Raw genomic sequence first — 119,597 nt, forward strand, 5'->3', positions numbered from 1 at the left:
ACTCTCTTCATAGTCATGCTTACAAGGTTTACAATCTTGACACTAACACCATCATAGAATCTTGTGATATGACTTTTGATGAATTAAACCCTTGTGCTAATTCTGTCTTTAAGTGTGCAGGTGATCAGAAGATAAGTGAGAGCATCTTTATACATAGCGACCTTCTAGCTCTTGGTGATGACGAGGATGATCCACTACTTCCCTCGACCACACTTGCTATAGAGCTGGCTTCACTTCTTCTACTCCACCAGAGGGTCCTGCAGCCTCTACTTCCATTTCAGCTGCTCTCAAGCCTGCACCAACTGTGTTTGAGGGGAGGTTCTCTCAAGGTGTTATGCCCCTCAACACATTCATCGGCGACATCCTCCACACTTGATGATCGGTGATCTCGATGAGATGGTAACTAGGTCCAAGTTCACGCACCATGCTCATTTTACTGATTCTGTATTCGTTACTTCCTTTGAGCCTCATGATGTTAGGCATGCTTTATCTAATTCAAATTGGGTCAATACCATACATGAAGAGCTTAAAAATTTTGAGAGAAATCAAGTTTGCGTCCTTATAGAGTCACGCCCTAATGTTCACACCATAGGTACAAAATGGGATTTCAAAAACAAATAGAGAGCGGATGGGTCTGTAGTGAGAAAAAGACTAGACTAGTGGCTTAGGATTTCACTCAAATAGAGGAGGATAGACTTTAGAGAGACCTTTGTAACGGTAGCTAGGCTAGAAGCTATTATGATCCTTCTTGCTTTTCTGGCATTCCAGGTTTTCAAGCTATATCAAATGAATATCAAGAGTGCGTTCCTAAATAGTTTCATATAGGAAGAGGTCTATGTCAAGAAACCCCTAGGCTTTGAATACACCAAATATCCACATAAAGTATACAAGCTTTAAAAAGCTTTATATGGGCTTAAGCAAGCACATAGGGCTTGCTACGATAGACTTAGGTCTTTCTTGTTGGAGCCTAGATATATAATGGTGTCAATTGATAAAATTTTATTCACTCTCAAACATAGCAAAGATTTTCTACTTGTTCAGATTTACGTGGATTTATATCATTTTTGGGGGCTCTTCTCATGCATTTGTGCCCAAGTTTGCAGGAACTATGAGCAGGGAATTCAAGATGTCAATGATGGGCGAGCTCAACTTCTTCATTGGACTTCAAATCAAGCAATACAAGCAGGGTATATTCGTCCACCAGATAAAATACACCAAGGAGCTGCTGAAGAAGTTCGACATGGGCGACTTGAAGCCCTTGGCGACATAGATGGCTACCTCGATTGTGTTTGATCCGAATGAAGATGGTGAAGTGGTGGACCAGCGGAGTTCAGGAACATGATTGGATTCCTCATGTACCTAATAACGACAAGACCAGGCATCCACTTCGCTGTCTGCCTCTGCGCGCGCTTCCAAGCTTCACCGAGGATGTCTCAACGCCAAACCGTGAAACACATTCTAAGGTACTTCAAGCACACTCTCAAGTATGAACTCTGGTTTTCTGCTTCCTCTTCGCTTTCTCTTCGAGGTTTTCTGATGCGGATTTTGTTTGGTGCAGAATTGACAGGAAGAGTACTTCTGGTACGTGTCATTTCATAGGCACTTCTTTATGTGTTAGTCTTTTCACAAGCAGTCTAGCGTTATGTAGTCTACTCCTGAAGCTAAATATATAGCTGCCGCTAGTTGTTGCTCATATATTTTGTGAATGGTTGCTATCTTGAGGGACTTTAGGTTAGATGTCAGGAGTGTGCCACTTTGTGTGACAACACTAGTACCATAAGCTTAGCCAGTAATCCAGTCCATCACTCTAGAACTAAACACATATATGTGAGATTCCACTTTCTGAGAGACCACAATGAGAATGGGAATATAGACTTGAAATACATTGATACCTAACACCAGTTAGTTAATAACTTCACCAAACCTCTAGATGCTACTAGATTTACCTATTTGAGGGGAGAGCTTTGTGTGTGTCATCCTTATGGTATTGTGTGAGGAGGAGTTACCTTTGTATATACTCTATCTTATTTTTGTTGTATTTGCATTGCATCGCATCATGTAAGATAATCATACTAGTTGAGCTTTGACTTATATGTCTTTAGCATTTTCGACTACTAGACTTGAGTGTGGACTAGGTTGAGTAGTTGTGCAGAGAAACCTTTTAATCTTAGGCTCTTCTTGATGTTTGATATAAAATATTTAAGCAAGCTAGCTTTTCTTAAGATAAAATTTAGCAATTTTATGAATCATGTAGACTATGAAATGATACATTCTTGATCACCATCTTCGTAATTACTTTGGCTTAGTCGATAATTATGTTAAGGGTTGTTTGATGAATATCTTACTCTAGTTTTCTTAGTTTAAGTCAGTAGATTGGGGAACATTGCACTATATTTTTTGTCTATCAAATGTTTAGCTCATGATAGAATTTTGAGGAGCATGTGTTCCTTGTGTCACAAAGACACTACTTTACTTGATCATATAAAAACTTGATTTTTTTTTGAAAATGTGAATAAACTTAAAAAATAAAGTTTCTTATGCAAAAATGTGATCCAATACGGTTGTCTTGAAGCCTCAAGGTGTTTATCGTATCTAGTCACGCGACATTTTACTTGGATTAGAGGCAACTTGAGGACAAAAATGAAAAAAAATATGCCTAAATGGTCAATTTTGCTTTAAATCACTTAATCCAACTAAGTAATAGTTCTATATGTGAGCGTTTGCAAAGTCTATTGTCATGAATGCTTATTTGCCTAGTTTGATATTGAAGTTAGCTAGTTTTTAATGTTTGTATTGCCTCGGCACGAGTGGATGCTTATGTGGTGGTAGCTTTGAACATAATTTGGCTATGTAAAATTAAATACGTCAACTAATTCTTCGGGTTTAGGTTGTACAGCTTCATGTTCTTGTGTCACTGTTTCTTTTTGAGCCTTTGTGCATTTGTGAGCTCCATCTTCTACTCTCCATAGTCCTTTGACATTTCTAGATTTTACAAATACTTTATGGTATACTTGTGAAAGCTCATTAGGATTACATGTTCATGCATTGCATATTATTTTGTCCTTGATATTTGCATTGCCAAAGGGGAAGAAATGAATGAAAAAGTAGAGAAATGAAAAATCTACACCAAATCAAAGAAAAATCTTGCATAAATGAAAAATATGTATTCATCAGGGGGGCATTTGATTTTGTGTTTTTGAGTTGTTATTGCTCTTTTGATGTTTTTGAATTGTCTTTACCTCTCTTAGGCCTTATACAACCTTTCTTATGTCAAGTGACATGTCTTTGCTCTTTCTTGAGTTTTTGGTCACTTGGATGAACCTATTTTCTTTAAACCAAAATCTTTGTGCTTCATCAAGGGGTAGATTATGAAACCAGGTTGAAATGTGCCTTCATTTATATATGATTAGTGATTGATAAGGTTGTCAATTTGGTTTGTTGAGTTTTGGATTACTTGGGCTTGGTTTGAGCGTTTTGATTATGGACTAACTGGAGTTGGAGTTGGACAAATGTGTTTGCTTATCTCATGGTGTGCAGGTGACGGATGTAACTTGACGGACGACGGCGTGTGATCGGGGCTAAGCGGGTGCTTGATGTTGGACGATCAAGAAGGTCGGACGAAGTCAGGAATGATCCTAGTTGTACACGTGGAGGTCAAGTAAAGCATTAAACAGAGGACGGAGATAGTGTGTTAACAAAGTCAAGCGAAAGGGATGTCGGTGCAAGTGACAAGACGGCTAGAGGGATTTAGAGCGGGAGAGACTTGCCAGCGGTCAGGATCGCAAGACGGAGTACACGTGTCAACATCAGAGCGCTTGCTTAAGGTGTAAACAAGTGACGAGTCACGCTTTGAGAAGCGTACAGAGGGTTTCATGGTTAGACCTTAAAACAGTGGGAAATTTAGAGGAGTATGTGGTACCATCGCAAAGCTTTTATCGAGATGAAGCTAAATCGTGAAGACGTCGTGGCCGTTCAATAGACGAAGCAAGAAATAGACTAAAATATTTTCAGTAGTAGGTAGGAGTGTACTACAAGAGAGCGGTATTTTGGTAACAAGTTAGAAAAATTAGGGATCATTCCTAGGCCTATAAATAGAGGGTAAGGGTATGAGAGAGTTTGAAACAGCCACTTGAGCCTCTTGTGTCAGCTATTTGAGAGTCTAGTGCTAAGATTTTAGAAGAGATAAAGATGAGTACTTAGGCTATGTAATAGGTTAGAGTTTTTTTATAGAGAAATTCTTATAATCTACTTAAAATAGGGTTGACTCTTTTCAGTAATGAAGTTTATGTTTTTGCATATGCTCGAATTCCTCTCTTTCTAGTCTCTCTATTGGTTGCCTTACAAATTTGCAAGTTTTTTCGGTTATGATTTTCTTATTCTTTTTTAGTTGTAATTTTTTTTCACCTTTGTGAAGTAATTATTCTTGTTACTATAGGCATAGAACGTTCATATACTCATGTATTTGAGAGAGTCTTAAATCCTCTTGCCTCTAGACCATCAACTTAGAGAGTTGCTTGTTTTAGTGACTGTCTTTTTACTTTATTCTTCATTCAAATTTTAAGCTTTTATGCATAAAGACATACTGAATGATCTTGAATAGAGCATATGTTTCATATTTTACCTATAGAGTTATGTTTTATTAGAACTTTTTTTCTCTCTAAAGTTTATACTTAACTTTATATGTTTTTGAGAACTATTAGGTGAACAAGAAGCATACCATCTATCTCACAAAATATTTGTAAGTCGTATATTGACCTCCTCTATCTAAATCCTACCAAACCAGTCACCAAACGATCATTGCCAAGACAATGATGCATACATGCATGTCATAGCCCAAAATCCTTAATTAGATAATTAAGCATCATGAGTATCATTAACATCATGTTTAATGGTTTTGAGCAATTTTAGGCATGCACTTTTCAATTAAACAAATTGTAAAAATCAATATTAGTTGATGCGTTGTTAAGCAACTCACCATATTACTATACAACATAGGGCTAGAAACAATTTTAGAAATTAGTACATGACATACGGGGAATATAAATGAATTTTTCCAAATTTTTGGGAACTATTTTGAAGGCATAATAATTACCACAAGTTAGAAAAGCTAGCATCTTTGAAGAATTTTAGTTTGAAATTGGCTTAGGCATTATGGTTCAAACTAGTTAAAATGGGTTGTTTAGGATTTATAGTTTGACACAAAATTTGTCCCACGAGTTTTGCTCCACGGGAAGGTTTCCTTTTTGACTGGAGAATTGGTGAGGAGATATTTCTTTCGGCTGTTACTGTTCATGGCTACGGCTGTTCTTCGAGCGACTTCATCCTGGCTGCCACTGACCTTCCTTCCAGTGGATTCGGCCACCTCATGGACGGTGCCGTTTTCCTTGACTTTAAGCCCAGCCGGCTGCCGGATCTCTCTCTCTCTCTCTGATGTTTTCTTGCACAGCATGTGCCGCATGCTATCTCTCTCTCTTCTCAGCCGAGCACAGCACAGAGCAGCAGCAGCAGCAGCAGCCATAGCTCACTCTCTCGTGCTCTCTCGTCCAACCAGTAGCAGCAGAGCTTCTGCTCCTCCATTAGTTGAGCTTGGAGCAGCACCTACGGCTCCCTCACGTCCACGCCCCCGTCTAGCTCTGACGCCCAGGCCTCGGCGCGCAGCTCCGCAACCACCGCGCGTGCGCTCGTCTTCCCCGCGCCGGCATCAACGCAGAGAGCTTCGCTGCCGCTCCTCCTCTCAAGCCAATGCGTGCAGCCCGGACTAGAGACCTTCTTCCCATAGCCCAGTGTCGCAGCAGAGCTCCTCCGTCGCCTATGTAAGCCCGAACCGCCGTCATCTTCTCCAACTCCGGCAGGCAAGATCCGGTCGCATGTCGATCTGCCACCGCAGTGCATCCCCCGACCAACCGAGAGCACGGTGAGCTTCTTGGGACCCTCCTTGCACTTTTGCCCGCGCTAGTGCATCGTTGGCCTGTCTACAGCGCGGCAGTCCGCGCGGACCGAGCGCCGCCGCCCGTGGCCGCCTGTCGCCGGCCCAGCTCCGGTCGGGCTCACCGGCCGTGAGTACCTTGAATGGATTCCCCACTTCACTCTGGTGTCGCCGGTGCTCTCCACTGGCCGTGCCGCGTGGCCGTTCGCCGCCGGCGACGTCGCCCGAGCCGCCGGCGCGCGGTGTACTGGGCGCGGGTCAATTTTGACCCGGGTCAAACCCGTCAGGCCCACTGTCAGCCTCAGTGGCTAGTCGGCCGGGTGTGCAAAAAGTATTGCGGGCATTTTTATTAATCGGGAAACTCCGGAAAATGCGAATTAGAATATTTGTTCAATGTTAAATCGGCTGGAGTTTGTAAAATGCATAGAAAATCGAATATATGTCCAAAAATTTTGAAACTAATTTTGTTGGCCTTGTGTTATCATACTCTGCGCATGAAAAATACTAGGTGTTATGGAATGTATAGTTAGATTTATTCAATTAATGAAATGTGTTTAATCTTCAATAATTCATAAACAATTTTTGATAAGTCCAAAATTTGTAAATTAAATTCTGTTAATCTTGTTAAATTATGCCATGTTCATTAAAAATGCTAGGGTTTATGAAATGCTTACTGAGGATTAATAAGTTGTCAAAATGGTTTCAATCTTTAGACATTTTATAATTGGTTAGTCCATAATTTGAGTTGTGTAAATCCTATTAGTGGGTTCCCTGTTCACTTAAAAGAGTTGCCCTCATGTTAAGTATAGTTAGTTTTCTTTTAGATTTAATTTTAGAGTTAAGCTTAATTGATCTAGGAAGTTGTCAAATGTTAAATAATAATTTAGATAAGGAAATCCTTAAGGCTTTTAACTCATGGCATAAGTGCATTGCATCTCCACTGTTATCTTACAGTGAAGCATCTTTCATTGCGTGTCATTCATATTCATTACATTGCATGCGTGATTCTTTTAGGAAGCTTCAACCCGGCGAACGAGGCGAACGAGGCTATCCCCGGGGGTTCCCGCAGTGGTGATCGTGACTCGGGTAGCTGTGAGCAGCAGCTAGGGCAGCAAGGCAAGCATCTATCATATTGCACCGTGTCTACTTGAAAATCTAATATGTTATCTACGCTTATGTATACATTGCATGTGTCGGGTACCGAGTTGGGTAGAACCTATGCCTATGCATTCTCCCATTTCGGTCACGTGTCATGTGTTATTCCTTGGAGCCTAGTGGTGTCGTCGAGGTCTAATGATAGTTCGCTATGCTTAGTGGTACTTAGGCTTTCCGGTAGAAGTCGACGACGGCGTCCACCGTTGTCGCGAGCCTAGGGCTTATTACTTGTTCACACTTGTGGTTGTGTTGAGGATGAGTCGGTTTGGTGAGTGGTGAGTTGAGACGAGGTGTGGGCGGTGTTAGGGGTGTCATCTGCTCACGATGAGTCCTCAGGCAGTTCGGGGAGGGAACCCGGACACCGTAGATCGCTTGCACCGGTTAAGCACCGATCATCGGTGTAGTCGGCTTTAGCACTTACCTTACTCACCACATGCTGATATAATGGTAGGCGAGCCGATTACCTTCGCAGACGTGGTCATGTGGGCCTCGTCATAGACGGTGTGAGTCCGGTTTGAGTCCGGGCTTTTAGCGGTATTAGTTTGCTCGAGGAGTAGTTCTAATACCGCCTCGCCGAGCTATGGTTGATCCACATGGTTGGGCCTGGTTGGGAAAGGTTGTCACGGGTACCCCCTTGTGTGCATCTTAGCGGGTGGCACAAGCCGTATGGTCCCTGTGTCGTGTGGGTCCAGGAGTATCCCCCTGCAGGGTGTATAATCAGTTCGAACTGCCGCGCTCTCGGTCATGAGCATCGCTATCGCTTATCTCCACCGAGCGACCATATTTTGGTCGTAGAGTTTCGATATGGGTTGTGGCATGGTTGGATTGGGGTGGTTTGGTCGGTATGTGGTCAGTGGTTTGGTGGTAATGGTTTACTTTTATACACTTGTTGTTTACATATCTGTTGTGGTCAGTTGGTTGGCAGAGTTTGAGTCGGTGGTTGGTTAAGTCAGTTGCTTATACCTAGAGTCTAGGTTGCTTACCGCTTAATGAACTTAAACATGTCTTAATCCTTGCTACAGCTTTAAATGCATGATCCTTGGAGTCGAGAATATATATACTCATATTGTGTAAGACTTGCTAGTACCTTCGTACTAAGGGGTGCTGCCCTTAAGTTGTTTTCAGGTTCACAGGTCGGCGAGGAAGAGGCAGTTTTCGGCTACTTTTTGCCTGCCGATCCGGGTGGCAGGCAGGAGTAGCACATTCTACTCCGAACTCCGACGCTTTTGGTATGGAGCCTAAGGGCATGCGGCTCCATACTCTTTTGTTGTATAGGTTTTTCTTCCGCTGCTTAGTTGTTGCTGTTCTTCTTTTGTTGTAAATTGTGGAAGCAGTTGCATGTTTAATAATTGTAATCCAGTTTAATTACTTGCTCTCTATTAAACTGTGTTGTGATATTTGAGTTGGAAGGCATGTGTTCCGATCCTGGGCACAAAACACGTGCCGGGACTACCGGAATGGTATTCTGGTTAATCGTCGAGGTTGTGATTATGAATAATGATCCTCCTGATGATTAATTAGAATACTATTTGAACGGTTCCTCACAATGCATGAGCGGTGGTCAGAACGACTGAAGCAAATCAATTGTGACAATTACTGGTTACTGCAAAATCGAACTAGTGCGTGATCAATCGGCGTCGGCAGCTTCTCGATGGCCTGAACAGCTAGGCTCCCTTGAACCATGTGTACGCAATGGCAGCCCCTCGATGTGCATGTGTGTGCCATCGATGGAATTCGTGGACTAATAACCGGCGGAATGATCCTCCATCGACCGCCTCTCATGACGACGAACAAACTAAAGAAACGAAATGATACGGCACAGAAAAGTACACTGTGGTAGCAGCTAGCTAGCTCATCAAGTACAAGATCCTCGCTCTCGGCTGATCTGGCCTAATGGCAGACAATAAGTACGATCACTCATCTTGTAACAAACACAACATAGAATCTCTGCTCGCGATCGCTAACTTTCAGCAAGGCGTACGAGACGAACACCCATCGATTAACAACATGTCCATGCACAGCCAGCGGAAATATACCGGCAAGATGTATAACGAAGTCGCGCTCGAGTTATGGTCAGTAATGCAGTATGCTGTGAATGCCAAACAGCGGCCGTGAGCTGACTCATAACATGCCTACCTCTGCATGCATGCAGTGGGTGGCTTTGACCTCTGCACGGCCACTGTAAAATTCAGGTTTCTGGCCATGGCAGGCACGCACACGAGCACTTTCCGACGCTCCTCCGCGTCGAAGACGTACGTTCTACATCATTTCCGTGCAGTGGATCGGCGGTGTGGGAGACGGAGGCTAGCCGGCCGGTCGATCGATATGATGCAGACCTAGCAATCTATGTATGCATCTGCTGTAACTCACTAGCTAGCTGGTTTTCAACTCATGCGACCAATCTTTTCTTACATACTTGCAGCTTGTTTTTACCTTTTCTGGTTTCTGTAGATCTATGATCTCCATGCATTCACACGTACAGCAACGGTTGTGGTGAAAAGATCTCTGTTAAAAGTGGCCGGCATCCATTGCAGCCCACTCCGGCCGGGGTGCTCCTACGATCGATCGCTCCTGCTGTTGTTGCAAGCTAGCTACCTTTCGTCTCTCTGACTCTTCTGTCCGGTAATTGTTGTGCCCTGTGAGCGTTCTGATTTCTGCATTGACGTATGCCGCCCTTTTCTGTGATCTCTTTTACTGTTATTTTCCTGTAGAGGATAGTTCTGAGTGTGATCCACTGTCTTTCATGTGAAGAAAAATGTTGTACAAGATGCACGTGATAGGTACAAACGCAATGACTAGAGAGTAAAAAGATAGAGATTAAAATGACGGGCCTTTTGCTTCCTCTCCCCTTTTGGAGCAAACGCCAAACGGAGAGGCGTGTAACTGGGCTATGGGCTCACCTTTTTTCTTAGAGGATTCTATGGGCTCTCTTGACTGTGCTTTTCTTATCGGCCCAAACTTAGTGTCCGTTTTGTCTACTTGCTGGGCTCTACATCTTCTTTCAGAAAAGATACTGGGCCTAGAGCTCATTTTCTTTTAAAGCCCACGTAATCTTTCTCTTTCTCTCTTTTTTTAGCTGCCTTTTCTTTCTCTGCTGGGCAGAAATTAATGGTACAGGTTTAGATGATCTCGAAGAAACAGATCTGGAGCAGTGGAGAACTGGAACATAGTCTCTGTACCTCGTGCTACAATGAACTAGTAAGTGTAATCACAGATGAACTAATCTTCCAGAGTAAAGCAAACGGGATTAACGGGAAATTAAGGAGCTGTCTGTTTTGATTTCAGAGGGTGGTTTTCGGTTTTTACAATTCAAAACTGAAATAAATAGGTAATTTTTTGTCATAATTTTTTATAATTCGCTTGTTGTATTGTGTGAATTTAAAAAGTTGGTTTCTCTTAGCCTTTTACAGACTATGAAAGTTTATTTTACTGAATTGTCTATCAAAAAATTTTAGAATCCATAATCTAAAAAATTTACGCAATCTAACCTTTTACAATTTACAATCTATAAACTGATTTTCAGAATCCATAACTAAAATAAACATGCCCTAATTTGCAATCCCCCGACACATAGGTTGCAATCCGTGCGCATGTAGTTGTCACGCCTAAACATCGATGCAACGAGCGAAACGTCTTCTAGGGCTGGTAGAGCTCCCAGCTCCCACTTAAAATCAGTGAAATTTCTATCGAATGGCAGTTTACAATTTTTAGCTCTCAAAATGTTTCTGTGTGAATGATTCTTTAAAATAAACTAGATGCTATGAATAAAAAATCAAGCTTCTCTGATTCATTTCATCGTAGAATCACTTACTCCATAGAATTTTCCTTAAATAATCATTATTTAATCACTTTCACTCACGAAAATTATTTTTCTCATAGAATTTGGATAGGACAAAACTGTACCAAACAAACACCTAACACTACGTGCGTTGCTGCCATTTGAGCATGATGTTATCAGAATCAACATAAATCACCGACAACGCAAAGTTACATGGACTGTCAAAACTAGAACTAGGGATGCAAATTAGTGACTCTAAGCTAATTACCAACTCTCTTTAGTTCAACCAATAACACTAACTTAGATTCACACACCCATAACTAAAATGATCGCTATTGACCAGGCTGTACGCTGAAGAAGCCGCATCCCAGTGGTATGTGGGCTTCGGCTCCGAAACGATCGACAGCAGTAATCCCGTTGCCTCCCGATTACGAGCTAGCTATCCATAGACCATCGCCATCGACCGCAGTGTTTTTTCTGCAGTGCCAGGAGTCAATGACAGCAGTAACTTCTGATGGGGGTTGTGCAACGAAAGGAGTCAATGACCATCCATCACGAGGTGCGGAGGTGGCCATCGTAGCAGTAGTAGGAGTATATGCCAAAGCAAAGACCTTTCACGAGGGGCCTCACCGAGCCGGCTGGCAGGGATGGTACGGTCTCGCCCAAGTGCAAGCAAACCCCAACAAACTCCTGGTCCTGGTGATCTACGGATGCTAGCCATAGCAGCGGCTCAGGAAGTATATGCCCCGTGATATGTACCGTTGGCACTGCTCGATCGTTGCGAGAAAGCGAGAGTTTTCAACGGCGTCACTAGCATGGCCGTACACGTTCATCTGTCTGATATCCCCATACGTGCATCGTGGCCTGGGTACATCAACTCGCAGCATTGTTCCTTAGCTTCCTCCTCGATCTAGCTCTGCAGGTTTAATTATGGCCGCATTGCTGATAAGTAGAACCAGCACAAATCATTTCTCTGGAAATCATCGTGTCTATCGTTCCAGGTGCAAATCTTATCGTGCTCCCATGCATGCTAGCTTAACGGTGGTTGGTTATATGGTCGGTTCGGTTGGCTCTAGATCTCCCATTGACCTTGGGCCCGGCTAGACGTCTAGTTCCATTCCATAAGAAAAGGTCAAAAGGAACATTTTCATTGGAAGCACGCCGCCGCATTGGCCGATTCAGTTGGAAGAAAATTCTATAAAACCTGATCTCATAGAAAGAACTCCTCTTATGCATGTTACATGTCCTTCTTATTCTTTCAGTGAAACGGTTGGCTCTCGACCTCCCATTGACCTTGGACCCGGCTAGACGTCTAGTTCCATTCCATAAGAAAAGAATTAATGGGCGTCCACGGTCCATCCTTTGTGCTGGGGCAGCCAAAATAAGGCGGAGACAAACGAAGAGGCGATCGAACCGAACCCACCTCGCGCTCAACGGTGCGGCAAGCACGTCTTACAAAAGTGGCGATGTGATCGGCACCACCAGCGTCTGCTCCCCTCATCTCCCTCCCCCGTCCACCCCGCCATAGAATATTCACTCACTCATCACGCGGGGAGACGTCACGAGCCACGCAGCATCGTCACATCGTGTCGCCGACTCCTCGCCACAGACGGCCGGGATCCATCGATCGCTCCATGTGCCAGGAGGCCCAGAAATCATGCGGATGCTGTGCACTGGTGGTGCTTTGTTTCTTCGACTCTTTCCGCTGCGCCGGCTCCACACGGTTTCTCCCCCTCCCCACCCGAAAGTCCCTTTAATTTCTGGAAGTCTTGGCTTGGCTTTTCCAACCCAACCGTGAGTGAGATCACCGGTCATCGCCCGGCCCGCTTCCACACCGCCCCCGGCTTCGCTTTGGAGCTAGCTTTCCTTGGCTTTTCCATCCATGTGGCACCGGCCGGTGCGGCTGCTGCATTTGCCTGCGCGATTTAGATTCTTCTCTTTGACAAAGATTGTGAGGAGGTAGACGGAACCACTAGTCTGTGCATGGCCTAAGATTCTTTCGAATGCGTACTCATGGCAGGGCACGTGATGTGTCGTTGCACTTGTGCATGTACAGCTCAGCGTAGCGGTTTTAACTCGTCGGCCAGGAAGAACAGGCAGATGCACCGGCTTCGTGTTTGTGCTAATTCAATGTCTCGACATTGTGAGCTTCAAATGCTTCGTTTTGGGGCAGGACTGAAAAGTTAGGAGCATATGTATCGAGCTAGGGCCTTTTTCAGACTCGGTGTTCTTTGGGAATCGAACAAAAGGACCTGATACTTCGATGTGCAAGAAAGCTCTAATGATTAGAGCTAGCTGTTAGTTTTAATTATCAGAGCATACTTTTTAAATTTTATATGGTCCTATCATTTCTAATTTCTCGTATTTATTACGAAACAGAGAAGTACTGAAATTTACAGTTCATATCGCACAAACGGTAAGTTCTTTTTTAAGAGGAAGCATGCGGTATTTTATTGACGAAGCACAAGCAATACATACCACCGTTTACAAAGGAAGTCTTGAATAAGATCAAAATTACAATTTAACTCCTAAGAATTCCCCAACATCTACTTCATCTTCGATCCATTCAACCAGACATGGCAACACCTCATCGGAGCTGGACGAGGAGCCACACGGAAGAAGGAGCTAGAGACCGTGCACTCAACCAATGAGGACACATCAAACTTTGACAGTACAAGAGACGACCTGCTACAAAGAGACCATAAACGGTAAGTTCTTGAGAGCCACTTGATTGAAAACATACGCTTTGGATTGGCATGCCCGATCCAACGTTCCACATGCAGATAGAGACACGCTATTGTTTCCAAAGGCACCACACTAGCACCATACAAGATACACTATCCCACCAGGTGCTTCTAGTGAATCAACAACCAGCTGGTTCAGCACAAACTTTTGTTTTGTACAGCTAAACACGTTCTAAATTTTGTTCAAACCCGCATGACGAATGCATGTCATAACTGCATGCCAAGAACATAGTTATGCCAAAGTAGATGTTTGTATCATCTGGTCTTATAAATTTACAGGTCACACTACACAAACGGTAAATTATTGAGAGTCACTTGATTGAAAACACACGCTTGGGGGTTGGCATGGTTGATCCAACATTCCACATGCAGATAGAGACACATTATTGTTTCCAAAGACACCACACCTGGCATCGTACAAGATACACTATCCCGCCAGGTGCTTCCAGTAAATCAACAGCCAACTAGTCCAGCACAAACTGTTGTTTCGTATGGCCAAACTCGTTATAAAATTTGTTGAAACCCGCATGACGAATGCATGTCATAACTGCATGCCAACCACACAATTATGCTAAAGCAAAGATTTATATCGCCTTCCTTATAGATTTATATAGTTCACGCTGCACAAACAGTAAGTTCTTGAGAAACACTTATTGAAAACTCACGCTCTAGATCGGCGTGCCAGATCCAAGTTCCACACGCAGAGAAACATACTCTATCTTTCCTTCCAAAGGTAGATGAAGGCTTGAAGCGATCGGGTCCCAGGTGGCATGGTGCGAGATACACACACTAGCCCGCTCCCAGTGAATCAGCGGCCAGTTGGTCCAGCCAGCAGAAACTTCTGCTTCGTATAGCCAAACTCGTACAAGAATTTGTTCAAACCTGCATGAATGGCCGCCCACCGCCACACCGCATCGTAGCAGAAACTAAATGCACGCACTTACGAGGTCGATATTGACGATACAAAACCCATGCGTGCGTTCGCCAAACGACGAGTAAAACCACCTAGGTCTGGCAAAGGTTCAAAAGTGGCGCGTAGCGAGCACACCACGGAAGGAAGAAACGAGGCGAGACTGGGTGCCGAGATGAAATAGTGGGAGGTAGGACAGGGCACTAATCGCTCATCTCTTTCATCTAATATTCATCTATCAACTGATTTTCTTATCTATTTTATGATTTTTTTTTCACCTATTCTGCAATATGAATCTTAATATCTCTATCTTCGATATGAATCTTAATGTAAATCTTAAATATTTCTGATCATACTTATCTGTGGTATTATAGAAATTTCTATTCATGGCACGGCAAGGCAACCCCAGTACCACGCGCGCAGGTGCAGCGCATTCCACCAGCCCCACCATCTCACAAAGTTCGTCACCAAACGCCAATTAAATACCATTAAAAGCGCCCGCGTCCGGCCGACCCAAACACCATTCGATTCGGGCACCTCTGCGTCGCGCGGATGCCTGCCTGCGGTGTTTGCACCGCCAACGCCGCCTCCCTTGTCCGTGAACGCGGCAGATTCGCACGCCGAAGCAGCTAGCCGCGGCAACGCCTCGAGATCTCTCGTGGACCGTTCGTGCGCCGAGGGAAGCATGAACGGTGGTGTAGGCGATGCGCACAGGGCCGCGCTGATGCAGCAGCAGGGGATGTCTCTGCCGATGGCGATGGCATTTGTGCCCGAGCCGGCCAACTCCAAGCCGAGGCCTCCGGGGCTGCCGCCGACGCCTCCCCAAATGTTCGGCGGGCAGCGCGCCGTGGCGGGCGACGTGTGCATGGAGGACACCGGGGCGGCGGGGCTGCCGCCGAACAAGGCGCACCGGCGCTCCCGCAGCGATATTCCGTTCGGGTACTTCCCGCCGCCCAAGGTGGAGGCCGGCTGGGGCCACCACCCTGGCGGCGACGCCGACGACCTGTTCAACGCGTACCTGAACTTGGAGGGTCTGGACGGGCTCAACTCCTCCGACGAGCGCCACGACGACGGGGACAGCCGCGGGAGCAGCATGAAGACCAACGGCGCCGACAGCAGTGAGAACGAGTCGGAGGAGTGCGCCGCCGACAGCCGCGGCGGGATCCGCCTCTGGGACGACGCCAGTGAGAGGCGGGAGGGCCTCAAGAGGAGCGCCGCTGGGGAGCCGCTGGCCCGGCACGCCAGGAGCCTGTCCATGGATAGCCTCATCGGGAAGCTTAACTTTGCGACCGGCGAAGCGACGACGGAGGCCAACGGCATCATGCCGGGGCCGAACAGGTTCAACCTGGAGTTCGGTAGCGGCGAGTTCACCCCCGCCGAGATGAAGAAGATCATGGCCGACGAGAAGCTGGCCGAGTTGGCGCTCGCCGACCCCAAGCGAGTCAAGAGGTAATTACTGCTTAATGCCGTTCATATCAAATTCTCGAGCCCACGCGAGCCAAAGTTCTTACGATCGAGCTTGCAAATGGTTAGTGTGATTACTACAATATGCTACGAAATGGTTGGACTGATCGAACTGTGTGTTGTTGCGTGATCGTTCGTTGGTAGGGTGCTGGCGAACAGGCAGTCGGCGGCGCGGTCCAAGGAGCGGAAAATGCGCTACATCGTGGAGCTGGAGCAGAAGGTGCAGATCCTGCAGACGGAGGCCACGACTCTCTCCGCGCAGTTCACGCTTCTCCAGGTAGCTATATCTATTTCCTCTCTCTTTCTCGTGCATTTTCCCTTGATCACTTCGTGCGATTCACACGTTACATTTTGTTGCACATTTTCCGCAGCGCGACTCGGCGGGGATCGCGACGCAGAACAACGAGCTCAAGTTCCGGCTGCAGGCCATGGAGCAGCAGGCGCAGCTGCGCGACGGTGCGTCCCTTGATCTCTGCATACTTCCTTGCTGTGTTCGTCAACGTCCGATGTGCTAGGCACTAGCTACAACCTATAGTCTTGGATAAGATAGCAGAAGAAACAGTATCCCAATGAAGATGTTGACGTTGGCATGTTGGTTTGTCCCTGTACGTGTGCTCACGGCCCTGAATTGTGAACAAGCAAGCTCGTGTTGGCATTTGGAGGTAGCCGGGTTGGTGGTTGGTGGTTGGCTTTTTTATACGATCGCTTGCGCAATACTGGTAGTCGTTAGCATGTACAACTAGTGTCTGGTAAGATGTGCTAGCAATCATCCGAAAACGAAGATTTGCTTGTGTTTATTTTTCTCTCTCGCTCTCTCCCTTTCTTCAGATAAAATATGTGTTTTCTCTGCTACTGTTAGTGTCTAGTATGTAAGAGTATGCACTTCAAAAAATGCAGCAGGAACAGACATGCTAACATATCAACATGTCCTTTCAAAAAAAAGTATATGTCAGCTATAGAGTTCAGGAGTAGTTAGATACATGGTAATTCTTCTTTTAATCATCTTTTTTTTAGTTCAATGATCATGCTTATCGTCTCCTTGAACAGCACTGAATGAGGCACTGACAGCCGAAGTCCAACGCCTGAAACTCGCGACTGCAGAGCTCGGCGATTATTGCTCGTCCAACAATATTGCCCAGCAGATTCAGCTCAATGCTCAGGACCAGATGTTTCAACTGCAGCAGCAGCATCAGGCTGCACAGATACCGTTTTACCAGCTGCAGGCGGCGCAGCAGAACGGCGCAGGGAAGAACCATGAATCAAAAGAATAATCTCAGAGGCATTAATATTTGGACCGTTCATGAAAAAAGAGAGAAAAGAACATCGGTTTAGATGAGCTGAAACCATTTGATTTACTAACTCATTGGTTTTTAAATGTCGTTAATAGTCACCTTGTACTTTCCAGGAGATGGATATGATTGTACTTTTATATGTTTATTTATTCTTTGGATGATACAGTTGTTGTTTGAGTTACCAAATTGATTAAATTGTAGCGGATTAATATTCTTTTTGTACTAGTGTAGTAGTGTATCTGTTTCTTGATGTTTTGCGCTTCTTGGTACCTGAGGATGCAAATACTTGTCGATGCAGAAATGTGGTTGACATGATATTACAGTTGCCCCTTCATTTGATGCTTGAGTTGGATGATGCAATTTCAGTTACATTTGTTGTTTGCACAATACCTTCCCTGTTTCCGAAAGGTACATTTTCTTTTCTTTTCATGAACTTTCTAATTACGTATGGCTGCTCAATTGAAAATGGAACAATAGCGCCCGGGGGTAATCTCAATATGTCAAGAGAAACCATATCAATGTCAAACATGCACACTCAACAGTTAGATATTTCAGTTTGTATCAACATATACATAGATAAACCAGAAACAGAAAATTGAACAGAAAAAAATACATAAATGCAACAGCATGATATAAATTCATACGGCAAAAGGTGCACTAATAAAAAGTTGAGATATTTACAAGGAAAGTAAATTCCTTCTAACCTATCCAACAGAATCCTCAACCATAGCCTCACCACTATCACCATCTGTATCATCTTCCTCGCTGCCTTCCTCTGTCTCGGCATCAGACATTGGTTCGTTATTTCCAATGCCACTTCCCGAGATTTGCTTCTGGAAATCAGGGTCGACTATTCCAATCATGGCACTAAGAACACGATGGTGATCAGTTATTTTGGAAACGACATGGTCGACATTATTCTGACTCCCAGCCGCTTGGCCATCTGAGTTCACCAAAGTTAGCAAAGCATCAGCTGCCATGCTTCCTCCGTCAGTATTGTCCTGCCCCATAGCATCGCCAGCAGCCATGTCTCCCAAGCTACTAGGAGATTCATTCTCCCCATTCACAGAGGGAGCTGTTTCCACTGCCCAGCTGCCAGCAACTTCTGAGGTCAACAGGTCAGTTGTTCCAATTGTTCCAACATGGGTGTCCTCCCGTTTGCTCTCGGAGCCTTCATCCTCATGTTTTCCTTCAGAACAGTGACCAATAGGATCTTTGGGGATCAGAACAGGCTCCTCAATTGCTTGTGGCTGCCCTCCATCTTCGAGCAATGGGGTAGTTTCCTCATTTTCTTGCGGCTGCAGTTCATCTTCTAGCGGTATAGTCTCTCCTCCCATATCGTCACATCTTTGAAGGTTTGAATCCTGATCATCGCAGCAAACATTACCAGCTTGGCTTTCTGTCTCAGGAATTTGCTCAGTATCAGTTGCCTCCCTCTCAGGAGCTGTAGCAACAGGATCACCATGAAAATCGGACCTGGATCTCTCCGGTGACCTTTCTGGACTAGTGCACTCTAGGCCTTGAGTGCTTCCACCTTCACCAGAACCACCATCCAGCTGCTTGGTCATCTTGGCATCTTCATCACTGGAACTATGTTCACTTACCTGGGTATTCTCTGTTGAAGCACCAGAGGCTTCCATTATATTTCTCGAGTAGTCTACTGGCTTCAAACGGGCATCATCAGCGGCTACAGTTGCTAGTGGCACTTTATTAAGATCAACATTCATTAAGGTGTTCTCATAGTTCTCTTCATCCTCCAAAGTTCTCTGCATAGCTTTCAGCTGTTCCTGCTGTTTTGCAAATAGAGCAGAGATTTCTTCTGTAGTTGAATAGAAAGAACGCAGCTGAGTCTCTCTGCGATAAGCAACATAAGGGAAAATATAGAAAAGGATTATACATAACTTGTAGTTCGCACACCTGGGACTCTTATCGCATCTATATGAAACTGAAACAGGATTCTTACCGTAAAATAATTCGTTCTCTAGCTCCTTGGTACCTCTGTTTCTCAATTGATAAATCTCTGATTGTTCCAGCTATTTCAAGCTCAAGAGCTGAGACCTTTGCCCATGCTTCTTCCCGAGCAGCCTGCTAAAAGAAAGGATACGCATTGTGAGTTTGTAAGTAAAGAATAGCAACCTTCTATGCAAGCTCATTCGACTGGAACATTTCTTTCTACCTTCTCATTTTCAAGTTCTTTCTTCAGTTTTCTCAGTTCAGTCTCCAGATTATCTGATCTCTACAATTGCAATGGGGCAGATGGGGAAAGATGTTATCGGCAAATAAAAGACAACACTTTTTTTTTTTGCCTAGATGTAATTACTTAAAGTCTACCATGCACACAGCTTGGTACCTTTCGGTTGTTAGCAGATACTAGCTGCTCATCCTGAAGTTGTGCTTCCAGCTCTCTTACCCTTTTATCAGATGTTACAAGGTTCTCTCGAGCGTCTTCCTGCATGAGAAGAAACAAATAATTGCAGTGCAACATAGGAATGGAAGACTTTGAAGCAATCATTGTGAAACGGCATACCAGTTTGGACCTCAACATTTCCACAAGCAAGCGAGTTTCTTTTTCTGATTCCTGAAAACAAAAGTAGGTTGTTGCAATATATGATGTAAAAACAAGAGTTCTGGATCGGCCTATAATTGGAGAAAAGTATAACCTGAAGCTTGGTAATAACTTCTTTCTGTTCCCTTTGTTGTCTAAGGTAAGACTCTTCCTGTCTCTTAATTTCTTCTTGAGCCTCAGCTTGCACTTTATGCAATGCAGATTTTAAGTCCTGTGCAGCCTTATCACGCTCCTCTCTTCTTAAGTTTCTCTCCTCACTTAGCTGTCCCTCAAGCTCAGATATAACTGCTTTCTGGCTGGAAACATTTCAGATCTCAAATATATGAGATCTCATGTAATAGTAAATGAAGCATGGAAAGAGATGAGAGAAGCTCTTTGTGTCATTATCAAGTGGTAAGAAACTAATCACAGGGCAATGCAGAATACCTCAAAATTATCTCATCAGCATCGACACGTGATTGCTTAGATGCACTAAGCCTTTCATCCAGATCTTTTATGGAATTCTGTAACTCTGTATTTGATGTACTAAGTGAATCTAGTTGTTTTTGCTTCTCCTCGAGTGCTAGCTGAAGAGATTTAGTTTGATCAAGATATGAACTCAATGTAGTTTCTCTCAACTCCTTGAGTTCCTACATCATCAGAATTGTAAAAGCTCAGTTACAGACAAAGGCAATGAGCCAATGATGAGTACAGGCTTCTAGTAACTAGAAACCTAATATTTGATAGCAAAAGGGAAATTTTAATGGAAAAGGAAACAGCTATTTCCTCTTGTAGAGAAACAGATATTAACTTCATTGAATATAAGATCCCTTTATCAAGGGTTCATTGATAAGTGATAACTATGTAGACAATTTGACAAACACTAGTGAAACAACATCCTTAAGTAGACCGGAGAAACATTATAATTTAGAAGTCACACTGGGCCATGAAGTACAAGAGTAAAACTCTTTATGCTAGTAGAAATGCAACACTGAAACCATACGCAAAAATGAACACACTTCATGCAAAGAAGAGGAGAGGGGGCATAGAAGTAATGTATACCTTTTCATGCTGGACTTGAGCCATTTTTCTTTCAGTTCTCAAAGTCTCAATTGTCACAACGTGTGCCTCAAGTTGTTCCCTGAGATCCTGCAGCAATTTAAGCTAATAAGGTTAGAAAATTGCAAGGGCAACAAAACTATTGCCATCTTGAAGGAGACAACTTACAGCATTAGACTTTTCTAGTCTCCGAACATCATCTAGTGAAACAGGGCCATCAGGAGAACCAATACCAAGGCCCTTTAGCCTCTTGCTTCCGGAACTACACTCCCCTTCAGGATCAAACATAAATGGTGGTAAGGATATCAAAACTTGTAACATAGTTAGTAAATATGATCACCAAATCATAAGACATCAAACTCCTCACCTGACTTCCTTTTATGAATGGTACCTCCATTCTCTACACAACTGACCGCGTTAACTTCACGGTAGACAAATGCATAGGAAGCATCTGCAAAAGCAACATACAACTTGAATGGAAGAGCAAGTGGCAATATCAACCATATATACGAGAAGCAGTGGTAACAAGCTACAGAAACATGAACATCACAGTATCAAATATGATCCAAGACTCCAAGTGTAAAAGACAGTAGAAAATCAGCAAGGGGCACAGAAAAGCACTAATGGTGATGAATTGAATGAAGAGAACATAAACCAAATAGCAGCACACAGTTACTAGCCAATGAATACCTACCCCTAGTAGTTGCTCGGAAATAAATACCTACCCCTAGAAAACCCAGTATGAGTCCGGTTAGTGAAAGTGGAGTGGAGAGGGAACCGTACCATCGTGAGGAGGTGTTGTAAATGATATAATATCACCATGATTAAGCTTGACCGGAGATGAATTTTTCTTGAGCTTTCTCCAGTTGATGAATGTGCCATTTGAGCTGCAGAACTACAGTAGGTTAGTTCAATAAAATAAAGAAAGGGAAACGAAATTGTGGGAAGAAAAAACCTTGTGTCCTTGAGCAAAACAGGGACAGGCTCGTGGCGGCTCAGCTCCCCCAACACAGTGTCCCTATAAATCTTGCAATGCCTCCCACTGATCTGCGGAGCAGATTGAGGAGCACAAATCTGAAATCGCTCCTCAACGGCGCGTCCTAGGCAATGCTCGTCGGCACTCAAAAGAATGTTAATTCCCTTCAGTTGATCCACAAAACTCCAATCAGAAGGCTCAGCAAATATATATGCCCCGCGATTGCAATTTTAGCACGCACATCATCAATAGAAGACACTGAATTTCTCAATCCATTCGTTGAAACAGATTAACAATAAAAAAACAGTCTGCACATCTCCTGGCACACAAAAACTTACTGCATTCTGTAATTGTGTGGGCACATTAGGGTTAGGGTTTAAGGGAGGGGACCTGGGGCCGGAGGCGGGCCTTCTTGGAGATGGCCGTGAGGACGGCCCAGACGCCGGGCTCGGTATCCTGGATAGGCTGGTCGGCAAACTTGCGCGCCACTGCGCGCATCTCGTCGGGGGAGACCTTCGGCGGCGTCTGCAAGGAGCAGGAGGCCTCGTCCTTGGCCGCCGTCTTCGGCGTCACAATGTGCTCGCTGGACGGGTCCGGCGCCATTGCGCGCGGGCGGCGGCTCCCGGGGCGGGACCGGCGGCTGTGGCGGGAGAGGGAGGCCCGGGTCGCGGGAAGGAACGGCCGAACGGAAAGGGGAGGGGAAACTGGCGCGCCGAGACTGGGAGTTGGTGGAGTCCCTTGGAGTGGGGTGTGCCACCGAGCTCGGGCCTTGGGGGAGGGTTTATATCTTGGGGATTTGCGCGGGAATGGGCCGTTGGATGGAGGAGATCGGGTAGGGTGCGAGACCTGGAAGAAGGAACCGGACTGATGGGCCATGGATCACGGCCAGATAGGGACACCGGACTTCGGACAGGAAAGCAAATTTTATAAGGATCGGTCTCACGTGTAGACTCTTACGAGGTATTTACACGTGTTTTGATTGTTGGATTAAAAGTAAATGGTATAGATGGAGATCTCGTAAGAATTTTTCTCAAAAGTATCTTATAAAATTTGCTTCTGTCGGACTAGATGGCCTGTTCGGAACTGACGAGAAACATCCAATTCTCCCTAGACAAATATTTCAAATAAAGTTCAAATATTCAGTGAAAATTTAGATGCACTTTTAATTGGACAGCAAGCCAATTTGAAAATTTCTAAATACACATATATAGATTTTGTATGTGGATTTATCCAAAAATTGTGGCCGATGATTTTTCAGTCGTCTGATAATGGCATTTTTCAGTCAACTAGTTGAGCCATATGATTTTCATCCAATAGCTGGTCTCATTTTTTTCCTCCTCATATCGGTCTATTGTGCTTTGAGTTCCTCACGTTCGTCATGCCGCTCCCTGCCTCCACTATCTCTCTCTCCGCGTCACGCTCTCTTGCCCCACTCACCTCCTTCCATCCCCGGCAGCATCTTTACTGTCGAATCCACCCCTATCATGCTAACCCAACTTTGCTAGGATCATCGACTTGCCTCCCTCGACCTGACCTTGGCCCATCTGGCAATCCTCCCTTCCTACGGCCCTCGCCACCTCACCCATGTGTCCACCACCATCACCGGACCAACTTACTTCCCTAAGTATCTCTCTAAATCCAGAAAGCACACTAGTGACCTCGACACCGATAACCACATCCTCCAAAATTGCCGTTGAATGAAGAACCATCATCTGAAATTGGGCGCTGAAATTTAGGAGGACTGAAAAAGTATATATTATATATACTTCTGGACTTTACTCTGCACATGTATAGAATTTAATCTAAGTAGACAGTACTAAAACTGGGAAACTCTTGATTACCTCCCTCCCTCCTGGTCCCCTATCCCAAAGAAGTTTCGCTATCTTGCCAGTCATGTGTAACTCATTACTCAAGTAATTCAGGTTGGGATCCTCATTGTTAAGTCTTAAAGGAATGACAAATTGGTCTCTGATTTGGAATATAGGAGCTTTTCCCCACAATTCTTGTTACAGTTTAGACCATTTCATGTGAAAATTGCTCACCTACGTTTGTAAGAGGGGCATTTCTACCTCAAACTTTCACAAATCTTGTACGTACAAAACTTTCATCTTTTTAATAGCAAAGTTCAGGTCCACCTCTGCCCACCCTAGTGTTCCTCAAAAAAAAAAAAAAAAAAAAATAGAGAGGGCAGTTCTTCTAGAAATTATACCACATTATAAAGAAAAACTGAATCAAGTTTCTCCGCCCATCCAATCATGCCTAAAAGTTTTCATCGATCCAGACCAATCTAAAATCTACATTCGCGTCTGTTTCCATCTATTATGGACAATCTCTCCTCGTTTCCCGGATTTGCCACCTGATAACGACCTGCGCAAGGACATCGTCAGATAAGCCCAATCTTGTCGACGATTTCGTTCATGGGATGCATTGACGATCGTGCATACGTGCGTGAAGCTTGACAGGACAGGAACCTCTGCAGTTTTATCTTTTGCTTGTAGAAGCTCGAGGCTCGGGCTGTTGCTACGGCAATGGCACGCATCATTCGGCGAGCACGTCTATGATCACAACTCTGACGAATCATTGCCGACCAAAAGGCACGGCAACTCTGAGAGCTAAACACAGTGCTAGTACTTCACGCTTATGGCTTCTGGTCAAAGAACAAGTTGTCGTCGGTCCTTTCCGCCTGTTACCTGTGGCGAAGTTGCTGAACAGTGAATCAGTCCCTTTACGTTCCTTCTCAATCGCAGTCGCCCTGACGTGTTCCGTTGGTCCGATATATCTGGTTTATTGGTAAATATCGGTAGAATTTTTTTATTATGTTCATTAATATTTAATTTAATTTTTTATTTGATATATCCAATAAATTATGTGTTACCAGTGGCCGTTAAAAAAAACCTGGTGCAGATAACTCCATGGCCAGAAGATATCGACGTACAACACAGTACAACAACCGACACAGTACAATACGAACACAAATTTTGTTTGGACTAGGATAAGGTTAGATGTGATACGTCGATTCAATAAAATATGGATACGGTGATTTAATTTCTTGTTTGATAGTATGGATAGCATAATTTAATTTTTTATTTATTTGGATAGATAAAACTTTTGTGGTTAGCTAAAATTTTGTAGTACTCACTTATCATATATTTTATTTTTATCAAAATATAATCATATGAGATATTGTTTTGTTGATTTAATTGTAATAAATATAATGGTACAATTAGATCTAAATCCAATAAAGGGTTTAGAAGATAATAGTATTTAAAATATGTTTAAAAAATGTATTTATTCTGATAAACTAAAATATGTTATATCAACACAAATAAAACTCATATATATAGAATATAGATGACTACATCTGCCCCACTAAACACAGGCCAAAGCGAGGGCAACGCGTACGTCGTGCACCCATTCCTTCAGGCTTCATGAAGCTTCGTAATCGTACAGGTGCAACCTTCAATTTTGTCAATTCCGTAGCCCGTAGGCGTACGCAGCGGGCAATTCGCCGAGTTTCTCTAGTACCACATCGCGTCTGCCATGCCCTGATCCAACTAACCGCACAAGTAGCGGAAAGCGACACACGTAGACAGCGCTCCGGACAGCCGCCGCGGCTGGCGTTCGCACGGCAACGAGTGGGAAAAATCTTCATCCTCCCTACCGCGCTCACCCACGTCCAAACAACCATACTCCACTCGGCTGGGCACCCACCACCTTCACCACGAAACTGTGCAGCTGCGACTTAAAAAAGCCCGCGCGCACGGGACAGTCACACTACACAGCGGCAGATCCCCCACCCCGGAAAAGCCCAGCAATGCAACTTGGTGTGCTCTTGTGTAGATTCTTGATCTGTATATTCTATTTTGATCATTCATCCATCTCATCTAATACTCATATATTTGTTAGTTTTCTCATATACTTTATAATTTTTTTCATCTATCCATCTAGTGTGAATCTTAAACATAAATAAATATGCTAATAAATCATAGATCAGTATATCCTAATAAAATTTTTGTGTTTCCGAACAGCCACACGGCCCCTTTTCTGCACCATCATTCCATCTACCTCCCCGTCGAGTCTCTGACCCCAGAAAAGAAAGCGTTTCACCTAGATCTCACGTGTAGATGCCGGCGCTGCGATCCAATTCCCCACGACCTAACGCATACCCTGCTGTCCCAGACCCGGGCCAACCGATGCGCTACAGCGCGTGAGCATAGTGAGTGCAGCGCGGGCGCGCAAGCATAGTGAAGTTAATGAATGCAGCGTAGGCATAGTGACTAGTGAGTGCTAAACAAAGTCAAAAGTCAGAGGTGAACAATACTAGTATAATTTTGCCTTCACCGTGATACGTTGGATTGGAAGTACACCGACCACTATAGATAGTATTGGTGCTACAACAAAATCAGTACAGTATTCTCATAAATAATACTCATCATGCGATAGTATTTCAGTATAGGTTATTGTTTACTCTCTCACGAATTACAGTACTGTTCACTTAGCAAAGTCGAAGGAACTGGTTCCGGACGCCTGGTGTGTGGTGGTACCGCCCGCACCATAACGCACGCCACCCACCGCCAACAACTCGCTAGTCCTTCACTCGGCGCCGTGGCAGTTAACGGCTGCTTAAACTACCACTAGTGGCAGCGGCAGTGGCCACCGCGGCCGAGCTCGTGGTAATGCTGCTGCTGCGTGAGGTGGCACTGCGCGGCCTGTCGCGATGAGGCGCTCCTCCCGGGCCGCGGCTTCTGCGGCGGCGGCGGCGGCTCTTCTGGTGGTGATGGTGCTGCATTGGGCGGGCGGCGCGCGGGTGGAGGCGGCCACGGACGCCGAGCGAAGGATACTGCTCGAGTTCAAGGCCGCCATCACCTCGGACCCGCACGGGGTGCTCGCGTCCTGGACGCCCTCGGGGGACCCATGCTTGGACTTCGCGGGGGTCACCTGCGACACGTCCTCCGGAGCCGTGCAGCGGCTGCGCATCCACGGCGCCGGCATCGCGGGGACGCTCGCGCCCTCGCTCGCGCGGCTGCCGGCGCTCGAGTCCATCTCGCTCTTCGGGAACAGACTCACCGGCGGCGTCCCGCGGAGCTTCAGCGCGCTCGCCCCCACGCTCCACAAGCTCAACCTCAGCCGGAACGCGCTCTCCGGCGAGATCCCGCCGTTCCTTGGCGCGTTCCCGTGGCTCCGCCTGCTCGACCTCTCCTACAACGCCTTCTCCGGCGAGATCCCCGCCGCGCTGTTCGACCCCTGCCTCCGCCTCCGGTACCTCTCGCTCGCGCACAACGACCTCACCGGCCCCGTTCCGCCCGGCATTGCCAATTGCTCGCGGCTCGCCGGGTTCGACTTCTCCTACAACCGCCTATCCGGCGAGCTCCCGGACCGAGTCTGCGCGCCGCCGGAGATGAACTACATGTCCGTCCGAAGCAACTCGCTGTCCGGCGATATAGCCGGCAAGCTCAGCACTTGTGGCAGCATTGATCTCTTCGACGTCGGGAGCAACCAGTTCTCCGGAGCGGCACCCTTTGCCCTTCTCGGACTGGTAAACATCACCTACTTTAACGTCTCCTCCAATGCCTTCGACGGCGAAATCCCCAACATTGCAACGTGCGGCAGCAAATTCTCATATTTCGACGCGTCCGGGAACCGGCTCACGGGACCGGTGCCGGAGAGCGTGGTGAATTGCCGCAACCTGAGGGTTTTGGATTTGGGGGCGAATGCTCTTGCTGGAGATATACCACCTGTGATTGGGACACTGCGGTCGCTCTCCGTGCTCCGTCTCGCGGGCAATGCGGGCATTTCCGGTTCAGTCCCTCCCGAGCTTGGAGGAATTGAGATGCTTGTCACACTTGACCTCGCCGGCCTTGCTCTCACAGGAGAGATTCCGGGATCCCTGAGCCAGTGCCAGTTCTTGCTTGAGCTGTGAGTATTTGTTCGGTACTCACACGACTGTAATTCGTTTGTTGTTCAGTGTTTCCATGTACTGACTAGCTGAATTGAATCAATACAGGAACCTGTCCGGCAACAAACTGCAAGGAGCAATCCCAGGCACACTCAACAACCTGACTTACCTCAAGATGCTTGATCTCCACGGCAACCAGCTTGATGGGGGAATTCCGGCGACACTTGGGCAGCTCACAAATCTTGACCTTCTGGACGTTTCGCAGAATCAACTAACTGGGCCAATCCCACCAGACCTTGGGAACCTCTCTAACCTGAAACATTTTAATGTGTCCTTCAATGACCTCTCCGGCATGATCCCTTCTGCACCAGTTTTGCAGAATTTTGGTCCCTCTGCCTTCTGGGGCAACCCCCGTCTGTGCGGCTCTCCGTTGAACAATCTCTGTGGGGGGCACCGGAGGCTGAAACGATTGGGTGTGTCTGTTATAACTGTCATTGTTGCTGCGGCCCTCATACTTATCGGGGTATGTATTGTTTGTGCGATGAACATTAAGGCTTATACAAGAAGGGGTAAAGATGAGGAAGACGGGAAGGAAGAGGAGGAGGTTCTGGTGTCTGAGAGCACACCAATTGCATCTCCAGGCTCAAATGCGATCATCGGAAAATTGGTGCTTTTCAGCAAGAGCTTGCCTTCAAGGTATGAAGATTGGGAGGCAGGAACTAAGGCGCTACTTGACAAAGACTGCCTCGTTGGTGGAGGGTCAGTAGGCTCGGTGTACAAAGCCACCTTCGAAAATGGCCTATCCATTGCTGTGAAGAAATTGGTGACACTCGGGAGGTTGAGAGACCAGGATGAATTTGAGCATGAGATGGGCCAGCTTGGTAACCTCAGCCACCCCAATCTGGTTGCTTTCCAGGGTTACTATTGGTCATCCTCAATGCAATTGCTTCTGTCAGAATTTATGGCCAACGGGAGCTTGTATGACCACCTCCATGGGAACCGTCATGCTTTTTCTGAGAGCAGCAGCAGAGGTGGTGGAGGTGAGCTGTTTTGGGAACGGAGGTTCAGCATTGCGCTTGGAGCGGCACGAGCACTTGCTTACCTTCACCATGACTGCCGGCCACAGATCCTGCATCTCAACATCAAGTCCTCCAACATAATGTTAGATGGAAAATACGAGGCCAAGTTGTCTGATTATGGATTGTGTAAACTACTGCCGATTCTAGGAAGCATTGAATTGAGTAGAATTGACACCTCCATTGGGTATATTGCACCGGAGCTAGCATCTCAGAGCTTGAGATATAGCGACAAGAGCGATGTATTTAGCTTTGGGGTGGTTTTGCTTGAGATTGTGACTGGGCGGAAACCAGTAGACAGCCCTGGGGTGGCTACAGCGGTGGTTCTGCGTGATTATGTAAGAAAGGTATTGGAGGATGGAACTGCGTCGGGCTGCTTTGATCGGAGCCTTAGAGGACTTGTTGAAGCCGAATTGGTTCAAGTGCTTAAGTTAGGTCTGGTATGCACTTCCAACACACCATCAAGCCGACCTAGCATGGCAGAGGTGGTGCAGTTCTTGGAGTCTGTTAGAAGTAGTTCGTGATCTTCTGCTGTCAGGACATAGCAGCAGCATAGGAGGTTAACAGGAAGGGCATTTTCTGATTTTTCAACAGATGAAGATTACATTCTTTCTTATACTTTATTGTGTCCCCCAGTTTCTTCTGTAAATTGTATTTAGATTTGTTGCTGAATAAGTTATTGTTTTGGTCAAATTACCAAAACCCTGTTTAGAATTTTTTATCTTTGTGGTTTTTGTACCCTGTAGCTCTTTCTAATACGGAAAATGCAAATGCAAATGCAAAAACAATTTGTGTGATTTGAGGACCTTTTTCGTCATGGTCTGAGCTAAAGAGGAGTTGGTACTGTCTAATTGTGTTTCTAGCTTGCAGGTATAGCAAAGGAACAGCTGAACAAGAGCATTGTGATGCAGGTGCAGCTCATCTAACCCACAAGTTCTCCTACATATAACAGCAGGGCCTGCAAGTTATGCTGCAACTACACAAATTTCATTTCCAAACCAAATATCTCAAATGGAGGGGGAGTCTGAACTGCCTGAATTCAACCCTCGGGAACGCGTCAAGCAGCAGATTACAGTCCCGTTTCTCTGGGAGGTGAAACCTGGTGCGCCGAAAAGGGACTGGGTCATTTCCAAGCCTGTGCCATCGGTGTTTGCATGTCCATCCCCGACAAAGCTTGTTGCTAGTGTGCCATTCGAGTGGGAAGAAAAGCCTGGGAATCCTCTACAAGAAGCATCTCCCTTTCATGTGCTATCTGATCATGCTGGCTTTTCAGCATCTTCTCGCTCATTGAACCCTTTTGTGGTCGAAAGCGAGGAGGAATACTCGCTTGGTTTTGATCTACAAGCATTTGGTTTTCCAGACAATAACGACACTTCTGGTGCAGCAGCATGGATTGGTGGCTCCAGCCGTCGTGACGGTTGGTACTCATTTTCAGATACAGAAGATTACAGCAGCTCCAGTGGTGACACTTCAGCTCAAGAGTCTCAGTTTCCCCGAGCACCTTCAGAGAAAAGCTGGGAAGTGGCCAATGATGAGCATCGGCTGACCAAGTTTCAGTTTCCCCGGGAACCTTCAGACAAAAGCTGGGAGGTAGCCAATGACGATGATCAGCTGACCAATTCTTGGAGCCCTCCGAGGAGCACAGTGACGACACTGGAGGAGCTTATGATGCTAAGCCGGAGATTGAGGTGCGGACAAGGGTTGCAAGTTGATGTCACGAAGAAGGGCCTCTCCTCAATGGTAATGCTCTACAGTTTACATTCAGCTTTGTTCTATCTACATCAGTAAATCTGAAACACCTTTCATTCAATAATCAGAAGCAAGCTTGTGAATTTGTAAACTTGTAACTGTCATTCTTCTTCACTGCTTCAAATTATAGGTTAGTTAGCATTACTCATTTAAAAACCAAAAAAGTACCACATCGTGCAGCATAATCAGACAAATTCATATCATATCGTTATGTGAATGGGGCCCATTAGGTTTGCATTTGCCGTTAAGGCAACCCACGGATGCTTCCCCTCATTGGCACCGAAGATGTTTATAAATTGTCCAAGTTGTATGATGCAGACACCACAGCTGCTCCGTTAATGACAGTGCTTTGTCCCTCCTCTTGCTCTGGTGTTTCAGGAGCTCATCAAGAAGTTTTTAATCGTGTGTTCTTAGCTGCACGGCTCCGGGGTTGCTGCACATGGACAAACGGTAGAGTGCATGTCAAACCATAATGGAGGAAGCTTGGCGAAGTGGCGTGTTCGCAAATAGAAAGTCGAGCTGTCCGGTGACTGGTGTTGTACTGTTGCGTCGTGAAAGTTTGGACTTGTTTTTATTTTTTTGCACAAAAATTTGTAAGAAGTGTGAATCTTCTTATCTCTCTTTCCTGTCTTTTTATCCTCTCTCTTTCCTGTCTTATGGAGCAAGCAGGTATTGAACGTGGAACTAGTGAGTTTTTTCACGAGCAGCTTAAAAAAGCATATTGGATTTTGCTGATGAACACAGAGTAGACAAAGGAGGAGGTTTTCTGCATCAGAGCCAGAGCTAATCTCGAAAGAAAAGAAAAACGAGACTGTTTTGTGAAAAAAATTAATTCGCTAGAAGGAGGGCTCGAACCTCCGACCTTATGGTTAACAGCCATACGCTCTAGCCAACTGAGCTATTCCAGCTTTCGCCTTGAAGGCGCTCTATTTGATTAAAATTATAGAGTTATTCATTGGAATGCATGAGTATTAGTACCGAACAAAATTGTTGCCCGAACGGAAGAATTCAAATCACGCATCGCTGTCGCATATCTAGATTCCTGAACGCATCGTGGCCAAAGCTGCCTAGCAATAGTTACCAGAAGAAAAGGCCCAGCAGCACCCGCTGAAGCAAGACAATCATCCACAAAAACGTCAAATGCCATTACCTCAGGCCAGTTCCTCTCCAGCTAGCTCAAGACTTTAATAATTGTACACCAACTTTGGATCACGAGCTAGCATCAACCAGCACCCACAGACCAGAATCAGATGCACCGAAAGTAGTCGCAACCACCCCTCCAGGCGCTGTCCGATCGATACGACAAACGGCACGCGCCAAACGACGAAGGTTACAAGCTGTCCTCCAGAAAACAATGTTCACCACACAAATGGCAGAGCGAACAAAGTTAACCATCCTCGGAGAGTGTAATGACAAGCTGGATGTGTCGATAGTCAAGACGAGCAGAGCAGATACATAACATACAATTTTCCCACCATCTTCTGATGAGGAAACAGTACATTTGAGCACAATATACCAAAAATCCCTATTTCATCTAGCTTCCTAAATTGAGTTGGCACGAATGATACAAAACCAAGGCCCAACGCCTTGTATGAACAACTCCCTTGTATGCTACCTTGACATGTACAGTATGTACAACTCAAATTTTGAATCAATTAATCCTGGCCATCACTTCATGTTTCCATATTGCCGCAAAAGGAATTGGTGTAATTGTTTCTAAAATTTGTCCACGGCATGCTCAAAGAATCAACGCACAAATTAATCACCGTCAGTCAAAAGAATGTCCAAGCTACGCAATGTTAAAGTGATCGGTTGTGAGCTTCAAGCATGGTTGCTTTATCCTGTAAAGGCAGCTGAAATATGATCAGATATGGAATTACCAAGAACATGAATACAAGATTGAGCATATGGGGCTGGCTCTGCTACTAAAAGATTTATATGTATAAAAAATAACAGTCATTTGAATTTAGCATCCCAGTTTTCATTAAAAAGAAGAAAGCAATGAACAAAGTAAACAATAAACCAACCTACAAGGTACTTCAATTCATGCCAAAAAAAAAACACACACACACACACACAAATGTGAAAGTTACAATTATCTTCAATTAGTAATTTGTCTTGGACGTTTCTTCATAACCTAACCTATCTAGTCCTAGATCATGAAATTTGAACACATGCTAACCCCTACAATGTTGCCACAGTCAGCAAAGAAGGTAACAAAGCATACCTCATTCTGCATACTGTTTTCCATGGGGAACCAACGCATAAGGATGCCAAGGTGCATTACCACAGGAATTAATTTGAAAATGAGAGGAGTCGTTACCTGCAGCAATGAACAAAAAAGTGAGAAATGTATAACTAAAAACTAAGTCCCATAATAAGGCAAAAGGTACTTACTAAGCTAAGGGCAGTTGTTCCCAGTAATAGCAGATACATTTTCCCCTGCAAAACAAAAAAAAAGTAAGAAATTTTCATCATGCATGGCAGCCTAGAGTTGCTAAATTCTAAATATGAAAATATGTATGAAAGAAAACACATGAATGAAATGAGAATAATTCACCCCAACAAGATGAAGATGGGAGGCACGGCTCAAGAGCACAAAAGCAAACTCTCCTATCTGAGCTAAGGATAGCCCAACCTTGGTCAGATAAGAAAGAAAGTGAGAATACAGTTCATGTTTGCAGAAATACTGATGGAGAACCACTTAGGGAGAGATACTTACAACAAAAGCTGTTCTGATGCTGTATCCAAATGCCTTTATGACAACTGTTACAACTATACTCTTAACTATTATAACCAGTATAACAGCTGCAAGTAATATGTCAACATGATTCCACAAGAACTTAATATGTATGAGCATTCCAATGCTTGCAAGGAAGAGTGCTGCAAATAAGTTGCGAATTGCTTCCACCTTAAATAAGAAAAGAAATAACAAGTTAATTAGTTGAGAGACTAAAATGAAATGTCATTCAATTATTAAAATGTGTAAAACTGAGACCAGTTTAAACATAAGTAAACTGATAACCATAAGTGTGATCTTTCCAAAGCAGTCTAACACTTAAATAAAGGCAAATTGCATATTTGCCACTACTTCGAACTGTTATGGATTTGCCATTATGAAAACCCGACTTGCAAATTTGCCAATAAAACTGAGCTGTATCCCTTCCGTTTGCCACTGGTTTGTCCTTCTGTTTGGAACTGTTATATTTGAGGTGCAAAAACAATTCATCAAATAAAAAAGGAAAATAAAAGTCACATGCAAGGACCAAATTGCCCATACCCCTGTATTCCTTCTCCAACCGAACTGACCTCGCTCGGGCGCTCGTCCCGAACTCCCCTCGTTCTCTCTCGAATTCCTCAGCCATGAACCTTAGATCCCCAAATCCCCCCTCTCCTCTCCCTAATCCACTGCAAATAACCTCAAATCGGTCACAATAGAGTGGGTGAAGGGACCTGTGGTGATGGATTAGTGCCGGGTGGAGCCGTGGTTGATGGGATTGGTGCTTTAGGCAGGCGGTGGCATATGTGAAGGGAGCTAATGTGAAACTTAATGCTGATAGAGATAGGTCAAGGTCCATCCTCAGAACAAGGGAGCAATGATCCATCCACTGCACATGGTCCAGCACCTAGGTCAAGGTCCAAGAAAAGCTCTACTAGTGGATCATCTAGTGGCATTGCAAATGAGGTGACAGCAAAGCCGCCAAGAGGAAAGGGGAGGGGGAAGAAAGGTTCTGTTTCTGCATCCATTTGATGTGTCATGGAGCCTCAGTACTCATCTTTTGGGAGCATTATGATGTAATCTTGTCAACCTGTGGCCTATTTTGTGACTTGTGATGTGATGAGTACTCGTAATGTCATATGTAGTGATGTCAGGTTGAACAAGATGATGTGAACCTTTAATAGTTGTTCTGTAATAATGCTTTTGTTGTATCAGGCTGAACTAAGTGATGTGCACCCTCAAAATGTATTGCTATCATCATGTTGGTTAATGTGTGTTGTGTTTTATTCCATGTTTCAACCTATTTTGCATGATGATAATGTTATTTTTGCTTCCTGTATCATGAGAAAGTGTGCTGACTGGGTTAGAATGTTTCCAGGGGCATTCTTGTCCAATTTCTTGTGAAAACACCATGTTAGACGGTGTTAGTCAAAGGCATCAGTCCAATGGCAGGTTTGTTGAGATTCAACCGATTGTAATGGCAAATTTGAGTTCTTTTTAATGGCAAATCTGCAATAACGGTTCGAAGCAGTGGCAAATATGCAATTGGCCCCTTAAATAAAGGAAGAAACAAAAAGGAAAACAGTTGACTCCCAGTAAAGTGAAATAGTTGCATAAAAGTATAAGGTCAGCGGAATGCAGAATACCACCTGCTCCAAAGTATGATGAGCAAAATCTGTGGTGGATATCATAACGCCAGCAAGAAATGACCCCAGTTCAAGACTCAATCCAGAATAATCACTGCACTGGCAAATTAAAAAACATAACATCAGTCTATGTACATAAATAATGTTGCATACTTGTACGATGCGGATGGAACTTGTAAGTAAACCAGTAGTAACGACAAGTCGACAACAAATGCAATAGCCAAGGAAAGAAAAGAAATCAATTATACTAGCAGTTACCCCTCTCATGTCAGACTCACCATAAACTAGCATGGGCTTATCTCCTCAGTTGTCCCATGTATTTTTTTCTTTCGAAAGACCTGGAACTAGTCCAGCTTATGAATTAATAAGAAGAGGAGAGTTACAAAACTGGCACTAGCTGCTGGAGAAATTGAGGAGCCAGCAAGGTTGTGAAACCAATGTGCCACATTGTCAGTTGGCTGCCAAGAGTCTGGTGCGAGATTCCCACAACGGACCCAAGAGCTGATTGTATTCGTTGTCCCATGTATAACAAATTGATTAGTTCATACAGGAAAAAAACTAATTACTTGCCCTCACAATGCTGGGATTTTTGTTCAAATCATGCCTTAGTTGTCTTAATGTCAACTATGAACAACAACCGAAGTTGCTGATGCCAACATGAAAATAGCAGATACTCGGAGTGAAGTAACCATAGCCATCTATAATTCTCCGGGAAAACATTATTATACATACGCTATACCAGTGCATAGACAAGCACTTGACGCTACTGGCATTTGTCGCATTGCACTGATATGCCCATAAAGTAACACCAGAGCAAGTAACAGAATATGCTTTAAGAAATGAAGCCGAATAACTTTACCCAGGCTAGCAGCAAGCAAAAAGCGACGGCGGCCAACTGATAAAGTTCATTTGTCTGCATATTTTAAAAGAACATTAAGAAGTGAGGGGGAGAAAAAACAAATGTACATCAGAAAATGTTCAGCAGAAAAACATTAATTATATCATATTATCATGTGAAGAACATATATGACGTTCAGCCAAGTGCTTTTTAGATTTTAATAAGACAAAAACCAAGTTTTGCACAGCATAAAGGATGTGCATATCATGTGACAAGCTGGGTGGAGTGGACAAGGTGCTTGTGCAAAATATTATCTATAGTAACCTTTTCTGCCACAAAAAAAAGACACCCACACTGCCTCATGTGCACAACTGCACACACGCTCAAGTAATATGAGTAAAAAAGCAACGCGGCACCAAGCTGTCAGAACCATGAATAAGGATCTATGCGAAGAAAAGCCAAACTCAGAGCCAGAACAAAAGAGGAACAACCCGATTGATCTAACCTGTGAAGATAACTGAACCATCAGTTTCAAGAATCGAGGAACAACCGACCAAGTCATCATATATGTAACAGCAATAAATATGGACAGCACAAGCAACCTGCACATGACAAACATTCCACATTTGACATTCCTCAAGACACTAAAAATCTAACACATATGTTTATGACATGATAATTTAGATTTTTGTGATTGTCTATTCCGATAATATTCTTACAGTTTCACCATTGACATCACTCCTCCAAAAATGCCACTTGCACCACCGAGAACAGGAAGGAGAGCAAACAGCAGGCCAACTGCACAATCCTGGAGTAAAAGAAACGCAAATATCATAACTGAATCTTAACTGAGAACAGTCATACAACACTAGCCCACAGAACCTGCTTTCCATCAAGGGAGCTTCCCAAGCAAGTACAGTACCATTTCTTTCACCACTTAAATACTAAGCAAATGTTAACTTGGTCATGTCTTGCAAAGGTTGGTAAATATGTCTTGTGCACCATATATTTTTTCTTTAAGCTCCGCCACTGGTTAAGGCACAACAGATAGAACAATCTCATATCCATATAAGGAGGTCTACCCTGCTGCTGAGTTAACGATCCCTACTGATTATGCTTTTTACCGAACAAAATTGCTCTACATGTTTTCCAACTTTTGAGTAACTTTTTTCTAGATCACAACTACAGAAGAGTAAATATATGAATGAATTGGATGGGTGTTCACACCTGAAGTATAAGTGTTCCAATTGTTACTTGACCATGAAGCGTGTTTGTACTACCTTTTTCCACTAAAAACTTGGAAACCTGGGAGAATTGTAGCAGATCAAAGATCCTCATTAGCCAAAATAATACTTAACTAAAATGTGAATGACAATTTGCCAGACTGTTCATATAATTGGACCATGCCCAAAGTAGACCACCTTCTCCAATCTCCAGCTCAAATGTCCATCCCAACCAAAATGTAATTGTAAATGGGCAATTAAAAAGTATTTAAATGATAGCCATCTTGAACAAATGTACTTACCACTGCAGTAGATGACATTGACAAGAAGGCACCAACAAACACTCCTTCAGATGATTTAGCACCACACAACTGGAAAAGTTGCAAAATTACTTTTTAGGCGAGTGCTTTTTCTATTACAGGGTAATATGCATTGAAGAAAGTCAATTAAGAGATTGCTGGGTGCACAGTACCGCTGCAGTTAGGCCACACAAGAACATGAACAAAGCAATCTGAAGCAGACCACCAAGTACAGCAACAGGGCCAACCACTTTCAACTGCCGGAAATGACAGACACAGTAAGGAAACCTTTTGACGTGTATATTTGTCAAAATTACGTTGGGAAGAGAAAATATTAGACTGAAGACCACCATCACTGGATTTCTTGAGTACCTTAGTCAGTGAAAACTCAAGACCAAGAGCAAAAAGAAGAAACACTACACCAAATTGTGCAAAAGTCTCCACCTGTAGTTGAACACAATAGTTCTGATAAGTATGCGACTTCAATTAAATGCATAGCTTAAGAGACTAAATGGAATTAATCTTCTGATAAGTATAATTTAAGATGAAAGAAGAGGTTTGGACCATACTTATTTTAGATCAACCTAATAACAAGCCTTGAGTACATAAAAGATGTTATTTCAAATGTCTATGCCAACCCTTTGGTGGCCGTATTTAGTTAAACAAAAATTGCTTAGATTAAATTATAGCAAAATGAAATTACATCAGAGAAGGGGGGAAATAGGGGGGGGGGGGGGGGCAAGGAAAGAAGTGCAATTTATAACCTTTTAGAGATCACGTTACCTGCACCATTTCGCTGATCAAGTTCAACCCACCAGGTCCAACAAGAGAACCAGCAAGTAGGTAGCCAACAATAACCTGGAAAAATAACAATAAATCATGCCTACCGAGGAGGTAAGAAATTTCGCACTAAAATATCTCAGAATTACTGACCGGCTGCCCCATACAAGAGAACATGATACCACCACCAGTAGCTGAAACAATTATAACCACCAGATCTTTAATCAATCTGCAATTACAAATTCATATATAATGGGTCATAGGTCCTCAGCAGATAGCATATGCCACATACAGGTGAAGGTATGAAAAGAAAAGGCTGACCGTAAATCTAATTGAAGTGCCGGGTACTTTGTTTTACGATTCGACATCACAAAAACATTATCCTGCACAAAGTTAATGCTTTCAGTTACTGATAACTGAACCAGCCACAGAATGTTTTGAAAGCAGGAAATAAATTGAAGATTATTGAGTGAATTTGCACACCTCTTTATCTATCACAGTTTCCATGTCATCAGAATTCTCGTCCTGACCTCCGAACATATCACCTATTTGGAAAGGTTTTGGGGAACTGCACAAGAACGCTGTTTAAATCAGAAACTTGGTACGGTAGGATGCTACAGAAAGAACCATGCTAGCAGATGATTTTGCTCATATTCTACCCATACTTTGGCTGCTGTGAATCATTCTTCTTCTTGTCATGTGAAATAACAGCTACAGTCTCCAGAACAGCCTGAACAAAAACAAAGATAAAATTTTCTTTATCTAGTAAACTAACCTAACAGAAAACAAATCAAGCAGCTAAAAAGGAAAACTATATAGACTTCTAACTCCGTATTGAAGAAAAAAGTATATGGTGAGCAGCTTGTTTCCCACAATGCCAAAGTTAAATGCTAAGAGTAAGCCTGATGGGGAATCCTAGTAATTTCAGTACAAGCAAGCAGATGTATACCACAATAACATCATGGGAGACTGGGAATGATTTTCATACGATAAGTTACTTCAGCAGAACTGCAAACTTACAAAGTGTGTCTCATAAGCATGAAAACATAACTCAGAGGCATCATTCAATGGACACCCACATCCATACGACAACAGAGCAAATGCCTCCGAACTATCGTGATACGATTAGGCTGAAGTTCTTATGATTAGCAAGGGCATTGGCTATGTATATGCATGCTTGTAGAAAGGGAAATATTTTGTAATTGAAGCTCTTTCCTTCGCTGTTGGTTTACTTTCCAACCAACCACTGCAGGTTTAAGAAATTTTTCTCATTTAGGCTCTTCACTTTACTATTGTCACCTATTCACCAAGCAAATTTTAATTATCCAACGACTCAGCTTTTCCAAAGCAACTCCTTTCCACGTCCATTCGCTCAAATTACCCACTTCCATCTCTTGAAGGTAACAATCTGATGCAATAGTAGATGTGCATGAGGTTTCTTCACAGCTTTTGCACTTTTCCAAATGATTAATATTACTAAGTGTAAATGTTATACAGAAGTTTTTTTGGTCCTGTCGATCGGCAGTATAACTTACAAACGAACTACTTTTGGAAAACATGATCGGAGAACAGAACACAACATGCACGCGAGAGGAAAGTCACACCTACTTGATGATCTGATATGCTGTTGTTGAAACTACTCTTGTCAGGAGCTGCAAAAGGATGAACAAAACAACAATCATCATCCAAAAAAGTGCAGAATGCAAATTTGTAACCGACAGCAATTCAAACCATTACACTATGAACACAAACATATCAGAGCATAGCAAATGCTAAACCCCAAAACTGCGAGAAATTCGTGGACAAGTCATTGCCGTCCAACTCAACTCGCTCCTTGCACCTCTACTGGAAGATGGGGATACTCTCCCCTCGAACCCCAATGTCTGGCGGGTCAATGCAGATCCAGAGTCGTACCGTCAGGTGTGTCGCTGTCGGAGAACTCCTTGTCGAGCACGCGGCCGAACATTTCGGCGATGCTGCCCTCCCCGGAGGCGTTGCGCGTGCCGTTGGTCACTAGGTTCCCGTAGAACTTCTCCCGCGTCTCCTTGTCGGGCCTCGCTGCCGCCGGCGCGAGGAAGAGTGAGAGGGCGAGGAAGGCGACCGCGAAGCGCCGACGAGGCGAGGGCCCCCCGGCTGCGGGAGCCATCGGACCGGGGGCGGCGGCGAGCGAGGCAGGAGGAGGAGGAGGCAGCGGCGTCGGCGGGAGAGGGAGGGCGAGAGATTTGCGGGTGGCGCGTCGGGGTCGGGGATTTATTTTGCCGCGGACACAGGGAGATAGGTTGGTCTGGTTGGCGTGGTGGAGTCGTCGTCCCTCCCGGCACGAGGCTACTCAGGCGACGGGAGGAAGGGAGAGGCGTCGCTGCTGCGTGGCGTGACGGCTGTCCCCGGCTGTTATGCCTGGCTCCCCGCCCCGCCCCTGCGCGCGTCGCTGACGCTGACACCTGGGTCTGGCACCGCGGGAGAGCCGGGCCCATAGGCCGGTGGTCCCATGGACGAGTATTCTTTTAAACGGGACTTAAAGGCCACGTACAATAGATTCCTCTCGCGACGAAATTCCCGTTACGAAGGAGTTTTTTTTCCTTCAGTGCTCTAATGATTTTTTTTTACGATTCATTTTACGACGGAATTTTCAGGTCATTCCCTTCAGGACGGGATTCTCTCTTCTTTTCCTTCGCGATTCCTCTCGAAGAGAAGTTGTTAGAGATGAGAGAAAATAATAAAGGGAATGAGAATAGGGAAGTGAATCGGAAAGAGAACGAAATGAAAAGAATATGGTTGGGGATAGTTTAACACACAGGGGTATCGAGCACCGTATACCATTACTGTTGAATCTGCACTGGACATTGTTGTATGGAGAGAGAAAATGAGACATGGTGTTGGGAATATAGGTAAGTTAGGCTATTTCTAACAGAAACTCTAAAAATTCATCTCCTATAATACTATTATAGTATCCCTTATCACTATTACAGTATCCTCTATTTTTCATCTCTAACAGACAACATATTTTCTACCTTCTATTACTCTTCTTCTCCCCCAGACCCACACACATACACTGTGAACAGTGTTGCTGGAGCCGTTTTCTGGCTGCAAATTTGTCGTGTCCCTCATCCATCCCACTTTACTCTAGCAAAAGAAAATACGGTTTGTAGCCTCTGTTGGAGATGATTTGCTGACTGAGATCGAACCCTATTCTATTGTAGCACTCGAAAAGGCAAAAATACCATCTCCGTTAGAGATGGCCTTAGATTCCTTTCGCAATATGGAATTTTTTCACGAATGGATTTTGTTTTTTCATGCTTCGACGGTTTTCTTTTTTCAAAGTTATTCTCTCTAGAACAGAATTCTCCTTTTCACTTTACAAATTCTTTCGAAGAAAATCTGTTAAGATAAAAAAATAAAAGAAATTAAAATGAGAAGGGAACAAAATTATGAGAAAATAGTTGGGATGGGCTTAGATATTCAATCACCTGTTCTGGTATACATTTTTTGAATTACATTTAGTATGAAATGCCTGAATAGCATCATCTTGTTCGAAGGTACAGTATAACAATGAACATATACTTTATGTTGCACTTTTGCTACAGTAAAGTAGTGTTTGGTTAGAGAGTAAGGTGGAATGAGATGATTCTATTCATGTATTTAGGGATGGGATGTGATGGTTTGAAATCAAATATTTGTTTGGTAGGTGGGATGGAACAAGTCTATTTTAGTACTCGAGCCCATCGTCAGCGTCACAATTGAAATGGGATGGCTGCGTTCAGCTTTTTTTGGAACGACTCTGTCCCAAATCTTTGAAGCATATTCCCTGATTCAGAACCATCACATCCCACTGCATTCTAACCAAACAGCTAAAAAGCAGAATAGCTCCGCTCCATCCCACCCCGTCCCACGAACCAAACAGAACACCTTAACCACTTGGTCAGTCATCTTCATGCAACTTTGTAGGATATTAGAGCACTAATATTACACAGTTCAATTTTGAATTAGTTTGTATTCCATTTCTTTACTTCATGTGTACTTGCAATCAAACTAAAATTCCAAAATATTAAACATATATGTTCAGTTATAATTTTGTTTTTCCCAAAAACCATATCTGCACTTTGTATACACTTACGCAAAGAAGTGAACACACGGCGGAAAATGGCAGGGGGAAAAAAGCTATGGCGATCCCAATGCACCAGGTCGAGCACCCAGCAGACCGATCAAAGTGGGGGACGGTCGAGGCAATGGTTAGGCTTGGAATAACCCAGTCCACGGGTTCACTCCAATGGGCCAGCCGGATGGCGGCGGTGTGGACTACTGGCGAGGGGTAGCGCCTGAGGAAGAGCCAATGCCAGAATTCTTCTTCTTCTTCCCTTTGTTCTTCTTGGTAGAGTGGGAGCCAGAGCGGTAGCCACTAGAGGAGGAAGAACTGCCATTTGGATGTGGTCCTTGCGCTGTGAGGCCAAACATGTTCGGCTGGAGCGCAGATCCACCTGATGAAGACTGAGCCAGGAGAGCTGCGGTTTGTGCCAACTGCTAATTCTTCTAAATACGGCGTTCCTCCAAGAGCAAGAAGGATCGAGTCTGAAGGAAGGAAGGAAGTGTTGATTGCGTTGTGAGGACAAGAATGACACTTTGGAGAAGTGGATTGTGGCCACGAGGAGTGTGATCACGAGATCTGTGAAGAATCATCCAAATAATATTCTAATTAATCATTAGGGTGATCATTTGTTTAATCATGACCACAATGATTAACTGGAATACCATCCCAGTAGTCCTGATACATGTTTTGCGTCTAAGATCGAAACACATTCCTTTTCAATATATATCATCACAACAAAGCTTAAGAAAGAGCAAGTAATTAAATTATATTGTAAGTTCTTAAGCATTCAACCATTTACAACAACTTACATCAAAAGTAAGTTAGGAGGGTAAATAACAGATCACCTCCTAACCAAAATAGAAACTACGCAGCGAAATATTAACATCTATGAATACCAAAATTTAGGTGAAACCATATGCCCTTAGGTTCCACCCAAAAGCACGCCACATGAGTAGTTTGCATTATTCATTCTCTCTACTTACATCAATGGGCGTGAAGTAGTCAAACACGAGCTCCTCCTCACCAATAGAACATAAAAGAGCAACGTGAGTATGAAGGTACTCGCAAGACTTAATCCATAATGGGTACATATAATAACCCGACTCTAAGAATTATGTAATTAAGTCATTAGTAAGGAGCAAGCCATAAGGTTAAGTAAATTCATGTGCGTAAGCAACTGGACACCATACTTAACCACATATATCTTTCTATCTTATAACCACTAACTTGCATATAAATGTAAATGGAACCATCTCATGAATATAATTGTAAGTTGAACCATCTCAAACCCATACCAACATACCACACCATACCATCTCACATTTGTAACTCTACGACCGATGCAAATAGACAAAAACATACTCATAACCGAGAGCGTGATAATTTGAATTATTTTTACACAATGTTGGGGGGTACAATTTTACCCACACGACTCGAAGACAATACGACTTAAGTGACCACATAAGCTCACCCAAAGGGTACTCATGTCAACATTTCCCACTTAGCCCCAACCATTTGAATCAGGCATTGCTCGATGCGGAGCCCACTTAAGTTTACTCCCGGAGCAACCACAAGTGTCTCTATAAGCCCGTCCACTCACACCGTCGATATGTAAGCCCAAATAATCACAGCTACAAAGGTTTATCTTATCATTAGATGAATATGTGGTTAGTATGGAAAGTGCTAAAACCAACTGCACTGACGGACGATGCTTAAATGATGCAAGTGGTCTATAGCATCCGAGCTCCTCTCCCGAACTACACCGAGGAACTCCTCCAGTGCAGAAGATATCCCTAATACCACCCCACATCTCGCCTCATTCCCACCTCTCTTACAACCCATAACATTGTCATTGTGTTTGTGAACAATAAGTAAGCTCTAAACTCGCGAACAACGGTCGAACCATTGCTCGTCTTCGTATAACTCTTAAGTTAGATATAAACAATGTTATCAAGGCTACAAGTATATAGATAATCAATAATTTTAAGGTAGGAGTAATGCACTCATATAGGTTCTACCCATATAAGCCTGGCATCGATTCGCTAAACATGCAAACGTACATAAGTGACAAGTCATCATTTTAGACTCCACATTATTCCAACTAAAAGGTGCAATATGCTTAGATGTTTGCCTTGCTGCTCTGGTAGTTGTCTAATACTCTCGGCACAACACTCATAGAACTCCGATAGATTGGTGGTGCCTTCACTTGCTTGGATCATCGGCGTAACTCCTAAACGAATCAAGAATGCATTGCATAATTAATCAAACGATGAAAAAGTGTGCATATGACGCATGCTTGAACATTAATAGAGCGTCGTGTTTCGAAAATATTTGTAAAAGACCACAAAAAGATTAGTGTTTCAAAGTTTAAAACCTTGGATAAGGCAACCTAAGTGCATATAGCTCTAAGTGACTGGCGGTCAGACCGATATTGAAGTGACGATCAGACCACTAACGTGTAGAAGGTGTTCGCCTCTGGCGATCAGATTGAAGGCATGGTGACGGTCAGACCGGCCCTAACTGGCGGTCTGACTCCTGTGTGGAGTTCACTTCAAACCTTTCGATCCTAACTGGCGGTCAGACTGCCAGACCTTGCTAGCAGCACCATTGCGGGGTCGTCGGCGAGGATTTTGGCAAAACCTTCGACCATGAAGGGTGCCAAGGTGCTTTAGGAAACTAGTGGGATGTTTCTAGGGTGGTTTGAACAACTTTCACCAAGCCAAACTCAAAAATATCCGTGGGTGAGACCTACATCTAGGGTTAAGCTCGATCTACGGTTACGGAGAGCAGGGAAAACTTGGGGAAAACAAAGGGGAAAGTGTTGGGGAGCTTCCTTTAGTACGGGGAAGCTTCCTTGATGGTTGGTCAGCTCAGGGAAAGCTCCAAGAGAGAGATTGGTTCCGGGGTGCTCCAACCGGCCTAGAGGTGGTTGCACGTGCCTTCGGCGAGGGAGAATAGGGGAGAAGCTCAGGGAAGTATTCCAGAAACTTGGGGATATACCCACCGTCAATATTTGGTTGTTGTGGACGTCGAGGTGGATCTCTCCTTCTCTCTCTAAGGTGGAGTGAGGAAGAGTGAGGGAGTGTGTGTGTGTGTGTGTGTGAGTGAGAGAGAGAGAGAGAGAGAGAGAGAGAGAGAGAGAGAGAGAGAGAGAGAGAGAGCAAGAGAGAGTGATCGATTCACTTAAGTTGAGCCTCTGCGCTCTAGCGGTTAGACCGCGGGTAAGCCCGGTCAAACCGCGAGAGTGGCCTTTTCTCTTTTCTCCATCTTTTCATATTCTCCTTTTACTTTAAAGTATTTAGGGGCTTTTTTGTGTGTCTCTAAACCATCTACAATGTGCTTTTGGAACACGTTTAAAACTCGAGTTGTCAATAAACATATATAAACATAATGCCATGATGATTATGCATACTTAACTAAGTGATTAACATTTCGAGATGTGACAAGATCAGACTCAATGACCGGGGAACCAAGATCACGCAAATTGTCAGCAAGTGTCTTAACCTTGGTGCAGTAGGCAAGGACAAACATGTCACCTCGGAAGGCATCCCGAAATTTAGCGCCAACATACACATATCGAGCGACTGTGTTGTCGCGAAAAAGAGATTTGATACCGCACCACAAAGAATGAGCTGTACTAGCAGACGTTTGCACGATCTGTAAGATTTCCGGAGAGATGGTGGAGTAAAGCCAGGACATAATGGAGATATAGTTCTGCACCCAGTCACTGTCGCCTTAAGCTAGGGCAGAATCAGATATGTGGTTAGATAGACCAAATTTGGAGAATATGACGAGAAAAGTGTGGTTCTAGGCGCCGTAATTGGATTCTTGAAGATCAAGGACAGTGTGAGCATGAGTCTTGATATTGATTAACTGAATCTGAGAGGAATGAAGAGGAGTGGTGTGGACTTGCGTGCCAAGAGCCAGCGAGCCGAAGGCAGAACCAGTGGAGGAATCATCGCTCATGGTGGAGAGGATGAGGAGGCAGCGGAAGAGAATGTGATCAGGATCGCAGGGTCTCTGGTACCATGTGAGAGTGCAAGTAAAGACAATGCAATCTTGTGTATATTTATTCATTAGTACATCTTATTTAGACAACACAGCACATGATGTCTAACTAACTCACTAATAGATAGCTAGCCTATTGTCGAGTCTTTCGAGCTACAAAATCGGATCACATAATGGGTCAGTCAGTGTGTATGTCCGTTAGCATTGGTCACCCTCCCAACTTTAAACTAAGGGCAGAAATAGAACACCATAGCCCTATCAGCTTACAAGTTGCCGAAGAAACCTGCTATGACGTGCAAACAGCTTGAATTAGATTCTACTCTAATTCTCCAAGAAAATAGTACTCCTCGTGTATACAGTGGCAGACGAAGAGAAACAGTTAGGGGAGCTCATCCACTTGGAAGATTACAGTATTTCCTCGACGCTATTCCTGAAGGTACAGTTTGGTCGTATATCAACATATGCAGACAATGCAGCGGCAGACGAAGAGGAACAGTTAGGGGAGCTCATCCACTTAGAAGATTATAGTATTTTCTCGATCCTATTCTTGAAGGTATAGTTTGGTCGCATGTCAATCTATGCAGACACTGTCAACGCTAATAACGATGCCAGCTTTTGTCTCGGAATGATTGCAACCTCGGGCTCTGATTTTGATTCCGTCGGACATCAGTTACGCAGAGTTGCAGACAAAATACTAGATACAATTGTCACCCTGTCTTCAGAAATCAGGTGTTTACTTGATGAAATCTACCTCTAGTTAAAACTCAACGGATGAGTTCTGAATACTGGGACCTCAGCTGATCATTGTCCCAAGTCCTAATGCACGATTTGGTCATCCATCTAGATCTGCAAAGAGAGCTGAGAGTATTTCTCTTAGTATAGTTTGTCTTAGACGAGGTCTTGGCGTCTCTGGATGGTTCCAAGGCCATGTGATCTGACTCTTGCACGGTGTAGTGGTTAGGCAGATGTTTGTTGGAGGGAAATTATCAAACACGGGATAACAGGCAGCAACCTGATGTAAGATCTCGTTCAAATGGTAGCTGAGGTGGCTCACCGTAAGAGCAGCGTACGGAGTGTGTACGTGTCAGCTTATTGCTATACTAGTACTTTTTTACACGCACAAATCTAAATCACTAGTCAGTCTTTGCGTATTCATTTCAAGTTTTTGCTAGACGGAAAAGCTATGTGTACGACTGGGTCTTAGGACGCAGATAATATAGCGGTAACTGGTTGGATGATGCCCTTTGCTAGAGCAACAATTCAACAAACTACTTTTAACGTGGAAACTGGCTGAAAGGCTTCGCACTCAGATGCTAATACCGCAGTGAAGTGCTCTTCGATTACTCACTCTGATTAGAGATACACGTTTTGGATAAAGTTTAATCAAACTTTTAAAACTATAACCGTTAATAACTTTTTAAATATTCAATTTTAAAACATTAAAATTATATGCTTGAATTTGTTTTAAAAAATATTTTTTTATAATTTTATAAATTTATTGAACTTTATATATTTTTTACCCGAGGGAGTACACGGCTGCAGTGCTGCATTACAGCACTAGCTGTGAGGACTGAACAGGTGAGCACTGAGCATAGGCTTAAGCTTAAGAAAGTGCGGAGTAAAAAAAAAGCAGCACCGCGATGAGGTAGGTATTGGTTGGTCCACGGAGATGTAGCATCTCGCATGGCACGAATCCGGCAAGCCCAATAGCCCCGCCTGAAACAAAGTGGCCTCGAGCAGAACGGCGCAGTCCATAGGCCGAAGCGTGCGGAAACGCAATTTTTTTTAGATATGGGAGAAAGCCCACTACTTCGAGTTAGGGTGTATTTGGTTTAAAAAAGGTTTTTTAGTTGTATCGTTTAAGTAGTTTAAGATTAAGTATATTGAGTGAAGTTATATTTGTTAAAAAATATATTTAGTTAATTGTATATGTCTATATAGATTGAGTCGAATTTCTGTTTGGTTGACTAAATCTAAAGTCGTATGAGCGGATACAAGAGTTGATATTGTGATTGTTTACTCATATGCATATAGTTTTGCGACACATATAAGTGGATCCATTTGTATAAATAAATATAGAGCCTGCATTGATTCGACTAGACTACGAAGTAAAAACTCGAATTTAGCTTTACTCCTGAGTCAAAATAAGATCATATATTTACACCAATTAAATCATGCTATAATATATATATAGAGAGAGGGGGAGGTAACCAAGCGAGTTTATTTTAAGGTGGTAAAATATCCATTTGGCCAAAATCGGAGAGACATGAAACCAAACACAGCAGCAAAGGCAAATGGGAAGGAAGGACGACTTGCAGGAAGCGGGCCTAGCCACGAACCCACAAGGCTGGGTCAAATCCTCGGACTGGCCGTTGTTGGCCCATTACGATTTGGCGTATTAAAAAACATATTACTCCTCTAAAAAAAGGAATATATGACTTGTCAATTTCCATTTTCTCTGGAAGGGTGTTTCGGACCTTTCGCCCTTCCAACAGAACATCCCACTCCCAAACCCCCGGCTTGATACCGTACCTCATCTCACAGGCCGGAGTCCAGAGCCCATCCCAACGCCACCTCTGCTCCGTGCGACGGTGGCGTCGGCGGGAACCCGGCTTCCACTCCCTCCTCTCACCCCCCTCCGGTACGCACTCTCTCCCTCAAGACGCTCCTGTCCGATTCGTGAAGGCATGGGTGAAGATCTAGGTTCACTTTAGATGGATTTGTGACGTTTGTTGGTGGATCTGGCTTTGGTGCAAGTTTAACCGAGAAAATTGGACTTCATGACTAGTGTAGAAGACCGTAGATGACAGATCTGGATTTAGTGGTTGTAGAGTAGACACGAATACGGTGTCCTGGTGCGATGTTTCGCCTACTTCAGGTGCTTTTGCGTCTAGTTCTTTCCAGTAGCTGGTAGCATACTTTGATAGAGGTTAATTTATGTGAATCTGGATTGTATTGTTGGAAATGGAGAACAAGAACGGTGATTTTAGACTGCTGCGAGCTTTTCCTGAGTTAGTTTCTGAATTAAGCTATTAGCTGTAAACACTAGATTGGTGCATGTACTCTTTACCTTCGGTTGGTTAGGAGACAAGTCCTCATCATTCCTGAGTAGAAAGATCTCGTACCTTGATTGGTTCGTTTGCTTACCTGCTGCTTAGTAACATCTTTTAGTCAATCTTGTTGCTGTACACCAGAGATTTCAGAACTAGAGGACTATTAAGTATTAACCCCCTACTTTATTATTATGTGTCTCTGGCACTTTACATTTCTTAGAGATCGATTTCTGGAATGCTGTTGCTTTTTGGTCCAAAGTATGTTTGTTAGGCATTTGTTAGGATTGCTCTTCATTTTTTCGGTTTTGAGAAGCATGTGCTTGCTGTATAGCTCTGTAAGCTGAGAGTTACACTTCAAATTTCACTCCTGTTTAAAAGGTGTCCGTTTGTCTTGTCACATAGTGTTTTCTGGTGCTTGTGGTAATGAGTTTGGACGTTTGGTAGACACCTTGCTTTAATTAGCAAAATTTTGAAGCACCCATGAGGTAGTTAGAAACGCAGAACTTTGAACCATGCTTGTTTATGTGTCATCAAGCAGCATTAGTTGGTATGAACTGTTGGACTACCACTCCCCACTGCTAGTTGGTGGCTTATACTCCCTCCGTTTTTAAATATATGACGCTTTGACCCAAATCCAGTCAAACTTTTAAAACTTTGACCGTCAATAGCTTCGAAAATATTTACTTTGGAAACATAAAAATCACACGTGTAGATTTGTCTTGAAAAATACTTTTATAATATTATATTTTGAGGTTTCCAAGATAAATTTTAGAAGCTATTGACCGTCAAAGTTTTAAAAGTTTGACCGGATTTTGGTCAAAGCGTCATATATTTAAAACTGGAGGGAGTATATTCTTTTGGTCAGTAGGTTTTTTTTTTGACACTATTTGTTCAGTCAGATATTGACGATGCTTGTATGCTAATGCTGGTTGAATTTTCCATAGGTTTGCCACTCACTCCATAGTTGCACTTTCAGGCTCTTTTCTTCCTTGCATATGAAATTGATCTCGATAGCTGGTTTTGTCCCATTTGTGTTATGGTGTCATTCCAGCTTAATAAACTAATGTATTGTTAATGTCCATGTTCAGCCTGAGTGTCTTAAATGCTGTTTTCACAATAGTTAGCTATGTCCAGACTCATAGATGAATGGCACACTGATTTGATTTGACAATAACATTTATATGTGCTACTGTGCTATGTCCGCCAAAATACGTACTACCTTTGCGACTTTTTGGATGTTGATGTCTATGTTTAGCACTTCATCCCCCTAGATGAATGACAGCGATTTCCAACTGACAGTTGTAAGTTCCATTTCTGCCTGCCATGTTGATCTTGAAACATGTACTGTAAATGCTGCTAGGTTTCCAGATTTTACATTAATATTGAGTTGTTATACACCGTTTCCAGATTGTCAAAACTTCTTGTCATGTAGACTTTTTTCATGTTTACTTGAATGCCAGTTCTTTTAATTATTTTATGATTATCTCAATGCACCATGGTGCACTGTTATATTTATATGTACTCATCCTCCTTTAATGATATCCCACTACGTTTTTTTTGGTCGTATGCTAGGAGATAATCAATTGAAACAAAATACATTTTCATGCTTGTTAGGTGCTATTTAGAGTATCCATGTATCTAATTCAGGTCGCCTGTATATATCCTGCTTTTGTGTATTGACTTATGATTATCTCATGTTGTTGTTTGACAGGTTGCTTCTGGCTTGTGAAAATGGCGGATGAACTACGTTCTCCATCTGTGATCCAGAGGGTCCATGGGCAGTCCGTGTTGTTGAGCAGAATCTCTTCTTATTCTGCAATGAATAACCCTGTATTCAACAACGCACATTCTGCTTACAATGTGCCCCTGAGGTCGTACCATGGAATGAACACAACTGTTGGGCTCTCATCTTTCATCACACCATCCCCTGTCTTCGCTTCTGCCCCGAAAGAGAAAGGTTTTTCTGGATTTATGATTGACTTTCTGATGGGTGGAGTTTCTGCTGCTGTCTCCAAGACAGCTGCTGCTCCAATTGAGCGTGTCAAGCTTTTGATTCAGAACCAGGATGAAATGATCAAGAGTGGCAGGCTTTCTGAACCGTACAAGGGTATTGGTGACTGCTTTCGCCGGACGATGAAAGATGAGGGTGTCGTTGCACTGTGGAGAGGAAACACAGCTAATGTCATTCGTTACTTCCCAACACAGGTCCTACATCCTATGCCATCCTCCCCTTATAGTTTCTGGTGTTTTGTGACCATAATTCATATGTTTGTATTAGCTAAACCTAAACTCTCCATCCTTCTTCAGGCATTGAACTTTGCCTTCAAGGACCACTTCAAGCGCATGTTCAACTTTAAGAAGGACAAGGATGGGTACTGGAAGTGGTTTGCTGGCAACCTGGCTTCTGGAGGAGCTGCTGGTGCTTGCTCTCTGTTCTTTGTTTATTCTCTGGACTACGCCCGTACGCGTTTGGCTAATGATGCCAAAGCTGCGAAGAAGGGTGGTGGGAGGCAGTTCAATGGACTTGTTGATGTTTACCGCAAGACCCTCGCCAGTGATGGTATCCGCGGCCTCTACCGTGGATTCAATATCTCTTGTGTGGGAATCATTGTATACCGAGGTCTTTACTTTGGAATGTACGATTCCCTCAAGCCAGTGCTTCTTGTTGGTTCCCTGCAGGTCAGTAAGTAGAACATTGTTTGCGCTATTTCCTTGGGTAGTTATCCCCCAATATTAGTGCCAGCGCACATTGAGTAGCACTGCTTGTCCCATTTTCACTTTTTTGTGATATTTTTATCCTGCATAATCATGTTTTTGTGCTGATTGATTTGCATCCTTTTCCCTCTTCCCTTAAATATACTGTGGTCTTATTTTGCTAATTTATATCATGCTGAGTTACTCGGGTGTTCTGCAGGATAACTTCTTTGCCAGCTTCTTACTCGGCTGGGGTATAACAATTGGTGCTGGTCTTGCCTCGTACCCTATTGATACTGTTCGCCGTCGCATGATGATGACATCTGGCGAAGCTGTCAAGTACAACAGCTCCTTGGATGCTTTCAAGCAGATTGTCGCAAAGGAGGGTACTAAGTCCCTCTTTAAGGGTGCTGGCGCGAACATCCTCCGTGCTGTTGCTGGTGCTGGTGTCCTTGCTGGGTACGACAAGCTCCAGGTGATTGTCTTCGGCAAGAAGTACGGGTCTGGCGGCGGCTAAAGAGTAGATGATGATGAACAAAAGACATGATATTTTAGTTGGTGCCTTTGAATAGCTTATATGGACCATGGACACCATTTCAAAATTTAGCCCTCGCAGAGGTTTGTGACTGGTTTCTTATGTGATTTTGATACCGTGGCGTGTCTCGTTGTTGGAGATACGAAATAAGCGACCGAGTTAGAAATTGCAGCCCTTCAGACTTTAAGCGTTGGAGACATTTTGTCAATTGCAAGCTTCTGCCATGCTATATCTTTGGGCTGCATGTTTGCTTGTATCAGTTTTATTCGGTTTTGCACGGGAAATGGATGCTTGAATGGGAGATATTTATTTACCAGTATCGATTATCTTGAGTGTATCTTTGAGTTTATGGTTGGGAAAATTAAGAATACAGGACAGACAGGGTGCAATGGGCGTCCTGATGTCCGATAGGGACTCTCGTGCAACATCGTTCATAGATCTGAGTGACACGATGAAAGTTAAGGACCCCTGGCAAGTTTAGTGTTCTTAACACATTTTCAAAGTTCATGCACCTGATGACATGATAGGACAGGTTTAAAGGATTGGCAATGTTTTTTCCCCGTATCCCAAGAATGCGAATCGGTTTGATCCATCCAGAATTTGCACCTCAGTACCAAACCCTGAAACCCCAAGCCGGACCTTTTCCATTCATATCGCGCCTCACACCGCACTCCCAAGTCCCAACCCGAGAGCCCAACGCCATCTCTGTTCGCTGCGAACGCAAGCAGGGGCGACGCCGGCCGCGACGGCTCTCCGGCCGACGGCGGTGGCGGCGGGAACCCTGCTTCCGTTCCCTCTACTCCCTCCTCCCCCGGCCTTCGCTCTCTCCCTCGTGCCGCTTCCGTCTGCTTCGTGAGAATTCCAAGGTATGGAGTAAGATCTAGGTTCAGTTTACATGGATTTGAGAAGTTCGTTGGTAGATCTAGATTTCGGAGCTGAGTAAATTGAATTAATCCCCAGTTTAAAACCGTAGATGTGGGTTTAATGATTCTAATCACCATCTCTTGACTAGTGAACAGTAACACCATACGATGTTTTTTTTTTTAATGAGGAATCTTCTTATGTGATGTTTCGCAGGGAGTTAATTTCTGAGATAGCGTTAGATGCTTAGATGACATGTAGCCTGGTATTTGTATCTGTCAAACTCTGAATTTTCCTATTAGCGGGTAGCACTACATTGGATCGTATACTCTTCACCTTCAGTTGGTTAGGAGACTTTCATCCCTGAGTAGACAGAGTACTGAACTTGATTGGTTTGCATACCTTCTGTTCAGTAAAATTTTCTGGTCAATCATGTTACCGGTACCACTGAGATTTCAGAACTAGAGAATAAGCAACCCTCTACTCAGTTAACTTGTTCTATTTCTGAAGAGCTTAGAGGTACACTTTGCTCCTGTTTGAAGGCTGATCGTATAGAGCTTTGAGGTGCTTGTGATAATGGGTTTGGCAGACAACTTGCTTGTAGTGGCATATTGCCAACCTTTAATGTGGATATTTCTTTTGGCCGTTGCTTGAACAACTCTGCAACGTTAATTAGTCAAAATTTTGAATCACATTTGGTTACGGATCAGCAGGCAGCTTTCGTTAGAGTTAAAATAGTTTGGATTGCTCAATGCCTGGATAAGCATTCCATTGGAGTATTGCTCCTGTGCTGATCGGTGGCTTTTATATTGTTTGGATCGGTAGAGTTTGTTGTCGTACTATTTTTTCAATGAGGTATTGGTGATGCTTGTATGCTAGTGATGATTTTTCCTTAAGTTTGCCACTCCATAGTTGTACTTTCAGTCTCCTTGTCTCCTTGGATACGAAATTGGTCTCAGTCACTGGTTTTGTCCCATTCGAATTATTGTTTCTTTTGAGTTTTAGGATACTAATATATTGTGGACGTCCATGCTCATTCTGAGTGTCTGACATGCTGATTTGACAATAGTAGTTATCTATGTTCAGACTCCTTGATAAATGCCATGCTGATTTGACATTAACATTTATATGTGCTACTGCTACTGTGCTATGTTTTCCATGTTGAGCTTGAAACGTGTACTGCAATGCAAATATTGATGTTTATGTTTAGCACTTCAGCCTCCAAGACGAATGGTAGTGATTTCAGAATTACACTTGTAATCTTGATGCCTGCCATGTTGACCTTGAAGTATGTACTGCAAATGCTGCTTAGGCTTCCAATTTCTGCATAGCTATAGGTTACTGATTGTCAAAGGTTCTTATTAGTTATTATGTAGGATTCTTTCCATGCTTATTTGAATGCCAATCTTTTATGTTTGGTTATTATGATTATCTGGATGCACCAGGGGTATGCTATTATATTTTGCATGTGCTCCTGCTCCTTTTCTGATATCCCACTTGTATCTTTTCGGTTCCTCATATGCTAGGAGGAATGCAATTGAAACCATAATATCTTTTCATCTTTTGTGTGTTGTTTAGAGTATCCATGTATCCACATTAGGTCATTTATATGTACCCTTCATTTGTGGTGTTATTACTTGTTTGGTGGAATCTATAGCTGACCTTTTTTTTAATGATTATCTGGATGCACCAGGTATAACGTATAAGCTGTTGTATTTGTATGTCCTGTCTGTAATGTGCCCTTGTTTCTTCTTGTTTGGTGAACTGACCTGCAGTCTAACCCAATTGTCTCATGTTGTTGTTTGACAGGTTGCTTTTTTATTTTCTGGCTTGTGAAAATGGCGGATGAACTACGTTCTCCATCTGTGATCCAGAGGGTTCATGGACAGTCCGTGCTGTTGAGCAGAATCTCTTATTCTGCCATGAATAACCCTGTATTCAACAATGCACATTCTTCTTTCAATGTGCCCCTGAGGTCGTACCATGGTATGAACGCCACTGTTGGGCTCTCATCTGTTATGGCACCATCCCCTGTTTTCGCTTCTGCCCCGAAAGAGAAAGGTTTTTCTGGATTTATGATTGACTTTCTGATGGGTGGAGTTTCTGCTGCTGTCTCCAAGACTGCTGCTGCTCCAATTGAGCGTGTCAAGCTTTTAATTCAGAACCAGGATGAAATGATCAAGAGTGGTAGGCTTTCTGAACCCTACAAGGGTATCGGTGACTGCTTTGCCCGGACGATGAAAGATGAGGGTGTCATCGCACTATGGAGAGGAAACACAGCTAATGTCATCCGCTACTTCCCCACACAGGTCCTACATCCTATCCCACCCTACCCATACTTTCTGGTGTTATGTGATCATAATTCATATGTTTGCTTTAGCTAAACCGAAACACTCCATCTTCCTTCAGGCATTGAACTTTGCCTTCAAGGACCACTTCAAGCGCATGTTCAACTTTAAGAAGGACAAGGATGGGTACTGGAAGTGGTTTGCTGGCAACCTGGCTTCTGGAGGAGCTGCTGGTGCTTGCTCTCTGTTCTTTGTTTATTCTCTGGACTACGCCCGTACGCGTTTGGCTAATGATGCCAAAGCTGCGAAGAAGGGTGGTGGGAGGCAGTTCAATGGACTTGTTGATGTTTACCGCAAGACCCTCGCCAGTGATGGTATCCGCGGCCTCTACCGTGGATTCAATATCTCCTGTGTGGGAATCATTGTATACCGAGGTCTTTACTTTGGAATGTACGACTCCCTCAAGCCAGTGCTTCTTGTTGGTTCCCTGCAGGTCAGTAAGTAGAGCATTGTTTGTGCTATTTCCTTGGGTAGTTATTCCCTAATATTAGGGCCACCCTGCATTGAGTTTCACACTGCTTGTCCCATATTCCACTTTTTGTGATCAATTTTTCCTGTATAATCATGATTTTGTGCTGATTGATATGTGACGTTTCCCTTTTACCTTAGTTACAATGTGGTCTTCTGTTTCAGAAATTTAATATTATGTTTACTCATGTATGCTGGCGTGTTCTGCAGGATAACTTCCTTGCCAGCTTCATGCTCGGTTGGGGTATTACCATTGGTGCTGGTCTTGCCTCATACCCAATTGATACTGTTCGCCGTCGCATGATGATGACATCTGGTGAGGCTGTCAAGTACAACAGCTCCTTGGATGCTTTCAAGCAGATTGTTGCAAAAGAGGGTACCAAGTCCCTCTTCAAGGGTGCTGGCGCGAACATCCTCCGTGCTGTTGCTGGTGCTGGTGTCCTTGCTGGATATGACAAGCTCCAGGTGATTGTCTTTGGCAAGAAATACGGGTCTGGCGGTGGCTAAGAGTAGATGATGATGAATGAAAGACATGATATTTTAATTGGTGCCTTTGAATAGCTTAGATGGACCGTGTACACCATTTCTAAATTTAGCCCTCGCAGAGATTTGTGACTAGTTTTTTATGTGATTTTGAAGCCGTGGCATGTCTCTTTGTTGGAGATATGAAATAAGCGACTGAGTTAGAAATTGCAGACCTTAATGCTTGGAGACATGCTCTTCTCCATTGCAAGTGTACCTGTGCTATAATTCTTGTATCGGTCTCATTTGACTTTTCTTGCGGAAACTGTTGTTTGGCCCTGAGTAATGTTTTGTTTCCTTGGACGGTACACAATGTGTATGTCATGGAGGAATTAAATCGATATTTTCTATTTCATTTTCTCATCTGATTGATCGGTGTTTTCCTCAGACATCTTCTGTTCGTGACCATTGATTCACCACATGACCATGCATGTAAAACTGTTGCTCTATCTAGTACAGAGGAAGGAGGATGCCCTTGTTTCAGCAATTTTACCCAAGCCATTGCAATTGAGAGAACAGCGTATCCTCTTTCGCCAGTCCTTGTTTCTGCTGTTTACAAGCATATTTCTTCTCCAGCTAGCTAGCTTGCAATTCTCTTTCTATAGACATATCAAATTATCCAAGCCATTCGGGAGGGCAGGAAACGGGTAGGTTACCGAAAACTGAAAATAGCAGGAATGAGAAACGACTTGGGTTGTATTTTACCAATTACTACTTGAGTTGCATTTCTATAGAGAATAGGAAAGAATGTGCGAATTGGAAAACACAAAATGTAATTGAAATGCTGGCGTAAAATAGAGAATTAGAATTATTGTAGGAATGACCACTTGGATAGGCCATATGGGAAACAGAAGAATTCTAGAGGAATTTTAGCCATGGTAAGTTATCTTATTTTATTTGCTTAACAAATCATTGGTAAATATTTCTTCTATCGGTCAGAAAATACATTTCACTATTACCCACCAACAAATAGCACCCTTCCAGTGAAAAAACAACAAAAACAAATAGGCCCCGAAGACAAGCAGCGGTATTAGCGTAATAGGAATTTCACAAAGGTTTGAGTGGATGATCAAAACTCCTGCAATCGGTATGCATTGAGAAAATTCCTATGAAATACAGTTCACATTCCTATTACCAATCAAACATTTCAATTCCTATGTGAACTGAATTGCTTCCAAAACCATAAAGAAACCTGTAATACAAAAGTTAGTTGCATTGCACCAGTAAATTAGCCGTTCTGTAAAATATTTAGGCTCTATCGAGCCATAAAACCAAAACCGTCACAACTCATCCCATCATCATAACATATTCCAGGGTACTTACCAAAAATAACTAACTGATGGATGAAAGATAAACATGAACTAAATTACTGACAAGTCAGATGATCAAGTTATGTGACACATACCGCAACTTCAATCAGAAGCATACATAGATCGTAAAAAGGATAGCTTCAAAGCTTATAAGCCACCCAAGTTTGTCCTAACTTCAGCTACTTCAAGCACCAAAATAAAAACGATATCTGTTTCAAAGTTTTTTGATACAAATTATACTGGTTAGCTTTAGGGAGAAAGTACTCTTTTAAAGATATAGATTCACTCCACCGTACAGTAACCAAAATCAACATCACTCCAGTTCATCTGCAAGGAAAAAAACATAACCTTGTTAGCGCAAAGTGACAATCGTCCATCTAATTCTGAAACATCCAACAAGTGCATGACACACATTGGACAGTTAAGATAATGTATTACATTGGAAAGCACCAACCAACTGAATTCCACGTAGAAGAGTGAGTAGGTCGTAAGAGGAATTAAAAAGAAGAGTGACACTATGATAAATATGTCTCAAACATTGAAACACTCCATAAATTTGCCGTGCACAAATCAGAAATACAATAATTGAAGCATTAGCAATGAAACGGAGAGCTATAAAGAAAATTTCCACTGAACATTAGACTTTTCCCTTACGAGCCATCGAAAAACTTGACTAACCTTCCATGCCACTGTTTTGAAATTTCTAGCCTATCCATACCATTTCCGTAACTTAAGTTAGATTGCATCGCCGTTAGAGAGGGGGTCGAAAATTTGAACCTGGTATGAAAAAGGAAAGTTAAGTTTTTTTGGCACATAAAAGAAAAGTGTAACATGAGGTGCCGTACAGCGACAAGTTTGATATAAAGCCCACACCAACGAGGACACGAACCTGCAGGCTCCACTGCCGCGCGCCATGCCATCCCGGCCTGCCATGGCCCAGTCGGTCTCCCTCTCGGCCTCACCGGGAGATCGACCTCTCACCATTACGAACCCAGAAGCAAACAGAGCAGTAAATTTCGGGAACAAAGCAACCAGCAATGCAATCACGTGTGCTCTTGCAAATGTGGCGTTACAAAATGGCAGGAAAGCCTCGGGGTTCAACGAGCCGCGTTGTCACCCCAGCGTGCCGATAGGCCAACGAAATGCCAGCCTAAAACGGCGCTGCAGTGCCGTCGTCCCCACCGGTGGTCGTCCTCCCCGTCCAGCCTATCGCTTGCTCCCTGCCCATGTGCGTGTGCGGGCACACCATGCAAATGGCCGCACTACCGTTCGTGCCCCGAACCTCACCAACCTCGCTAATCATAGTTAATTAGCTAGTGGCCTGTGACTGGCTAACAGCTTACTCATCTCGCTGCTACTAGCTAGCTAGTAGTTCACTTCAGTCTTTGGCGGTAGTGTGAGGCGTTGCCGCGGCCATGGCGATGCGGCGCGTTGTTGCGGCGGCGTTGCTGGCCTGCCTCCTGCTGCCGATGGCCTCGGTGCGCGGGCGCAACATCACGGCTATGCTCGGCGGATACAAAGAGTACAAGCTGTACAACAAGTACCTGTCGGAGACGAAGGTGTGCGACGAGATCAACGCGCGGCAGTCGACGTCGATGACCATCCTCGTGCTCTCCGACGATGCCATGTCCAAGCTCGTCTCCGACGCCGGGGAATCTCTGGCCGCCATCAAGAACGCGCTCCGCCTCCTCTCGGTGCTCGACTACTACGACCGCAAGAAGGTGAAGAAATACGGCAGCGAGAGCGCCGCCACGCTCTACCAGGCCACCGGCGACGCCGTCAGCACCACGGGAAACGTCAAGGTCACCGACCAGGACGGCAGCAATTACGGCTTCGCGTCCGCCACTCCCGGCGCCAAGGTATCCACCGTGACCAAGGAGGTCAAGACGATGTCGTTCAAGTTCTCCATCCTCGAGATCTCGGCACCCGTCGAGTTCGACGGCCTCTTCGACACACCGACGACGTCCAACCTCACACGGCTTCTGGAGAAGGCCGGGTGCAAGCGATTTGCGGCGCTCGTCGCCAGCACCGGCGTGCTCAAGACGTACGAGTCGGCCATGGACAACGGACTCACCCTGTTCGCGCCCGACGACGACGCGTTCCAGGCGAAGGGCGCGCTCGACGTCAAGAATATGTCCAGCGCCGACCTTGTCACGCTCCTCAAGTACCACGCGCTGCCGGAGTACTACCCCAAGACGTCGCTCAAGGCGGTGAAGGGCCCGCTCCGCACGCTGGCCTCGACCAAGGCCGGGAAGGACGACGTCTCGGTGGTGGCGCAGGGCGACGACGTCTCGCTCGCCACCGGCGGCGGCAAGTCCCGCGTGGCGGACACGGTCCTGGACAACACGCCGTTCTGCTTGCTCAAGGTGGACAGCCTCTTAGTGCCGGCCGAGCTCGCCGGGGCGCCGGAGCCAGCCGCGCCGGCGCCTTCTCCCACGGAGGCGCCACAGAGCTCTCCGCCCGCGCCGCAACCGGCGGACGCGTCTTCGGTGGCCGCGGATCACGCGGATCACAAGTCCAAGAAGGCGTCGTCCGCCGTTGCATCTCGGTCAGTCGGTGGTACGTTCGCGGCGGCGGCCGTGTGTTCCGTCGTGCTTGCGTCCCTGCTGTGATGGTAGTGAACATTGGCACATCCATAGTTGCTTGGCAGCTCGTCTCATGGCTTCAAGCAGATACTATGTTTTCCTTCGATCCTTTTCCCTTCCCGTTTTGGGCTGTTCATTGATTGTACGAGGATGCTACATTGACATTTCTCTGTGTAATTTGGGAAAACTTTGTACATTTTTCTTCTTTCGTGTTTAGTTTCAGAACACATACTCCGGTTCCAGAGGTTACAGAGCATTCGTGCCAGTTCGTACACCTTCCAGATCCTGAGATCCAATCCTGTTTGACGCAAGAAGATTATTCAAGCAGTAAAAGGAGAAGTCGATGGGAGATGATGTTACATCTAAGAACAGATCTGGAAACTAATTTTTTGGCTGACACAGATCTGAAAACTTTACTGGTCCCCGAGTGGAGTGGCATTGCAGTATTGCACTGAGTTGTAAATTGGACGGAGCTGATCATGTGAGTTTTGTCCTTTGAGCCCGGCCTACGGATGCTCATTTGCTGGCGTAATCAAAGATGGCCGGATTTTGCGGAATGACCTCGCCGCGATCCTCTCCAGGCTCCACACCACCGCCGGCGACAATAGCACGGTCGGACGGGGGCATACAGGAGGTCTTAGCCATGCGTATAATTTAAGAGAGAAATATATTTAGATGTTTACGTATACTGTTACAATTTTATCTAATAGATATAAATATACATATATAGTCTAGTTTGAGAGGAAAACTTACTTCCACAGCCTGACTCTTTAGATGTAGACTTATATATCAACTCATGCAGATAGATCTACTTATCAACGTCACACAATCATCTTTATACTAACAATTAATCATAATCTCAACTTGCAACTGCTCATACGACCTCAAATTCAATCAATCAAATAGAATATCAATTCATTATGTATAGATAAATACAACCAATTAAATATTTTTCTTTTCAATAAATATAATTCTAAATAACCTGCTTTTTCTCAACGCGGTAGATCCGTGTGCGTTGGTGGAGGTTTGAACTTCTAAACAGTCGACAACAACTGGGTTTGGGAAACAAAATAGCAATTGGAGGTCAGGGAACATAATAGCGACCGGAGCGCGAGGCTGATTTTTTTATATATATTTTTAAGATTAGATGAGCCGTGCACGGCATGAGACACTCACTATATTTACTTAAGCGAAGACGGGCGAATATAAGCTGCTCTCTGCCCCTATTAAATGGGGATATCTGATGGCATCATCATCACGGCGATCCTGAAAAATGAGAACAAGTCATCATTTTCTTAGTCCCATTGGCTAATGAGAAGTCCTGGACTGGCGTCACTTTTCTTTGCAGACGGCTTATTTTTCTTCTTTTGCATTTCTTTGCGGATGCCTTCCTTTTTCCTTGAAGGTGGAGAGCATAGAAAGCACTCCTTACCTCCACTACCACAGATCACGTTATTATAGATGTTTTTTTAACACATATCACAAATAGTAAACGAAGTTGTCTGTAATACGATATTAAACTTGTTATAGATAGGTAATTATTTGCCTGTAATACGACAAAGCACATATGGTTTTATTAAAAACCATCTGTGATATTATTATTTTTTTTAAAAATAATATTTTTAACTAGGAAAAATAAAAAAAAATTGCACCAAGCCACCGCAGTCACACGTCACTGAGTCATACGATTTTTTACGCAAAATATACACACGTGTGGTTTGTATGCATCAAACCTGTGACCTCATGTTTCACGTGTAGCTTTATTACCATCTTACATGTACATCATTGCTAATAGTAATATGATATTATATCATTTTGATCCTTATCGTTCAAAAATTTAGATAATTATTTAGTTATCTAAATAACTTTAAATGAAAAATTATAAACTACAAAGTTGTATATCTTATCAAAAACTACAATTTCATATAAAAAGTTTCTTAATCTGACTTCATATTAATATTTTATGAATTTTCAAATATATACTACATACAAATATTTATAAAAACTCGTCCGTATTAATCATCTAGACATAGACGGATATTTATAAAAAACCGTTTATATCTATAAGAGTGAGAACACACAGACAATTTTTCATACGGAGCTATCTGTGTCGTTTAACAACACACGGACAGTTTTTCAAGAAACCGTATGTATTTAGGAACCGTTAACATACAAATGACCTTTTAAAACTATTTATGTGTTTTCGCTCCGCTAGATGGTTGAAAATTTATAGATTTTTTTCTATCAACTGTCTATATATAATTTATCAGTGATGGCTTTTGAGTAACCGTCCGTAGCTTTTTTTTTACGGAGATTAACTCAGTTTGTATTAAAAGCCAACCAGAAGGTTCACGACATCATCAGAAGGAGAAAACAGACAAAAACGAAGTGGTCTTTGATCGTTTCTGTGTAGCGGTTGTTTTATTCGAGACTTTGTATTCTTCTGGTGCCTTGATCATAATATATATATATATACTACTTCATATCGCCGAAGGAAATGGAGGCCATCGGAGGCCTCTGGCGCCTCCCCGCGACGCGTGCCCCCGCAGCCGCGATCGAACGGCCGCGGCCGAAGGAAACGAGACCCGTGACTCCCTCCACGCGTCACGTAGCACAGCGCGCCGTGTGCCGGTCGTGCCGCGTGCGTCGACGGGCGCAGCGCGGCGCGTGCCGGTCGTCCCGCGTGCATCGATGGCCGCGTCGTAGGTACCTCTGGACAGTTTTGCGTCGCCGTGCTTGGATGTGCTCCCCGCTCCCCGCAGCGACGGCCGAGAGGCTCGAGCGCGCGGATAAGGATGGCCTCCCCAGCCTGCGGTCCCTTCCGCGATAAGGATGACTGCACGCGGCGCGGCCACGACGAGGACCTACTCCCACAGCGCCCCACCGCCGTGCACCGAGTGACGCCGCCCGCCATGACCGCTGCCGAGCTAGCTCCCGCGACGGTGGCCGGCTGCATCGCGGATCCGACCCCCGGTGACCCCGTGGTGGACTGCACCGGCCAGGGCCTCTGGTTCGTGGAGGCCACCGCGAGCTGCGCACTCGCCGACGTGAACTACCTCGAGCGCCCGCTACTCATCCCCAAGGAGGAGCTGCTTCTACTCATCCCCAAGGAGGAGATGCTTCCCCGCCCTCTCGGATCGTCGTCGTCACCTAGGTCAGTCCCGACCTCCTTTTCCCGATTTCCACCCCGGCCGCCGCCCCCGCCGCCACCTCTCCTTCGGGGGCCTGATTCCCACCGCCATTCCGCTTCCTCCCACCGCGCCTCTGTGTATGAGGCCAGGTCGATGGTGGGGAGGGCGCGGCGACGTCGCTGCTACTCTCTCGGCGGCGGCCGCCTCGACCTCACAAGATCCCGAGCGCCGCAGACACCTCGACCATCCCGGCAGCAGATTCAGACATCCGTGACCTCGCCGGAGCCGGGTCCAGCAGCCTAGATTTGTAAGGCAACTCGACCATGGCTCTCCCATGCCACCGGATTCGTCGCCCAAAGGAGGTCAGTCGCCATGTGCATCCCGTGTCCTACCGCAGCTCACCGCCACAGTAGCATCGCCGTGATCGGCCGCTACGCGCCCCATCGGTCCACCGATAAGGACAGGGCCGCGGCGGCAGGAGCGACGGCCTCATATACTACAGCCTGCAGCATCCTTTCCCCACGCCCTTCCATATCGGGTCTTGCGGATGGCTTCTTCATCGTATCTTCGATGACGGTCTACACAGATCCACCGCAATACAAGAAAACAGCAAGCTCGCATGTGCGCAGTAGAGAGAAGCCTCTGCGAGGACAATGGCACGAAGTGGCCAGCCGGCGCTGGCGTGGGAGGGACCATGGAGCTTTCGTGCGGAGGCAGCAGCCATCGGCCGGCTGGCACTTGCGCGGGAGGTGACTGCGAGTGCTCAGGCGAAAGCAGCAGCGTCCAGAAGAAGCTACGCACATCTCCCTTCTATCAACTCATGGTACATGACTTCGTTCTATCCTTGCCTCATGAACTAACACTACCAACTTTCCTATCTTTCTTCTCCAATATGGCTCCTAAATTTTTTTACTCATGTGTTTTATCGCTTAATTGATTACAGTTGTTCTGGGAAAAATGCACATCTGCGATCTCGCTGGTCATGTCATCAAAGTCTGAGTTACCTTGGCTTAAGAAATTGGTCAACAAGGTTGCAGACAGCTCAAGGATGCAATGACCAAAAGTTTCGAACCCATCGGTTCATGATCTTGACATAAAAATATAATTTTGTGTTCGACAACTATGGTCTGCTAATAATAGTGCATCTCTGTTTTCTTATACCGGTCCAAGTTAAGTGCATCTCTCTTTATGTTTTTCCCCCTCCAAAGATGATGATTTTGTTATTGTAAGAGAAACAATCCAGTGCATGCCAAAAAAGGAACATAGGAAGCAATGCCATAACAATTTCTGTTCCAGTAGTCCAGTGGGTCTCTTATTTTGTCATTGTCGATTGTGATGATAACGTGGTCAATGTCATTTTTACTTGACGATTATTTGAAAAATTTTGGTCGGTATCGGAGATACCAAGAATAGACAGTATATGCGTTGCTGTGATTGAGGATCAATTTGGCATATTTGCCAATGCGCTTTCTGTGATTTAGAGTTGGTTTGCCTTTTAATTGCCATATGTTTACATCATTGAGTGTTATCTAGCTAGAAAAAAAAAAGTTGCCTCACCAGAGCTTCTTGTGTCTGAAGGGGTCAGCTGTCATTCTCCTCCCAAAGAGGTTCTCTGGAGTTGGTTTTCGAAACAAAGCTGGTGGAGGTATTAATAGCATATCTGTATCCTTTGACATTTTAATTCCAATACTGATCCTCTTGAGTTGGCTCCTGTATAAGTTGTTGTATGACGCCATTTTGACGTACACTTGCACCCGCATACGAATATACATACTCATATACATAAGAAAAAGAAAAAAAAAGAAAAAAAAGGGGAGAAAGCCTGGCCAACCCCTTTTGTTTCGGCCGGCCCGGCCTTTTTTTTCTCCTCCGGCCCAGCTGGCCCACACCGAACCCTCTCCTATCTAGCCGATTCGGCCCAGGCGCCCCATCGGCCTTCTCCTTCCTCCAGACTGAGCGGCACACGCACGCCAGGGGAGCCGCCTCTCTCTCCAACGGTAGCCGCCCCCCTTCTCTCCCTCAAATCCCCCCTCTATCTCCACCAAATCACCCCCAAATCCACTTAAAACGGGATCCCCATCTTATCTCCAACAATTTCCCCACGAATCCCAACTGATTTGAGCCGAATCCCCAACCGAATCGCGGGATTTTCGCATCCGGTGGCTCATGGTTGGTGCTTATATAAGGAGATGCATCGATTCGTTAAAAAGAGCTAGAGAGGGAGCTAGAGAGAGATCTAGAGAGAGAGAGAAAGAGAGAGAGAGAGGGGGGAGTTTTGCTGCGTCGAAACCGTGCCGCCAGGACGCGTCTCCGATCCGTCGCGATCATCACCATGTCTGCGCCCTGAGGTGAGGCCTAGCTGTGATTTCCTTCCCCTTTGATGCTATGTGATGGCCGGCCATCGTGCCATGCGGATGCTTTCGTGCCGTCGTCGTGGCCGGTGATGAAATCTGAGGCACGACCGGTAGCGATCCTCTCTTGTGCTCTGTCCGGCCTTTGTGCCGTGCACCTGTGTTGCCATGACCGATGAGGTTAAAACCGAGGCCCGGCTGCTGTTTTTGGCTGCCTGTGTCCGGCCGTCACGCTGTGAAGATGACCTGTGCCGGTCACGCGCCGCTGACGCCTGTGCTCTGGCCGCATGCCGACGGATGCCCGCGCTCCGGCCACGCGCCGTTGAAGCCTGTGCCCCGGCTGTGTGTCGATAAAGCCTGTGCTGCCACCGTGTGCTGTGAAGCATTGTGTCGTCTCCGTATACGTACCCCGGCTGCCGCATGCTCTCTTCTCTGGAGCCCGACCACTATCACCATGCTGGTTTCCCCTCTCTGAGGGCTATATGTTGCTATCCTTTCTGAATGGATAGAAATCTCGTGATTGCTTACATCTGGACATGCTCATATTGACACCGAATTCGGCTCATAGCATGAATGCGGCACCTCGCTCTTGTCATACTGTGTTGCGTTTCATCTTATTGCTATCTTGATCACCTGATGAGTGTGGGTTGTTCTACTACATCCCCATAAATTCCGATGCTCATTGATAGACGATTGCAGTTAAGATACTTTCAGAGAACCATATGGCTGGTTGTTCCCATTACTGGGTCTTGGCGTTGATCTTCTTCTGCTATGTTATATTCATTGGGGCCGGTAAGGAGGCTCTCTGAGGATTGCCCTGATTTTGACAGATCGGTTGGGATTGTCATGATACTCTGTTGCCATGGGAACCCTCTTGTTGGTTATGTTGTTTCTATGAAAGCTCTCTTGTTGATGGTGCTGTTACCGTGGAGGCCCTCCTACCGGCTGTGATGCTGCCCCTTGGTGCCCTGTTATGCTACTGTAGCTCGCTGGTGACTGCCCTTGTTGCTGCGGCCATAAAAGATGTGCTACGGATGCTGCCTCGTGATAATCATGTAATGCAAAAGAATATGAAAGGAGGGTTTTGTTTGGTTGCCCCAGTATAAAATTATTGCCAGAGACCTAATCCTTTTTAAGGATGTTCGATGCTATGGCTTTCGCCTCTGTGGCATGTTGCCTTCGGAAAGGCCAATGAGGATACGTCTGAGGCCCCGAAGAGGGAGTTAGTGAGTCAAGCACGGCGTCGGAGCTCCTGGTTGTGGCCATGCTGCCGCTTCCGGTAGAAGCTACGCGTCGTGCCACGCTCCTAGCTCACCTCTTCGCACATAAACATAATTCTGAGGCCTACGCGGCCGATGATGACCCGGGATACATAAACGGTCCAAAAAGCTCATGCTAGACTGTGTTCCCGTTCTTTACTGCTCTTGATTTCTAACGCTTACTTTGCTTGGTCTTTGTCGCGTGTGACTACAGCCTTGCAGACTCGGAGACGACCTCGGTATGACGACCGCCAGAGCACTTAATCGGAGGTAGCCTGAAGACGGGTGTAATTAACCGAAGAGCTTCACGAAGCCCCGGGAACCAAGAAAAAGCAATCGCCAGATCGTGAAGATAGTCAGATAGCGTGTGCGTTGTGGAGTAAAAATGTATATGAGAAACTGTACTTTATGATTTCAACATGAATGAATAAAGTTACATGTTTTCGATTATTACATTCTCCTGTCTTTTGTATACTCTGTATACTGGCACGCCCGCAATATTACATACACAGTTTCAAACGCAATTCAAACGCGAGAAGTTTTGAATCCGCGAAACAGTTGTATTCTAATTCTAATGCTAAAAGATGCAATGGAATAAAATGTTGTAAATGATCCCTTTGTAATTCATGTAATTTTCTTATAATTTGATGTGAGAGAAGGCATAAGGATATATGTGATCAGTGATATCTTGCATGTTGAAAATTTTGCTTGAACTGTGAAATCAAGTTTCAGATATGGTATGCATATGAGCTGACTATGTTGGGCATGGATGGCTAATGATTTAGACTTTACCGTTTTCATGTGCTTGGATAATCCAAAGGTGTTCCTGATTAAAATGTTTTCCTTCAATCTATCCCTGTCGATCCGCATGCCGTTGCGCTGAGCTCATGATAGATGCGGGGAGATGGTTCAAGATGTTTGGCTATTTGGCCAATCTTCTTTCTTGCATTTTATTTATGTGATTATGTTCCTGTTGTCGTTGGTTTCCCTGTTCCTGCCTGCTCCTTTGCTCATTCGCGTGGTGCCGTTGTTTGTCGTTTTGGCTGCAGGTGTTTCTTGCTCGGTTTGGTGTCTGGCAGTTACGCCACGCACGCACACACGCTCATCCAACAGAGGTGTGTACACACAGCGGGCGCGGCGGGCCGCGCCTACCATCCTAGTCTAGTAACAGCCATGAAATGGAAATCGATCCAGTCGTCAAAGCAGATTTTTTTGACTAGTCCAACTAACACCACTTCTCAATCTGTATACATACAGCCCCTTTGTCCTCCTCCCCTCCCCCCACTTTTCTGAATCGGACACCACTGACCAACGCGGGCGACTGGGGCCGCCCGGTGCCACTTGCACCGGCACCCTCCAACGTCTCTCGTCGCGGCTGGTGCACCGCAACCTATCGACCACACGTATCTCCGGCTGTCTACCACGGGAGATAGTGCGGCTTCTGAATCTCAGGTTTGTGAAGTGGCACACTTCAGCTGCACTTCTGCTGGCCGTCGCCTTGTTTTCTTTTTGTTCAATATGCAAACATGCATTTGTTCCTCGGAAGGGCAACTAGGGCTATATCAGCTTGCATTAGTTTCAGGTCCAGGTGCCGGAGAGAGAAAAACCATTTAGTCGACGGCTCGGCGTGTGCTACAAGGTAACACGCTTGAAGCCGGCGACGTGCTCTCCTTCAGCCTGGTGGAGCGGCGCGCGGCGGTGCCGCGTGGTCGTGCCGTGGTGGAGCGCGCGGGCTGGGGTGTAGCGGGAGGTGAAGGGGGCTCGCGCCTGCTCGCTCGGACGACGGAGGTGCGGCCGTGCGGTACAGCGACGCGCGGGCTCCTTGGCCCCGCCGGTCGCCTTGGCAACCTTTGCCTCATCGGTCCCTTTGGCAACCTTGCCCGCCTTGGCCCCCTTGACCCCGCCGGTCCACCTCCCCCACGGCCTCCGTCACCGCCCGCTGCGCCGCCCCTACCATCCCCGCCGCCACCACCAGCGGCCTGCGGCGCCATGCCACCTCGCATCTCCCCTCCACGTCCAGGCACCGCCTCGCCCACCGCCGGGAGCCCAGCCGGGAGGCCTCCCTATGGGCTTCTTATAACCGGGGGAGAGGAGCCCCGTAGCCTGAACTCTAAACCCTAATGCTGCGGCACGTCGCCCTTGTCTTCCTCGATGCTCCAAGTTGCAATCGTATCTTCCGTGGTCGCCGGAAGAAACGAGCGAGTGGCCAGGACCTCGATGGCTAGATAGACCTTCATCTGAAGTCTTCCAAGACAATACCATCGATCATCCTTTTCTGGATCACGAACAGTGTGCTCCAGTAGTCAACAATAAATTTTAAGTATTTCCTACTCTTCAGTCGACTGAAATCGTGACAGATTTCAATCGACCGTGTGAACGTCATGGCAGCATCAAGCTTTAGGGTTTCTGGGTTAGGGGTGGGGATTGCTAGAGTTTGAGGTGTTACTCGGGCTTAAAATGGGTTCGGGGGTGGCAGGAGAGTCCGGCGGAGGTGACGGGAGGTGGACAGAGCGATGAGGCGGGGCACCGCCGGCCGCGGGCCATGGAGGACAACCTATGGGCGGGGCTTAGGGCGGGGGCGTCATGCCCTGACGCTTTAGTGCGGTGGGGGGCAGCGGCTGCGGACCCGGCAGTGGGATGACCGTAGGAGGGCTGGAGGCGCTAGTCGGCTGAAGCGAGAGGATAACGATCGGGAGGAGGAAGACGAAGTTTTGGGACGTCCAATCCAGATCGTGGGGCTGTGGACATCGACTGAAACGAATCGGTATTTCAGGCGACTGATCTTTAGTCGCCGCTTAAAATTTTACTGAGCCAATAGCATAACACCTAATTACCGTTAGAAAAGCAACTGGCTAGTTCAACGCATGATGAGCTTTTCCTTCCAATCTTTTTGAGAACTTTTTTTCCTCCAAATTTCCCTTTTCACCATGGAGTCCTATTAGACGGCGAAAAACTTCTAACATAGAGAGTATTGTTTTGTAAACCAAGCCAGATTTAGGGTTTTCTGAGTGGGTATCCGCTGGGGTTTATATTATCCTCATTGAAGCCGGTCAAAAGAGATATAGAAGCCAGCCTGATTCAAACCAATAATTAAGCTCAGTTTAACAATCTAATGTTGCATATGCCTTTTCAAAATCTCAACTCAATTATTGCATACTCTATGCACACATGCATGGAATATTTGCACTTATCTAAAGGACCATAAGCACAGTTTCATCATTTTAAATGTTGCCTACATAGAGACGGAGATAACTAAGCAGGACATTATTTTTATTGCGCAATCAACGTTCTCTATATTATTTAATACATCAATCATTTATCCTAGATCATTTCGGCTCAAATTAATTTCACTTGTCACTGTATATTAGTTTCTGATGCTGAATACGAAACGAATACAAACGCATGCAGGTCGCTGCACCTTGACAGTAACCTCTTCACAGGGCGCTACCGGCCGGCCGGCCGCCCGCTACCAGCGGCGTGGCCAACCTGGAGATGCTTGAGCTGAGTGCGAGCCCTTTTCTGCCGGCTGCGCCGGTGGCCGTGGAGCTGGTCCAGCCGAGGAAGCTGTTGGCCCTGCAGTCGTCGGGTATGAGGCTTGCCGGTGGCGAGGTCTCCGTCGGCTTGTTGACAAGCTTCGTACTCATGACACTACTTTGCGGCGCTGGTGTCGTCGGCATCTGTGTCCTGGGTTGGCTACTGTTCCGGCGCCGCAGGGGCGTGACTGCTCTCGAGTTCAGTGAGCAGGACATAGACAACATACTCAACAACCTTCGTGACAACAATGTGATCGGTAGCAGTGCGACAGGAGAACTACTGTACCGAGTCACTATTCAGGACAGTGGTGGCAGCGGCCGCTCCAGGACGGTAACCGTGAAGAAGTTGGAGAACGAGATTGGAACCGTGGATGCCGATCTCGAGAGCCGGTGCCAGTCCGAGGTGAACAAGCTGGGCGTCATTCGTCACGACAACATCATCAGACTTGTATATTATTGTATCCGGAGGGACAGCATGATCCTGCTCTTGTACGAGCACATGGAGAACGGCAGCCTTGACGAATGGTTGCCGCACCAGGCCCCGGAGGCCGGCTGGCGGCGGCGCCCGCCGTTGGGCTGGCCGGCACGGCGGGCCATCGCCATCGGCGTGGCAAGAGGACTCTGCCACTTGCACCACGGATGCAACATGCCGATTGTCCACCGCAGCATCAAGCCGAGCAACATCTTGCTTGACGGCGACCTCAAAGCCAAGATCGCTGGGTTCGACCTTGCGCAGATCAATCCTGGACTCAACCAACCATTGCCAAACTCGGAACTTCCTGCCGGTGTCTTGGGGTACACGGCTCCAGGTGAGACGGTGCGAGTGATTGGAATTTTTTTTTTACATTAAGTCAGCAGTTAATACAAGCTTGACCAGCTCATTGTTATTTGTTGCAGAATATGCGACCATGCCAAGCGAGGTGGACGAGAAGGTGGACGTGTACAGCTTCGGCGTGGTGCTGCTGGAGCTCGTCACGGGGAGACTGGCCAACGGACCAGGTGCGGACGGCCACTTGGCTACTTGGGCACAGAAACACCACAACAAACTGATGTCTGGAGAGCACGTAGAGTTCAGGAATGCTGTCGACATGGATATACCAGATCGGGCGCGACACTTGAAGCAGATGGCGGCCGTGTTCAAGCTCGGCGTGGATTGCACTGTCACGGACCCTCGGGAGAGGCCGTCTATGCGTACGGTGCTGGCCCGCCTCCGCAGCTCTGGTTTGCTGCGGGGCCTGGGGCAATGCGTTAGCGTGTCCTGAAGACCTGAACAACGACTGCGAGGACACTACTAAGCCACGCTATACAATGCGTTAGCTTGTCCTGATAAAAGATTATTAAGATAAAATATTATAGCGATATTTGTTACGTTATTAATATAGATCATCTTGTTAATTATATAAAAAATGTAAAAAAATTATTATTATGAATCTACTATTAAAGACAAATCTAGATGTACTATTTCACAAGTTCAATCAAAATATTCAGAAGATTATCGATGATTGAAGTTTAAATGCATTGACTGTCTGTAACTCAAAACAACACTCTTTTGTATCTGCAGAAAGTAGTTTAGAATAAAAAAAAGCTTGTATACTTTCAGACAACCAACTTCGAGCTGAACATCTTAAAGGCTGCCACGATATTATCGTACTTAATTACTATCAGAAATATTTTATTAGAATGCAATGCAGTAGTAATTATCAGGGCTTCACCCAAATAATTAATTGGTTCTGATCTTTTAGAATGATCAGGCCGCCAGCCGGTCGGTTGCTTTGACTCGAGGCCGCCAGCCAAAGCAAAGGATCTTCTGCTGGTTAGGTGAGGTGAGGTGAGGTGAACCTAGACATCCTCTCCGTCCACCGGATATTCCGCGGCGGCTGGCAATGCAAGGTTCTCCCCGGTGCATGCCGCTGTGCTAGCTGCCTGATTATTTATAGATATTCGCTCCAAGTATGGTCTGAATTAATTAATCCAGATTATATATATTCGCTCCATGCATGGTCTCATTATATATATCCTGATATGTGGGAGCTGGATGGCTAGTCTCGAGTTACATGCATGCGGTCGCCATGACATACGTATACTATACATCGCAGCTTCTACCACTGTAGTATTCTTTTTTTATCCCGGCAGCAGCTAAGCTAGCGTCAGCAATAAAATAATCAGTGATGAGGGAGAGAGAGAGAGACGCATGCATCAAGCAGGTGCTAATCGCGGCCGCTATATACGAGGCAATAATATTGATTGATGGAGACACATCATGGCAAAGGCGGCAAGTGGTCCAAGTGGACCCATCCCTCTCAAGACTCGTAAGAGAGATCGGGTGCTTAGCTTTGCTTGCGAGCTGCTCCACCGCCATCTCTCATCCCTCCGCTAGCTTAACCTTGCTATGTTTCGAGAACGGGCTGATGGCTCGATGGTAGCGCTGCTCGTTAGCAGGTTACCCATATGAAAAGTAAATTTTATATATCTTAGTCCTATAAAAGATTTTTTTATATGATATATATCTATTTTTCTCTTTACTTTTTAGTTCAATTATTAGATCACGAGATAAATAACTTGAATAAAATCTTACGAGAATTTTTCTGAATAAAGTACTATAGAATTTGATTCTTCTATTCATCTAGGTTTGATGCCTGAGATTAGCATCCGAATGTCTCAGTAGAGTAGGTCTTTTGTCTCATCACGTATTAAGAACTGATGTTTGGGATCATCTCATGAAAATAGATATGTAGATGTGAGTATATGCTGTAAATCTTAGCTTATGTATAGAGAGTGGGTGGATAAGTACGCACGTGTAATATAAATATACGTGAGTTCATATACTACAATTTTATATTTTAAGGATGAAACTAAAAAACCTTGCTAAGTTTTCAGCTTAAATTTTCCTCTTCAGAAATTAGCCGCCCAATCTTGGCAAAATCGTGGGATGACACGGCTGCTGCGGATCGTGGCGCTAGAAGCGCTCCCAGTTTGTTATCTTCGCATAATAAAAGGAAGGAAAAACGAACAGGTCCAACAGTATACTATATCTAGTTTCTCCTACCTGCATTACTTCAGGATTTACAGTAGTAAGTTATTGAGTGGGCCTTTTGTGGGGGCGTGCTTTAAATGAAGCGCACACACAGAGATAGAGAGAGAAGGGGGTTGATATACAGTAGGGTATTCTTTTTCTGAATTTCCCGAAGGAAATGTACAGACTTTCAGCAGACTTGAAGGTGATATACAGTGCCAGATATGCTGTCTGGTTGAGCCTTGTTACCAGTACTATCGCACAATCCCCAGGTACAAAAGGCGTGTGTTAACTTGCTGTTACTTCGCTGCCTAGTGCCTTACCGTGCAGTCTCTGAAAAAAGTTCTATTTTTCGCGTTACGTACGATTCCATCCAATGACAGAACAGAAGCGCGAGAGCTTACACATGGAGGAGTGGCTTAGCAATCAGCTCCTGAGGAGGGGCAAGAAAGCGACATGTCTCCCAATCTGAAGAACTAGTAAAGAACTGAAAGCGCCTTTTCTGAAGGACAATCTGAAGCTGCCGAGTAAAACCCATTGTGTGTTGATTACGGAGATTCAGACTATGATATCTTTGCATCTCTAGTGAGTTTGGACAACCGAAGCTAGGTAATTTGGAGCTTGCAATTTTAATCTTCAGTGGGTTTGTTTACTATTCATTAATTTACAGATATCAGATACATCTGATTCTGAAGATACGGGTGACAGTTCGAAGCAGCAGGCCTTGCCAGACAAGGCCTGCGTGCACGAAAACAATATCTTTATGTGGAGTGAGCCCACGAGGCCCGTTATTCCGTTTAAGATCAGAGCCCGATAATTAAGAAGGCCTAATCTAATCACACACCCTGCACCACGGTGGTCCACGGTTGGTTATATGCAGTTAAGAGAAGTAAAATATAGAACAGTACACTGAATGATGTAAATCCATTTTCTACGCATTTTTGCAAACTTCAATTTACAACTTGGTCGCCGAGACGATGATTCATCGAAGCAAAACGAAAAACAGAACAAAAGAACACACCGAAATCACACTGTCAAGTGGCAGGGAAGAACCTGAACTGCACAAAGCTAGCTAGTTCACCCCATTCTTCTCTGCCATTTTATTCTACTAAATTCTAAGAAGAATGGTCAATCGAACAAATTAGATTTCGCATGAACCAAATCGAGCAGAAGAGCTCGATGAGAAGAAGGCCAGCTTGCGTGGGCGAGTACGGATCAGACCATGTCGCTGATGAGCAGGACGTGGTTCGTCCGGTGCCTCTCCACGAACATCTTCGACGCCCCCGCCACCGTCTTCCTCCACGTCTACATGCACGACAGATCAATCCAGGATTAGCCAACACCCAATTCAATGAGAAAACATGAGAAATCTTAAAACTTGACGGCTAGGGCTCACCCGCTCCAACGCGGCGAGGAGGAGGCCGATCCCGGCGGCGTCGTCGAGCCGCGCTGCCCCGCCCCGTCGGACCTGGCCCGCTGCGCCTCCCCCCTTCCGCGCGGATGCCGCGGTGGTGGTCGGCAGGAGCAGCTCGGCCCTCCAGTCGGCCGACCCGCCGATGCTCCGCCTCCGCTTGGGCGCCGCCAGGTCCGTCCCCGCCGCCGCGTCGGAGTCCCGTGCGGAGAGCCCCGAGGCGACCCGCCGGGACGAGCGCTTGCGGCGCAGCGCGAGGCTGCGGCGGGGCGGGGTCGTTACGTGGCGCGCGTCCGGGTCAGCGAACTTTCGGAGGATCTCGTCCGAGGACGCCTTCGCCACGTGCTGCACCGACACCGCGCCCTGAGGCTTCTGCGGCGTCGCCGTCGCCATTGATGAGAAGAGGTCGGGGGACTCGGGAGTGGCACTGTAGCCGTTGGCGAGCGGGGCGCGAATCGGTGGGATGGAGGGAGTGGAGTGGGAGATCGCGGCGCCGCGCGGGATTTAAATGCGTGGTGTTGGGGGAAGGCGAGGCTCGCTGAGGCCGGATCGGAATATAGCCGTTGGGGAGCGCGGGGTCGGCATCTGCGGCAGCGTCCTGCATGCACCTGCAGCGGGCGCAGCAGGCTGGTCCACTCTTGCCTTGGGATGAGCCTGCCCAACATACAGCTCCTGCATTGTTTATTCTTTTTATAAGTTTAGATTTTTGGTGAATTAATTAGTGCAGTAGCTCAATATAGTATTAGGCTCGGATGTTTTTTTAAGTTCGAGTAGAGAGTCATCACATAAGGGGTGTTAAAATGTAAATAAATTACCTATATTTTTCTATCGATTTATAAATTACTTATAAATTAATTGATACATATAGCTCAATAAAACCGATCGTGTTTTCCCTAACGGACTCATTTATATTTCTCCCGTGAGCAAAACGGCCGGAAATCTGTCAGCAGTTCAGGATTCATGCCGTTAGATGGACCCTCGTGACGATAGCGATGGGAATGGTAAAGTGATGATGAACAGTGCTCTGATTGTTCAGACAGCTCAAGGGGAGATTTCTGTTCTTGTGCCATCCAAGTAGAGAATGTTGCAGAGTTATAATTCTTGTCGATTTCTTCGAGAGAAATTCGTTGATAAGCATAAATTTGTGCTGTGGATAAATCATTTTGCGGCAACAAACTTTGTCCAGGAATGTGTGCAACTAGATATACATTCAGCTGCTTATCAAAGCTGAATAATCATGGGCATTCCAATCTCCGGAAGGAATTGGAGAGAACTTTGTGTCCATACTACTACTTCCGTTTCCGTTTAATTGTCACCAATTTTTTACTATAGCATTTTTTTCCATTTGGTTTTTTATAGAAAAAAATGCAATGTCAAAATTGCTAGTAAAAAGCTGGTGATAAGTAAACAGAAAACAAAGATAGTATTTTTAACAGATGGCAAACAAAAACATCTCATACCTGACATGTACAAAATGCAGTTACAGTCAATTGTACGATATGCTGGTGAAAAGCTGCAAGAGCTAAAAGCTCATAGTATAGTGAGAAATTTGCTATTTTGATATAGCCAAGAAACGGCTTCGATCTTTTGACATCCGTTTTGTTGGCTTTGATCTTTTGACACCAATAAGAATGACACCTTGCTATTTAAACATTTTGGTCTTTTAAATCAATTTCTTTTTCTTTTCCCTATTTTCAGCACATGAACTGACCATTGTGCCCTCAACGGAGTCGATCCCTTTCTCTGAGTTGCTTCCACTTGCACGAACAGAACAAGCCGCATCTGCTCCAGCTTCCCACCGCCCTCCTCCTCCAGGGCGTCGCCCCTACTCCAGGCCGCCCTGCTGCCCACTGCTGCAAGCTGGCCCGCCCTAATCTCCAGCTTGGTAATGCCTCATCAGTAGCAGCCACGCGTGGGAAGGGGCTAAAAAGGAGGTGACGGCATGGCTTCGCAACGCCGGGCACCAGCATGGGAGACCCCTACGAAGTCCCCACAGGGTAATCTGTCACTCCTTTTCACTATTTATTTCCAATTTCGCGGTGGATTTGACGAGAGACAATTTGTAGAAGGAACCCTAACTTGTATTATTTTTTTCCCAAATTTCGACTAGGCCTGATCTGGAGTGTGCGTATAGAGTAGATGTTGTGTCTGATGGAGGTGGGTTGTGTCCGATTGAGAAGCTAGCATTTGAGATGTTAGGTGGTTCATCGAACACGTTGGTTGAAGATGGGGCAAGGTCACGAGCAGTGGTACCATTTGTAGCACTCGAACAAGCTAAAGTAGCAATGGTGCCTCCAAGCCCTACTCCTTTAGTTGATTGGTCCACTCTGCAGATTGAGGATGTGTTTGATGAGAAAGGACGGTTAACAACCATAAGTGATGAGGATGAAAGGGCGAAGAATGCTGCTCAAGGAGGTGCTGCCCAAGGAGATGGTGCCCAAGGAGGTGCTGCCCAAGGAGGTGCTGCCACCCAAGGAGGTTGTGCTCAAGCAAATACTTATCATGGAGGTGTTGCTGGGGATGATATACATGGTGCAGCAATTCCAGTTGAAGATTCCATACCATTGGAGACATTGATCATATATAATAAGAATAACCCGAAGATAGAACTTGGCATCATGCACTAAAATATGAAGGAATTCAGGTTAGCTGTGAGGCAGTATGCAATGGATAAGGAGTTTGAACTAGCCACCGAGAAATCTTGTAAAACAAAGTTTAGAGGTCATTGTAAACAAAAAGCAAATGGTTGTCCTTGGCAAATTATTGGAAACAAGAATAGTGATTTGCCAACTATAACAGTAATAAAATGTTGCTAACCTTTTACATAATATTGTACTTTTGTTTATATTGTAGCATCTAGGTCCCTATGTAAGTGATAAGTGTTTCGGTGATTAATGACAGCCATATCATTGTGACTAATGCGTATGTTTTGAAGGAATTCAAATTGTTTAATTCACAATGATTGAATGGTTTTCTTGGTCCCTCATGAAATTCTATTGATCGATCAAAAGACTTTTACGTCAAAATTAAGGATCTTCTAGTTCTAAGTGTCACAAGGTGATAAATGACATTTGGAGTAGTTATAGATCATCTTTAATCTTTTTATGGTACAATAAAGGGGGGCTAAGTGTTATAGCTTGACCTAGTTGAGTCTAAATATAGTTGGATGCGCACTTGAGAAAATCTAGCACTAGGTAGCTCAAATAAATTCATGGGTGAGAAGTTGAGAAGTCAGAACTCAATGTCGATTGAATTAGACGAGTTTCAGGAAGTTTGTTCTCACCAGATTGTTCGGTGTAAGAAGGATTTTTACTCACCGGACTATCTGTCGTTTCTGAGAAAACTTCAAAGTGAACTCAGCGGATTGTCTGGTGATGGAAGGAACTATACACCGGAGAATTTAACAGAAGAATTATTTTTCAGAGAAAAGTGAAGTTATATGCGCCGGATTGTCCAGTGATCTGAAGGATTCATACGCCGTACCATTTAACAGAAGCTCGGTACTTTTGACGAAAATCAGAGTTGAACTAGCCGGATGGTCCGATGACTTAAAGGAGTCATCACCAGACTATTTAACAGAAGCTTCATATTTTTCGAGGAAATAGAGCATAACTCACCAAACTATCCGGTGATGCTATATGGAAGAACACTGATGAGTCCATGGCTCCTTCGGATACGATCAATACCACCAATAATGCTAAAATCATATAAGGTCCAATTATAAGAGCACATGCACGATAATTAGATCACCATGTGAACTCGTTCCTTGCTATTCATATTTCCTTAGATGAATTACTACTAAATTCTTGTGATGTTTTATTGCATACGAACGTGGGAGAAGCACCACAACCTTACTCGGACGTCACTCCTTGAAAGCCAAGTCTACTTGGACTCAAGGCTGAGCTCTAGTCGTGATCGTGGTCGTGATCGAAGTCGAGTTCCAGGACAGCACATCAGTAAAACAGGCATAACTCTCTCATACGAAGTCCGTTTTAGGCAATCCTGTACATTATGGAAAGCTTACGACGAGCTATTTCCAATGGATATGAGCTCGACCAAATATTCCTTATAGTTTAGTTAGAGTCAAAGGAATAAGATGCTGCATCACCGTTTTGAACCCTGTCGGGTTTTGTAATCGTGTCAGAGTCGGAGTCCAGGTTGTGCACGCCTCTCTCCACAGTTGCACAATCTTAGATCGACCTCCTCACACCCCCCTATATATACATAGTAGTCGTTGTAGTTTAGGCTTGGGTTTAGCTCAGATTATTCTGTTTAATACAGTTCCGTCGTGTATCGGTTTGTTGAACCCCAAACTCGAGTGCTTCATTAGTAATTAGCAATATTCATATTGCATCTACCTGTTCTTGCTTGTGTTCTCGATTCGCTTACAGAAAAAGCCTTCTTGGCGAGGTTAACCGTGTCTTGACACGATTGATAACCACAGAGTAGTGGTGTAGTGGTTGCAGAGGTTTTTGATCTGTTCTGATAGGAGCCTTTGGATTATCAACGTTGAAACTCCACTAATTGACTTATCATATTATCTCCGGAAGATCAGGCAAACACGCATCAAACACCAAAACATTTTGCAATGGCTACTAACAACTATCAAATCAGTAGTCTGAAAAAGTTAACTCACTGGATTGTCTGGTGTTAACAGAGACATGTGCACCGGACTATCACAGAAAAAGTGAGTGGTTGGGCAACGGCTAAATTTGAACCTCTAGCCTATATATACCTCCTCACTTGGTTTCATTCATCTCTCTTGCAGCCCAGAAGCATTCATACACATTGTGTGTCATCTATAGGCAAGGGAGAGCACTTAAAGTGATTTGCAAGTTCTTAATTGAAGATTAAAGACTCCATTAGTGCTCCAAGAGTAGTGAGTGTGCATCTAGCTGTTGTTGTAGGTTTGGTTGGGATCAAGTGAACCAATTAGCTTGTTACTCTTGGTGATTGGCAACATCTAGCTGTTCATGGAGATTGGAGGTGTTCTCGGTGAGCTCTTGGAGGTCTTGTGGGAGCCTCGGAAAGCTCGTGTACTTGGTTTGATGCCCGCCAATTCAGAAATGCAGAAGTGGCAATCACTAGTGAGCACTTGAGTCACGGTGACTCAAGGGGAAGCGACATCCTTGTGTGGATGCTCCAACAAGGATTAGTGGAGAGTGCCAACTCTTTGATACCTCAGGAAAATATTGGGTGTCCTCTTTCCCTTCTATTATTACATTCTGCATTTAGCCTCTAGCATTTCCTTCGTGCAAATTTTAATTCCGCACTTTACTTATATTTTATATGCTTGCATGTGTATTATTATCTTTCTAGTTTGCTATATCGTCTAGTTGCTTTCTAGGCTATGGTTGCTTCTTGTTCTAGAAATTGGTAGTTGGTTTAGTTTTATTTTAGTATCCTATTCACCCCCTCTAGGGCCATTAGATCCTTTCATATATGTTGGTAATTGTTCTACTAACCGTGTTTGTAACATTGTGCTCGTAGGTCATATTCTTAGTTGATGAGCATAAATGTACTTCCAGCGGTAGAATCAAGACTACTATAGCTTTTCGGGCATAGGTGGCTGACAAGACACTATCCCTCCTTAGGAAGACCCATGACATGGGTGCTAAGAGATGCAGAAACAGTTGTAGGATGAGTAAAATGTTACTGTTGGATATGATACAGTGTGGAAGGGAAAAGAAAGAGCTATGTTTGAGTTGTATGGCCGATGGGATGAGAGCTTCCAACTATTGTTCAATTGGAATGCAGCGATTGAGAAGAGGTCACCAAGAAGTGTTGTTGAGATTGACACCAAGATTGTTGATGGCAAAGTATATTTTCACAGGTTCTTTTATGCACTGAAGCCTCGCATTGAGGGATTTGCCACTAGATGCAGACCATATCTTAGTATAGATTCAACTGCACTCAATAGAAAGTGGCGTGGTCATTTAGTTGTAGCTTTAGCTGTAGATGGTCACAACTAGATGTATCCAATTGCATATGGTTTCATAGACTCTGAGACTGAGGATAATTGGACTTGGTTTATGACTCAACTGCAAAAGGCTATAGAAAGTCTTCCACACCTTGCTATTTGTACAGATGCTTGCAAAGGATTAAAAAATGCAGTGAAGAATGTATTCCCTCATGCTGTCCAAAGGGAGTGCTTTTGGCATTTAATGCAGAAATTCATCAAGTATTTCTATGGTGATGGTTGTGGCCTGATGTTCCTGCAGCAAGGGCATATTTGGGTTGAAGAGTTTGAGAAACACATGTCTACAATTTTGAATAGTTGTCCTGATGTGTGGGAATATTTCCATAACCATCACAATCTGAAGTGGATGAGGTGTGTCTTCATCCCAGCAATAAAGTGTGACTTTATCACCAATAATCTCGCTGAAACATTCAACAATTGGATTAGGCGCATCAAGGATCTGTCTGTGGTTGATTTGGTTGACAGGTTGAGAGAGATGATAATGACATTATGTGAGAAGAGAAGGATATCAGGGAGGCTGCACGAAAGGATACTACCAACTATCAAACAACAGTTGCATGCAAGGACTAGAGGGTTAGGCCACATAAGGGTTGCCAAATCTAATGATTGGAGTGCAGAGGTGTGGAACAACAACAAGCATGAGAGGCGTGTTGTTAAGACTTCAGCACATGAGTGCACATGTCTTGAGTGATAGCACACTGATAAGCCCTGTGACCATACTTTGTACCTTATAACAACAAAGATGAACATAGAGATTGAGGACTTTGTACATGATTACTACTTCTTGGAAAAGTTCAAGGTTGCTTATAGGGGTCTCATAGAGCCAATGTTAGACAAGTCACAATGGCCTAAGGTTGGCCTTAGTTATCTCTTGGGGACACCACTTGGGAAAATGTTAGTTGGAAGACAAAGAAAATTGAGGATTAAAAGCACCCTTGAAGCTGGTGGCAATGGAAAAAAAGAAGAAAACTATGATCAAAGGACCGGTGCAGTGCAAAAGATATGGTGAAAAGGGGCATACGGAAGCTAGCTACAAATGCCCACTAAATGGAATAAAAAAAAAGGCAAGCTTGTTGTTCTTTTTTTTTCCCTTCATTTTACTTTGTAACTTACTGATGTTCATTTGTTTTGCATCTTGCAGACCACTAAGGAAGCCAAGGAAGAACATTACCAAAGCACGCCCAGTAAAACCTTGTACACCACAAAGGTCTACCACTGCTTTGGATGTAATTATGCATGATAGCCCGGGAATGCTCACAAAAGATGAGTAAAATTAGTACTAGTGCAGCAGCTTATCATTTGTTGCCCTATATGCTTGACTAAAAACAAAAATGACATTAATATGTAGGCGACTTGCAATGCTCGTAGGAGAGGGAACTTCTTCCCATACCACAATGGCCACTTCACCTCCAGCCAAGAAGACAACAACAAAAAAGATGGCACCAAAGAAGAGGAAGAGAAACTAACTTGTATGTCTGTTGTGTGAACTTAGCTTATTTTGGGTCAATGTATCATGAACTGCTATTGATGAATCCTGAAGTCCAAAACTTTATTATGTGTGTTAAGTGTCAAGACTATGTATGAATTTGGTTATCTAGCCTCAATTTATGAGCTATGCACATGCTGCATGAGATGATTATATCTTAATTATGTGCTGGATGAGATAATTGTAGCTTAATTATTTGCTGAATAGTGTTTTTATCAAGCATATATTCTCTCTATTTTTTCATGGATGTTGTCATTTTTATGGAAACATGTGTGTTGTGTTCATAGTGTGGCATCAGCTAGCATGCACTCTTTTTTATCATTCTGAGCCGGAAACGGCAGCAACAAATGCAACATCTACCATGGAGGGCAAGAACATCTTTCCAGTGGCAAACACAACCAAAAGAAGAGGAAATCGATTAAAAAGCTCCAAATGTCAATGAATCAAACAACCTAATGTTATTGGTGTTAAAAGATTAAAGTCAACGAAACGGATGTCAAAAGATCGAAGCTGCTTTTTGGTGATGTCAAAATGGCAAATTTCTCTAATATAGTGATGTAACATGATGATGAGTTCAAATCAGATTGAGTTTCAAATTAAGAAAAACATATTGTGTGCTTGTGCACTGGTAGCAAGAAAAACGACATGCGAAAGAGTGTTTGTGTCTGCAAACTAGAAAAAATAAATTGGCCAGAATAAGCTTGAATTTGTAGGGGTGCCAATATTCAACAAGTATTATGAACTTTTGCAAGCGAATTCAATTGTAAGTCCGGTTTATTCAGAAGAAATAGAATCCAAGCACTATCTCTTACAGATAACAGCACGAAATGCAATTATCTAGCAAAAGTTGCAATTATATATGACTTTGGCTAAGATAATAGCGGCAAATGCAATTATTAAAGGTTGCATCAAGAAATGACAGCATAGAATACAATGATCCAAGATTGTTAGTCGACAACAAATATATACAATTGAAAAAGGTGCAAGACTATCCTAAAATCGACCTTCTAAGATTTTGCAGTACTGAAGGCCAAACCCACAATCTAGATGATGACTGATCCAAGTACCCAAAGGACAAGAAGGAACACAATGACACCTACCAAAATAGTCAATACAGGTGGGTCATCTGAAGAACTCGAGTTATCATTACTGGATTTGTTCTGCTTTGTACTAGTGCTAGGAGAATCTCTATCTAAAGCAAATAGAGCTTGCTTCTTGTGTTCCGTCCACAAGCTTATTTCATTCTCAAACCCATGAAAACTTCTTGCCAGAGGATTACAATTCCTGCATTGTAAAACAGCAAGTGTGGTACCTTAGAGAATGAAAGAAGTATTCCTTTGCCACAGACGTAGAAGAAAGAACATGAGAATGTGTCAATAAAACTGAACACATAACCCCCATTGTCAAATGAAACTAAGACAACATTTGCTCACTAGAATGTCATGGTGATGTTTTAGATACCATGAAAGTCGTAATCACAGAGATTCTTATTGTCTATTTGCATACTTTTTGCAGAGCCACATACCTATTTGAGTGAGGAGAATTTGGCCAGGATGTAGTTCAGATTTAAACCAAACCCCAGTGAAATTGCCCTCATTCAGAAACAAGTGTGGGGATTTGAACCGGGTGCATCAGAGAAGCTAAATAGCTAAAGTTTTACCTAAAAATTAACCCTTGTTTGACATCAATACACCATGGAGCATAGGATAGCTCATTTCGTATAATTAATCTATGCAGTTCCCAACCGAAGATACTAAACCCTTGTAAATTGAGCGGCACAAACACACCATTCTAGCATTTACGCAGCAGTACACTACAATTTGCAGTTCCCAACCAAAGATAGTAAACCCTTAGTACTGGCACAAACATACCATTCTAGCATTAACACAACAATATAGTTTCCTTAAGAAATAAAGCACAGAACCAGCGAACTTGCAAAAGGGGAGATCATATCTAATCCATTCTTTTAAGGTTATTTCTGTAGTGGCAACATCGTGTAATTATACATCACAAATTGGTCACCCTTTGTTTCTCTAGATCATTCGTGGTAAAATGTGTCCCGAGATACTTGGATCCAATCATGCAATTGGGTTAAGAAGGCAGACAATGACAGCTAAAACTAAGCAAGACAAGAAATTTTTTCAGCCAATGCCAAAGAAACCGTGGCGTGCGGTGAGGTAAGAAATGCAAGGCACCTGCAGCCACGGGGGTAGACGCGGGCGGTTCGCGGGGCACGAAGGCTGCGAAGGCGTTGGGCCGAAGCCGGCGAAGACGGGGCCGAAGAGTCGGGGGGAAAGGAAGGGTTGCGGTGAGGTGGGGGCAGATGGCGGCCATGGCAACTGGCAAGGAGGGGGAGAGGAATGGAGAACAGACGGCCTAGGGCATGCAAGGAAATGGATCTATTGTTGCTTTTTTGTCACTTTGATGCGGTGATCTGTAGCCACATATCTCCTCTCTTGTTTCGAATCAGGAGATAGCTATATCAGATTTTGATTTGCCAAATGCTTCATTTATTTCATGTTTTGCAATGATATACTTGTGCCTGTTTGGTACACATAATATGTCCTGACTTTTGCAGGAACAAAGATGTGTCATATGAATTCTTGCGAAAACTATTCATCCTCTTCCTCATCATCAAGGTTAATCTATAGTAATCTCTTCAAAAACTCTTCCCACTGAGCAATGTCTCTTCTAATAAAACTTCTATGAAACTAAAATTTTAAAAGTTCTTCCCACTGAGAAATGTCCCAATTGAATAGAAGCCTTATTGTGAGAGACATTGCTCAGTGGGAAGAGTTTTTAAACAGATTACTGCAGGTTAACCTCAATGAAGAAGAGGATAAAGTCCTTTGAGCCCTAGATAAATTAAGGGGATTTACTACTAAGTCTCTATATAGATTTCTCACCTTTGAGGGTGTCTCTAGCAGAGGGGCTCAGGTTATCTGGAGAACTAAACTTCTCCTTAGGATTAAAATTTTCTTGTGGCAAATTTCACACAACAAACTCCCTATTGCCATGTCCCTTAAGAAGAGTATGGAAAGGGAGTGAGAGGTGCACTTTATATGGTAAACCAGGCGCAGTTGATCACATCTTTTTTGTTTGTGTGATTGTTCAGTGTGTCTAAAGTCATGTGCGAGAAATTTTTGGATGGAACAGTTTCCCTTGCTCGGTGGCTGACTTATGGGCAAGTTGGCTCTGGGGGTTCTCAAATTTTCTCAACTGTTGAGCTTATTCTTTTTTGCAAGACTTGCTTGGGCTATTTGCCAATCTAGGAACAAAATGGCTATAAAATGAAGTTTCCAAAAAAGCCACTTGAAGTCTTATAAGTTGATTTGTCATTCATGCAGAGTTGGAGCATTCTCCTCAGAGAAAATGACAAGCTCACGATAGATTGCGCCATCTCGGAGATCAGGGGACGGATGCGCGAGTTCATACTAGCTGAGGGGCTGGTATATGATGTTTTCAAGCAAAAGAACCCTGCTTCCTCTGTGTAATAGGATAGTTGTGTTATCCAGATTTTACTTGTCTCTTGTTACATGTACCGATATTGTAAAACCGGTATACCTAGTTGTTGTGTTTATTTTGTTCTACAAGTTTTGCTGTCTTTCAATATAAACTGAGATCTTTCTCCCTTTAAAAAAACTCATGCAGAGCTCCTAGATTCCAAACACAGCCTTATGGCTACCAATACCATGGCCCTTCCTATTTGAATGCTTGTATGTTTGGAATTTTATCTTCACTCTATAAAAAAAATTAGCAAATACATATTTTTTATGATTAACTAGTCCCTCTACTTCCACCTCTGAACACCCCTGATAATTTGATTTCTCACAAAAAAATAATAAGTTGACGTCCTGATCTTTTTTACTCCACTATTTGATCCGCATATACATTCATGTAGGATCGAGAATGACGACTAGAGAGGGGTGACTTGCCGCCTCAACAAATTTCTTTCGAAATAGATGATATTGTACTATTTTATCACACAACGCACCTCAAGAACAAAACGCAACACAAAAATACAGCGAAAACACAGAGCTCAACCAGGAAGATCCGGATAGAACAGAACAAAAACTCAAAGAATTCAAAAACCAAACTTGAAGATCAAATCAAAGATTGATCTCATGGTTGGAATCGAACACTAGGTTCTACAACAAACCAATTCATAACTCATCACCACACAAAGTTTGAAAGTTGAGAAGAAAGATTCAAAAATCAAAGATAAGGTCACTTGTTGAAAAAATTCTCCAAGTCGATGATCTAGAGGCAAAGTAGTTCAAGACCCATGAGTATACACTCATATGTGATTTATGCCTCTAGCAATAAGAACAATGACTTCACAATGTGCTAAAAATTCAGCCCAAAATCCAAAACGAAAAACACAATGAAACACCAAAAACTTGCAAACTTACTAGGGAACCAATAAAACGAAACTAGAAAGATGGAAATTCAAGCATATGTAAAAACATAAACTTCAATACTCAAAGAGATCAACCCTATTTTAATCAGATTAAAAAGATTTTCACTCAAAACTCTCACATAATACATATGCTAAACACACATCCTTTCTCTCGTCTAAAACAATAGCACTAGGCTCTCAAATGAGTAGCATAATAGACTCAAGTGACTAGTTCATCCTCTCTCATAGCCTTACCCCACTATTTATAGGCTTAAGAAACTTGACCGCTAAATTTCATACCTTTTTTCTCAAAATACCCATATCTCATAGTATACTCTTACCTACCACCGAAGGTATTTTGATTCATTTACTTTCTCATTCATCGGACGACCTCTACGTGTTCACAACTTAGCTTCGTCTCGACGCAAGCTTTACGATTGTGCCACGTATTCCTCCAGTCCTCCCATGATTTTAAGCTGTCACTTGCTTTCACCTGAAGCAAGCGCTCCAATGATGATGTGTGTCCTCCGTCTTGCGATCTTGATTGTCAACAGGTCTCTCCCACTCCGGATCCATCGGATCACCTTGTCACTTGCACTGACATCCACTTTCGCTTGACTTTGTCACCACGCCGTCTGCATCCTCTGTTTTATGTTTTGCTTGACCTCCATGTTTACGACTAGGATTTCCTTTGACTCCATCCAGCCCTCCTTGATCGTTCGGCACCAAGCACCCGTTTAGCCTCAATCACCCGCTGTCGACCGCCAAATTGCATCCGTCATCTGCACACTATGAAACAAGCAAGCATATTTCTCCACGCTCCAAAACATCTTCAAATTAGCACAAAATCAAAAACTTCAATTCAAAGGACATCCTGCAGAAAATATGAACACTAAATGTTCTGATGTGTTCTACTCCTGAATACCGGACCATCCGATAAGTGTAACACTATGTATTCTAAAAAAAATTGCTCTCTGTGAGAAAAGATCTAATTAAAGCTTTTGGTGATCTCATATCCATCACCGGATACTCCGACGTGTGCCAATCCACCAAACCACCCTTCTATAACCTCTCTGCAACAAAATATTTGACACATTCTCCGATATTCACAAACTCAGCATCGCACCATCCGTCGTTCATATCCAAACTTAGCAACAAAAATCTCCTCTGCAAAAAAGTACTCCAACACTCTCTGAGTCCATCGCCGAATCATCCGGTGTTTGCTTCCATTCTTGCTTCAATATTGAAAATACCCCAATGCTCACTTCACCGTAACACCAGAACATCCGGTGTGGTCAAAAACACACACATCAGATATTCTGATAAGGCATAATTTCATTAAATCTAAAACAATCTTATCCAATTTAACCTTTGGTTAGTAACAAACAAGATCGCACACAACAAGCTCACGTTAACCAAAATTATTTCAAATCTAACGCTATCAATAACTCATCGCATAAAAACAAATCACATCTCAACTTAATTTCTCAATTCACATGCTACACAAGAACACAACTGATGACAAAATACATCTGATAAATGAATCAGCTGATTGTGACTGGGAAACGAAGCATGAGCTCCTATTTGATTGGTACGTACTGCGTACTGTCCAGCCTCAGTTTCAGCTTTTGTTACAACAGTCCGTACCCGGCAGTCATCAACAGGTCTAATTGGCAAAACTTACGGTCATCATAGATCTAATAAAGAACTGTTCAGGTGCATCCTTTTTGAGGTAGGTATTTCCATGAACCCCTATGGGTTCCAGTAGTTCCCTCATGAAAGGCTCAACCCGCCTATCCAGGATTAAGCTGTCCTTAATAGCTTGCTACACCGACTTCTTTTGGACTTCATACAATCAAAGCATACTCAGGAATCAAAACTTGTTGAGAAACTCAAAGTGCTGCATTCCAGGTTCCTCAAATTGAGCTGCATTATTATACAGATACTTTTGTTACCAACTAATCTTGTTATAACAACGAGAATCAATGTTAACAAGTAAAAGATTAAAGCAAAGCAAGGGTAAGTTCCTCCTTTTGTATGTCTACACCTTCCACAAAAGGAAAACAAGGATATGTTTTCTAGCTTATCTTTTTTTATCTTGTATGTGGTAGTGTTAAAGTTGCAAATGATGTAATCAAGAATCAGTCTCCCAAGTCCTTGGTGCTTACTAGGTTACCAAGATAACCAAAGTATACTTTCTGGTACTCATGCATATAAGTACATACCATCACAGCAACTCCACTATCAAAGAATCTCGGAATGCAGATTAGCCTCACTTTTTGTTTTTCTGGCCCTGGATAACAAGGAGGGTAAGTTGGGTGCTGAAACAACATATGAAGCTTACATGAACTATTACCTTCCAATAATCGAGTCTCATATTTATCTTGATTCCCAACGAAGTATACGTGTGGGCAAGTTTCAACAAGGAAAGGATCCTTGTCTGTATATGGATAACATCCTGAATAAAACAGACATATATATGAGAAGGGACTTCTAGCTTCAGATCATACAATTACCATAAATGATCATCAAATCAATAATGAAATTCACATACAAATAAATGGATGACAATAATACTAGTTTTTTACCCACAATCTTGACAGTTGGCATGCCAACTTGGACTGGAGACAAAGAGTTACCTAGGCTGTTTGGAGCAGTCGGAGCAAGATGGCGCCATCTCAGTGTTCTTTCCATGAACTCCAGCTTGTCTTTGGCATCAGAGTACTTGTAGAGGTCATCTATGTTCTGGCCAGATGTTCCAATAAACCTAAATATAGAACTTTCTTGCATCAAAACCTCCAAGTTGCTATAATCCCAAGGAAAGTCAAAAGAGAGATGACACTCACTGGACGCTGTCAAGCTTGAATTGATGGGGATTTGAACATGACGAAAAAGTATTGTAGGTGGATGCTCCAGCGAAAAGGCATCTGTGCAAAGGCTGCAGGTAAGCAAGAGATGAGCCAGCCATGCATGCACAAAACACACACTTAAGTGCTAGTAATACAAATCAACAAGTATTTATTCGCATCAATGCCCACCTGTTGAGGCAAAGAAAAATTTGCCGGATCATGACATCCCGGCATCATATCTACAGGCAATGATGCCACAAGCTGCAGAGGACATGGATTATATCAAGGTCAATGTCAGATCAGATCAGTTGCAATGACTAAATTGATTGGGGGAAAATAGTTCTAACCTGGGTCAGCATTATATCCAGTTCCTTGATTGGTTCAGCTATCCTGGATTGATCTTTTGTTGTTACCATCTGAAATGTTGAAACCACTCGTTAGTACAGCATGCTAAAGCAACAGGATAAAGTGCCACCAAAAAAAAAAGTGAAATGCAATGCCATTACCTGACCATTCAAGAACCTTGGTGAAATATGCACTGAATTCCCAGCCACCACAACACGTACTATATTTGATGCTATGGTTTGCTCCTAAGTAATTTTGAAAGAAGATTATCGAAATTCATGTCTCTATTGAGTATAATAGATTACACTTTACAAAGACAAATAGCATACATTCTCATCTCCCAAATGCCCTGTGATATGGTCAATAAGAAGTTGGAACTGCAGAGGATTGAATGTGCTGCTTCCAACACTCAACCCTGACACGAATACCACATACTTGTCTTCATCTGTAAACAAAGTAAATGCAATTTCAGAGCAATTTTCTCACCCTTAAAATTTAGGAAAAAATGTTGATAAGTGCACATAGGGTGATGTGCAGAATATTACTTGCGCTAGACAATGCAGTTTGGGGAGGAAGACCAGCCTCAAGAACTTCTTCAACAAGAAAGTTCCCGGCACTTGTTTCCTTCCCATGGAGAGCTACTACAACTCCTGTGAATGATTGATGGTTGAGCATGATTGAAAGGCAACAAGTTTTTGGGGGCAGAGGCAGCAAGATCATATATTCGGTAAAACACAGAAGAAATTCTACAGTAATAAAGAAAGAAGCCTTGATTGCATTGTTTGAATTTTCAGTGAAAACGCAAAACTTACCAGTCACATATGATTTTGGAGCTATGGCTCCTGCAAGTGTAACTCTTCCGCTTTCATCTTCCAGAATGAGATGATCATCAGGATGCATGAAATTGTGCGGTTTGACCAGAGGAGTTGCGGACCTCTGCAGCACAAAAAGTTAATGCAGGGACTCCTCAAGTTATTAGGGATATCAACCATACTTGAAGGAATATTAAACTAACTTTCAAGTTTTTTTTCGAAAGGACGGCAAGAGCATTGCCAAATTTTTTTATAGAATGGGAAAATTGACCCAGTTTATAAGGGAAACAGGGCCTGAAACCTCACAACTGAACGGTTTAAACTAACTTTCAAGTTATATTACCTCTTTGGAGTATTCATCGAGAATAGAAGGCTTCAGTTTCATGTGCTTGTATAAAGTTCCAACAATTATGCAATCCTTTCCTTCTTCTAGTCCTAACACTGTAGTGACTGCAACATACGGAAAAGGTGTGCTTAAACTCTCTCCATGCATAAGCAAACACCTGCAGCTGTGTTGCATGAACTGCTTCCATGAACAAAATATAACTATACAACCAAAAACATCCTTCTAAGGTATAAAATAGTAAGCAGATCCAAATTTTCAATCTCACGTTTCTAAAGATTGTGCATTCATACTGACCAACTAATGTTAGCGAAGTCGTTTAAGTTACCAGTTCAAGTTCAAAGCACCTATCTGACAAAACACAGGGGGGGGGGGGGGGAATCAGCACAAGTAAGCGCCAATGATTTTTCACAGCAACTTCACATGCCTAACAATTAAGACCTCTGCTGACAGCCAACATCAATACTTCGTGAAGAACACGCACCCCAAATTAGCTAGGTTTCAAAATCATATCGCCAAATGTTTTTTTGAACGTAAAAGGCAGGAGCTCTGCCGTTCAATTAAGAAAGAGAGAAGTGTATATGGTACAGTAGGCGGGCTTGAGCCACGCATATCACCAAATATAGACTAAATCATTGCTAGAGCAGCTCATAAACCCCTCACACAACACCCAAATAAGCCTGGCTGCTTAAACCCTAATCCGAGCTCAAAGGGCCCGCACCTCCAACTGCAAATTGAAGCCAGTTACTCTATCCAAAACTTGTCGAGTCACAAAAATAAAAACTCCACGGGACCAAAGAGCCACAGATCAGCACAAAACCCAACTTTACCGAACATACTATTACAATTCAACGGGGACGAGGAGTTGCGAAGAGGGGAAGGGGGACGGACCAGGGAGTTGCGGCTTCCAGGAGGGGGCGAGGGCGTGGAGGAGGGGACGCATGTGGTGGAGGCGCGTGAAGTAGATGTGGCTGTACTGCTGCCCCTGGTACTTCTCCCCCTGGATCGCGTACCTCTCGTCCTGCAATCGCCAACGCCGCGCTCAGCCGAAATCGAAAAGAAGAGGATCCACAAGGGGGAGCAAAACGCGAGGGTGGAAGCGGCGGCGCTTACGAGGTTGCTGTAGGTGGCTTGCTTCCTCTCCATCGCCATCGGCAAAGGCGGCGGCGGCGAAGGGCGGCGGGCGGGAAGCTTGGCTTGGGAGCCTGGGGTTTGGAGTTGTTTCGCGATTTCTCCGCTTCTCCCGCCCGCGCCCAAAATGTATCCGCCAGAAGCGCGCTACGCGAATTGTGCTAGCAGCGCGCGTACGCCGCAACGCACCCTTGTCCTTGTGGCCGGCCGGGACGGTCTAAGCGGCTGGATTTTTTAATTTTATATTTTGAATTTCAAATTTAGCAACTTTAGACGCCTATTTGAAAAAATAGCACGAATAAGCTTTTGTGGTCTGTTGAAAAGACGACAGATGTCTGTCACTCTTACAACTGGCAATATGTTTTAAAAAATAAACTTATCACCTAAAAATACAACATTCTATTATTCTCATAATTCAAAACACTACGTAAATTACTATAAAAAATTCTAAAAAATATATATTATGTAGAGTATGTTAACATCTAGCTCTCACAAAATTTTCAACTCAAAAAGTTACTTATACAATAAGAAAAAAAATGTTAGGGCGACAGATATCTATATACTATTTTTTTTTCAAACGGTTGTCTAAATTTGAAATTTTAAAATAAAAAATCTAAGCAGCTATGGTGGGTGGCACTGGTGCGGACTCTGGCTCGGCCCAGAGAACTTTCTTTTTAGAGGAAGACCCAGAGAACTTGGGCTACGGCCCACGGAAGGTTTTAGGGGAAACTATTTAGGCCCAGACCGATAAGCTCAGTGAGTTTTTTTATTTTTATATTTCCTAACATAAATATTTATTTAAATATACTTCAGATGGAAAGATTTACGAAAATAGACGTGTACCATTCTCTCATGAGGCAATTAGATACTTACTGTCTCCTAAAAGGACGATAAGCAATCCCGTTCATGTCACAGACCCTTACCGTCCTCCCATAAGCAAATAGGCCTTACATCCAGCGGTATATGAGCAGTCCCGTTCATGTCAATGGCCCTTACCGTCCTCCCATAAGCAAATAGGCCTTACATCCAGCGGTGTATGAGCAGTCCCGTTCATGTCAATGGCCCTTACCGTCCTCCCATAAGGCAAATAGGCCTTACATCCAGCGGTGTATAAACAGTAACCTATGTAAACAGCACTTGGTGGCTTAAATTTTCACTCCTACCTTTTCTATTTAAAACAATGGTCTTTTATTGCTCTAAAAATCTTTAAAAAAATTATACGTGTTTCATAATTTATGTGGACCCACTTTAATTAAATTTAAATAGAAATATGGTGTAGAATTTAAATTAAAATTCTCAAAAAAAAAGCTACTTTTATATATTCTAACAATTGTTAGGACCTCAAATAATTTTCAAAAAACTATAAAAATTCACTAATATTCTTTTTATGTGATGTGATAATTTCTAAAATTATTTCCAATCCAAAGCTATATAGTGAAAAAATAAGTTCCTTTATAATGCTGTATTTTTTTCAACATAATTAAAAAATACATATAAATATAGCATTACAAAGGAACTAACTTTTTTTACCGTATAAACTAGTATAGAAATAATTTTTGAAATTATCACACCATATAAGAAGAATATTAGTAAATTTTTCTAGATTTTTAAAATTTTATTTGTGACCCTAACAATTGTTAGAAGTTATAAAAGTAGTATTTTTAGAATTTTAATTTAAATTCTACACAGTCTTTTTATGTGAATTCAATTAAAATAGGTTGCACATGGATTATGAAATATGTACAAAACTTTTTAGAATTTTTTGAGTAACATAATAACACTATTTTGAACATAAAAGACAAGAGAAGAAATTGAAGCCACTAAGTACGGTCCCCACAGGTTACTGTGCATGCACTGGAGCTGACGGTCTTTTAGGGACTATAAGGCCTACCCATCCCGTGGTAGAGTGGTAAGGGGCTATAGCATGAGTGGGACTGCTTACCGTCTTTTTATTGTACGGTAAGGGTCTAACCGTCCCATTAAATGACGGTACGTGTCTATTTTTTAAATTTTTTCATCTAAAATATATTTAAATAAATATTTATGTTAGAAAATATTTTAAAAAAAAACTCAAGCTCCGTAGTCGAGTCGCAATGTTGCGCCACTGCCCGTTAGGCGACTGCTCGGCGTTCGCACGTGTTCCTCGTACCCTGTTTTTCAATTGCGTGAATGATTGTACTGAGTTGCAAATATTGAAACATCCAAACTATATTCTTTTTTAGAACTAGAGGTAATCCTGGCTCCCTGCGATTCCTGTAGAATGAAAGAGTCTTACCGGAGTTCGTTTCAAAAAAGAGTCTTGCCATAATCATATATACTTACCCCATAGAACTTATCTTCTCTATCTTGCTTGGTGGCAAATACACCCTAGAGGCTTGTGACAAAGTCATGGGACCCTTTGACCTTTGTCGTAACTTTCCAGTAGCACATACGTGTTATCCAAGCCATTCGAGTCACAGTTGAAGAGGATGGTGTCGATCCAGGAAAAGAAAACACGAAAATTTCAATACAATAGATTATTGCATATCAAAATCGTCCATTTATGTTGAAATTAGTGTTGAAGGTTAGGTTAAAAAAAATTATAAGGTAGTAGATAAAATAAATAAATAGATGAGTGTTATGTGAGAGATAGATGATTAAGATAGACTATAAGTGTATAAGTATATGTAGAATTATATATTTTTAAGATAAATTAGTTAAAGGAGCTGATGCATAATAGGGCCAGGGATGCATGCAAATGTAACGCTAGTAGAAGCCATATGTGACTCTAACTTATAGTGATTCGCGAAAGATTTCTTTAGTTTTTTCATGATTGTGTTTCACATGACCCATGAGCCCAATTGCGCCATGACGTTTGTTCCTGTCATACGTGGGGGGAAGGTTGTTTGATTCATTTGTATTGAAAGAAAAGATGTTCCCTAACTTTTTTTTAGAGACTTAGTTGTGAATATAGGAACTGGACTAAAACGAACTGCAAAATGATAGTTGAGTGTGAAAGAAAACCTAGAAGAGTACTAATTCACCTAAGACATTTGTATGTCAATATTCCGCACTCACACTCCTATGTCGCTCATGGGCAACCTGAGAGGCAATAACTTCACCCCACTAAGAAAGCGCCACTTCACTGCCTCTAGCGAGCGACGACGAGGACTCTAATAGTGACTCCTCTCCTCGTCGGTGGCAATGCGATGGTTCGATGGCTGGAGCTGGGAGGCTGGAGGGTGTGTAGTTAGTGCAGCGGTACGTGTTGATGTGGTTTCTTGCTCAACCAGTCGCAATGGACATTAATGTTGTTCTATGTAGCGACGGTTTTTCTCCTTAGTGTTTTTCCCTATCTCATGGGTGGTGTACTGTCGTCTGAGTCTAACTTCTTCTTTATCAATACAATAGGCATCTCTCTTACTTATTCGTTTAAAACATTTGTGTGTCATCACTAAAATGACTCTTTAGCTAGTGTCTAATGGTTTTAGACTGATTATGCGAGTCAAACAAATCTTGTCAATTATTTCTGGTTCCACCCTCTATACCAGTAATACTATCAGTTCTTAAAAAAAGTTGTACAGTAGCATCCTGGAAGCTGAGATATTCGAAGTGACACTCGTGTGCCATGGACAAACAAGTCCTCTGAAAAAACCTCATATATTATTTCCGTGACACACGTGTCTTATGTTGTTGTGTCAACATACATATAGCCACAATGAAGTCATTTTGATTTTCTTCCCTATAACCCATTTTATTGCAAATAGTCATGTCATATTTCTCCTTTGATTGGTTTTGCTCCCTTTCACTCACGTGACATGTTTATTTAGACTTATTTTTTTATCATTTGACACGACATGGTGGTAGCGTGTGACTTTAGGCTGAATGCAATGTATTTGTGTGACTCATTCTTCACATAATAATTATCATTATTCTACATTTTATCACTGCCGTTGGATCCTGAAATATTTAGACTCACAGTATGACCTATCTAGAAGTAATAAGATGTCATATAAATATATCACATCAGTGAAAATCACATAAACATTAGGACCAAACCAAGCTGAAATAATAAGTGGGATGTTGCAACAAAGACAGTTATAAGGAGAAAACTCAAAATCAAAATGACTTTTGAGATGGCTTTTACAATTTTTTCTAGTTTTTTTGACAGAACTATATGGACAAATTCTGCTGTTCGCCGGAAGAAAGCGGTGAGTTTTTTTTAATAAAATAACTTTAATTTTTGCCACTGTCCTGATCTTCATTGAAGACCATATAAAAACCGACTCCATCTTAAATACAGTCGACAAAGTTACAAGAGCTGCATATCGAACCATTAACTCGTTGGTTGACTCTCCTTGAGCTTACCAATAGAGCCCTCGTTCGCTAAGGAAGCCGTGAGTTTCTCATCTTTTTTGTCTCCAACCGTTCCACAAGCCCAAATGACATGAATCATGCATGACGCGTGCGAAGATTCCGTGGAGGGAGAGGGACTGCCCGATTTAATTAGAGGCGCTAGGCTAATCACAAGCCGAAGGCGGATGGGAAGTTCCGTAGCTCGCTGCAGGCGAAGGAGAGCCGGCCCATTCGGCGGATGACCGCGACAGATGAACAAATCAGGCAAGTAATCCCTGTCACGCCACGCACCTACAAACCACTGCGTCCAATGGGCGCGTTTCTACAACGGATAGAGAGCATCTGTATTCTAAACACAGCCTCTGCACCCGTGACCAAAGAAAGAAGAACGTGAGAGCGATTGGATCCAGCAAAAAATGGCGAAATTCGAGTGCTGCATAGGTCATTCATGCCAATGCTTTTGTTAGCTCGTGCTCCAAGAGGCAAATTGCCTCACTTGCCTGGCTGCATCTGCATGTGAGCATCTGTGTGTACTTTAAGCTTAGAGTTACGAACAGGGTCTTAAAAGGGGTTTAATAATTTGTCACTGTGCTTTGGTCTTCATTAAAAACTATAATTTGACAAATTTCACATTAAAACATAAATTGCAACAATTGAGCATCTTGCTCGGCTGCATACGAAGATCTAACAAGCCCGCAGGCATGCACTCACCGTGCCCACCGCCCGAGCGTGAGCTCTTTCGCACAGGAACCGGATCTAACAAGCATATGCTCTGTGCTTTTGGTGCTTACGTGGATGGATAAAGCAAAGGAGGAAATCGTTGAATAAACAAGAGGAAGTAGTAATGGTCGTCTTTTCTTCTCAAGTCTGCTGATGATGTAGCTCCGTAAGCAGGAGCAGCATCGGTTGTACGTACGCACGCTGGGGCTGAGCTCACGGTTTCTTTTCTTTTCTTTTTTCTCATGAGACGAGCCCGTGGTTTCTATTCCTGCAGAAGTTGCTTTATCTGGCAGCTGATCTATGAGATGTCGGTAGTGCGTTGTTTTTCTTGCCATTGTCGGTGGCGAAACTTGCTTTTATCATCAGGGTCATACGACGCAACGAAATTCCACAAATCATATAGAAAATTATTATTATTCTCAGCTAGTCATTTATGTTATTGATCTAATCGTGCAAAATCTCGATAGTTCTTCTCGGTTAGCTCCGTTCCTGCCGTCACCCCATCTGCGCAAAACCTGCAATTCGACACAGCTGAATAGTGGATTCCGAGGTTTCATCTTGTACAGAGACGTCAAGCAACAAACCGTTCACATTGACAAAGGCAACGGAGCACCAACCCGGTTACGATCTATCCACAGAGCCCAGGCAACAGTAGCGCACCAGATCGCCCATACCCAGGCGGGAGAGGAATTGTGTAGGGATGGGACTGGGAAGGAACACAGACCCTTCACCTGATTTTGCCGTCCCACCGAGACCAGATCTAGGTGTGCCCACCTTCCGCGACAGCCGACAGGCCCCGGAAAGCGACCCGCGAGACCGCGCCGGCCGTGCAGCTGCACCGCAGAAACCCGGCAAAAATTTCTCCTCTGGCAGTCTAGCTCCATGTCCCACCCACAGGAACGGGCGAACGAACTGCCGGACGGCGCCATTGGACAAAGTTACCTGATTTCCGGTTTCGTTGCTGCTGACCTACACGCAAATAATCCGAGAACCAAAGAAGAAACCGAACTAAAATAGCCAATTTTGGTGGTCTGTTCGGTTTTCGATTTTCTCTTTGGTTTTTAAAATGTTCCAAACCGGTTTTCAGTTTATAATTCGGTTTTCAACTTTTTAAAACCGAACTAACTTAATAAACCGAATTGATGTATATGCCATAAAAAAATACCCGTTCGGCCTAACCAAATAAGCCCAGCATCGTAGCTATATCCTTAGAAGACTTCTACAGTACACCTAAATGAGTGCATGCCGTTCATTTTCTTTATCCGGTGGTTTAGATTGGCCCAATAATACTCTATCATCCATCAGTATCATGGGTATCATTAAAGAGTATCATGGGTATCATAAGGGTAGGATTGGAAAAAAAAACCCATGATAAACTTGTAAATTATATGTTTAATTAGGAAAGGTCAAAATATTAGTTTATTCTTCGGATAAGCTTTCACTTATTTTGTTCATTTCATTTATTAGGGTTTTCACCCTCCGTTGGCCGGTCGATGATGGGTGGCGAAGGTCCGAAGTCCGGTCAGTCAATGACGTAATTACCCCTAAGGGTACCAAGATAATTACAATAATACCTACTAAAATGGACGGTTAGATCACAACAATAATACTCTCCCCCATTTAGTATCATGGTGTACTGTAAAATGTTCTATATCCTTAGACCAGCCCACCCCTAGACCTACTGTGGTGTCCCATGAGAAATCAACAGCAATAGTGAAGCTCTACTAACTATATCATCAGCCGACCATCATAAGTATGATATGATCTGTGGAGTCGGATGCTGGTTGGGGAGTTGGAGAGACTCTGGTAGTGGATGTGTAGTGCCAGAGTTTAAATAATTGAGATTTGGGTAAAAGGAAAGGTATATTTGGCTTAACAAAAGAAATGGAGTGCCGTGTACTAGAAAGGTCCAGGTTCCTGTCTTTAGAAAACAAATAAAGGTTCTTGGTGCCTGAACCGAATGGTCGGTGGGAGCTTCTTCTGCGGATAAGGAATAGTTTTAAGACGGAGATACATATGATTCGGAGATAAAATGGACTGTACGTTCCAGCAGGAATCCGTTCAAGGCTCAACTCATTAGTATTTAACTTCGTGTGGAAAAAGTTTCAACGCATACATTTATTTAAATTAGACATGAGCGTGGGCCTAATTTGTTGCAATTTTCGCCAATAATACTTCACCCCTGCGTGTTTCAAAGTCATGCCACCTACTTTAAACCAACCAAGAAACCCCACCTGCTTGAAAACGTGTTCTACGTCTCTTCCTTTGTCTAAGTCTAGCGTGGAATGATACCCATATTAGCGTATCATTCATGCACATAATGGTGAACATGTATTCCTACAGGTAAAACAGTCTTAAAGTTTTTTTTTTTTTTTGGCAGTCACAGCATGCGATGTACAGACTACAGAGACGTTATCGCAACTGAGGCGATCGCAGTTCACAGTTCCTCGATGGCGACTAGTGAATTGCATGCTACCTTTTTCAACCGATCGTGATCGATAGCTCTGTCAAAGCAACAGAACAACTGCTGATTTTGATCGCTCTGACAATGACGAGGGACGACGGGCAGTCGACGGCCTATAATTCACGCACCATAATTCTAATCACTGGTCCGTACTTATATCATCTTCAACCATATTTCTCTCATTTATTTCATTCCTAACTTCTCTTCATGTTCCCATCACCTTTATTTTATCTCATCTTTAACATTCAACAACTTCTTTTTGAAAGTATTATACTTTGTTTACATCTTGTATAACTACATGTTGCCTCTTTTAGTTTCTTCATGTAAGCATTTTTTATCGGCATTTTGAGTTGCCAATTTATAACTACACTTTGTTCTCTTTCTTTTCCTTCCTATAATGAAAAGTCAGAGTACCTGTCATCTTCCTTAAAAAAGAAGATAATCAACTTGCATGTCAGTATATAATCCAGAACTGAACTGGGCAAAAGGCAACGACGGGAACTGATGGCGTCTCGTTTTCTAGACTGCGCCGTGTAACAATAATCACCATCACGAGACCATTCCAAGCAGCTCAATGAGTCGTCGTTGGAGCAGCTAGTTCATTCCAAGCACTCCAGCCTGATCGCTTTCGGCTCTTGCCAACCGATGCACTCATGTTGATCGGTGCTGATGAGCGTTTGTGTCTACTTCAGAGTTCAGATAAAAAAATAGGTCATCAGCAACATTAAGCAAGTATGACAGTATTAACTCTGCTAAAATGATTGAGCTGAAAGTAGTCCCCTAATCCTGCATATTGTGCCATATGTCAACACTACTCCATCCAGACTAAAATAAATATCATTTTGGGTTATACGCAATGAACTGTTTCAAATTTTAGCTATAAATTAGCTTGTATTGAGTTCGAATACTTGAAAATGATATAAATATATTTCTCTCAAAAATACTTTTTATAATAATATACTTTTACTACACTTTATCAATGAATTATATTACAACAACAAATAATAGTTAAAGTTGTATTTTAAGACCGTGTCAATGCCCAAAATAACATTTATTTCGGGCTGGAGGGAGTATAACTTTGCTCATTTATGCCGGTTACATGACATTATGGCTGGAGTGGTGAGATTGATTGTCTGTATAGACCGTATGTGTAGATTGAGTGGAAGCAAGCTAAACGGAATTATTTATTATATTATTCTTGAGGAGAAAAAGGAGCCATAACATTCGTTTTCAAAGTTACAAAATTACCATTTTAATCAGAAAAAAATCTAAATCACTTATTGTTATAAGTATCTAACGGTCTAGATTAAATCAAAGAGTCCATATCAAATACGATTAATAAATAGCTAAATTCAAAAAACAAAGAGTCCATATCAAATACGATTAATTAATACCTAAATTCGGAATTAAACATTATAAAAATTTGAAATTTGATTGTCAAAGAAAAATATCTAAATAAAGAGATCAAATAAAATAAAATTAATAATAATTAGCATTGGGGTTATAATAGAAAAATAAGGATCCATATCAATATAGTCTTATAAAAAATAAAAAATCTAAATAAAGAGTCCATGTAAAATATAATTAATCAATGGATAAAATGCACAATAAAAATTAATGATTTTTTAAATTTTTATTAAGATAATAGATTAAGAAGCATTGTATAGCTCAATATCATCATATCGAAAGGGCATCAGGCAAGGTACAACATGCAGAAAAGGTAAAACTATTTTGATTTTGGTTTGGCTACCTACACGTGACGCGTGATTTTAATAGTTGATTAAAACATATAAGAATCGAACCAATGCATGTATATGATTCGGGTACAAGTTTGAAGCTTACATGATTTTATTTTTCAATAACATAGGTTTTTTTTTCTAATTTTATGTGTTTTGTAACTAAATAATAAAGAGACTAATTTTTAATCAAAGATATAATGATAAAAATATTACAACAAGACTAACCACGCTATTCGCGTGGACCAACTTGATTATATTTGTTAAAAAGAATAGTATTTAATTAGTTGTATCTGTCTGAACAGACTGAGCTGGGTTTCTATAGGGTTGACCTAATCTGATGTCTTATAAGTGAATGTAAGAGTTGAGATTGTGATTGGTTGCTCGTATGAATATAATTTTACGATACTAACAAGTAAGTTGATCTGTATAAATATGTATCTACCGAATCAAATTAAAATAGTGTATATAGACAACAAAACATATTTTTCCCTAAAATCTATACGCATCCATCGAGTTAAGTTCCTCCGCATGCAACCAATCAACCCCTAACATCATAATTGAGTTACGTTGCTGTCAGTATGCCATAAATCGACCCAAGCTGCCATAGACAATTCCATGGCAATAATTCACCACTCATTTTGCGCTGGATGATGGAAGTTCTTCCAATCTTTTAGGCATACTCATTCACATCATCGTAGAGATGATTACTGTTATCCAATCGCATAAGCAGCAGGACGGGCTAGCATTGCAGATCTTTATTTAACAGAAGCGCATTCTCAGAAAATCTCAATCTAGGTTCATGTTAGCTTGCATTAGGCGCCGCCATGTGGTGGACCTCGAAGACTGCTGCCACCCGAATTCCGGGAGCCTCTGTCCTCAGCAACTCCGGTGATTATAGATAGCAATCAACTCTTATTACCGTGGTATACAGAGAATAAAAGTGATTTACGGTGAAATAAAATTGATGTGGAGAGAAATCTTATTTATATGGAGGAGAATTTTGAAAAGCTAGTTTTTAAAAGAGATAAAATAAGAGATAACTCTAAACCATATGAGTTATAAAAATTTGAAAATAATATCTTTTAAGAAATATACTAAAAAAATAAAAGATAGCAGTTGAAGATAACCATTAGAAATATCTTTAAACTATCTCTAAACATATTCTTTATATTTCGTTCACTTCTCGATTTCCCTCACTATTCTCATTCTTTTTATTTCCTCTCATCTCTAACAATTTTCCTTCAAAGTGATTTGTGAAGTGAAAGAAGAGAGAATGCTGTACTGAAGAGAATAACATTGAAAATCACTTCATGACAGAAAATATGAAGAAAAATCGCTGAAACGTTGAAGAAAAAAAATTCTTTCATGAAAAGAATTTACTCCCTAATGAGAATCCATTGTAAATGGTCTTATAGATCACCACTTGCCCCTCTAAAATACATGACGCCAGGGAAGGCAAATCATCGCAGATGCCAATACCAATGCGTTTTCAATCTTGTGGATGAGGACCAAGCCCGGTGTATAATTAATCAAAAGTGCTAAAAATTGCTACGTCACAAATATGTTGAATTTTATTTTCCTTTTCAATGTGTAACATTTTTTTCTCTCAAGGTGAGGTGAGTCTCGTAACATACTATAAAAAATCTTCTAATAACTGTCCTCTCTCGCCTCCCATTTATTTGTTTAATGCTAGCACAGGTGTCCAAATAAACATCCCTTCAAAGCTATTGCTTTTCAGCACTATATTTCAGCCTGAAGCATCCTGAGTAAGGAGGTAAATTGGGTACAACGGGTATGAGCGGTGCTCATTTATATTTGTATATATCGTTTTTTTATTTATTCATCCACGAACGCCTATGCGTAAAAAGCTGATCTAAACCTGTTATCCACGTCATACCTATTTAATTGTGGGACAATACGACAACATGACAGGACGGTAAGATAGGACGGTACGGTGGGCAACGGCGAGGCAAGGTGACGTGGTGGGGTGGCGCGAGGAGGCATGGGGTGGCAGTGGCAAGACGGGGTGGTGCGACGCGGGGCGGCGACGAGACAGAGTGGTGGCGGCACGGTGGGGTGGGTCAGTCTGAGATATTTATATGATGTAGAATGTTAGAGTTTGGAGGTGAGATATTTATATGACAGGTATACGTGTTTCGTAAGTATAGATATGTCTTATCTATATCCGTATCTGTTTACCCATCAGGTAGTATATTTTATCCTCGAACATACCCGTATATCATTTGCTATCTATATACTATTATATTAAGGTATTTACATACAGATAATAAATAATCATCGCTAACCCTGAGAGTCTTTCTCTCTCCCCTACTTAGCACCCTGAAGAAATGAACGCTGCAGCTGTTGTGAGAAGGCTTCAGGTCAAAGCCTAATGCGTTTTATCCGAACACACTCAAAGTTTCCAAACACGAATCTTAACGGCACCGACCGCGCGGGTTGGTTCAGAAGACGCAGCATCGTTCTTGGCCTGCCAACTCTGTCTATGACACGAGTGCCCCAGCACGGGTGGGACCCACCTGTCTACAACGGGGTTGGCTTCCGCACCGTGTCGCCTTGCAGGAGCAAGCTAAGCTGTCAGCTGGGGACGTACTTCCTTTTTGCACCCTAGGTAAAGCCTCAACTACAACTTGACCCTGAATATATTGAAAAGTTGCTCGGAGTACACGGTGGTGCTTAAGGAAAAACTTGTTTGCTTAAGAAAAGGGGAACAATTCCATTTAGTGATTGGGGGATACATGCTTCAGTATAAATCTTCCAACTCCAGTTTTTCTCGCATTCCAAAAGACAATTTTGACTTTCTAAGGACCCTCTATACAATCAGCTAAGGTTCGACTTTCTAGAAAAAGTGGAGCACGCAAAATTAGCAGTCAACCTCCAAGAAGGTGAAACACTCTAGCTTGGATTTGTAGTGGATAAAGAAATTTAAGTTTTTTTTACTTCCTCTTGCCCTAAATATAAGTCTATTAGGATAACGATAGGGTCTCTAATATAATATTTTGATTAATAATATCTATATAAATATATTATTTTAAATAAAAAAATTTGTATTATGAAAGCATATGTCATGATGAATCTAGTTATATCAACCTTATGCTGTCAATGCATATGATTTTTCGTATATGACTTTTTTCATATTGATAGTCAAAGCTAAAAAAAGTTTAACTTATAAGAAACCTAAATTTATTTATATTTGGGATTAAAGGTAGTATGAAACTACCTGTAAATTTCATAAAATTATCGCTCCCTTCGATCATAAATACTTACGCTTTGACTAATATTCAGTCAAACTTTTAAAACTTTGCCTGCCAATAATTTTCAAAATATTTAATTTAAAAAACATAAAAATCATAAGAGTAAGGTTGTAAACAAAATACTTTTACAATATTATATTTTATTAGATATTATAATTATATTATAATAGAAAACAGTGATTAAAATTACACATCAAGATGATAAGAAGTAAAAAACATCACGTGTTTTGACCGGAAGAATAATTCCGAAGAGGATTTCAAAGCGGACTTGTGCTACAAAACAATGCCTGCTAAAATCCAGCGAATAGCAAATCGTTTTTGACTCGGAATCAATCCACCGTCTCCGAATCCCCAAAACGCTGTTGCGCCAGGCAAAACCGCTGCTGGTTTCTGTCGGTGTGCAATACTCCAGGAGTCCGGGGGCCCAGACGAAAAAACGGCCCCACGCAGCTGCTTCGCACCTACCCCTCCCACACGGGGCTGCTATAAATAGCGGCTTCTCCCCCTTCACGCTCTTCTCTTCTACACGGCTCCATTTTTTCCATTCTATTGATTTTGCATTTTAGCCCCTCAGGAAGCTGCGATTTCGTGTCCGGTCCTTCGGCTCGATTCCGCGCGTTCTCTGCTTCGATCGAGCGCGCCGCCTGCTGTAAGATCCCTGCGAGGCCTCTCGTTTAGCCGGTGCGATTCTGCGCTCGGTTTCGTTTCTTCCCGCACAAATCTCGTGTTTTTTGGCCCAGATTTGGCCTGTGGGCGACCGTCTAGGTGTTTCTCGTGGGTTTCGGCTTCGTTTTGGCCGATTTGCTGGCGGATTTGGTGGTTTGGGGCTGTGAAGTTTGGATATCGTGCTCAAGATGCAGCGTTAGAAACCCTCAGACTGGGTATTTCCTGCCGGAGGAAGCTTTTCGAGGGAGGAAGCTGCCTTTGGGAGGAACTCTTCCAGTTCCGAGGATTCCAGTGTACGCGCCGGGTGGGTGTGATTAGCTTGAGTGGTAGCCTGGTGATCTCGTTTATCGCGTGGGTTTTGGTTAGATTTCGTGTAGCGGTGAGCAAAGTTTGGGTGTCAAGTCTGGTGGTGGAAGCCCTCAGGCTGGAGATTTCCTCCCTGAAGACGCCGAAGGAGCCGGCTCTGGAAGGAATTTTCTTGCCATCTCTGAGGTTTCCACTTCCTCCTTGGCAAAGTTAGATTTCCCCCTCTAATTATCCTGCCTTGCAGTGACAAGTATTGGTTGCTTATCAAGTCTTGTGTTGTCAAATGTCAGGTTGGGGATTTCCTCCCTCCTAGGAAGCCGAGTAAGGGCTGTCTTCGCGAGGAAGCTCTTCCAGTGACTCGGGTTTGCGTGTAGTGCTTCAGCTATTTAATCAGCATTGGCATCCAAGAGATTTACAATTGTGTGAGACTGGGAACTTTTGAATCAGTTTGGATAAGGTGTTTTAGGAATGGGGAACCAATGCCAAAACGGGACTCTTGGGAGTGATTACTACAATCGTCCCGTTTCTAGGTATGCTGATGGATGCCTCGAGGAGGATCGCTACTCCGACTTGAAGAAATTTGAGAAGCCTGAGGTGAACACATTTAAGCCCACTGCTGCTGGTATTTTGAGGCGGGGATTGGATCCGACATCTATCTTTGTCCTTGAACGGGAGACGGTGGACCTAAGGGAGCATTATATCATCGGTCGGAAACTTGGTCAGGGGCAGTTTGGCACAACATACCTCTGCACCGAGATCAGTACAGGGTGTGAGTATGCATGCAAGACCATCCCAAAGCGCAAACTCATCACGAAGGAGGATGTTGAGGATGTGCGCCGTGAGATCCAGATAATGCACCATCTGTCGGGCCACAAGAATGTTGTTGCAATCAAGGATGTCTATGAGGACGGTCAGGCGGTACACATTGTGATGGAGCTCTGTGCTGGTGGGGAACTCTTTGACCAAATTCAAGAGAAGGGGCATTACAGTGAGCAGAAGGCTGCAGAGCTTATAAGAATTATTGTTAGCATTGTGTCTATGTGCCATTCACTTGGGGTGATGCATCGTGATCTCAAGCCAGAAAATTTCCTCCTTTTGGACAAAAATGATGACATGTCAATCAAGGCTATTGATTTTGGTTTATCTGTGTTTTTTAAACCAGGTATGATATCAAATTTGATGCAGCAAGGCATTCCTTTTCTATTTTTGAAGTATCAGATCAATGCCATAAAGTTAGATTCGGTTTTTCTTTATTTCTCTTTGCTGCATAAGATATTCGTGTAGGTAGATAGTAGTCATGTTCAATTATCCTCTGCTAGCATGCTTGAGGCTGATTGTTGGAGCAACAGATTAGTCTAGAACAGCATGGCATGACCAATAGATTGGGTTGTCTCATTGATCCAAAATTTATACAAATGATTACTTCATCGTTGCTGCTTATTCTGAGGAATAAGTAAATCAATGACAGATTAATATGGCCCCAGCTTATCAACACTTGTCTGTTGTTTATCCGACTTAATTCATCTTGGTCAGTTTCTGCATTCTATGTGCCAGCCATTTGTAATTCTGATGGATTTATGAATCGATCCGTGATTTTTCTCTCTATCTGTATTTAGCAATTTACAAATCTGCAGGTCAGGTTTTCACTGAGTTGGTTGGAAGTCCATATTATGTTGCTCCTGAGGTACTACACAAACGTTACGGACCAGAATCTGATGTGTGGTCAGCTGGAGTGATACTCTATGTATTGCTGAGTGGGGTGCCACCTTTCTGGGCAGGTGACTGGCTGATTGCTCTGTTCTCAGGTGTTGCATTCATGTCAACTGTCTTTCTGAATTTCTAACATAGTCAGTATCAATTTTTACCAGAGACACAGCAAGGAATATTTGATGCTGTCCTGAAGGGGCACATTGATTTTGAATCTGACCCGTGGCCTAAGATATCTGACAGTGCAAAGGATCTTATAAGAAAGATGCTCTCATCTTGTCCTTCAGAGCGTTTGAAAGCCCATGAAGTACTACGTAAGTACATCTTAATTCTTACCTATCTATTCACTCAATTCAGTCGCCCTTCTGTTATGTTGCCCAGTTGTATAACCACATTTCCAGCATACTTTATGTTCCTCGAATTTGTTTTATCAATTATAAAAATCTGTATATGTTTATTGACCAAGCTAACTCTTATATTAAAATGCCAGGGCATCCCTGGATCTGTGAAAATGGAGTGGCCACTGATCAAGCTCTTGATCCTAGTGTTCTCTCTCGGCTCAAACAGTTCTCTGCAATGAACAAGTTAAAGAAGTTGGCTCTGAGAGTGAGTACTTTATTTACTTCAGTACTTTCATATTGATTTTGTAATCATGGTGGTGCATGCTCGTTTTAATTTTGTCAGAATCTTATGGTTTACCATACAATTTCTGGTAGAATATCAACTTGACATATTTCAATCAACACAATGATTCGTGCACACGTAGTGTTTTGGTCATGAACACACATATCCACTAAGTTGATCCCATATGAGCTACTGCTGCTTCAGGCTGATCACCCTGACTCTCTTCACTCTGCGCAGGGGGTGGGCGGGGGGGGGGGGGGAGGGGGGGTACTAAACACTAACTTTACAAGGACTTGGCATTCAGTTGTTTAGGATAATGGGATGTCCACTACTGGCATGCTGAATTCAATTTGTTTCGCCTTCAATTTTATGTTATGCAATTATTAATTTATCAACAATATTGCATAATTATTTCTGACACTTTGTGGCCCCCAGGTGATAGCCGAACGTCTTTCAGAGGAGGAGATTGCTGGGTTAAGAAAAATGTTCAAGGCAGTGGATATTAAAAATAGAGGTGTAATTACTTTTGGTGAGCTTAGAGAAGGTTTAAGAAGATATGGTACTGAATTGGAGGATAGAGAAATTAGCGATATAATGGAAGCGGTAAGTAGCTGCCTTCTTTATTTTTATTATCAATGATTACAAAGATGTGCATTTGTGTAAAGTGTGTGACGATATTTGCTTATTTAACACATGATCTGCTGTGTCAGCCTGTCAAAATATTGGAAAATGCATTATAGTAATATATGTATTAGATGGAAGCATTTCTTCTCTTTTCTTGTATGGCATGCGTCTGTTTCAGATAGTACCTACCTCGTTGAAGTGCTTTATCAAAAATTTCTGAATCTTTTCCAGGCTGATAAAGACAATAATGTGACCATCAATTATGAAGAATTTATTGCTGCCACTGTGCCTCTTAACAAAATAGAACGTGAAGAACACTTGATGGCAGCTTTTACATACTTCGACAAAGATGGAAGTGGTTATATCACAGTTGACAAGCTTCAACGAGCATGTGGAGAACATAACATGGAGGACACCTTCCTTGAAGAGATAATTTTAGAGGTTGACCAAAACAATGTAAGTTGATAATCTTACTGTACATGATCAATGATCCATCCAGTAATGACTGTTGTCATGGAACCACAATACTGGTGCTTAAAGATTTTCAGCACCACACTTTGGGTACCTAAATATGTCGGCTTCATTCTAGACTTCTTAGGGCTGTGTGGAGTTGCATTGTAGAGAAATATTGCAATGGTTTCTTATCCTGAATGACATTTTACTAATAAAGTAACACATTCGGTGGTACTGGGCATCAACCACACATTCACACCTCTAACGCACAGCTGTCGTTTTCAGCAACCATAAAGGAAATAAATAAAAAATCTACTTGGTGACCAAGCACTGGTCTTAATTTTGCTGCGAGAATTCTTCTAACTGAAAAATGATCTGGTAAAGGTTGGCTACCCTGAAGGATCATTGGTATGTAGAATTGGCAGTAAGAATGATATTACTTTGGAACTGAGGGTGTGGATCTGCGCTTAGATCACCCAAGTTCGACTCTTCAACTCGAATTTGGGTGCCTATTTCTTCTTATTTTAGTTCCTTCTAGGTTAGTTGAGTTTTTTTTTTTTAAGAATGATATTACCTGGATAATATAGGGAGAAAACCATGTGATAGTTGTTCTGACTACCAAGTACCAACAGTGCCTCTGTAGAATTGTATCCTACAGAATATCTAATGCACGTGCCTTGTATTTGTTTTTCAGGACGGTCAAATTGACTACGCCGAATTTGTAGACATGATGCATGGCAACAAAGTTGGACTTGGGTGGCAAACAATGGAAACCAGTTTGAATGTAACCTTGAGAGATGCGCCTCAAGTTCATTGACGCACACGTCGTGTACAGGCTTATGCTCTCTTATCTTGGCCACTATACCTTCACGACCCGAATTTGGGTTGTGACTCGTACGAGAAGAGAGCAAAGCAATTCATTTGGTAGTATTTATTCCAAATAAGTATGGGCTGGTTAGTATAGTTACGAGAGACACTAGTATGGGTTTTATATATACAGTAGTGGTATATTGGTTCATGTAGTTGCAAGGCTGGCAAGCGATTCAAAATACCAAAAGAGGTGCATTCGGTTTGTTGTATGTTCTTTCTGTTACCGCTTGTCTGCAAGGTAACAGAGTATGAGCACTGGGTTTCCTGAGTTCATACTCTTTACCAGATGCACCTGGTTTCCTGAGTTCATACTCTTTACCAGATGCACCTGGTTTCCTGAGTTCATACTCTTTCGAATCGTACTTCCTCAATCTTAAGAGCACCAGATTTATCACTGGACTTCAGCAGTCAAATTAAGCAGCCTTCTAGATCATAAAGAAGTGCTGTCGTCAGGACCGCGGTCGCATGTTTGACAGCACTCGGTGTCGGCACAAGGCTGCCAGAGGAACATGATGCAGAGAGAGCCTCGATGAGATAGAAAGTGCAATTTGCCTGCGGAAAGCCGTGGGTGAAGTGGTAAACAGGCGCTGCTCCAATACTCGTTTTAACGTTTTGGCCTGAGGCCTGAAAAGTGATGCGGTCCCAGAAATTCAGAATAGGCAGTCAGGCAGTGCAGTGCTAGGGACGGATAAGCATCGTCAACGCGTGCCAATACCAATTTGATTTGATTGGTAGAGCCATTCTATTGATCTATTCAGCATAAATTCTAATCAAACCTGGATGAAGCTGACAGCTCCAGTCAGGTACCCTCTGTCACCCGAGACTCGTAGGCAGCAGCGATCTCCTGCGACACGAGCAAGCGCTGCAGATTAGTCTCTGAATCTCTCCTGAAATCAGACGGGAGCTGCACACCATGTGTTGGTTGCTGAAAGTCTGAAGCACTTGCCTTGACGTCCCCGTCCTTGGACAGCACGCACCGCGACGTCACCGCGCTGCCGCCACCCAGAACCCACCCGACCTCGCACAGGAACTCGCCGTCGCCGTGCTCCTTGAACACGCTCCACAGCTGCTTCGGCAGCGTCACGACGCCGTCCGTGTCTCTCAACAGCTTGCTTGGTTCGTCCGGAGACAGCTCGGCGAACTTGCCCTGCTCATCACTTGTCAGTAATTTATGTATCCATGCATGCTATGCTAAGTTTTAATGGGCACTCTACTCACCGTCTCGGCGTCCAGCTCGTCGGAGAACCTCGCGGCCGCGGCGTCTGTGCTCTCCCACTGCCCCAGCACCTCGGACACGTCGAGCTTCTCGCCAGCCGCGAAGGCGGTCTCCCGGATGGCGCAACCGCCGAGCTGCTCGCCGTTGCGGAACGGGCCGTACCACTGCTCGGAGAACACCTTGACCCCACGCAGCCGCGCCTCTTTGCCCAGCGCCACCGTCTGCACCACCCTGACCCTGACCTCCCTGCTGTCCGGGCGCACGATGCAGTGCTCCACCTCGAGGACCGGCGCCGGGCCCTTGGGCCACGCTGCGATGTAGGAACCCGTGCCGGCGTACCCGAACGCGGAGGCGGAGGAGGCGTGGCGCTGGTGGGAGGTGTGCACGGTGGCGGCGTCGGCCTCGCACCCCACGGTGGGGAGCAGGCGAACCAGCCGGTAGTGGAGCGCGCATCGCGCGGCAGGGTCGCCGAGCGTCGGGCACTGAGTCTGCCAGTCGAACACCTGCACGCCCCACTCGCGGTAGGCCTCCGGGACCACGTTCTCCGGGAGCTCCACGGGGTCGCCGGTGTCCGTGAAGTCCGCTTCGAAGCCGTCCCACTCGCCGGACACCCGCGCAGCGAACTCTGCCCACTTCGTGCTATCTGCGTCGTTTCTCGTTCGATGCTTCAAGTTAGTTTTATCCCGCACAATCTTTCTTCCATATTGGAGCGTGTGCCGTTTATCGACATGTTATTTACTCTGCTTCGGTGCAATACTTGCGTGTGGACTAGCATATAATCTTGTGTTAAACTTCCATTTTTTTAAACGAGTTGAACTTCCAAATGAACTCATAACACCTACTCACTAATCTAGACGACCTTTGTAAGATCACTAACAACTTAGCACCTTCAATTTTCGTAACTTATTTCTACTACCGTGGCAAAGAACCGTACAATCACAGCTAAGAAGTGAACAGAAGTACAGAACATTTGATCATGCTCCCAACCCGTGGGTCTCACTTACAAGAGTCAATGATTGTGGAAGCCATTTCTTAGCGCGGTAAAAAATCAATTGGCTGTCTGAGCAGGTGCACAAGAGGCTGACTGGAAAGGGCAAGCAAGGACAAACCAGTGGACGAGATGGGCGTATGCATATGTAAATTAGCAGGTGATGCGTGTCCAACCTGACTGCGCGCCGGCGGTCGCAGCGTCCGTGGCAGCGGTGGTGGAGGTCTCGGGAGAGACGACTCGCAGTCCCGATCTCGCCGAGGACTTGGTGAACCGCCGTGACCGAAGCGGAGACGACGGCATGCAAGAAGACGATGATGTCACGGACGCTGCGGCGCCTGCGTAGACGGCCGGCGGGAGAAAAGCGCGGTGGCTGGCGTCGGGGAGGGGCAGCAGCAGCTGCGTAGAGAGAAGCTGCATTATTGCCTGCCTTTTCTTTTCTACGGCCTTGGTTTTGATTCCTTCTTGTGGCGCGTACGAATTACGATCCTCAACTCAACGCGGGTCTATATCTGAAGAAAGCAAAGATAAAAGATGTGTGGGCGTGGTTCAGAGAAGCGAGCTGGTGGTCACCACGAACTGGGCTGCGTGTGATCGATCCCACTGCCCATTGAGGTGCCGGGCATTTGAGCTTTGACGATTCCAAAGGCGACGAGTACAGACCATCTCGCGTAGCCCATTGCACGCTTTCGCGCTTCCGAGCACCTCGCGTGCATCGATCGATTCGGAGGAGGATGCAAATGCAATAGGTACAGTCTTGATTACTATTTAGTTCATTTTTTAAAATTAATTAGCTGGAGATGAATCTTTAGTTCAATTAAATGAGTTTTAAATAGACGCAATGAACCAACAAATCCAAAACTTGCTTCCGTAGATTAGACTCGTCCGCGCGCGAGAGAAGCGGAGCAGTCTCAACGAATCCAACAGCCTCGGAGTTGCTGGAATATAACTATCTTTAGTTACTTCGTACAACTTTAACAGGTAATACATATTTTAAGGTCATCTCGAACAACAGCCGTATTCAGTGATACAGTGGACATATAGCGATTTTTGTCGATCGGAGAGGCCGGCAAGCCTCTCAGCCGTATCTAGTGCTACAGTTTGTGGGTGGTGTGAGGTGACTTAGATTTGAGGTATAATTTTTTTATTAACATTGTTTATAGAGGATGACGGTGGATAAAAAGATAAAAGTAATAAAAAAAAGAAATAAGATAATTACTGGATATAAAAAATAAAAAGTATTATAATAGATGAATTTTTAAATACTTATTGAAGATGCTCTAAACGCCTTTTTTTTCAGTTTGCTGGAAGAAATGGCATTCTCTACCACTAGCACACTTCCGAGATACTTGAGCAAGCTGGAGCTGAAGTTCTTTCAAACGTTGGTCTTAGCTCCTCTTCCGCGTCCGTTCTTTTAAGTGTCCTTGTAGCCTTATTGATGCCGCCCTTCATTGGTATCGCCATGTGGCTCATAGATCGCACAGGGAGAAGGTCAATATTTAGCTTTTTTTATATCTCAATTGCTATCATTTCTTTCATAAATTCAGGTTTTTTTTGCTTGACGTCTTAACTTTACTTCGGCAGACTACTTCTAAATTTTGTAGAAATTACATATTTTATACCACTGAATCTCCACTACTCTGCTCACATATATTCCGCTCTCGAAAACCCTGCTCTCACATTTCGCCTCCGGCTCATGCGCCATACACATTGGCCGTCTCCCGCAGCTCCTAATTATCACTGCACATGGGCAAGTCCAATGACTAGTCTAATAAAAATGACTTCCAATCACTATGTAATGTTCTAGTTCACCGGTATTTGCATCGGGGAAAGACTGAGAATAACTCTGCACAGGCGGTCATGGGGAAAAAATGGTTCGAGTCCGAATCCTAGATTGTCAAAGGCCAGCAGATAAATTCAGAAGCAGCTTCGGGCCAAGAAGGCCCTGTTGGTTTGCTGAAACAATTGGCAATTGTCTGCTCGAAATGAAATATTACCATCAGTCCTTCGGATGAACCGACACTACATTACTCCAGATTCACTGGCGACGAAGTGAACTTAATTGCGACTCATGTTACAGATTCTCAAGAACATATGCTTACATAAACAAATGCTTACTGAAATTCCACATGGGAAGTTGCTTTTGAGTTTCACATCTCCCTAGTCCCTACGATGTTTAAGAGGATCTCCTTACGATGTTTTTACCCGTTCCTGAACAAGTATTTACAGACACGTTTAACCCACCTTCTCTTCCCCATCAACGTGATTGACCAAAGTGAAGTTTTACAGCATCAAAATCATCGACCACATAATCTGGTAAGCTATCAACATCTCTCTAGTACCACCGGAATCGAAATCCTCGGAAAGAAAAGAGAAAGAACAAGTGCTCTCCAGTGGAGTGGAACGAAGTACCTCACTGAGCTGTGGGCTACAGAGGGTGAAGTGGCAGGCTGGCAGCTAAAGATTGCCGATGTCAACCGGGACCCAATTGCTTGATCAAGTCAAGGCAGAACCGGCGGCCCCGTCGCCGCCGCCGCCGACGACGAGGAGGAGGAGGCCTCCTCCATGGCGGCTTCGCACTTGCAGCACCGCTTGGGTGGTGCGTCGACGACGAGGACGCGGCGGCAGGATGGGCAGGAGGAGTGGGCGCCGAGCCAGGTGTCGACGCACGCGACGTGGAAGCCGTGCCCGCACTGCGGCAGCACGCGGATCTCCTCCTTCTCGGTGAACTCTGACAGGCAGATGGCGCACTCCGCCAGGATCTTCTCCTCCCCGGCCACTGACGCGCCCCCGCGCGCCGCGATAGCAGCCGCCACGGCGTCCCCGTAGGCCAGCTTCGGCAGCGCCCGGAGCGCCTTCTTCCCGAGCCCCTTGCTCGCTGACGCCTCGCCGCCGCCGCCGCCGCGGGCTCGCGCGCATCGGGCGACGGCGGCGAGGCCCACGACGCAGATGAGCGCGCAGAGGAGCGCGGCCAGGATGACGGCCACGTTGGAGTCGACGACGAGAGGGTTCGGGGGCTCGGCGGCCGGGATGGTGGGGTACTGGCCGGAGTTGGTCTGCAGGAGGTGCCGCGCCGACGCCATTCGCCGGATCAAGCCGCGCGGGGAGGTGGCGTGGCGTTGGCGGGGGTGGCAGGGGAAGGCGTAAGGTATCAAAGGATTATATGTCACCAGTTGATCCACATTTGATAATATATTTAAAGTTAATCATCTTTTAATTATATGTCTTAAAAATTAATTCATAATAAAATTTCGTATTAGGTAACAAAGTTTAAGAATAAATTTTGTTATAAACTGACCTCTGTGAAATATATTATCAAATGATGATCAATTTGAAACATATTATTAAAGGTTAATTAGCTTTGATACATATAATCAAATCTCTCATCAAAGGGTGGGGAGGCTGGAGTTTTAGGGCTTGTTTAGGCGTTAGGGGGCATAATCCGCTATGAAGATAAAAGCTGGGCAGAACTTTTTAATAAATCGCACCATGGTGGAAATTACCTGTGTATCTTTGAGAAAAGAGGGGTGAAAAACCCTGTCATTTAGAAAGTAAAGAAACAAATACAGAAAACATAAATAAGCTAGACACTTCACTTTAGCATACGATTGACATGGCTAGATTGATCGGGAAAGTGGAGATTCCGATCGTCTTAAGGAGACCATTTCAGATTGGAGGCTGGAGTTTTAGGGTGTGACGGGGCTAGAGTTTCAGTGTGTGATTGTTTGAGGCCCGGGTAAGCCAAATGTTGGCTTGCTTTGAAAATTTGGTTGTTGTTTGGTTTAAAGGTAAAGTTTGCTCATCTACATTGACGGTTTACTGTAGCTAGCGCCATCTAATTTTTATAGACCCGGCAAATTAATTGCTCGCCCCGGTTTTGGTTGGGCTGCCAAACATTCATGGATGAGATGTCAGACGCATTCCATTGCTTGCACGTAGTTTGAAATTTTTTATTACCAAACTTCAAATACTAAGGTCATCACCAGTAACTACTTTAAATTTTCATTCTCAAAAATACTATTACAGTATCCCCTATCACTATTATAGCATTCTTTATTTTTTCATCTCCAATAGCTACCCTATTTACTATCTTCTACTCCTCTTTTTCTCTCTCCGTACCCCTATTAGCCTCTCTGAACAGTACTGCTGCGTTGTTGCTACAGTACTGTCACAGTATCGATGATGTTTTCCTGTTCCGTACCCGCCATCAGTGGACAGTACTGCTACAGTAGATTACGGATGCTACATTAACTTCGCAGATGCACATGAGGTGCTACAGTCCGTAAAACACTGTACCACCGAATCTGCAAATTTGAAGGATCTGCTGGAGTTGACCTAATATCTACTAAGTTATATGTCTGATTTGTAATTTATTTGCACTATAATATTTCTTATGATTTTATCTATAAAACAAGATCTCACATTGTTATATCAATAAGAGAAAAATTGATGATACATAAACCTTACATATCATATTCACACTTGTAGCAAAATTTGACATGACTACCATTCAAATATGATTTTCTCCTAGTACTACCTAAGTTTTGGCTATGCCCACGAATTGACAATGCCAAATTTTAGTAAGGCCTTTTGGGGTTAGAACCAAACAGGTCCTACGCACGGGGTGGCTGTGGTAATTAGGATCTATTTGTAGAATTCTCTTAGCTAAATTATTTTTTTTAAAAATGATTAGGTAATTGAAAGCGATTCTTTATAGTTAAGTTTATAGAGTAAGTGATTTTATGAGGAATTGAACCATGAGAATCTGATTTGTTTAACTTTCAACATCTATTTTTTTAGAGAATTATTTTTATAAAATTATTTTTAAAAACTAAAAATCACATACTATTATTTGACAGAGTTTACACTGATTTCACTAAAACGGTTGAATTTAGAGCTCTACTCTTAATGGAAGAAGCTTTTTATTAATCTGCTGGCTTTTCAGTTGGGAGTTGGGCCGCCGTTGGAACTAGCAAGAGAGAGGCAGGTAGGGATGAAAACGGAACGGGAAAATCCCGTTTCGTCCCGGTGCCGTATCCCCTTTTTTTCAGTTCGTTTTCGTTTTTCCCCGTTCTCGTCTATCCCGTTTTCGTTTTCGTCCGACTGAGAAAATGTGAAAGTGAAAACGATAGGGGATTTTTCTGACCGTTTCCTTCCATTTTCACCCCTACGCTCACTTATATCTTTGGTTGAGACTTATCACTTATATTTATTATATGCTCAAGTATCGAGTTAAGATTTATGTGGTTCTTTTTTAGAGGGATACAAAACATGACGTACATGACCCACTTACATCACACTCACGCCTAACGCGTCAAACACGTGCATGTCCTAAGCATACACGTTACAGATATATTCTCGCTAAACGGGCACGTGTGTGCATGCCCCTAACTACTAAGGAAAAACCCTCGATGAGGCTCGTGGGTCGATCCTAGGGATCAAACCCACGACTGACCGTCCCTGTCAGTCTGCCACTGAGAGCGAACCAACTGAGCTACTGCTCGGTCCTAAAGCTTATATTGTTGTATCTTCGTATCTTGTATTGTTTGAGTGAAATATTGATAAAAAATGATATGTCATGTGAATCGAAAAAGCATATGACATTTTTTACTTTAATGCGACTTGCTGATTGGATTGGTCCATTAAACTTATTAATTCAGTGTTATCTGAAGATAATGTTAAACTTATACATGTTGACATGTCTTGATGATTTTGTAGGTCGGTATTTCCATTTTGTGTTTTCGAATCCCGATCGATACTGGTATTTTCCCGATCGGATTGGTTCGTTTTCGACCCTCCGATTATGTCCGACCGTTTTTGTTTTTTCCCGTTCCCGCCTATCCCGTTTTCTTTTTCGTCCGGTAGAGAAAATATGAAAATGAAAACGGTTAGAGAGTTTTCCCGACCGTTCCCGTCCGTTTTCATCCCTAGAGGCAGGGAGGGAGCCCTTGCTACATGGCGCGAAGGCAAGGCACGTGTCACCGGCCCCACCGCACAACCTCGCCTTGGTCCGCCACAGTCGCGTCGTGTGGGCCGAGCGACGCCGGTGACGCATCGGAGAATCCGCCGTTGCCGTGTGCCGCTGGGTGCAGGCAGCGCGAGTGCAACGCAACCCGTAGGCCGTAGCGCGGGGTCCGCGACGAGGACGTGGTGGTGATCGGCCCGATGGCTACACGGTCGGCCGAGGATCGCGGTGGGACGCCACGCCACGATACCAAGCCTCGCGCTTGCGTCTGCCCGTGCCCGTCCGTCGTGGCCAGTAGGGTGGAGTCGCCGTTGCCGTGATGAGCGCACGGGCGTGAGAGGGTTGGCAGCTGTTGCATCTATCAATCAATCAAAGAACCCCGATGCTCCAATCATCCGATCGCTGTGTCGGAACTCGGAAGCTGGAAGTTTCTGCCTGCAGGTAAGGTAACTCGTGGCGCCCGCCGGAGCGTTGTGCTCATGTCAGCTTGCCATCAGTTGCGTAGCTTGCGTTGGGAAAAGGCCAAAAGGGAGAGATGGCTTTGGCCAAGAGTATTGCGGGAGAAAGTAGACGGAAAGACCGACAGTTCAGAGATTAGGGAATGTAATTTTTTATTTATTGATGAAATGAGTTTATAATATATAGACACCGAATAGACAGAATTGTATCTATTGGGATGTCGGTCATCCTAATGGGTGCTAACCGCCTAATTAAGTGATATCTTTAATTACATGATAATTGAGTATTTCAATTATAACACTCCTCTTAATTAATTATCCTAATAGTAAATTTCTCGTTGAAAACTCTTCCAAAATTCTATAAAAAAATATGAGAAGAAAATAGTATGATGATATATCATCAAAACTCTTTTAAAATCTAATAGAAAACTATAAAAAAAATGACATATATTGATTATTGGCTCATTGTAAGCTCATATGAAAAATCTAAATAGGAAAAACATACTGGTGAGTTTAGGGAACAATAATTATGATTTTATGAATCATATTAAAACCTCTGAAAACCTTATTAAAAAATATAAGAAATACTAGTATTATACTGTTA

At 43.7% G+C, this 119,597-nt stretch overlaps 14 protein-coding genes, 1 long non-coding RNA gene and 1 other non-coding gene across 21 annotated transcripts; 9 read left to right on the top strand and 7 right to left on the bottom strand.

The window, feature by feature from the left end:
- The first annotated feature begins 15,014 nt into the window (after positions 1-15,014).
- On the top strand, positions 15,015-17,608 carry LOC133911481 (bZIP transcription factor 29-like). The gene is made up of 4 exons (XM_062353736.1): positions 15,015-15,962; positions 16,122-16,254; positions 16,349-16,433; positions 17,025-17,608. The coding sequence occupies exons 1-4, from the start codon at positions 15,199-15,201 to the stop codon at positions 17,246-17,248; spliced, it is 1,206 nt and encodes a 401-aa protein (XP_062209720.1). The 5' UTR covers positions 15,015-15,198; the 3' UTR covers positions 17,249-17,608.
- A 176-nt stretch (positions 17,609-17,784) lies between these two features.
- Positions 17,785-22,614, bottom strand: LOC133911480 (uncharacterized). Of its 2 annotated transcripts, none has more exons than XM_062353735.1 (13): positions 22,240-22,614; positions 21,829-22,013; positions 21,657-21,760; positions 21,241-21,324; positions 21,042-21,145; positions 20,877-20,963; positions 20,262-20,464; positions 19,930-20,131; positions 19,797-19,847; positions 19,620-19,718; positions 19,446-19,505; positions 19,233-19,354; positions 17,785-19,123 (listed from the first exon to the last, which is right to left on the bottom strand). In XM_062353735.1, exons 1-13 carry the CDS (start codon positions 22,450-22,452, stop codon positions 17,974-17,976), a joined length of 2,664 nt encoding a protein of 887 aa, XP_062209719.1. In that variant the 5' UTR covers positions 22,453-22,614; the 3' UTR covers positions 17,785-17,973. The 2 variants fall into 2 exon arrangements, with proteins under 2 accessions (XP_062209719.1, XP_062209718.1); XM_062353734.1 differs by having other exon boundaries at positions 19,233-19,357.
- Positions 22,615-26,358: 3,744 nt separating this feature from the next.
- Positions 26,359-29,609, top strand: LOC133911482 (probable LRR receptor-like serine/threonine-protein kinase At1g12460). Its single transcript, XM_062353737.1, has 2 exons — positions 26,359-27,765; positions 27,854-29,609. The coding sequence occupies exons 1-2, from the start codon at positions 26,567-26,569 to the stop codon at positions 29,343-29,345; spliced, it is 2,691 nt and encodes an 896-aa protein (XP_062209721.1). The 5' UTR covers positions 26,359-26,566; the 3' UTR covers positions 29,346-29,609.
- Positions 29,610-29,745: 136 nt separating this feature from the next.
- LOC133911483 (uncharacterized) lies at positions 29,746-31,292 on the top strand. The gene is made up of 2 exons (XM_062353738.1): positions 29,746-30,561; positions 30,949-31,292. The coding sequence occupies exons 1-2, from the start codon at positions 29,833-29,835 to the stop codon at positions 30,982-30,984; spliced, it is 765 nt and encodes a 254-aa protein (XP_062209722.1). The 5' UTR covers positions 29,746-29,832; the 3' UTR covers positions 30,985-31,292.
- Positions 31,293-31,404: 112 nt separating this feature from the next.
- On the bottom strand, positions 31,405-31,478 carry TRNAN-GUU (transfer RNA asparagine (anticodon GUU)). The gene has a single exon. It is a non-coding gene; the product is annotated as a tRNA-Asn (tRNA).
- Positions 31,479-31,979: 501 nt separating this feature from the next.
- LOC133911484 (K(+) efflux antiporter 5-like) lies at positions 31,980-40,494 on the bottom strand. 2 transcript variants are annotated; one of them, XM_062353739.1, is made up of 20 exons: positions 39,990-40,494; positions 39,684-39,727; positions 38,741-38,805; positions 38,559-38,643; positions 38,397-38,458; positions 38,229-38,304; positions 38,079-38,153; positions 37,668-37,739; positions 37,469-37,552; positions 37,299-37,367; positions 37,001-37,078; positions 36,493-36,581; positions 36,279-36,375; positions 35,795-35,848; positions 34,939-35,034; positions 33,293-33,481; positions 33,131-33,208; positions 32,968-33,012; positions 32,798-32,893; positions 31,980-32,423 (listed from the first exon to the last, which is right to left on the bottom strand). In XM_062353739.1, exons 1-20 carry the CDS (start codon positions 40,219-40,221, stop codon positions 32,370-32,372), a joined length of 1,740 nt encoding a protein of 579 aa, XP_062209723.1. In that variant the 5' UTR covers positions 40,222-40,494; the 3' UTR covers positions 31,980-32,369. The 2 variants fall into 2 exon arrangements, with proteins under 2 accessions (XP_062209723.1, XP_062209724.1); XM_062353740.1 differs by having other exon boundaries at positions 31,980-32,411; positions 39,990-40,493.
- Positions 40,495-48,629: 8,135 nt separating this feature from the next.
- On the top strand, positions 48,630-52,775 carry LOC133911487 (ADP,ATP carrier protein 1, mitochondrial-like). Its single transcript, XM_062353742.1, has 4 exons — positions 48,630-48,808; positions 50,932-51,425; positions 51,528-51,899; positions 52,135-52,775. Exons 2-4 carry the CDS (start codon positions 50,952-50,954, stop codon positions 52,429-52,431), a joined length of 1,143 nt encoding a protein of 380 aa, XP_062209726.1. The 5' UTR covers positions 48,630-48,808; positions 50,932-50,951; the 3' UTR covers positions 52,432-52,775.
- A 191-nt stretch (positions 52,776-52,966) lies between these two features.
- Positions 52,967-57,018, top strand: LOC133911485 (ADP,ATP carrier protein 1, mitochondrial-like). Its single transcript, XM_062353741.1, has 4 exons — positions 52,967-53,315; positions 55,120-55,619; positions 55,720-56,091; positions 56,337-57,018. Exons 2-4 carry the CDS (start codon positions 55,149-55,151, stop codon positions 56,631-56,633), a joined length of 1,140 nt encoding a protein of 379 aa, XP_062209725.1. The 5' UTR covers positions 52,967-53,315; positions 55,120-55,148; the 3' UTR covers positions 56,634-57,018.
- Positions 57,019-59,055: 2,037 nt separating this feature from the next.
- LOC133911488 (fasciclin-like arabinogalactan protein 10) lies at positions 59,056-60,739 on the top strand. Its single transcript, XM_062353743.1, has one exon. It carries the CDS (start codon positions 59,374-59,376, stop codon positions 60,568-60,570), a length of 1,197 nt encoding a protein of 398 aa, XP_062209727.1. The 5' UTR covers positions 59,056-59,373; the 3' UTR covers positions 60,571-60,739.
- A 2,351-nt stretch (positions 60,740-63,090) lies between these two features.
- Positions 63,091-68,448, top strand: LOC133911489 (uncharacterized). Its single transcript, XR_009908659.1, has 3 exons — positions 63,091-64,497; positions 65,253-65,319; positions 68,334-68,448. It is a non-coding gene; the product is annotated as an uncharacterized LOC133911489 (long non-coding RNA).
- A 2,266-nt stretch (positions 68,449-70,714) lies between these two features.
- LOC133910861 (MDIS1-interacting receptor like kinase 1-like) lies at positions 70,715-72,469 on the top strand. Its single transcript, XM_062353099.1, has 2 exons — positions 70,715-71,626; positions 71,715-72,469. The coding sequence occupies exons 1-2, from the start codon at positions 70,777-70,779 to the stop codon at positions 72,077-72,079; spliced, it is 1,215 nt and encodes a 404-aa protein (XP_062209083.1). The 5' UTR covers positions 70,715-70,776; the 3' UTR covers positions 72,080-72,469.
- A 2,279-nt stretch (positions 72,470-74,748) lies between these two features.
- On the bottom strand, positions 74,749-75,749 carry LOC133910862 (uncharacterized). The gene is made up of 2 exons (XM_062353100.1): positions 75,227-75,749; positions 74,749-75,135 (listed from the first exon to the last, which is right to left on the bottom strand). The coding sequence occupies exons 1-2, from the start codon at positions 75,632-75,634 to the stop codon at positions 75,046-75,048; spliced, it is 498 nt and encodes a 165-aa protein (XP_062209084.1). The 5' UTR covers positions 75,635-75,749; the 3' UTR covers positions 74,749-75,045.
- Positions 75,750-88,563: 12,814 nt separating this feature from the next.
- Positions 88,564-92,771, bottom strand: LOC133910863 (DNA polymerase delta small subunit). Its single transcript, XM_062353102.1, has 14 exons — positions 92,569-92,771; positions 92,347-92,476; positions 91,456-91,562; positions 91,113-91,236; positions 90,846-90,950; positions 90,630-90,745; positions 90,462-90,545; positions 90,303-90,371; positions 90,145-90,216; positions 89,953-90,044; positions 89,746-89,873; positions 89,463-89,564; positions 89,332-89,399; positions 88,564-89,032 (listed from the first exon to the last, which is right to left on the bottom strand). Exons 1-14 carry the CDS (start codon positions 92,605-92,607, stop codon positions 88,973-88,975), a joined length of 1,296 nt encoding a protein of 431 aa, XP_062209086.1. The 5' UTR covers positions 92,608-92,771; the 3' UTR covers positions 88,564-88,972.
- Positions 92,772-105,625: 12,854 nt separating this feature from the next.
- LOC133911490 (calcium-dependent protein kinase 7) lies at positions 105,626-110,575 on the top strand. Of its 4 annotated transcripts, none has more exons than XM_062353747.1 (8): positions 105,626-105,765; positions 106,379-107,250; positions 107,723-107,866; positions 107,957-108,109; positions 108,286-108,401; positions 108,855-109,022; positions 109,275-109,499; positions 110,191-110,575. In XM_062353747.1, the coding sequence occupies exons 2-8, from the start codon at positions 106,557-106,559 to the stop codon at positions 110,311-110,313; spliced, it is 1,623 nt and encodes a 540-aa protein (XP_062209731.1). In that variant the 5' UTR covers positions 105,626-105,765; positions 106,379-106,556; the 3' UTR covers positions 110,314-110,575. The 4 variants fall into 4 exon arrangements, with proteins under 4 accessions (XP_062209731.1, XP_062209730.1, XP_062209729.1 ...); XM_062353746.1 differs by having other exon boundaries at positions 105,628-106,297; XM_062353745.1 differs by having other exon boundaries at positions 105,628-106,274.
- A 360-nt stretch (positions 110,576-110,935) lies between these two features.
- LOC133911491 (uncharacterized) lies at positions 110,936-113,078 on the bottom strand. The gene is made up of 4 exons (XM_062353749.1): positions 112,747-113,078; positions 111,585-112,225; positions 111,313-111,513; positions 110,936-111,210 (listed from the first exon to the last, which is right to left on the bottom strand). The coding sequence occupies exons 1-4, from the start codon at positions 112,988-112,990 to the stop codon at positions 111,166-111,168; spliced, it is 1,131 nt and encodes a 376-aa protein (XP_062209733.1). The 5' UTR covers positions 112,991-113,078; the 3' UTR covers positions 110,936-111,165.
- Positions 113,079-114,593: 1,515 nt separating this feature from the next.
- Positions 114,594-115,776, bottom strand: LOC133911492 (probable E3 ubiquitin-protein ligase ATL44). The gene has a single exon (XM_062353750.1). The coding sequence runs from the start codon at positions 115,651-115,653 to the stop codon at positions 115,072-115,074; it is 582 nt and encodes a 193-aa protein (XP_062209734.1). The 5' UTR covers positions 115,654-115,776; the 3' UTR covers positions 114,594-115,071.
- Between the last annotated feature and the right edge of the window lie 3,821 nt (positions 115,777-119,597).

This window comes from Phragmites australis, chromosome 3, assembly GCF_958298935.1.
Source record: "Phragmites australis chromosome 3, lpPhrAust1.1, whole genome shotgun sequence".
In the NCBI taxonomy this organism is placed as follows: domain Eukaryota; kingdom Viridiplantae; phylum Streptophyta; class Magnoliopsida; order Poales; family Poaceae; genus Phragmites; species Phragmites australis.

Bases quoted from the DNA above. Each gene is read 5' to 3' on its own strand.
- LOC133911485 (XM_062353741.1), top strand. From the start codon at position 55,149: ATGGCGGATGAACTACGTTCTCCATCTGTGATCCAGAGGGTTCATGGA. The intron at 55,620-55,719 runs GTCCTACATCCT...ATCTTCCTTCAG, and splicing joins TCCGCTACTTCCCCACACAG to GCATTGAACTTTGCCTTCAA. The intron at 56,092-56,336 runs GTCAGTAAGTAG...CGTGTTCTGCAG, and splicing joins TTCTTGTTGGTTCCCTGCAG to GATAACTTCCTTGCCAGCTT.
- LOC133911488 (XM_062353743.1), top strand. From the start codon at position 59,374: ATGGCGATGCGGCGCGTTGTTGCGGCGGCGTTGCTGGCCTGCCTCCTG.
- LOC133911482 (XM_062353737.1), top strand. From the start codon at position 26,567: ATGAGGCGCTCCTCCCGGGCCGCGGCTTCTGCGGCGGCGGCGGCGGCT. The intron at 27,766-27,853 runs GTGAGTATTTGT...GAATCAATACAG, and splicing joins TGCCAGTTCTTGCTTGAGCT to GAACCTGTCCGGCAACAAAC.
- LOC133910861 (XM_062353099.1), top strand. From the start codon at position 70,777: ATGCTTGAGCTGAGTGCGAGCCCTTTTCTGCCGGCTGCGCCGGTGGCC. The intron at 71,627-71,714 runs GTGAGACGGTGC...TATTTGTTGCAG, and splicing joins CTTGGGGTACACGGCTCCAG to AATATGCGACCATGCCAAGC.
- LOC133911487 (XM_062353742.1), top strand. From the start codon at position 50,952: ATGGCGGATGAACTACGTTCTCCATCTGTGATCCAGAGGGTCCATGGG. The intron at 51,426-51,527 runs GTCCTACATCCT...ATCCTTCTTCAG, and splicing joins TTCGTTACTTCCCAACACAG to GCATTGAACTTTGCCTTCAA. The intron at 51,900-52,134 runs GTCAGTAAGTAG...GGTGTTCTGCAG, and splicing joins TTCTTGTTGGTTCCCTGCAG to GATAACTTCTTTGCCAGCTT.
- LOC133911480 (XM_062353734.1), bottom strand. From the start codon at position 22,452: ATGGCGCCGGACCCGTCCAGCGAGCACATTGTGACGCCGAAGACGGCG. The intron at 21,761-21,828 runs GTTTTTTCTTCC...GTAGTTCTGCAG, and splicing joins GTTTTGCTCAAGGACACAAG to CTCAAATGGCACATTCATCA. The intron at 19,358-19,445 runs GTAGAAAGAAAT...CCTTTCTTTTAG, and splicing joins AAGAACTTGAAAATGAGAAG to CAGGCTGCTCGGGAAGAAGC.
- LOC133911484 (XM_062353739.1), bottom strand. From the start codon at position 40,221: ATGGCTCCCGCAGCCGGGGGGCCCTCGCCTCGTCGGCGCTTCGCGGTC. The intron at 38,459-38,558 runs GTGTGCAAATTC...AACTTTGTGCAG, and splicing joins AAACTGTGATAGATAAAGAG to GATAATGTTTTTGTGATGTC. The intron at 37,553-37,667 runs GTACTCAAGAAA...CATTTCCGGCAG, and splicing joins TTGAGTTTTCACTGACTAAG to TTGAAAGTGGTTGGCCCTGT.
- LOC133911490 (XM_062353747.1), top strand. From the start codon at position 106,557: ATGGGGAACCAATGCCAAAACGGGACTCTTGGGAGTGATTACTACAAT. The intron at 107,867-107,956 runs GTGACTGGCTGA...AATTTTTACCAG, and splicing joins GGTGCCACCTTTCTGGGCAG to AGACACAGCAAGGAATATTT. The intron at 108,402-108,854 runs GTGAGTACTTTA...TGTGGCCCCCAG, and splicing joins TAAAGAAGTTGGCTCTGAGA to GTGATAGCCGAACGTCTTTC.
- LOC133911492 (XM_062353750.1), bottom strand. From the start codon at position 115,653: ATGGCGTCGGCGCGGCACCTCCTGCAGACCAACTCCGGCCAGTACCCC.
- LOC133911483 (XM_062353738.1), top strand. From the start codon at position 29,833: ATGGAGGGGGAGTCTGAACTGCCTGAATTCAACCCTCGGGAACGCGTC. The intron at 30,562-30,948 runs GTAATGCTCTAC...CTGGTGTTTCAG, and splicing joins AGAAGGGCCTCTCCTCAATG to GAGCTCATCAAGAAGTTTTT.
- LOC133911491 (XM_062353749.1), bottom strand. From the start codon at position 112,990: ATGCAGCTTCTCTCTACGCAGCTGCTGCTGCCCCTCCCCGACGCCAGC. The intron at 112,226-112,746 runs GTTGGACACGCA...GAAACGACGCAG, and splicing joins GACCGCCGGCGCGCAGTCAG to ATAGCACGAAGTGGGCAGAG. The intron at 111,211-111,312 runs GCAAGTGCTTCA...CTCGTGTCGCAG, and splicing joins CCAAGGACGGGGACGTCAAG to GAGATCGCTGCTGCCTACGA.
- LOC133910863 (XM_062353102.1), bottom strand. From the start codon at position 92,607: ATGGCGATGGAGAGGAAGCAAGCCACCTACAGCAACCTC. The intron at 90,746-90,845 runs GTAATATTCTGC...CTTTGTTTACAG, and splicing joins AACTGCATTGTCTAGCGCAA to ATGAAGACAAGTATGTGGTA. The intron at 90,045-90,144 runs GTGGGCATTGAT...GCTTACCTGCAG, and splicing joins ATTTTTCTTTGCCTCAACAG to CCTTTGCACAGATGCCTTTT.
- LOC133910862 (XM_062353100.1), bottom strand. From the start codon at position 75,634: ATGGCGACGGCGACGCCGCAGAAGCCTCAGGGCGCGGTGTCGGTGCAG. The intron at 75,136-75,226 runs GTGAGCCCTAGC...TCGTGCATGTAG, and splicing joins TCCTCGCCGCGTTGGAGCGG to ACGTGGAGGAAGACGGTGGC.
- LOC133911481 (XM_062353736.1), top strand. From the start codon at position 15,199: ATGAACGGTGGTGTAGGCGATGCGCACAGGGCCGCGCTGATGCAGCAG. The intron at 16,255-16,348 runs GTAGCTATATCT...CATTTTCCGCAG, and splicing joins CGCAGTTCACGCTTCTCCAG to CGCGACTCGGCGGGGATCGC. The intron at 16,434-17,024 runs GTGCGTCCCTTG...CTCCTTGAACAG, and splicing joins GCAGGCGCAGCTGCGCGACG to CACTGAATGAGGCACTGACA.